This window comes from Hakea prostrata, chromosome 2 (assembly GCF_041222555.1).
Source record: "Hakea prostrata isolate BN-2017 chromosome 2, UWA_Hpros_2, whole genome shotgun sequence".
Classification (NCBI taxonomy): domain Eukaryota; kingdom Viridiplantae; phylum Streptophyta; class Magnoliopsida; order Proteales; family Proteaceae; genus Hakea; species Hakea prostrata.
The window spans coordinates 8,720,202-8,858,948 of NC_142601.1; the positions used below are offsets into that span (position 1 = coordinate 8,720,202).

Genomic DNA, 138,747 nt, shown 5'->3' on the forward strand with positions numbered 1-138,747 from the left:
AATATGGATTATATCACTTCTCCGTACAAGGGCATTTATAGGTCTTTGTTGAATGTGTCCGTGCCACCTCAAACGACTTTCTCGAAGCTTATCACTTATGGGAGCAACTCCCAGACCAACTCTAATATGATCATTTCTTATCTTATCCATCCTAGTTTTGCCACTCATCCATCTTAGCATCCTCATTTATGCTACACTGAGTTTATCTATATGATTCTTTTTAACAGCCCAACACTCTGCACCATACATCATAGCTGGTCGAACAACGGTGTCCTATAAAATTTTCCTTTAAGCTTTAATGGAATACGCCAATCACATAAGACCCCGGACACACCTATCCACTGCATCCACCCTATTTTAATTCTTTGGGAAAGCTCATCCTCTAAATCACCTCTTTTACTTATGATTGAACCTAGGTACCTAAAACAATCACTCTAAGAAATCTCTTTATCATATCACCACCTCATCATCTACCCGATCATGACTGAAGTTACAAACTAGATATTCTGTCTTTGATCTACTAAGTTTAAAGCCTTTTGATTCCAAAGCACTCTCCATGATTCTAATTTGGTATTAATCCCCACTTGGGTCTCATCAATCAACACAATATTATCCGCAAAATACACCAGGGGACCTCATCTTGAATGTCTTTGGTTAATTCATCCATTACCAGTGCAAATAGATATGGGCTTAAAGTTGACCCTTGATGAGCCCAACTGTTATCGGGAATTCATCACTTTGTCCCCTCACTGCTCTAACACTAGTCACCGAACCATCATACATATCATTAACTATATCTACATATTTACTTGCAACACTTCTTTTCTCTAATACTTGCTAAATTAAAGCTCTAGGGACTCTATCATAAACTTTTTCTAGGTCAATAAAAACCATATGAAGGTCTTTCCTACATTCTCTATACCTTTCCATAAGTTTCCTAATTAGGTAAATAGCCTCCGTTGTAGATCTTTTCGGCATAAACCCAAATTGGTTCTCTGTAATTGTAGTTAAGTGTCTCAAACGGGTTTCAATTATTCTCTCCCATAATTTCATTGTATGGCTCATCAATTTAATGCCCCTATAGTTATTACAACTTTAAATATCTCCTTTATTTTTGTAAATTGGAACCACGACGCTTCTCCTCCATTCATTTGGCATTTTCCCCGTGCTTATAATCTTATTAGACAACTTAGTCAACCAAACTAATCCATGGATTCCTAAGCTCTTCCATATATACTTCAATTGGGATTTCATTAGGACCTTGTGTTTTGCCAAGTTTCATCCTCCTTAAAGCTTCTTTTACTTCGAACATCGAAATTCTACGTATATAAGTTCGGACATTGGTGCCTTGGTAAGAGGTTTAATCGTCCGAATCATAAGTGCTTGAAGAATGCTCATTTAGTAAACTAAAGAAATAGGTTTCCCATCTTTTCTTAATGTCCTCCTTACAAACTAATACTTTACCATCTCCATTTTTAATACATCTAACATGGTCAAGATCTCTACTCTTCCTATCCCTCATCTTAGCTACCTATAAATAGATTTTCCCCCTTCCTTCGTGCCCAACTTATTGTATAACTCTTCATACTTCTTTTCCCTTGCTTTTCTCGCAATTTTCTTAGCTTCATTTCTACCCAACCTATACCTTTGAAGATCCTCAACATCCTTAGTTATTTGCCATGTCTTAAAACTAACTTTTTTATTCCTAATGGCAGCTTAAACCTCACTATCCCACCACCACGTCTCTCTATAAGAATAGATATTTCCTTTGGATTCACCTAGGACATCTTTAGCCACCTTCTTAATACACATAGCTATCTCAGTCCACATTGCATTGGTATCCCCTTTAAAATCCCATTTTCCTTGTTTGACTACTTCATTAACAAAGGATTTTGAGCACTCTCCTTTCAAAATCCACCATCTTATTATGGGATAGTTTACCTTGGACCATTTATGTGTTATTGGGACTAAGCACATATCCAAGACCACAAGTCTATGTTGTGCAGTTAAGTTTTCCCCTGGTATCACCTTGCAATCCTTGCACAACAATCTATCAGTCCTTCTAGTAAGGAAGAAATCTATTTGGCTTCTATGCTATCCACTTTTTTAAGGTAATTAAATGCTCATCTCTCTTTTTGAAGTAAGTATTTACAATAGATAGATCAAAAGCAATAGCAAAATCTAAAATTAAAATCCCCTCCTCATTCCTTTCTCCAAAACCATATCCTTCATGTATGCTCTCATATCCTCTTTGATATTTTCCAATATGTCAATTTAAATCACCTCCTATGATAATCTTTTCTCCTTGACAAATTCCTTGCATTAATCCATCCATATTTTCCCAAAATTCTAGCTTTAGACTTTCATCTAATCCTACTTGAGGTGCATATGCACAAATTATATTTACGAACTTTTTATCCATTACAAGCTTGATAGCAATAATCCTATCACCCACTCTTTTAACATCCACTACATCATTTTTTATAACTTTATCCACTATTATACCCACTCCATTTTTATTTGTTTTATCCCCAGTATACCAAAATTTAAAGTCATCCAACTCTTTGGCTTTTTCACCCTTCAATCTAGTCTCTTGAATGCAAGCTACATTAATCATTCTTCTCCTCATAACATTTATCAATTCTAAGCTCTTACCAGTTAAAGATCCTATGTTCAAAGATGCTAATCTAATCCTATGTTAATGGACTAGCTTCTTCACCTGCACTCGTCCACGGCTCAGGAACCCTTGCCTACTTATCACCGCATCCGGGCGTCTATGCGACGCGTCGCTTGCAGGGGACGCCCTAGTTAACCCTTGCCCACTTATCACTACACTCGGGCCATAGTGTAGCTCGTCGCTTATTCGTCGGGGAACGCCCTAGCATAGCTTTTATCATATAAGGTTGAATCCATGAAAAAATGTTTGGCTAGATTTTTTCCGGTGCCAGCCTACTAACTTGACGCACCAACCCTCCTCCTTTACCTAGGCTTCGGACCGGCAGCAAAACTCTGGTGGAGTTTAATTTTGTCATTAATCTTGACCCTAATTATGTCCTTGATTTTTATCCTGATCTTCATATTAACCTTGATAAGCCTTGATTTTGACCTTAAGTCATTTTGATCATATTAGACTATGAGTTCACTTTGTACATTATTTTTTAGGATAATTTTTATTTGGACCCCTTGAGGTTTAACCTAAGTCATTTTTAGTTCCCAAAAATATTGACATCTTTTTCTTTTTCCTCCAATCTGGTATTTCAAAAAAACTTATCAAGGACATATAATTATGTTTGTAACTAAAATACAATTTTTTTTCTTTTACTATTACCGTTGATTTACTTGTTAACAAGGTTTTGAATAGGAATTTTTTACTTCTTTGGTTGAATAGGGATATTAATTTATCAAACAATTGTGAATGAAAGCATACTTTGTCAAGGATAGGGCCAATCAATGCTATAGACAGAGCCAATCAGGGTCCAGGGACATGGATAGGCCAATTAGGGCTAAATAAGGCAAGGGCCAATCCGTCTTGACTTAGCCCAATTAGGGACAATCAGGGCGGTTGGCTTGGCCTTATAAGGCTTAGGGCCAGGGACAATAATCCTTGGCCCTGAATTAAGGTCGGGCCAGGAATGGGCTTGGTTATAACATATAGGGCGGAGTTTGGGATTGCAAAAGCTTGGCCTAGCCTAGCCCTGTTGCAGCTCTAATTTTTGTACTCTTCGCTCGTGGGTTCAAATTCAAATAAATTATCTTCTCATTAGAGAAAAAAATAGCTTATTTACAAGTTGGCAAGACAACCTATCTCACCTTCTAAACCTTATAGTCCAGTCTGTGAGGAGTAACATTCTTAGGTGGGAATGATACTGGACCAACAGGGATAGCCAGTATGTGAGTAAAGGTATCTAGACCAAATGTAGTATGAAATGTAGTTGACCTTGCATTAGGCTAGACTTTCCTTGACATGCACTAGTATAGTACTCATACCAATGGTGTGGTGAGAGAGTCGTAACCTACTCCCCTAGCCATGGTGTGATGTGACCGTACCCCTATACCACAGGATCCCAACAAAGGTAGTCAGTCAGTGAAGGATTAGAGTGACGAGACTTCCCATAAGAGGTTGGTCTACTAGGCCCATCTTTGATTGATAAATTTAAGAAAAAAATAATGATAAATTCTTTGAATTAGGGTTGTAGCTACCAAATCTAAGAATAAAATCAATTGCACTTGAATTGGTATGAGATGAAGCGTAAACCAGAGGAAAATGGGGTTAAAGCGGACTGATCACCATGAATTGGGAAACCACCTCTGATGCCCAAGTCAGATTCAATAGTAGTCACAGAGACCTTGTTGCATGGTTTAAACTTAGAGAAATTGTGCAAGAGCTTGAGCTTGAAGAAGATAGAACCTAGTTTATGCATTAATGAGGTACTTATACTTTGTAAAGCTCCTCTAAAGGTAGTTTCCTTACGTGCATCCTAGTTAGCAATAGATATTTATAAGAAACCAAGTCCATGCTGGATGAGATCACAAGATCTGTAAATTTAGGATGTAGATAGTTAAACATGCATCTAGCTGGTGCACGATCTTGTTCCCTTGACTCAAAACTTGTTAGTTCATTCCATGCGCGTCCGTACACAATGAAGTCTTGTAAGCCTTGTTCAATCTGATCAAGGGGTGATCCGGAAGAATCTGACATTGAAAAATATATATTGCTAAGTATTTCAATTTATTCAATCTAAAAATATATATATTTTTTTAGTGTGGGAGAGAAAAGATATGAATTCCTACATTTTTTAGAATTTTTTTTTTAAAAGAAGATTTTGTTTGTAAAGTCGACACATGTCATGAATAACCAACCATTGAAAAATTTATTCTCAATACTAGTGGAGGATCTGACTCCATCATATCTACTGGTCCAAGGGAAAACTTAATCCAAAAGTAATTAACATCAAAACCAGAGATAAATCAATGCAAACAAGGGCATGGCGCATGCCTAGGTGCTGCCCTAGCGCACCCATTTACAGGAAAAAAAAACTATGTGGACGACACGTCGGATTTCGATTATTCTTTAACATGACGCTTCGTTCTTCACGGTTGGACCCACTGGACTTTCATTTCATGGTCTTCTTTACATGTCTTTCCCCCCAGCAAAAAGCTAAGCTTGACCATTCTTAAGTAGCACTACTTCTCTCATTTCGCATATTTTTATTTGTTCCACGCAAAAATTTCCTTACAATTTTGATTTTAGTTTTGAAAACGACGCGAAAATTCCGATTCTAACGGTTGTTGCAACCTGCGAAGCAAAAACTGAAATCCTGGGAACCCAGAATAACCGAGACCCGGAGGAGAGAGAGAGTGAAGAAGGGAAGTCTTTCAGATCTGAAGATCTAAACTCGCGGTTGGGGTGGAGAGGTTCTCTGTTCATGGAAGATGGAGTTCTTCGACAAATTACCGGCCATGGATCTTATGCGTTCGGAGAAGATGACCTTTGTTCAGCTTATAACACCTTTTGAATCTGCTCACAGAGCCATTTCTTATCTTGGCGAGCTCGGTCTTCTCCAATTTAAAGATGTAAGAATTCATCTTTTTAACTGCATCTATAAGATAGATGCATATGAAATTTCGTTTTCCGTTTCATTCCATTAACGTCAGATTCAGTTTATTTATTTATCCAGTAGCGTTGGAATTTCGGTTTTGTTGATTAAATTAGTTTGGTTTTATAATTTGGTCAACTCTGAGAGTCTCTGGAGTATTGCAAAAGGAAAATGTTCATCGGGATGTAATTATGTAATTTACCTTGGGATCTCATTGTCTTTACACCTAACATTTGGCTTGGTGTTGTTGGACGCTTTGGCGTTGTGGGAAATTAGCTTGTATATGTGCACTTTGTGCTGATGTATATTTACCTGCTCTAGATCTAGGCCTTATATAAGAATTCAGATGAATGCAAACTTGCAAAAAGTTCCAGGAGAACCAGAAAATAGTGCAGTATGTAAGGATTTATGTATTCTATCAGAAAATGTTAGTGAAGATAATGTAAAGGTTGGTACGACCTGAAGGAAGTAGATCAAAATCTTGAAATAACCTCCTTAATGATCTTTGCATACATATGATGGTTTAGTGGTAGAATGATACAGATGTTAGTTGGATCACAGGATCTATTTATCCTTACAAAGTAACTTAAGGCATAAAAAAGAGGATCCCTATCTCATCTGTAGCAGAAGGATCAAAAGTACTTCAGGCAACTTAGAAATGCACCCAAAACTCAAATTGGTGAATTCAATTGCTACTCAGATAATTGTTTGGCATCACAGGATTGACAAGTCAGTAAGAACTTTTTGATATTCTTGGTGAATTTTGAAGTAAATTTAATTAAGGCAAGACTCTAATTCTTTACCATGAGCATGAATCACCTCCTTCAGATCTGTTCTTTTCATACTGGTGTGTGAAGTTAAGATTCAACAGTCACCAGTCCATTGTTGCATGCACGTCGCCTATTGGAGCCAAGAAAATACTCATTCGGCTGATGATGAACAACTAATACTGAAAGTGAAGAAACATTGGAAAGTTGGAGCTGCTGTTATCATTGGTTCGGCAACGTTTAGAACACTGGCTTTTCTTTTTTTTTTTTTTGCCTGAGAAGGGAGATGAATGGTTACCAATTACACCAGTATTAGTCCTGTCTTGGACACCCAGCTTGGTCAACCTAAGTGCAAATCACAGTATGCAACTTCTGCTCCTATCACAACTTCATAGATATATAGGCTGCCCTGGTTTGGCATGCAATCCATATATGATATCGGCTAAAAGGATAAGTCCATTTAAGTTTTCATAACTCATTTAAGAAAACTTTCACAGTGATACTTCTCTTTGAATTAAGATTCCACCTCTATATGTGTGACACTCAGAGGTAGTCAGTTCCAATTGCCAGGATGTAGTACTTTTGATGCAAGAGTATTTTAAGTCCAGAATTTAGAAAATGGTTTTTCTTCTCTAGAAAATCCATTTGAACTCCGGGGAATTGTGTATATTTAGTTTTTTTTAATGGCCTAATTTTGTTTTCAAATCTTGAATTGTCATATGAGCTATGTACACCTTCAGAATCCTTAATCATTACACTTACAGTTAGTTTATTAAAACCCCCCTCAAGCCCTTCTACTTGTTTTCAGGTCTTTCATCATTTAACCTGATGAATTCTTGTCCCATTCTTAGTTTCACATTTTAAACAGGCTGGATGACATACTTCATCCACTACAGCCAATCAATGGACCATTAGCTTTTATTTCTTCCCAGCATCCTTATTTTATTCTTCACAACTTAATTTCTTCTGACTTGCATGTACAGCAAAAATCATTCCAATTCCATACACTTTGTTTGCTAGACTAGTTGAGTTTATGAGTTCAATTTTTGGGTGTTTTCTTTATGAAAGTTTGTTGCCTAAGGTCTCCAAGTAATACGCCGAGTTTAGCTTGATTTTGAAACTTTTGTGAACCTGGGCAGAATGACCTGGTGTACGGTAGGCGTCAAACAGTCCCAGAATGATGCAGGAGCATGGTATATGCTCACAGGCTCTTAGATTCCTAACTGCAACTTTATCTTGCTCTTCTGCTTGGGCCTAAAGATGAACTGGATTTTGGCCCGTTGGCTAGGACGAGGGTTACATTTTGGGTCCATACTCAGGCCTCTGCCGTTAGGTTTCCTTTGATCCATTACTGGATGACCTAGAGGTTTTATAGCTCACTTGTCCTCTATACTAAATTCATAGTTCAAGAAGTTGGTTTGGGTACAACTCAGTCAGCTGAAAAACTGAGTTGGACTGAGATCTCACTGATATCTCATCGAGCTGGTGCACATTTTTTTGGTTAAATTCGATGGCAGGGTTTGGTAGGAAGTATATAACTATAATAAAATCTGAGATCTCGCCAAGAAGCCAAGGTATTATTGCCATCTTCTCTTGGGACCCCCCCCCTCCAAAAAAAAAAAAAAAAAAAAAAAAAAAAGAAAAAAGAAAAAAAGAAGAAGAAGAGATATTACCAGATCTTGGCAAGTTCTCAATCTATGGCTTAACATGGTTCCTTGAAATTGAGAGAGAATTCTAATGTGCTGTAATTTAAGAGTTTTTATTTGCTAAGTAAATTTAGGAAATTCTTTCATTGTTCACTCCTTTTAGTCAAGTCTTATTTAGGGTAGTAACTTATTTTATACAATTTAAGCTGGCATGAAGTTGTGGTGATGTTGTATGCCTCACCGTGTTTAGTTCTTTAGTTCTTTGTCTTTGTTGTTCTAGGACCATGTAGCCGGCTCCATTATGTTGGGATAAGGCTATTGATGTTGTTGTGACTGGCAAGCTAACAAAATGCGCCATAATCAGGCTCCTCGAAAATTTGTTTTGACTTTATTAATGGAATTCATTTTCTGGTTATCGAGTAGGCATCCTTCTCTCTAGAGGATATTGTTTTTCTAATCTTTTATTTCCTTCCACCTTCCCTCTTTTCGGTGTCATTCACGTTGCAAATTTTACTCATAGGTCTTACACTAGTTGTTTCTTTAGTCCTACCACGAGTCTTCATGGGAGTGGTTCTTAGTATAGGCGCTTATCTTTTATGATGCTATTGGAGTTCAGTTGGTTACTGCAAGTATCTAGTAAATGCTGTACATCATATCTATTAATTAATCAGAAACTCCTCAAACAGAGGTTGTTCATTCTTCTGTATTCTGATGGAACTTGGAAGGCATGAATAATTTGTAATTTGTGAAGCTAAATTCTTCCTATGTTTGATATCAATGATGAAGATGTTGAACCTACTCTCCATTTGCTATTCTCTGTGTTTGGTTCATATTTTTGGAATTGTATGCATATGTTTGAGTTGATTGTATGAGATGTCAAGATGTCATGACCTTCTTAACTTTTTTTTTCTTGCAGTTGAATGATGATAAAAGCCCTTTTCAGCGAACATTTGTTAATCAGGTGCGTACTTCTCGGAACATGTCTGCTAAATTAGATGTGGCTGCAACTTGCATATCATGGCAAAAAAGGCTTCTACTATTAATTGTTTGATGTGTTGTGCTGGATTTTTATCATGTCCATTTCTGACAAAGAAACGGACAATCCATTTCCCTCTAGATGAAGGACACAAGTCCTTCAGTCACATCCAAAGGTTTGCTTGAAAGATAGAAAGAATTTGGTAAGATTTAAAAGATAGAAAGAATTTTATTTTAATTTAATTTGAACCTTTGGATGTAACTGATGGACATGTGTCTTTCATCTAGACAGAAATGGACGGTACCTGATAAAATTCTGTATTGTGCTACCTTTATTTGCTTGAAAATTGAGTGTTTTTGCTTTTCGTTCGTAGTAATTTAATACAAGGTTGAAAACATGGACTAGTCTCATTTCGGCTTGACTGAAATATACCGAAAACCACAAGAAAATTTCACCAAAAGACTGCACTGTTGCCAGCAGGGTGCGAAATTTCGCTGTATATTGCTGGTTCGCTACCCGGCGAACTGGGCGATATGGTGAAATCTCGCCGAAATATCGGTGAGATTTTGCCTGCAATTTCGGGGGGTATTTTTTGTCAATTTGAGTTGAAACTTGGTGTCTACCCTAATTTGATGCCAATAAACACAGTGGAATGACTGGTTTTGCCTAAAATCTCACCCAAATTGGTGTTCTCTAGTGACATATACCCGACTGTATAAGGGTAAAACTGTAATTCTATAACATTATTTTAAACAATTAAACCAACATAAATATGCACAATGACAACAGAGTGATAAACATCATTAAAAAAAAAAAAATACTACTATACTAGTATACAAATACAAGTTTACAACTACGTGCTTGTCAATACTCAATACTAAGTACTATACCTCAGTGGATCTGTTAGCTCTGGGTTCTGTGATAGTGTGGTACAAGGCCCAAAGGCTACAACTTCAAGCTTATGCTCCATTATTTTTTTGAAGTCATTCCAAGACATCTCATGCTGATGGTTGTTGACATACAAAGAAACCAGAGCTCTGTAATTGGCATCATGTATGGCTGGAAAACTACTCCCATCAGAGGGGTAACGTGAACGGAGCTCTTCAATTGGCATTGTATGATCGAAAGGATATCGGTATGTTGTCTTTAACATAGCAGTTGTCTCCGAGCCAAATGGAGGCATAAGCGGGACACTCTGATGATGATGACCCCAACCATCATAACCCCATAAGTAAATGTGCTGCCATCCTGCGAACGCAAGCTCATGGAAGATCCATTATTATACCCATGGTAGTGCGAACTCCTAGAAGACAGGTATGTATCATTGTGTCCTTAAGTGGAAGGGACACCATATCCATAAGTCCCATAGCTATAAGCAGATGTGGAGCCTACAGACTCCTCCAAGCTCATAGACCCCATCACTCCCGACAACCTGTCCATCGGATCGAAATGGCCATATGAGCCATACGATCGAGTATCGTCACTATAACCATGCATGTGTTGCTGCTCCCCCCTCCCTAGTCGAGTGTAGCTCGTAGGACAACCATGATAAAGCTCACCACCATGATCGTCATCCTGGGTGGCATGCGTATCCGAGTCTCTCCCAGTGTATCTCTGGGGGGATGGCTGTGTCTTTGATAATGGAACATGTAATCGCTCATGTACTCCTCCACCAACGGCTCCCCCCTCTCCAACAACCAATCAGTGAGGGGATGCTACTCATCTGCAGTTACCTCGAAGATATCATCGAGCTAGATGTCTCTATCCATCTCACGGTTACCATTTAACCTGGCATGCTCTAACTTTAGCCTCATGTTGTAGTGACAATACACGAAGTCATTCAAGCGTTGACTTCCTAACCTGTTCCTCCTCTTGGAGTGAATTATGCCAAATGTACTCCAGTTCCTCTTGCACTTAGAGGCAGAGCAAATTTGGGAGAGGATCTTCACTGCCACTCTCCGGAGGTTCTCTGGCATCGCCCCATACAGAACCCACCACTCAGCTGCATTATCACAAATAAATTAAATTAATACTTTAATGCTTAACAAAAAATTCTACTTATATAATTATATACTTATATGTAAAATGTAATAATAGTAGTAGTAATCATGCATCTAACCTGGATCATAATTTTGTTGGTTATATAGAGCAGCAACTAAACCAAAGGCCCCCAGTGCATCCCTAAACATTTTGATCTGCAATAATTTGTATTGATGGTTAGTTAAATTCTTTCACAAATAAAAAGCAAGTACTAAGTTCTAACTTCTAACCTTCATATGGCAATTTGACTGGACCACTGGGTTTGGCTCTAACTTCGAGATAACCTCCATAACGGCATTGAGCAGGTTTGACCGCAACCCCAAAATTTCACCGTACTGATATTTGGGATTAAGATAATAGGCTGCACAATTCACAAACTCACAGTTAGTTACTTAATATTTACTACAAGTTACAAATTAATAATAATAACCCACACTAATTACTTACCCGACCTATGCATCGGATGCATTAGATGAGCGGTCCATCTAGCATGCAAAATGTTCAGGTAAGCAGTGCAACATCTGGGGTTAGCTCTTTGGATCGCTACATTCATTCGTTTAAGGGCTGCATAAATGTGGGGCATAGTGGGCGACTGGGCCCCCTCATAGAGGAATCAACCATACGTAAGACCTTTATTATGAGATCTAAGGTCTTCAGCACAATTGTCACATTCTTCCAAAACTCATTAGAGGAGATTGTCGTCTATGCGGAGCGCCCACTACTTGTATTGAATTATCACAAACACATTAAGTTAGTAATAAATACTACATACTAGATATTTATAGTATAAATGTATAAGAAATAAAAAACTTGTTAAATCAAATAGTAGAGGAGAAATACTTACTTTGATCCAACCCATGAGAACCACTCCTCTGATGCAAACAAGGATCTCAAGCCCGCTTTCCTTTCCTGAATATTGCTGAGGGCGACGAAATTCGTGGCGAATCTTGTAGGACTGGCTCGCACTAGCTCACCCTTGCATGCTCGCCTCATCATATCCAGAGCAACAATATGATTATAGATGAAATTTGTTACCTGCTTGACCCTCTCCACTGTGCTCTGGATAATACTGATCTTACCAATGTCCTTTAACATGAGGTCGATACAGTGAGCAGCTCAAGATGTCCAATATAGATTATATCCAGGTGTATTCATCACTACCTCACCTGCCTTCTTGAAGTTGGAGACATTGTCAATGACAATCTGCACCACATTATTCTTCCCAACCTCATCAATAACATTTCGTAGGAGTCCAAGTATATACTTGTGGTCTTTTGTTTGCCCAGTAGCATCCACAGATTTAAAAAAAATGGTCCTCCTATCACAATACACCATAAAGTTGATGATAGACTTTCTTGTTGGACCGGTCCATCCATCACACATAACGGTGCATCTATATGACTCCCACATCTGTCTCAAACCATTGATGTACTGCTGTAGCTCCTCCTTCTCCTCAATCAATAAGGTGGTCATCACCTCTTTAGTGGTGGGACTAGGATATCCAGGACCTGCCTCTGCAATAGTGTCAATCATATTGCTGTAATAAGGACGTTGTGTTTGCTGAACTGAACTGAAGTACATCCACTTCAACATTGCCTTTTTTACTTTCTTAGCAATCCCTTTCCACGCACTTGTAATCTTGGGCTACTTGGCCCCCTTTTGAAAATATCAGGATTCTGCTCTAAGATAGGATCCCTCCTCTATGGATAGTCACGTGGTCCCCGTAGATCTGCCTTAAAGGTGACCCTCTGTCTCTGTGATCGGCTGAACATACTACGTATACCACCCCTGTCCATAGATCTAGATGCTTTAGCCCCTGATCCAGATGATCCAACCCCTGCAGGCCTAGAAGGACCAGCTCTTGTAAATCTAGCTCTGGCCCTCTCCTCCTCCTGGTACTGCATCTCCCTACTCTCAACCATCGTCCGTCTAATGTCCCTCTTCTCTTGCTCTCTGATATCAACAGGATCAACATCTCGATCAGAATCTGAATCAACTTTGTAAGATGATGGTGCCCGTACCGCCTCATCTAATGCATGATTCACCCTCCTTTTCTCCTGTTTCTTCTTCCCCTTTTCTTTCTCCATCTCTCTAACTGCTTTCACGATATCAGCATTCACCTCAGTGCACGTGGCCACATCCTTTGAACTACCAGTGATGTGAGCCTTAAACCTGCTTATGCCACTTGAGTTCAACTCCTTACCACATAAGTTGCATTTTATTTTACTCTTGTTGCCATCAATAGCAACACAATACTGCCATGCAGGATCAACCCTCCCCCTCGCTGCAGGCCCAGCTCCCTATGGTTGTCCCTGTCCCCAACCCTGTTGTACTCCTTGTGAACCTGCTCCTCTCCCACTGCTGGACATGATAACTGTTGCAACGAAAATGATTGTATAAACAATTAAACAACACTAATATAATATTTAAATTATTTTCGACAAAAGAAAAAGGCTACCATATCAAAACCGACAATGAAACCACACGAGCAACACTTGAAAATAATTATATAGGTATTCCATAATTCTCTCTAATTTTCAAAATCATTTCCCTTATTTGTTCCTAATTTTTCTCTTTTTTTCTTTCTTTCTTTCTTCATAATTATTTAATTTTTATATTAATATTTTAATAAATTTTAAAAAATAAAATAATTATTTATTGGGTCGAAAAATATTCTGACTCGGTGAGTCTGTAGATCGACCCATGGAGATCCACATATATTTTTTCAATCATGATACAACACAAATATCATGCAAAAAGCAAGCATTTGCAATGTAGAAAAATACAATTTTTGACGCCCGAAAATAAATAAATAAATTGCTTAGCGAAAAAAAATTCCAACTCCTTGAGTTTATAGATCAGCCTACTGTATTCAACATATATTAATTTCATACCCATCCAACAATATTATGGCATGCATTTAAACAAAAAAACAGTTTAGAGAACAATGGTTACCTCTGAGATGAAAAACTACACAAAACACCCAGATATGTGTGAAATCTCGCTTAATCGTTGCGAATAATGCTATACTCGTCAATAATGAAGTGAGAACTAAGGTTTTATGTCAAAGATCGAACGAAAATATGGCAAAAATGCCAAGAACTAGGAGAGACAAGCTTTGGGGGAGGTTTGTAGAGGAGAGAGAAAATCCCAAAAAATAATGAGATAATTCGCCCAAAATTCGGCGACTTCTCACTTATATCGCCGAAAATAGCAATATTTTGTGATAAAATGGAGAGATATCTCCTATATCTCGCCGATAAAATGGTTCGAATATCGGCGAAATCTCGCCGGTTCTAATCGCCTTCGGTACTGCCAAAATTCGGCAATATATTGCTGAATATTGCATACCACTTGCCAGTGATTCAGTTAGCCTTTTTTTTCCCGGGGGGGAGGGTTTGGGGGTTGTGAAACGGCAATATTAAGCTCTACTATTTCAGGAATCCTAATTTTAGCCTATATAAACAAATGGAAACCCTTATGTTGCAAGAAAAGTGTTCACGGTGGTTCTGTGGATATTCTCCCTTGGTTTAGTATAAGCCAAACCCTTTTGTATATCATTTGTAATATTTGGCTATTCCATACATTGTTCCACAAGATGGATACCTTCAGGCAATTTGAATGGCTAATACCATGGACCATCATGTGGAGGATCATGCCGACTAATGAGCTGATGTTGGCGCATCAATTCTCCTCCAACTCTATGAAAAATGCTGGCCATATCAATATTGTATTGGAAGAAATGTTAAAAGTATTGCATGGCTCACCAGTGAATGGCTGAAAAAATGACTGAAGAATGGTAAATCCTTCAATGCATGTGGCATTTCATATCAGCCCTTTCTAAATCACAAAGTATCCAGTAGGTTGGCTAGTTTCTGAAGCATGTTTTTACAGTATTTTCCTCTGTTCTGTTAGCTAAATGATCCTCAATATTTTTATTGAACTTAAGAAGATATTTTAAGTACATCTGGATTGAGTTGATAAGATTCATTTTTCAGATTAGGAGTCGTGAAAAATTTTGTACCCTTTATTTGATACTTAAGTCTGTGTTTCATTCATTTGAAGTTGTTCAGTGATTGTCATCTTCTCCCGACCCCCTTTATGTTAAAATTTGACTATTAGTAATCGCTTCCTTTTTTCAGTAGTTGGACCTTTCTTTAGGTCTTTGGAATGTTTATTTTAGTCTAAAGTTCTAAACATTTATGTGTCACTCCAAAATTCCAATCCTGATGATAATCCTAATCATGAATAGCTAAGAAATGCATAGAAATAGAATTAGGAAGCATATTGCTTCTACTTAGTTATTCGTCTTTCCCTTGGAGCTTGTCTACTAAACTTGTTACATATGGAGAAATGTCTCTATAGCTCAAGAGAACACGTGACTACTGTCCAATTTAAAGCAACTAATTACTTTCAGTCGTATGCATTTCGAAATCTCGAGCTGTTAATTCCTGGATTCCAGTTTTGTCCTTTGAGATTTATGTTGTGAGAATTGAGATATGTTGCAGGTAAAAAGATGTGGAGAGATGTCACGGAAGCTACGGTTCTTCAAAGATCAAATCAATAAAGCCAGTCTGCTACCTTCTGCACATCCTACATTGGAACTAGATATTGACTTAGAAGAATTAGAGGTTTTTTTCATTATTAACTAGCCTTCTTGGGCTGATGAGTGTATTTCCCTTTATTATCAGATGACCTTTCTTTTTTTCCTCCATAGTTTTTTTTTTTTGGTTTCCTGTTTTATTCTTATAAGATGAACAGTGTGTTTCAGCCACCTGATGGCGAATTTATGTCTTCTTGATTGCAGAGACGACTTACTGAACACGAAACTGAACTTGTTGAGACAAATACAAATGAAGAGAAATTGCGTCAGACTTACAATGAACTCCTGGAATTTAAGATTGTGTTGGAGAAGGTATGAGATTCTTATGAGGTCAGCAATCTTGTGATAAACTTTGATTAGGAGACATCCTTCATTTTTCATCCTCTGAAAATTTCACTGTGTTTGCAACTCTGCATATTGGATTTTTTTGTTATTTGGATGGATTATAAATCTTTGAGACTGAATAAATAAATAAAAATTTGTTGGTTTTTTGAAAGTGAGTGGCTAGGTTTTCTGTTTTCCTTCTTTTTTTAGAAATTATTGACTGATGCGAAACTGGAAAAAAAACAATGGTTTGGTAAAACTACAAGGAGGGGTTAGGTGGGGGGAAGGCTGTAACTGGAGGATAACTTGGAGGATCTTAATGGCTATAGGCTAATGCATTAGTACTTTCACATAGAATTCGAACAGCAGATGATGACTCATCTCAATGTTGTAAAGGGTTAATATATCCATCCAAGGGCGGTGAGGAGTGAGGAAATCATTGACCTGTAGAATTAGTGAAGTGGCTTGACACATAATGGAAGTACACGTTTATGGGATTGGATGGAAATCTTAGATCAAGACACAATGCATCTACCCACATCAACGCACATCCATTTTCATATTAAATAAGTGTTGAACACGTTAGACTAGGTTCTGGCCCATATATGCACTAACAACACAAAAAACCAAATAAACACCTGGGGAATTAATCTATGAACATGGAAGGGTGTGGGTGATGCAGAATTGGCAGCAGATACAAAAGAGAGAAAAGCCCAAAGCTCAAGCCCATTAAAGCCTAAGGACATGACCCAAAACAGCCCATGGCTTGCATGGGCTAGGACTATTGGAGTGGGTTAAAATGAGCCCATGGTTTCATGGGCTTGGATCACTTTAGTGGAAGAAGAATATTAGCCCACTATTTTGAACTAAGCCCAAGTCTAGCTTTGAAAAGTCAATAAAAGGAGCTAGTAGGTGGTGTTGGTCAGTGGTGGGGTATAGTTGGTGGATATTTTCATTATTGTTTTGACTAGTGGTGTTGGGTAATAGTTGGATGTTTCCAATGTTGTTTTGACTAGTGGTGTTGGGTAGTAGTTGGAGCGGGGGATCGCCCCGCCCCGGGGCGGGGACGCCGGACCGCCACCGCCGCCGGCAACCGGAAGGCGTGCCCCGCCCACGGAAAAAAACGCAAAAGATAAGACAAGAAAAGGGAAATACAAAGAGAGGCCGGAGGACAAGAAGTACGCCAGCAAGGATACAGTGCAGCCAACCCGGCACGGGGCCGGGGCGCACCAGGCCCCAACGGCGGCCAAAGCATACGTCGGGCCCCCACCGGGGGCACCGAGTGGCAAGCCGCCGGTCTCACCGAGTGGGGTTTTCAGGTGGCGTCTCTCGGTGAGTCTCTGGTTGGATGTTTCCATTAATGTTTGTAGTAGGTTGTGTTAGCTAGTGGTTGGATGTTACCATTAATGTTTTTGTCTCTTTAGAATGCTATATAAAGAGACTTATGTAAATGGTGAAAAACAACTTATGAATTGAAATCAAATTGCTTGCTAGCATTCCTCCTCTTGGAGAACCCTTGTGTTTGATCAAGGTAGATTGGTGTTCGATCCAATCAATCCACCTTGCGGTGAGAAGCCCGGGTGTTAAGACTCCTTGTGTTTGATCAAGGAAGGTTGGTGTTTGATCCAATCGATCCACCTTGTGGTGAGAAGCCCATGTGTTACATGTTACTTTGTTGTCCTTATTGTTCTCTTAATTCTCTTATATTGTTCCATCCATTCTTCTTTATAGCATACTGCTGTTTTGAAGACCTAGTTAGTCCTTGTTCTTAAACCAATATCCTTGTTCTACCACTTCGGTTTTCAGCCTTCCATTATATCTGAATTTTATATATTTTAATTCTATCAAATCTGAACTTGATTCCCTGTGAAAGGTCCTATTTGGCTACTGTTTTGATCATTCAAATACAGTACTACATTAGTGGGTACCGCTGGCTATGGTAAGATTCTTAGCCCTGTTGATGACTCCATGTAAAACTTAATAGTGACAACCATTTCTGGCTGCTTGTTTCATGTGTGGAAAAAACTGTGACAACTGTGATGACTTGGCAAGCTTCATTTTGATATAAAACTCAGCTGGGGGCATTACTGCATAAATTATTTTCTGGGAGGATTGGAGCTGCTAAAATTATTTTGAAATGCGAACTCAGTTTTATGGGCTGAAAGATTTATGAATTCCATGGAAAATATTGGAGCAACAGATGAAGGCACATGGTCCTTTCTCTCTCTCTCTCTCTCTCTCTCGTTGTTGCTATATAAATGTGGAATTACTTGCATTTGAAGGGTGCCATACGTCAGCTCTCACAGTTTCTTGCTTAAGGAACAGGTTTGTTATAGATGGTTACCTGTACTACCCATGTAAGTTCCAATATGGGAATTTAAAAAATGGCGAACCCGGTGCTGAAGGTGGAACCTGCCAAGCAGAATCTAGGGGGCATTTTTCCTATGCATACCCCAACAATTTTTTGATGGGAGGCTATTCTGATACCTTGACCTCAGGCTACAACTGTGCCCTACCAACCATCATAACAAGGCCCGCTCCTGGAAGTTCCAATATTGGGAAACCTACTCCTTATGATTTCACAAGTTGTATGTGGCCTTTGAGTGCTATTTGTTCTCCCCATGATGGGGAAAATAGACAAGTCAACTTACACGATAATTGCTTGGCGAGCCTATGCTATTTCCCTTGTTAAGAGATCTGACCTTGAGTTCAAGTCCCAATTGCTAGATCTTGGGGTTTAAAGTCCAAGTCCTGGGCTTATTGGTGTTTCAAGACTTCAAGTCCAAGGTGCTTGCGGAAGTTGGTGTTTGAATTCTGAGACTTCAGCTGTGACTGAGGATTCTTTCTCTTTCTTTCCATCATACATGCTGTCTAATCGAAGGTCAAGTTCGACAAGAAGGGAGGCTGCTGATTCAAGTCATTCCTTCCACTTTGTTTCTTGATTCCAAGAACACCATCATTCAACCAAACTGTAATCGCCTCAAAACTCTGAAAACCGTCAGTTTTGGTTCACCCTTTAATCCATAGTCTCTCCCCACTAACCCCCTCACTTGATCCCACTCACAGCCCCTTCCCTCCACTAAAACCCCCGAAACTATCAAGTTGTCTTGAGATTGAGTTTCAAGAAACCTGATTCAAGAACTCACATTTCTCTTCATCCAGCCGTTAGATCCCTCCCTAACTTCAAGGATCAACCCCATTCATCTCCACTTAGGTTCGTCCTAGTTTCATCTACATCCATCCTGTAGATCTCCAGATCCATCAAGCTTGAAATTCAATTGATCAACAACACCACCACCAACAAGCCTCGTCCCAACTAAATGGGGTTCACTACATGGATCCTTGTGTTCCAATCAGCTCTATTTGAGGCCATACTAAATACAAAGCCTAAGTTGTGCATATCTCTCTCACTACTTCTTCGAAGGTTATCTTAGGTTTGCCCTAGTTCTTCTAATTCCTTGAAATTGGATTAAATCATTTCTCCATGCAGGGGCATTTAAGGGCCTTCGTTGAACGTCAGTGTGCAATCTCAATCGACTTTCTCGTAGCTTATCATTTATCGGAGCTACTCTTAAACCAACTCTAATATGTTTATTCCTTACCTTATCCTAGATTTGCTACTCACCCATCTTAGCATCCTCATTTTTGCTACACTGAGTTTATCTATAGGATGCTTCTTAGTAGTCCAACACTCTGCACCATACATAGCTGGTCGTTCAATGGTCCTATAGAAATTTCCTTTTGATTTTTGAAGGCTCACATCGATTCCACAAGGCCTTGGGCACACCTCTCTACTTCATCCACCCTACTTTAATTCTTTTGGAAACATCATTTTTTTATTTATGATTGAACCAAGGTACCTAAAATAATCATTTTATGGATTTCCCTTCTCATCAAGTTTCACCACCTCATCATCTGTCCGATCACAACCAAAGTTACACATTAGATATTCAGTCTAGACATTGAATTTTTAGAGTCCAAGAAACCTACCCTTTTAATATTGAATAAATTTCAAACTTCAGTCACCATCCTGTTAACCCAACTTCAACACATCTCTAAATTCCCAAACGCAACGAGCCATGCAGGACCTTGTTAGAAACTTCCCTTTTTTTCAGTCCTGCACATGCCCTAATTAGAATTTCAAGAATCCCAATTTCCACCCATTCTAATTGGTTTTGTTTGTAGATCTTGGTATGGCCTACAACCCTGTACTGCAGCCACATCAAAGAATCTAGGGATGGAGGGGACAGGAGATGGATTTGATGAATGAGATGGTGATATGAGATGTAGCTAGTAAAGCCAGCTGGTTTTTGAGATTGAAAGGGAAGAAAAGGGTTCCGCCAACCAATTATATTAGTGACTCATTTGTCTGAATAAACGGAACATAAGCAGTCCTAGCACAGCAGTTTGAAAATGGAGTGTTCTCAGATGAAAGCCTTCGTCCAATTGACTGCAGCGATACAAGAGCAGTTCCAGCAGGGTTCAAACAAGAGGAATACAGCTGGGAACAAATATAAAAAAAAAAGGGGATAAAGTTGGTTCAGATCTCTCAGCAAGGTTCCTCAAGCCGAAGTGTTTAGCTCTTATGGCAAGGTGCTATGCTTCTTATTACTCAAACATGGGACAGGGGAATAGAAGAACTCAAAGCAAATCTTCATTAATCAATTTTCAAAATCGTTGGGAGACTGAGCTGTGTGGAGTCTATTGCACATGTCTAGAGCAAAGGCTTGCTCAAACAAAGTAATAAGTTACAAATTCTGAAATTAGAAGCTTTGAAAAAAAAATTAGGGAAAATAGAAACCAAGCTATATTAAAAATAGAAACTAAGTAAATGCCTAATTCCCCTAAAACATAGTCAAATCCGTGCTTCTAAAAAATTATTCACATGATCTGGTCTTGGGCTTACAGAATCTTGTTGTAGCATTTACACCAAGGCAAAATAAGGGGCTGTGACATTGTTCACGTGAACAGTGTTTTGGTCTCCTTTTAATCTTGCTTTTTGAGCTCATCTCTCATACTTGTTGCCAAACAGCCTGGTATCTGCACCAGCTAGTCATGCAGAATGCCTTATCATGCTTAAGCCTTGCAACTGAATGCCATACATCATAAAGCATTTCCAAGGGTTTCTTTTGTATCTACCTGCTCCTAGACATGGTGGGAGATCTCGCGAGATATCTCGCTATTTTGACATAGCGAGACGAGATGAGAGGCGAGATCTGCGAGATGGGAGATCTCGCCACATCTCGCCGAGATCTCGCCATATCTCGCCTATATCTCGCTGCAACCATAAAAAATTGCCAGAAACTTGATTTTTTTGTTGGAATTTGTTGGGGATTCAACTTCTAAACATCTTTAAAACATCAAATTATCATCATTCAAGCCTATTTTAACTAGATCTACAACAAAGGTAAGATTTTTCCCCAAATTTGAATTTTTCAAATAGAATATTCTACAATGGGTGTGTGAGTTTAGTGTAAATATATGTTGATCCACAAGCTTTGATCTAACTTTCATGGAAACCAATTTAATGTGACATTTAAACCTATATGTGACATACTATAGTGATGAGTTGACTTGGGAGTCATATGTGGCCACTGTTCAGAATCAGTTGATGCAAAATGCTGAGTGATACTCTTCCTGTCTTGTAGTCTTGTAATCTTATTACTCACATACTCTTGTGATTGTGATTGTGAACTTATGGATTATGATTTATGACTTACTAAAAGTCTAAAACTTCTTATGGTTGTAAAATTTTGAAGCCATTTAAGTTCTTTGATAGTTTGATGTGTAATGTATTTAATACTTTATAGTTGATAACATGAATAACTTGATATCTCTACATTTCGGTTTTATACATAGGGTTGACTTAGAAGACATAGTTAGGGTTATTTTCTCACAATTCTAAGGCCACAAGTGTGTTCAAAAGGCCTTAAATAGACTAAATACCAAATTTCAGCCCAACCGGGGCCCTAATACCCACCCAGATGGGTCACCGAGATTACGCCAATTTTTTGGTAGATCTCGACCGAGATCTCGCCATCTCGGTCGAGATCTCTCTATTTTGGAGTGGCGAGATCTCGCTTGAGAGCGAGATCTCCCACCATACTCCTAGATGCCTTTTTCGCATTCACATTTCAATTCAAAACATGTTTACCTGTCTTTCCTTAGGTCATAATGGTTTTGCTGTCATGAATTAAATTGTTGTGTTCCTTACCTGTGGTGTTTGGTCCTAGGTTAGGAAGTACTTGATGGTGGGAACTTCCTCCAGTGAAGAAACCCTTGTTGCTTCTTGCTCAAAGTCTTTGAGTGCCTGTATGAGAGTTTATGGCTATATTGGCTATTTCTCTTCTTATAAATTATCCCTTTTTTAACACACACACACAGCCCCTAAATGCTGTTTTAAAGGCCAAAGTCAACGGAAAAGTTAAGGCCTGGATGAGGAACACAGAGGTATTGTTTCCCTGCTTCCGAAAGTATGACGCCCAATGCCACACCCAAAAAAAAAAAAACAATAAATTCCTCAGTGAGAGCACTTTCTTTTTCTTTTGGGGAAGAAAAATGTACAGATAACGTTGCTCTTGGTCTCTGGAATTAAAACCTGCAGGTACCGCCATAGCTCAAATTGTACTTGTATAATTTTCCATCCTCTAGTATCTGTAACTTTGTCAAACTAAAATTTTTATGCTGCTTTCCTACCGTAATCTGATCACTTTTTAAATGTCAAGATATTTCTTTTTATGATCTGCATTGCACAGGATGGGCATCTGTAAATTGCTGTAATTGGTGACTCTGCACAATTTTCTATCACCTTGAAATGAGTTTCTGTTCATGCACCTCATATATATATATATATTTTACTCCAGGCAGGTCGCTTCCTTCATTTGGCTCAGAGCCATAAAATTGTAGAGGACAGGGAACTGGAAGAAAATTTATATGTAAACAATGACTATATTGAGAGGGCATCATTACTTGAACAGGTAATTATTGTGTTGTTTTATTTGCATAATAATTTGCCTTGTCCTAAACTTTTCTGCTTGCACCTGTTAAAGCATGCATTGTTTTACAGGAAATGCAGCCTGGGCCATCAAACCAAGCTGGTTTGAGATTTATCAGTGGTATTATTTGTAAATCTAAAATATTAAGATTCGAAAGGATGCTATTCCGTGCTACAAGGGGCAATATGTTTTTTAATCAAGCACCAGCCGAAGAGTATGTCATGGACCCTGTATTGGCTGAAAAGGTACAAGTCTTTGGTATAGTAAAACTGTCAAAATTGTTGGTGCTTGTTTGCTTTGTTTTCCAATTATTTTTAAGTAGGTTAAGCATGTTTCTCTTGTGGTAAATAGGTTAGGGACGTTTCTTTTTCTCAAATTAGAGTTGAGTCTACACGTCTGTATTGATGTAATCAATTTAGGGGAAGAATGAACTGGAATTTCCCCCCCCCCTTCCTTATGGTATGCATGCTGATTCAACCTCCTTATTTTCCCTCATCTTTTTATGGTTGAAAAAGGGTCCTGATATCTTTTTTGATTTTGTTGCCCTTTCAGAAAAAAAAAAACAGACGTTAGTTGAGGCTTCTATGTGTCTATTTTCCAAAGGCTGATCTACATAGTACATACCAATCAAATTTCACATTCCAACAACCCATCATAATTTACTTTTGAGAAATTAAGAACTGTTAGGGGGTGAGGAAAACCCAAAAGGAGAGGAAGGTACAAGGGTTTTTACCTTGTATGGTATGTACACCGAAGAGCTGCATGCTGTGCAAAAGAGACTCCAGTCTTTGTGAATATCAGCGAAATACATATTCCCGAATTCTTGAGAAATAGCACCTCAAATATGAGAAGATGTATTGCTTTGTCCACAATTGTATATTCTGAGATACAGTAGTACTCCAATAAAGTGCTCCCCAGCTGTAGCCTGTGACCAAGTGCCAATATACATACGTAGTTCTTCCTTTTTCCTAACACTCTCGGCTCCCCATAATGTAGTACTATATTTGAATGATCAAAATGGTAGCCAATCAAGATCTTTTCAGAAGGAATAAAATTCAGATTTGATAGACTAGTTGATGCTGGCTTGAAGACATATGCTAGAAAAAAGAAGCCAATGGGTCACGAAGGTATGACCCAAATCAGCCCATGGCTTTCATGGGCTAGGAATATTTTGGTGGGTTGAAGTCGGTCCATATGTTGTGAATTTGTGATCTTCGTGGGCTAGAACTAAGCCCAAGTCTAGTCCTTTAGAAATTCATCAAAGTCAATAAAAGGGTTTGCAGTTTGAAAATAAATAACTCATTGTCAAAAGGAGCTTTCCTTTGTCAAGAGTTAGATAGTGGTTGATATGTGGATGTTAGCTAGTAGCATGGTAGGAGATCTCGCTCTCGAGCGAGATCTGGCTACCATGAAAAACCAAGATCTCGACCATCTCGGCGAGATCTCGGTCGAGATATGCCATTTTTTGGGCGTCAACTCGGTAGCCCATCTCGGTGGGTTTTAGGGTCCCAGTTGGGCTAAAACTTGGTATTTAGCCTATTTAAGGCTTTTTGAACACATTAGTGGCCTTGGATTTGTGAGAAAACAACCCTAAGTATGATTTCTAAGTTTACCCATAGTGTGAAACTGAAATGCTGTAGGATTAGAGAATGCAAGGTTATATAACATGTAATATAAAACCATTAATGCTGTAGTATTAGAGAATGCAAGGTTATATAACATGTAATATAAAACCATTAAGGCATATAAATGAAAATCAAGAGTAATAAACACATTCATCAAGATAACATTCATATGAGTATTACAATCTTGACTTTCTAGAATAGAATGATAAAAGTATACAACCGTTAGAAGTTCTATATAAGTCATTAACGCATAAGTTCATAAGACAAGTAGAGGATGATTGAGCTTCCTTTGATGTTGTTGATGTGCTAAGAGTAGTTGCAAGTGAAACTTTGGCTGAAATCCGCAAAAAATTGGGCAAAAATTGAGAGTTCCAGCGAGATATGGCGAGATATAATGAGATATGGTGAGACATGGCGAGATCTCAAGCGAGATATCCCATTTCGCAGATCTTGCCCTTGATCTTGTCTCGGTTTGTGAAAAAATCGAGATATCTCGTGAGATCTCCCACCATGACTAGTAGTTGGATGGTGCATTTAATATTTATGCCTTTAAAATGGTTATATAAAAGGACTTATGCGAGAGGATGGATCACTTATGAAGTGAAATTAAAGTTGTTTTGCAGGTCCCTCTTCTCTCTAGAGAAACCTTGTATTTGATCAAGGTAAATTTGTATTTAATCCAATTGATCCACCTTACGGTGTGAAGCCCGGGTGTTATTTTCTTGTCCTTATTTCTCTCTCCTTTTGTCATGTTCTTCCCTCCCTTTTCTCGTCTATTAACAAGGATACTTGAGTAACCATTTTTTGTTTTGGCTACTATTTAGGTTTGCCATCTACTTGATATTAGATCTCAAGTTATCTTAATCATTTCGTAATGGTGATCTAAGTTTTAGTCTAACTTAAATTTGGGTCCTAGTTTTGCTCTTTACTTTGAAGAGCTATTCTGCCTTGTGTTGTTATGCTATGTTTATTGTGATATCACTTTAGGTTTTAGTCTTGCTTTATATTTGAATTTTGTTTCATACTTAGTCTGTTAAATCTGAAATTTATTCCTGCTGAAAAGATCTTGATTAGCTACAAATTCAAGTACAATACTACATTATTTGGTATCAAAGCCATGACAAGGAGTGAAAATTTTGGACCATCTGGTCCAACTGATCCTATGGTAATAGTAATAGAGATGTTTCAGCAACTAAGCAACCAGATCATTGCGAGCCAGAAGCAAGTGGAAGAGAGGCTCTTAGCAATGGAGGTTAGAGTTGCTTCCTCTACTCATGCCCCACATCCTCCACTTAGGAAGGCAGCTCACTCTATAGCTAATTTTCCTACCTAGAGAAATATAGGGCGCCCCAAAGGTTTCCAGTTGTGACCAACCTTCGCTGAGCACCTACGGAGTTATTTCATTGGAGAACAACTCACATTCAATAGGTATGTTGGTGACTCTCAAATGGTTACGCTTGAACTCAAGGAATAATCAGGTAAGCATGATATTCAAGTGTTTTATGATTGGTTGGCAGCATTGGATGATTGTTTTGATTGGTATGAACTATATGAGGCACAAAATATGAAGCTAGCAATTACCAAGCTAGTTAGAGCTGCACGTGAATGGTGGAGAACTTGTAAAAATGAGTTAGAGGATCGTGGTAGAGCTCCTACTATGTGGGAAGAGATGGAGAAATTACTAAGAGAAAAGTACTTGTCATCCACTGTTCGGTTGTGACTATGGTACACGTTAAATTTTCTTCATTGAGGGAACTTGTCAATTACAGAGTATATGGAGCAATTTGACTCCCTTTCTTTTCGTACATGAATTAAAGAGAAAGAGATCCAAGTCTTTTCACGTTTCATATTGGGTTTGTGGCTTGAAATTGATTAGGCTATTGGTGTTGTGGATGTGGAGAATAGTAGGGACTACTTTGAGAAGGCCTTATATGCTGAAGCATTATTGGCATCTAGTAACAAACAATTTGCATATCGAGCTGGCAAGGGTAGGCAAAATTTTCCAGCATAAAAAAAAATCTACTATAGCAACCCCTCCTCGACCCACATTCCTACTTGACAAGATAAGGGCAAGGCTCCTTTGACTAGTGGAAACCAAGCATAGTGTTTCCATTGTCAATATGTTGGACACTAAGTATTGTCCACTCCGTCAAAAGATTAATGCTATTGCTGAAGTTGAAAATATAGTGGAAGAAGAAGATCCTAAGCTATTTCCATACCCTCTTGGTCATAAAGATTATGGTGGAGCTGCATATGATGAGGATGATACCAACGGTGGTAATGCTTATGGTATTCATATAGTAAACCACATCTTGGTGGCTGAAACCAAAGGAGAGGATTGGCAGCGCAATTGTATTTTCTATAACCACATGAAATCCAGAGATAACATTGCTTTGGGGATAGTTGATAGTGGAGCTGCGTCAATGTTACTTTAGACACCTTTGTGAAGAAGGCCAACTTGTAGGTGGAGAATCACCCTATATTATATTGGGTGTCCTTACTGAATAGGAATACTTTGGAAGTAAATCAACGTTGTTCTATACCGTTGATGCTCCACATATATGAGGAAGAGGTGTGATGTGATGTGATGTGATGTAATCCTTATGCATCTTACTGATGTTCTATTGGTCGACCATGGATGTAAGATAATGATGTTATTGTCAGGGGAAAGAAAAACCAGTGCATCTTCAAGCTTAAAGGAATTCACACTATCCTCCATCCATCCAGTCAATGTCCTAACTAAAATGCGTCAATAGAGGTCTTTGACCAACTGAAAGGGCACTGATGAAGTGTAGAAGGTGTTGTCCATGCCACAAAAGAAGTTGTTGGCTGTTCCTCACAAGGAATTTATCCACACCCGCCATGATTTGAGGCTGGTATTAGCTCTTGTTACAAGGAAGTTTCCCCTTAACTTGAGGGAACGTTACCTCCACCTATTGAGGAGATACTTTCTAATATTTCTAATGTGGTTCATGATGAGTTTCTTGATGAGCTATCTCCTATGTGTGATATTCAGCATGCCATGGATTTGGTACCTAGCTCAGTGTTACCAAACCTACCAGCTTATTGTCTCAACCTTATAGAGCACAGTGATCTCATATAACATGTGTGCGAGTTGCTACATAAAGGATTTGTTCAAGAGAGCTTAAGTCCATGTGTTGTACTAATATTACCCACTCCAAAAAAAGATGGCTTTAGCGTATGTGTGGATAGTGGAGCAATCAACAAGATTACCGTCAAGTATAGGTTTCCTATACCACGACTTATGATATGCTAGATATGCTATCAGGGGCTAAGATCTTTTCTAATTGGACCTCAAAAGTGGTTACCATCAGATTCGTATTCGACTTGGACACAAAAGGAAGGCTGCCTTCAAAACCAAGGATGGACTATTTGAATGGAAAGTCATGCCTTTTGATCTGACGAATGCACCTAGCATATTCGTGAGGGTTATTACATAGGTATTTCATCCTTTTATTGGTTGCTTTTTTGTTCGGGCTTACGATATGAATGCCATAAGCATCACCATTGTTGGTATCATCCTCATCATATGCTTCTTGACCATAGTCACCATCATTGAGTGGGTTTGGAAATAAATTAGGATCTTCTTCCTCCATTGTATTCTCAACTTTAGCAACAAAATTGATCTTTTGACAGTGTGGACAATACTCAGTTTAATTTCGTTGTGGATCGAGGAGGGGTTGCTTTAGTAGGTTTTAGTGTTGAAATATTTTGCCTAGCCTCTTCGGCTTGGTATCCAAACCTCTTACCATGGGTCCCAATAACTCTTGCACGTAGGCCTTCTCAAAGCAATGACTAACATTCTCTACATTCACAACATCAGTGGCCCGATTAATTCCAGGCCGTAAACCCCATCTGAAATGTGAGAATGCTTGTCTCTCTAATTCCCATATGAGAAGAGAGGGAATCAAATTGCTTCATATACTCTGCAACTGACAAGTTCCCTTAAAGAGAATTTAACTTATTTTGCAGTCGCAATTGAAAAGTGGACAAGTTGATGTGACCAAGGTTGACCCCCCTATAAGTGGGCCCAAAAGTCCGAATACAAAGCTGGCCGGATAATCCCCAGGGGTATTTTGGTCATTTTCAGCCCTTTTAGAGCTCAAGATGGGTCTAGTTGGAATCCCACTCGATCCAAGGGTTATGGATCTACTTTTTTTTTTTTTTTTTTTTTTCATTTGGGTTTGTATTTTGTGAGTTATAGTACATTTTAAATTCTTATTTGAGTTGTGGGTAAGATCAGGTTCTTTGTTATCTTTTAGGAGGGTTCTTATCTTTTATGAGTTTTCTTTTGATTAGAATTTGCCCTTGGGGTTTTTGTCCTTTATTGAGATTCTAATCTAATTTAAGAGTCCCAATTAATGTGTCTAGTGGTTTCTTATTTGAATAGAATTAGTTGGATAAGATTCCTAGTTAGATAAGGGATCTAAATTAAAGTCAGTTAGGAGTAGAGTTTGATTTGATTTCAAACAATGTAAAGGCTATGCATACCAAGTAGTTGATGTAATTTTCAGTTTTGATGATTGACTAAAGTTATTGAGTTTGGGATCAGGGTTTCCTAGTTGAGGTAGCCCTGGTTGAGTGAAGTTTGTTCAAGTTCATCTTCTTCTCCATTCCAGCAATCTTCAAGCAATCACGCAACTTCCTTCAAGAGATACAGCAGTGCAGAAGCAATCACAGCAGCTCTAAGTTCAAGACCTCTCCCACCCTGCCTCTCTCATTCACACCCCCTCGTCCCTTTCCCCTCTTGTGCATGCCAAGAAACCCACCCCATTCCCATTGCACCTTCTCCCTTTCCCTTCCCCTTCAGTTCCTGCAAGTCCCCAGCCCTTCCTTGACCCTGTCCAACCCTGCAAGATACCCCTGACCCTGTCCCCTCCCTTGTTTTGTGCATAGCAGAACCATTACTCCCTTATCTTCACAGGCGCTAGAACCCTTCCCCCTTGGTGTTTCAGATCCCTAGACATCCCCTCCCCCTTCCTGAAACCCTATTACTCCCTTTCCCTAAGCAGTCCAGCCCCTACATGTCCCCCTAGAAGCTCTCATCCCCATTCGGTTCTTTGTTTTGATAGAAATTAGGAAACCAGAAAAATTCAGAGTTTCCTGCAACTTATTAGAAGACTTCTAGAATCTGAAACCTAACTCTGTTACAATTCAGACCATCCCCTATTCCAAAACTATTAAATTAAGTTCTGAAACACCGGGCACCAAAACCCAGCTCTTCTCCTGCCCAGCCGTAGCCCTAGTTTTCTGTCTCTGTTCAAATTTCAAATCTAAAATTATATCACAGCAGGGTTTACAATATCCTATAAGCCCTAAGATCACTACTCTCTTTAGCTGGAAATTCCTGGGCAGCCCACAGATTTAGGGAAATTTCCAAAATACCCTTAGCCCTAAATCTAGGTTTACATCACAAGTACTTTTCGCTTAGTAATTTCTTCATCTCCTCCCACGCAATAGGAGCTCTAGCACAATCTTCTAGCTCATATTCATTAGTTCACCATTTTCAGACAACTTCAACTAGCTTGGTACGTGTTAGCTTCATCTTTCGTGTCTCCTATAGTTCATACCAGTCAAAATAATCATCCTCCAGTACCAACCAATTGTAAAACATGTGAGTATCATGCTTACCCCAATATTCCATGAGTCCAAGCTTAACCTTTTGAGAGTCACCAACATGTCTGTTAAATGTTGGTTGTTCTCAAGTGTAATAACTTCGTAGGTGCTCTTCAAAGGTTGGTTGCACAATTGGAATCCTTTGGAGCCCTCTCCCTATATTTCTCCTAGTAGGAAAATTGGTTGTAGAGTGCGCTGGTTAGTATTCTTCACCAAGTGGAGGATGTGGGGCATGGGTAAAGGTAGCAACTCTAGCCACCATTGCTGAGAGCCTCTCTTCCACTTGCTTTTGGTTTGCAATGATCTGGTTGCTCAGTTGCTGAAGCATCTCCATTATTGCTGCTTTAGGATCAGTTGGACTGGATGGTCCAGAATTTTCACTCCTTGTCATGGCTCTGATACCAAATAATGTAGTACTATAGTTGAATGATTAAAGGGTAGCCAATCAAGATCTTTTTGTAAGGAATGAAATTTATACTTGATAGACTACGTATGAAACATAATTTGGATGTGAAACAATACTGATATCTAGAGTGATATCACAATGAAAATGACATAACAATAGGGACATGATTGCTCTTCAAAGTAGGGACACAACTATAAATCAGATCTAAGTTAGGCTAAAGTGTAGGTTACCATTATGAAACGAGAAAGATACCTTGAGATCTAATATCATGTAGATGGCATATCCAGATAGTAACCGAAATCGAAGGTGGTAATTGAACCAAACTTGTTAATAGATGATGAGAGTGAGGGAGCAATATCAGGGAATTGACAAAACAAGGATAATAAGAAAGTAACACCTTCACACTACAAGGTGGATCAGTTGGATCAAACACCAACCTACCTTGAACAAAAGCATGGTTTCTCAATAGAGAAGAAGGGCTTGCAAAACAACTTCGATTGCAATTCATGAATGAGTGATCCACCCACTTTGTGTAGCCATTCTGAAGATATAAACATTATACACCATCCAACCACTAGCAAACAGCCACCTATTAACCACTACCTAATTCTTGACAAGGAAAGTCTCCTTTTGATAATGAGTTCCTTATTTTCAAACTATAGCCCCTTTTGTTGACTTTGATGAATTTCTCAAGGACTAGACTTGGGCTTAGGTCTAGCCCATGAAGATCATAAAATGTGGGTTGACTTCAACCACCAAAGTAGTCCTACCCATTGAAGCCATGGGCTGATTTGGGTGACCTATTGGGCTTCTTTTTTCTATCATATGTCTTCATCCCTGCACTGCATCATCCCAAGTCTGAATTGCATAACTGAACCTGAAAGCCTCTGCACTCATTGCCCTCCTCCTGTGCCACTTATTCTTCTTATTTGCATACAACCAATTGCCTGTTTATTTCATTTAATCTCCTTTATTTAGTGTATGTAACTGCTGGTCTAACTAACCAGCAGCAGGCCTGGCACCACGACTCGTGAAACCAGTGGCCTATCAATGTCCTTTACTTTTGTTCCTTTTATTGTTCTCCATTTACCTTCTTGCAAATGCTAGTCAAGGTGGTAATTGTAATTTATTGTTTGTCTGAATTTTTAGATCGATATTTACCCTGAGCATGTACATGCACCCTGAGTAAAACCCAATTATCTCTTGCTTGATATTGAAATATGTAAATACCTGAAAATCCCTAGTGAGCTCACCCTTTAGTCATATGTTGAAAAATTGTCTGTTTCTACTGGTTTATTTGGTAGGATCAATGACCTAATCTACGAAGGGAACTAGAAAATATTTCATTGCCAATATGACCATTTTATAGTCAGACTGTATAAGTTGGCTTCCTTCCTCCCTCCGGGTTAGAGCTCTACCAATTTTTCTGGCTTCTCTTTTGCAGGTAGAGAAAACAGTTTTTGTAGTTTTCTTCTCTGGGGAGCAAGCAAGAACAAAAATACTGAAAATTTGTGATGCATTTGGTGCAAATTGCTACCCTGTTTCTGAAGATATTACCAAACAGAGGCAAATAACTCAAGAGGTATGCATGCTTTCAAGGAGGCAAAATTTTCTCCAGCATTCATAAATCTCTGCCCAAAAGATAGTTTGTATGCTTTCTTCTCCTAAATTTTCTATTACAACTTAAAGAACGGTAAAACATGTTGCTGATGCTTACTTGCACCCTTCCTTTCAACTTGAATATAAATCTTAACTAAAAGTGCTATTAATGAATGTGGTATTTATAAAACTGAGAAATTTATTGCACATACGGCAGCTCTGCTGTTTGTGTCACAATAGTCTCTACCGAATTTGGATAAAGGTGGGGTTCAACTGTCACTGGTGTCACAGGTACTGATCGGGCAATTGCTAAAATTAATGCAAACATGCTTACATATTATCCAATTGAGTCTCAAACTTAAGCATCAAATAATGGACCTAAATCTCAAATACATCCTGTTGGTGGCAGTCTGATGTCTATCCATAGTAAAATCTCAAACTCCATTTATTCAGAGTTTATCTCTCAATTCTCAAATTCCTTCCTATGAGTTCCATCTAGTAAAGCAATGATACTGTTGTCTCAATCCTCTGGGATATAAGAGGGATGGGCTAAACAGCCCTCAGTAATACAGAATCTAATAAGAGCACACCACGGAAACAACAACCAGTAATCACAAGTGAACTTAATGCACAAATGAGCATCTAGCTAGTATTGGAGACTGGAGATACTAATTCTATTACAGAGGTCCTAGGTTCAAGTCTCATAAGCAATAAAAGGAGAGAGATAAGACAGATTTTGAATCCATAAATTCATTATTGTTTTCCTTAATACAATTAGGAGTGGAATCTTATCTTAGTCATTACCTAATATTGAAGGGTTTATGGTAAAAATGATGGTTAAAATATACAGAGTAAGTCTTAACTCCATGCCTCAACAATTGGGATTAGGGTTGAACTGGTAACCTCTAATCCTATGGTTGTGATGAATATGTTATAATGGGTATGCATGAATGAGGTGGTCTGGATTGGTTCTAAGGGTTTAGGATGGGTTTCAAGAAGTTAGGGTGCATTCTTTGTGGGGTGGATGGGGTGTAAAGTGTGTTGCTCTTTATTACCTAGTCAAAAGGGGTCAGAAACTTGGAATGGGTTTAGGATTTACTGTCTAGGTTATCCTCTCCAAGTTTGGAAGTTTTTGGATCGGTGGTTTGAAAGTTATGAAGTTTCTTGATTTGGAACTTCAAGAACGTGTTTCAAATCAAGAACTGAGATAACTTGGGTTTGGCTGGGTAGTTTAGGCTACAACTTGGTTTGAAGGTGGGGGATATGATGGGGATTCTAGGGCTGAAGTTTGGCTGTATTCTAATGAGTGGTTAAGGAGATCTGATGGTTACTAATTTTGGAGGGAAGAAGGGATAAAAAATCTGGGGTAGGTGTAAAAATAGAAATTTAAGGGGATTAGGAGAAGATGGATGGGTAGGCTGCCACTATGGGGAAAGAAGGTGGGGGGAAGTGTGGTGGGGAGTGGGGACTTTGGATCGGATGGGGATGGAGTTGTAGAAGGCTGTCCTTTCAGCCACGGCAAGATTCTAAGCTTGAGTTCACCTTCTTCAATCTTGGACCATCTCTGACCAAATTGAACAAAACAAATTGTTGCAGCAGCAACCACTCACAAAGGGAGACTCAAATCTGAGAAGATATTATTGATAATCTGAGCAGTATCCTCCCATCGAATGGGGTGGCTATTTTCAAAAACCAGGAGTCCATGTGGGAATGGAACTCCTAACCAACAAGTAAAAGGAATTTCATTTGAACTGTTACTCTTTGCAACTTAGATTAGGAATACAAATAACTAGAATAGCCCTTTGAAATTCATACCTTTACATGGACCAGGACCCAAATCATGGATTGGAAAAAAATGCTGACGTAAACTAACTCCCTAATAGGACAAAATTGCCCTAATGGTTGGGCAGAATTACAGAACCGCCATTGGCCAATCTAATTGTACTTGAAATAAGAGAGGAAAGTATGGAAGCAAATGAAGCAGAAAAAAAACATGGAAACTCCTATGGATAGGTTGTGGGTGAAGTATCCTTCAACTACCTTTGCAGAACAAAGGATATAGTGTCACGACCCCAGTTGGCACAGGCTTCGTGGGGCCCTCATTATGGACATTTAACTAGGCGTGACAGTTCATTCCTTAAAATAAACCTGTTTAACTACTAAAACCAGACTAAACATTCTTTAGAACAAACAAACAACACGCCGAAATGACTCATACACATAAGTCAAAGTCCCGTATACTACATTTGACCCTACAACAAGACTTTACTAGTAAAGTACATACATCTCAAAGAAATATATACATTCACAGTCATTCAAACTAACATTAGTTGCAACAAAAAAAATATTCCCATCTTCAACTTTAAAGGTACCGTCAAGTAGCAGCACCCTGCCCTTATCGCGTGTCGAGGACTGCAACATTTTCAATAATGAGCTTGCCCTAAGCAATATAGACAACCATGTAAGAAGCAGTCATCATGCATCAATAATCATATAACATCATACATTCCAATCTCCTTCGTTTCCTTTCCATTATCCTTCCCGCCATTTTCCTTTTCTTCTTTCCTTTTCCTTTTCTTTTACTTGCATTTCGTTATCCGACATTATAGTCTTGTGCCTAGGCAAACCAGAGGATGCACATATCTCTCACCACCGAAGTGGCCGCCTTCACCACCGAAGTGGCTCGCTCTCACCACCGAAGGGCCAGCTCTTCACCACCGAAGTGGCCGCTCTTCACCACCGAGTGGCCGCCTCACCACCGAAGTGAGCCTTCACCACCGAAGTGGCCGCCTTCACCACCGAAGTGCTCAGGCACAAGGCCTGCACACCTCGTGGATTGCCATCCACGACTCAATCTTTTCACTGCCTTACTCATGCCTTCCCATTTGGGTACATAAGTACCAGGACTTAAGCCATACATTTATCCTTTCTTTACTCTTTCATCTTCAATTCCAGATTGTATTACCATGCTCGCCCATTTCAATATACATTTCATTTCAAGCATCATTTACTATCATATGAGTAAAGCGACATAGCTCCATACAAGTCAATCATTTAAACATGACAAGACGATATCATTCAACTCATCCAACACAGTCATGATATTCCATCATTTACATAGAGCACATGATACTACATTTACCAGCATAAACATTCTTGCAAATTCATGCAACAGCTCAAGAACACTATTAACATTTCATTCAAGCTCAATCACCTCATTAAGTTGTCATCCAATCCCATGCATTTTGTTCAATACACAAACACACAATATCATCACCTTCCATATATTGCATCAATGAATAAATAAAATAGCTTTTATGTTATCATGTGCATGCTACATATCTATTAAAGGAAACACCCACATCAACAAGGTTGTCAAAACACCGCCCGGTTCCAGGTGTGGATTTGACCCCGATTCGATAAACGCCCGATTCGAACAAACGCTATTTCGAAGCGAGGAACCAACGGAGACTCCCCTATATTATTCTCTCCTACCTCTCTCCTCCCCACGCCTCTCTCCTGTCTTCCTCTCTCTCCCCACTCCCTCTCTCCTCAGGCTCTCCTCCCCTCTCCCCCTCTCTCTCCACGTCTCCCCCAACTCACCCACACACAACTCACCTCTCCCAACTCTACCCCTCTCTCCAAGACCTCACCCACTCTCTCTCTTCTTATGCTAGCTCTCTCTCTCACCTTAACTCCTACACGCCAAATCTAAAATCTTCAATCTTCCCCGAATCTTCTTTAATGGCTCCGTCCTTCCTCTCCACCCCTCTCCCTTACTCCTCCTCCCTCCCCACGCAACAATCCACTTCCCCTAAGTTCCAGTGGTCCTCTTAAGTCGGTTGGTAAATAATATAATATATATATAATATATATAATAAATATAATATATATATATATATATAATACATATATAAATATTAAATGGCTAATGGGCTTATAGGGCGGGCCCGAATATCACGCCCACTTGGCAATATTCAACCCGGTCCGATTTACCGATCATTCCCCTCGGTCGTCTAATCCACGGTGGGACCCACAAACGATCCACCTCGACCCAATATCAATTGGATCTAGCCTCATTTAAACTATCATTTAACTATACTCAAATCATTTAATTAAACCGTCAAATCAATTATCGAATCCGTTAATAATCTTAAAGACTGACACATTCACACACGATAATAACATAATAATATAAAAAGACACGGGGCATAACATATAGTCTCCCCCCCCCCCCCGCGAATATATCTAAATCTATAAATCTAAATAATAAAATAAAAGAAAGAAATGAGAGCCTAACTAAGCCCCAGGAATGTGTGAACCAGTTGAAACTTATCCAATTAGAGAACACCAAGCCAAGAAAAGTCCTGGTTTTCCTCCTGCATTGGAACTTAGGAGTACTATTATCTGCACCACTTGTGGGTTCCCTTTTCAACCCTACAATCTTGTATCAGGCTACCAGCCTTTAATTCTCTCATTATAGTTTACATATATAATAAAAAATCTCTGTAGAAAGCTTCTTTTTCTTGGAAACCTGTGGACAATATTTCAGAAGTGTTTTCCTTCTGTGTGTGTGTGTTTTTGTTTTTGCTTTTTTATTTTTATTTTTAATATATATATATATATATATATATATATATATATTTATTTATTTATTTATTTATTTTTATTTTTTTAAAATTTTATTTGTATCTGGTATACATTGTTTGATAAGTCAAATTTATTGCCTACTAATTTGCAGTTTTATCCATTCCAGGTTTTATCACGTCTCTCAGAACTGGAAGCCACCTTGGATGCTGGCATTCGCCATCGCAATGCTGCCCTTGATTCTATTGGATCTCAAATAAAGAAGTGGACTGTTATGGTGAGTACTCCACTTCTAACATATGCATTTTTTTGGGGGTGGGGGCTTAAACTATTTTTTATTTTTGTCTTGTCAAATTGTCCCAACAATAAGTTACTCTGTTGCAACCTGCTGGTCAGTGGTTCAAATCAAGGAATCAGCCTTTTTGTGGTGGGGAAGGCTGCATACATCTGCCTCTCCTGAGACCCCGTAGTAGCCTTGTGCATTGGACACTATTTTTAATCTGTGATGACATCGAAAAGACAAGCTTGACTAGTTGCATAGGGAAGACTGGAAGAGCAATTACGAGTGTTTGCAATAAAAGATAGTGGAATAATAATTTGTTACTACCTTGGTCCTGGTGATGTTGCCTCAACTAAGTGAGGTCCAGTTCTTCCAAGATCTTTACATGACCAGCAGTGAACAAATTAGGGATGACTGAACCAAGCTTCTGCTTAAGGCTAAAACAGAGACCTGACTTGGAAATTGAACTCTAAAACTAAGCCTTCTTTTCTGATTTGAAACCTGAACTGATGTTTCAAATATATTCTCTGTTTTTTATGTTTGTTTAACAGATTGCTGACCTGAACTCATCAATTCTGGAAATCAGGGTTAGGTTACAGAAGACTCAGATTGGCCTCTGTTTAGGGTTTTCAGAACACTCGGGTGGGTAATAACAGGGGCTGGTTTAAGTTTACAGATTTAGGGTTAGGATTCTAGGGTTCTAGAAGAGAAATTAAGTAATAATGGAGCTTGGGTTTTGAAGGCCTAGGTTTTAGGATTACTGTGTCAGGACTTGGGTTCTAAGGATCTAGGGTTAGGGCTTCACAATTTTACGGTTACTGGTTGGGAATATAGGGCAGCAAGGAATTAGGGTTTTGGAAGGGTGATTAGGGATGTGATTAGGATCCAGTGACAGTGGAGGTAGAGGGATAATAAATCTGCGATTGGGTAGAATTCTGGAGGGATTAGGAGATATGTATTTTAGGGTTTATGACGATGAAATAGTGATTGAATGGGGTAGGGCGCTCAAAATTATAAAATTAGAATAGTGGAATGGGGAGGGGATGACTGCTGACTTGTTACTTGTAACTCATTATTTCATGTCTATTAAAAATGGCTGAGATGATGATGAAGTGAAGGCAGGCTGTGAGCATGCCAAAAGAAAATCCTTAAATTGCTTACTTGATCACATGGAGTGATGAAGGTCCCTTACCACTAATGAGAAGCTCTACTGACACCTTGCTTTTATGCAACAACTCTGTATTAATGGTATTATGAATTCTGTGTTCTGTGACATGCGCATGGCTTTTATTATAGCCTTACATAAAAAGTCCTAGTGAAAATTTGGACCTAAAAATTGGCTTAAACTAGGAAAGTAGAAACTAACTGATTTAGACTCTTAAAACTAAAATAAAGCATCAGAAAGAGACTATTCTGCCCTTATAACTTAAGTTGGGGGGCAGAATTTGCATAATTAGACCAATTAGACTTAATAAACTAACCTTTTGAATCCAACTTTGGAAAAGTAAATTCCTCTCCTATGCTGGGAGCCTTGAGTTGATCAAATCCATTCTTCAAGCCTCCCATATCTATTGTAGTGGAATTTTTGGCTTCCCCAAAGCCATCATTCGATCTATTGAGTCTCTCTTTGTTGCTTTCTTTGGAAAGGTCAGGAAATCACTAGGTTCCTCCAGCCCGCCAGCTGGTCCAATATTTGCAAACCTAAATTTGAAGGGGGTCTTGGCATCCGCAGAATTAAAGATTTCAATATTGCTAGACTCCCGAAGCTTATTTGGAAAATTGCCTCCTAGGGAAGTTCTATTTGGGTTGACTGAGTTTATTCCTACCTCCTAAAGAACAACTCCTTTTGGATTGCTTCCCCCCCCCCCCCCCCTTTCCAACTCCTGCTGCACCTGGAAGAAACTTCTCTCTCTTTGCCCCCTTGCCCTCTCTACTATGTCTTTCTCCATAGTAGACGGATCCAATATCTCCTTTTGGCTTGACCCTTGGCATTCTCTAGGAATTCTCTATCATTTCCTCGATCCTAGAGCTCTTTATTCCTTGAGTATCCCCAAACTTTGCCCTCTCTCTCTCACTTCCTCAGTGCCAGAGTCTAGATCCCCCCCTTTCCCCCATGAGCTTGAATTTGTGTGGTCCCTTCTCTCCCCCTCCCCCCTCCCCCTTTCTACTCCTCCCCATGACAAACTTGTCTAGCTCCCTTCGAAAAATTTCCTTTTTTCCACTGTTTTTGCTTGGAAGTATACCCGTAACCCTTTCCCCCCGTCCCTTAGGCTAATCTGCGCAATTCAAGCGTAATATCCCCTGAAAAGCTTTCACTATTCGGAGAGCCCTCTCCCTGTGCCTTCCCACCCAAACCCACCTTATACACTGCTCTATCCCTATCAACCCGTCCTGCATCTTCTGCCTTGAGCTTGAGTCCACACCTTTTCTTTGCTTGTCCCTTCTCCCGCCCCAGTTGGATCCGTGCCCACTCCACTATTTGGCCTAGATCTAGGTGCCTTGAGCCCTAGACACTAAGTGTTGTGGTTTGGTTCTACATGTGGAGGCTCATTGATTGTTGACACTATTGGGAAGCCACATTTGGATGGAGCGTAACTTCCGCAGATGAACCAACAAATCCCACTCCACGAATCAAATTTGGAAAGCCATCTACAATGATGTTAGTTCTAGGCTTTCCTTTTTGCTTCATAAGTCTCTTGTAGATGCCTCAAGGAACAAACTCATTGTTGTTACTTTGGGACTTGATAGCTCTTTATTAGTTTTTGCCAGGCCTTTTTAATTTAGTGCTCTTCCTTTCTTTCCCACCCTTTTACTCTCTCTTTCCCTTCGGGATGTTTAAGTTATATTCGTATGTTCATCCAAAAAAACTAACCTTTTGTACTTGGCCTAAATGTTAGACTTTTAGGCCCATTGAGTAGGTCCATGACCACAATTACGTATTAAACATAGGCCCAACCATCATATCTATCAACCCTAGGTTGATTTGAAAGGAAAGTAGGCCGATTCGTTACTGGACCTGCATCATCCGGATTGTGATCCCTTTTTTCTAACTTGGAGAGCAGCAACCGTCTTCTCATAGTGGGAGAGAGAAAGTCATTTGATCATGGAATAAAACTCAGAAAAGGAAGCAGAAAGTTGGACAAAACTTTTGCAATTTGCATTTTCTCTTTGTAACTACTGAGACTTCACTATAGCCAACAGCAGACTTAGCTCATTGTTAGTTCCCTTAACCTAAGTTACCCTGAGCTAGAAGCAGTCCACGAGCTTACTTAGTCTTTCCTTTTCTGCAGTCGACTCTTTAGCCAGAAAACCTTCGCTTGGCTCATTAGGTCTCAGAAAGAAAGATTTAATAAATATTTTCTACGCAATACTTATCAGAAAACTAAACTCCTTATTTATTCTTATGAGAAAGAAGCATCAAATGATCAAAAAGCTTACAACCAAGTTGATTTCACAGGTGTCTTCAGCAGTTAGGTTCATTTGACCAGCATGAACTTGAGCTGTGGGGCATTATGGCCACCAAGAGCAGGGCCATGAATCCCATCGTCTGAATTGATGAGTTGGTTGTGTCACACCCCACTTGCACAGTTGGGTTTGAGGCATGATTGTATGAACACTGGCACACCACACAATCCATGATTTTATAATTTAAGGGCCAAATCTTTCATATACAAATACAATATTAGATCTCAAGACAAATAAAGAGAAACAAACAATGATAGCTGTGGAAGAAAGGGTTAATTAGTTTCAAATATGAATGGTTAATGGTTTCTCAAATAAAGTCAAGTCAATAATCAAAGTAAACATCGAATCCATTGAAGTCTATTACGACACTCCCGTTACATGACGTCAACTACTCCTGGGCACAACAAACATAGACCTCCAAAGCTGGAATTCCACTGTTTGTAGAGTTATAAAGCAGTATTCCACAAGAGGTAAGCGTAACCACAAGCTTAATGATGGGATATGCAAGTGCATTGTGATACTAACTCTATTTTGATGCAATGATATGATTAAAGAGAATAAACGTTTGCCACATGATCAAACAACAGATAGTCCATGATAGTGCATGCATCCATTCATTACAAACTTAAATCATGACAAGTGTTATGAAGTCTCAACTGGTTAGTATTACTCAAAACAGATTAGATTTGAGAGTGCCTAGAGATGCTTACCATCTTAGCCTCATCATGCACACCTAGAAAGATGCATACCTTAGTTGCCCCAGAAGCCAACGGTCAGAAACACTCGGTAGCTTTCATAATAATCCTCTTCTATTCACCCTTCGCAGGTACACACTCACAATGAGCTCCTTACCTCTGGTAGAACTAAACATCATACTACAGGCTGCTAAGTGGTGTTATCTGCTCATCTTACGTCTATAGGATTATCCAACACCAAAATCCCTGCTGGCAAGGATTTTAATATTGTGTGTCTTCTTTCACCATATTCACACACATCCTCACATGGTTCCATGCTTTGCCATACTTGGGTAGCTTTTATGATAATCCTGTTCTGCCACCCTTAGCCGGTGTGCACTCACAATGGCTTCCCTACCTCTGGTAGAACTCAACATCATACTACTGGCTGGTTAGCTAGTGTTATCTCCTCGTCTTTACCCCTATAGGATTATCCAACACCAAAAATCCTGCTGCCTAGGGTTGTAAGATTGTCTGTCTTCTTTCACCATGTGCACACACATCCTCACATGGTCCCATGCCTTGGTCATACCTATGTAACGTGTTTCGTACCACGTACGCTCATGCAACAATTGAAGAAGACGAGATCAAACTGCTACAACCCATTGCTATTTAGCAGTGACATCACATATCTTACCACATGAACCAAAGTCTACAAGTTGCAAATCCTGTAATTCAATGCATGAAAAATCAAATGTAATCGGAATTATGATGCATGAGCACATACCAATGTATAAAACTCTGAAAATCAAGACTATCCCTACTCATCTATATCAATAAGTAACATAATCAAATGCATAGCTACGTCCTCACTGCGAGAGGTTTTTTTGGGGACTAACAGACATCTTGCAACAAATATATCAACATAACCAGTCGATCATGCAAAGCCCTAAAAGGAATGGCCAAACTAGAACCGATCACGGACAAGGTTAGGTCAACTATGTGAGGGTAAGACAGTTTACGCAACTTGTTCCAACCTGATTTTCCTTGATCTATAAACATAGGAAGCATTGTGGGGGATGTTCCCAGATCTGTTATGGTTAGTTTCCCTCTATTTGAGGATAAAAATAACTAGGATTTCATGTATTGGCGTATTGCACAAACAAGGTTAACAAGTGACAAGTGGGAAAGAAATAGGGATCATTTCATTATCTTTTTGGTCTTTCAAGTTTAAGAAAATCAAAGGGATCAATCCCTAGCAGACCTTTGGCTTGCCTTGTGATCTCCGAATTGGGTTCACAGGTACTAGAAAATTGCAGGGTTCATTACCTAATCCATGGGCATGCCCCATGATCTCCTAATAATTCTCCATTAGTTGAATGGGTTGAAACAGAGATCATAGGTCACACCATAGGTTCAAACTATCATCTCATTAAGGTTTGGGACAATAATCAATTAGGCTTTACCTGAAGCAACAAGAACAATCCTGTAAATAAGATCTAAATCATCATGATCTCAAATTAAAAATTCAAAGATAGAAAGAGATCCCAACTGTTACTAGATCAAGGGTTGGGCAGCTTCCTCTCCTTTCTTCTCATAACTTGCGAATTTGGCAGTGATGGGCAAAGGGAATTCCCTCAAGTTTCGTCCTTTTTGTCTTTGTTTCTCTTTTTGAATTTTTTTTCTTTCTTTCATAAACAACTCTGTCAAACCTTTTAGATTTCGTATGATTTTTTTTTCTTTCATTCCCTGAGGTTTCTTCGGTTTCTCTCTTACTTCTATTTTATCTGTAATTCCATGTGGTTACTTCTTCAAGGTTTTGCCTAAATTATTCTAATACTATAATCATAATTTAACTATTTGTTTCTATTGCACTCCAAGAAAATATATTAAAAATAATCACTTCAAATGGTCTCTCAAGAATGGATCCCTGGACCTTTATAGTTCAATATGGAATCCTAAACACTAGGCTAACTGCTTAGTTGGTAACGTAATCCACAGAATGAGTTCTTATCGTATTGGCCTCACTTGACATAACAGTATAACACTAGGTAGTGCATTTGGTGATACTGTTTCTTGGTTTTGATGCTTTTCTGTGATAGTGGAATAGAAAAACAGAATTTTCCATTTATACTAGCCCATTTTATGTGCCAATGAAACAGACTGGCCTTGCCTTAACCAGAAGCAGATTTTGGAAACTCCAATAACCTAACTGATTTTTCAAAACGTTCTTTTTCTTTTTTTGGGGAAAAAACTGACTCCAAATAAAACACCTGTTCCCAGAAATTCTAAGTGGCTGAAATGAAGATGAGAGAAGATTCTCCATCATCTTTTGCCTATGTATCTACCTCTTATAATGGTCTTGGACTTGATTTAATGAACTCCATTTTGCAGCTCAAAAACCTTTTTTTTTAAGGGCTAGAAACATAGACAAACATATTTTAAACATTTAAAAAAAAGAAAACATTTTGGGTGAAAAACATGTATTTTGGAACAAAAGCATACCAAACATGCCCTCAATCAATTCTAATAAACTGGCAAACATTGAACATCAATAGCTACCTTGAGAGATTATCTCGCCTCAAATTTTAGTGTTCAGGCATCAAAATTTAAAATTCTGTCAACTGCTGGCACAGAATCTATGCAAATTATGAAGTTCAAAAAAAAAACCTTGTATTCTTGGGCTACAATTATGGCCAGTTGGGCCGGTTTAGGACCTATGGTTCCAAGGCTGCCATAGAATACTACGACATCGTCAAAGCCCTTGTTGTCATTTCTCTTTCTTTTGAAAAAAACTCAAAACTGGCTTTTTGTAAAAACCCATTGACAGGTAAAAGATCTTTTTTTTTTTGAAATTTCCGACAACTACAGTATTGTTTAGCTTCTTTTTGTGGGAATTTCTTGTATTCTTCCTCTTTAGAGTATCATGGGTTTCTGATATTGTATACCATCTGCTTCCAGGTAAGAAAGGAGAAAGCAGTATATGACACACTGAATATGCTCAATTTTGATGTGACAAAGAAATGTCTAGTAGGGGAGGGCTGGTGCCCAATATTTGCAAAACCTCAGGTATCATTGTTGTGAATGTTATTTTATAATTTGTTATAGCAAGTATAATTATTCAAATGTTCATGGCTGCTTTCTCTGAGACAGATATATTGCCTATTGAAAATAAGTTTTTTTTTTTTTTTTTGGGGGGGGGGGTGATAATGACCCAGAATTTCTATTCCCATGTGAATATGGTCTTGGAAGATGTAAGTTGACTTAAAAATAAATTGAACTCATTTTGCAACAGATTCAGGAGGTCCTGCAACGTGCAACCTTTGATAGCAATTCACAAGTCGGTATAATATTTCACACGATGGATGCTGTGGAATCACCCCCTACATATTTTAGAACCAACAAGTTCACAAATGCATTTCAGGAAATCGTTGATGCATATGGGTATGTTTTTTCAGTTCTGCTTCACAACTAACTTTCTTGTGCCAACTAAAGAAAATCCATTTCCCAAAAACTAAAAATTGTATAAGGTTCTTTTTTAAGCATATGCATGGGAAAACTCATCTGCAAGTTGATTAAAACCATCCGTTTTCCTAGAAGTCAGAACTGATCACTTTTGCAATGAATTGCTTTCTCTGAATGGTTGGATTGTCCAAATCTCGTTGGATCACCTTATTGGGCTGTTGGTCATAGTTGGTAATGAAGGCTTGAAAATTTTTAATTGAGACTTCTTGTAATTGAATAAAATTGAACAACATACCTATTAAACAACCTGATGGATCACTACTACTGACTTGAAGATGCATTGAAGTACATGATATTGTTGATTTTTCTCTTACTATTGTACTTTAGATGTTGAGACCATCTACAATGGGTGTTTGGACTGCTGACCAAGTATTAGAGTACCGGCATGGGAGATTATTTTACAAAACATATCCTATAATATCAGAGAGTGCAAAATACATCAAGATATACATAAAGAAATGATCAAGAAACACAAGGAACTGCTTAGGGGTAATTGCTTTCTTCCAGCATAATACATCAGAAACAGGTAGTGATTAGGTTCAAACCAATCAGAGGCAGACTGTGGGAGGTGCATTGTAAGTTGCTCACTAGACAAAGGTTTGGTTCAATATGGTTTGGGAATTTTTTTATTTTTTTTTACTGTCATATACTGCGTTGTATCAGTCTTGTCAATTCCGATAAGGCATGATACTTTAATCCTTACTGCATCAGGGCCAATATGAGCCAAACTTTGGTGCCTCCCTTTCAAACGTTGATTGAAGGATTGATGCTCCAACATCAAGATTCTATTTCAAGGGCTAATGATGCCTAGGACAAAACAAATCTGATGACTTAGGTTACTCAGATCTGACTCGCGTCAAACAGTAAGAATTATTTAAGGGTGGTAACAGATTGAATATCTCAAATTCTGGATTCAAATTTAGAATATTCAACCAGAATTTTTGAAGTGGTTTTGAGAGAGTGATGACCCATGGATGTGGTGCAAGGAGATAGATAAAATAGGAATGTTGGATTCTGATGTTTACCAGTGATGGGAGGAAGAATGAGGAAATAAAGGGAATTAATTTTGTCAAAGCTGTGCCAATAGAGTATAGAAGATAGGAGGTAGAAGGGAAACATTGACAGCCGTAGGAGGGAAATATAAAGTTAATTAGTGATGTAGAGAGTAAGGAAGAAAAAAGGAGGAAAGAGAGATTCTCGTGCTAAATTAAGAGGAGGAAGAAGGGAGGAGGCAGCTAGGCCATTTCAAGTAAAATAAAATTAATCTACTAACAAGAGTTTTAGGTACTTGGACAGCTAATCGACTTTTCGAACAGGGACTTTAGTTGCGTAGCGTTAGGAACAAGAAGATTTGAAAACAACTAATATATAGCTAGTATATGGCGACTATAACCATGGATGCATTAATAGTTTGTTAATTCTTATGTGCCCCCAATGTAGCCTCCATTGAATGAGAGCCAATTCTTTGGAGATCTTTGAGAGAACCAAATCATATGGGGTGATAAATTGGTTTTACGGGAAAAAGGTTGAAGATATTTAGGGTATCAACGGATACTTAACCCATCCAATGGGATGTGAAGTGAGGTCCATAGGTGTCAGAATGGTTTGAAACTTGGGAGGGTATGTAGGTAATAATATTAGGATATGATCCCCCAAGTTTGGTTGGGTTTGGATGGATAAATTAGAAGATATGGTGGTCGATGGGTTTTTTTTTTTTTTTTTTTTGGTGGGGGTGGGGTTAGGGAGTACAAAAATTCAAGAAAATATTAATATCTTGAAATTGAATGGCCAAAATGGGGTTAAATTAGGTTTTAAGGTCACTAGGGTTGGGTGGATGATGTACCTAAAGTCATGGTGGGAGATCTCGTTTTTTCACATTGGCGAGACGAGATGGAGGTCGAGATCTGCGAGTTGGGATATCTCGCTCGAGATCTCACCATATCTCGCCATATCTCGCTCTGGATCTCGCTGAAACTCTTAATTTTTGCCTTTTTTTGTGGATTTTGGCTGAATTTTCACTTGCAACTACTCTTAGCACATCTACAACAAGGAATATCAATCATTCTCTACTTGTCTTATGAATTTATGATTTAATGACTTATATAGAACTTCTAATGGTTGTATAATTATTTTATTCTTGAAAATTGAGATTGTGATACTCATATGGATGGAATTTTGATAACATTTAAGTTAGTTGATGCATTTGATATACTTGCTTTTCATTTATATGCTTTAAAGGTTCTATATTACTTGTTGTATAACATTGCATTCCCTAATCCTATTACATTTCGGTTTCACACTATGGGTAGACTTAGAAATCATACATAGGGTTGTTTCTGATAAATCCAAGGCCACCAACGTGTTCAAAAGGCCTTAAATAAGCTAAATACCAAGTTTCAACCCAATTGGGACCCTAAAACCCACCGAGATGGGCCACCGAGTTGATGCCAAAAAATTGTATATCTCGACCGAGATCTCACCGAGATGGTTGAGATCTCTCTCGAGAGTGAGATCTTCTACCATGCCTAAAGTGTGGGACTAGTCAAACAGTAAGATTGATGTAGATTTGACCTTGAATTTTGGGTCTCCTGAAAAGTCTGAATATTCAACAAAAATTAAAATAAAAGGTGATATGAGAAGGGGAATGGAGTGTAGGCTATCAGATTCCTAGTTGAGGGAGCCTTGTGAAGCTTTGGATTAAGAGGAGATGAATTTTGTAAGATGTTTGAGCCATAGCAAGAACCTAGGCTTGGCTTCACCATCGAGCTTAAGTGTTCCTCAATTTTGGACCTTCTAGATTGAACAAACACAGTTGCAGCAGCAACATACAGAAAATTGCTGAACTGAGATACTTTATTAATTGGCTAAAGTGTAGCTGAACGGACATGTGAATAGGTTAGCTGAACGGCTTTGAATATTCACCGTCAGATTTGTTAAATTAAATTTGAATCCTCGAATAATATTTCTATTTTTTCTCCCATTATTTATAGGTTAGTTAAGTTTTACCTAATATCACCGGTTGTCGATTCTCGTTGGTAGGTAACATCTCTTTCTTCTCTAATATAGTTCTTCTACAGGTTCAACACTTTCTTCTTCCTCGGTTTCTTCTCTAATATAGTTCTTCTACAGGTTTAACACAATTGATTCTCTAGAGAGACTTAGAGGAAAAAGGCTGGTTTTTGTGGGAGATTCACTGAACATAAATATGTGGGAATCTCTTATTTGTATCCTTTGAGATGGAATTAGAAACAAGAAAGAGTCATGAGATCTCAGGGAAGACGAAAATTTATTTTTCACTTCTTCAAGATGACAACAAAAGAATTACTGTAATCAAAAGGTCCAAACTTGATGAAAGCAAATGAAAGAATTTTCAGAGCCGATGGAGATGGAGAGGAAACAGAGGAAGAGATAGAGAAGGAACAGAGGATCGAAGAAGAAATTTAACCGTTACTCTAACCACCAGCGAGAATGAGCGTTGTTTTCTTCTTTTTTTTCTGAAAATTTAACCGGTGATAGAAGGTTATCTTAATTAACACATAAATAATAGGAGAAAAATAGGAATTTTATCGGACGATTCAGATTTAGTCAACAGATCTGATGGTAGAAATTTAGAGTCGTTCAGTTAACATATTCACACGTCCGTTCAGCTACCCCCTTCCCTTATTATTTTTGTCAAAGTTGGGCCCCTTTCCATCGAGTGAAGGGGCTTATTTATGCATAATAAGTTGGAGTTTTAATCTAATTTGTACTCCTCAATGAACTCTTAACTCAAAAGAGAAACTAAAATTGACTTAGACTTTTAAAACTGAAATAAAACAAGAGGAAAATACTACTCTGCCCTTATAACTTGTACGGAATTTACATAACTAGACTGATTAAACTAATTAGCTAACCTATCTTTTCGTACTTAGTCTATATGCTGAAGTTTTGGCCCATAGGTTAGGCCCATGACCACATAAACCTATTTAATAAAGGCCTAACATCCATATCTATCAATACTAAGGCTGATTTCAAAGGGAAACAGGCCCATTCGGCGCTGGATCTGCATCAACCCCTTAAGACACTCAATTTTAGGGTTTATTACAATGAGGAAGACACAAAAGTAAGGCCAGCCTCAAACCAACACTATCATTTGGTCAAAGTCTTGAACTGGATCTGCATTAAGGCCTTACTGATTGATGCTCAACTCAATGCTTGTTGAGTTCGTAATGTTGTACCGTATTGACTGATCAAAACAGTAGCCAGTCAATTCACAAGGAATGAATTTCAAATTTGAAAGACTAAGAATGAAATAGAATTCATTTGTGAAAAAAGACTTGAGAACTTAGAGTAGTATCAGAACAAAAATAACATAAGAACAGGGACAGACTAGCTCTACAAAGTATGGGCAAAACTATAAAACAGTTTTGAGTTAGGCTGAAGTGTAGATTACCATTATAAAACGAGAAAGATACCTGAAATCTAATAACAATTAGGTGGCAGATTTGAATAATAACTTTTTGAAGTAACTTGGGCGGCAAATTACTTACTGTGCAAGTCAGAGCTGGAGTGTCAAGATCTTAATTTATTTGTTATGTTTATTTTTTGTTGTAGTCCGCATCAATATTTACTTTCCTAAATAATATAGGGCTGTAACTTACGTTATAAATAAAGTATTATAGGGGAAGGAGAGAACACACGATTTCTCTCTTCTTCATCCTCTCTTTTCTCTCTCGTCACTGGTAGAATTTCTTCTCTGATATCGCATCAGTAACTAAGACAGAAAATGGTCACTAAAATAGATTTGTTAATAGACGAAGAATGTGAGGGAAGGATATGACAAAATGAGAGAGCAATAATGACAACAAATAATACCCAGGCTTCACATTGCAAAGTGGATCGATTGGACTGAACACCAACCTACCTTGATCAATCACAAAATTTCTCTAGAGAGAAGAGGGGCTTACAAGGCAATTTTAAATACAATTGACGAGTGAATCATCCACCTTCTTACATAAGTCCCTTTATATTGCCATGCTAAAGACATAAACATTAAATGCACCATCCAACCACTAGCTAACACCCACCTACCAGCCACCACCACCTCCTAACTCTTAACAAAGGAAAGCTCATTTTGACAATGAGTTCTTTATTTTCAAATGACAACCCCTTTTATTGACTTTGTTGAATTTCTCAAGGATTAGACTTGAGCTTAGGTCTAGCCCATGAAGATCATAATATGTGGCTTAACTTTAACCCACAAAAATATATATATATATATATATATATATCGTAGCCCATGAAAGCCATGAGCTGATTTGGGTCATACCCTCTTGATCTGTTGTGCTTCTTTATTCTAGCATATATCTTCAGCCCTGCATTAGTTGGGGAGCTTTATCTTACTTTATAGTGATGCTACTTGTTCCTTGCTTCAGATCTTTATTATTCAGCCCTTAGGCCACTTCCAAATATTGATACCCAATGTTCTTGCAGAGTTGCTAGATATCAAGAAGCAAATCCTGTAGTTTATACTGTAATTACATATCCATTTCTTTTTGCGGTGATGTTTGGGGACTGGGGTCATGGAATATGCTTGTTGTTGGGAGCATTAATTCTATTAGCTCGTGAGAGAAGACTTGGTTCTCAGGTATGCTTTATGTTCATAATACGCTAGTGCATTACTTTAAACTTTATTATTGTTTATCATTTTTAAGTGAAAATGCCCAGTGTATTGTTTATGAACTGCTTTTTCTTGGCACTGTGAACTATGTACGTTAGGGTTATAAGAAATAAATTTCCTTTTTGCAATTTTACAATCCATAGGTTTTACTAATTCAAGGTTTATACCATTTTGAACTTTTTTTTCATTCTGCAGTTTCAAATAAGAATTGCAAGGTGAAGCTCACTTAAAGCAAAAACTGTTTTCATTTGTACTTCATTAGATACTGTATTAACTGGAAATGATCAAATGGTGTTTTTTCTGTTAAAATACCGTTCATATTAGGCTACATGACTACCTTTCCCACCTTTTTCCCTATTTAACTTCCATTGAGTCATTTTTTGTCACCTAGTAGTAACGACATATAACCTTTTGACAGCCCATGCTAGGATCTTCTGTTTACCTAACACAGGACCAGCTTCAGACTTCTTGTTTCACAGTTACATGTTAAAAAAAAAAAACCCTTGGTTTTCTTTAGTACTAACCAAGACCTACTGACATCCTCCCTTGTAGAAGTAATGAATTTTTATTCGTTCTCTTCACCATCTTATGTGTGATAGCATAAGATGTACACCTAAGTCATAATGGACAGAAAGGTAATTTGTGTACGAAAAATAACACACAGCTCAAAAGAGTTCATCTTTTTTTGTTATTACAGAAATGATTTTTCTTTTCAAGTGTTGCCATACAGAATCTAGGACCCAGAAATGTGCAAAAAACACAAGAGACATAAAATATGTGCCTGACCGAGAAATGTTTAGAAGAAAAACAGAATTGTTACCATACAAAGCCTAAGTATAACCAAAAGGAATCAAAAGACTGAAATAGAAACTTCTAGATAAAAGTTAAGCGTATGTTCTAAATCTGAAATTAGAAACTACCTTGGACTATTAAAATAAAACAAAATGTGCTTTCTAAAACTGAAAGCACAAACTAATCTATGGCAGCACCATGGTGGAACTGTCTCCACTTGATTGTCCGACAGTTCATAGGATCTTCTAAAAAGCATCCCCAGAGGAGGCAAAAATGTGCTTTAACACGGTTCACGCCAATGAACGAATTTTTGCTTCATATTTCAGTTTACATCAGTATAACTTTTAGGAAAAACTCCCCCAATAAACAACAATTCATACGAGGAGAAATATAGGAACTCAAATGCATCAGGTTAAACATGGGTAAGAAATTGGAAGTAGTACCCAAGTTTTTCATGTTTGGAAAAAGCATTCAACTTCCATTTTTTTTGCAGGTTGGGGGATTTAAATTTACTTCTTGATGAATAAATGTTGAGATCAAATTGATTGACTCTAGAACAATAATGACGAGCTTCAAAGAACCACCTGGGCTTTCCACTGCAAGGTGATGATTGGATCACATACTTATTCCACCAATGAGCTGCCTGGGTTTTGCCACCACGAGGTGTCAATTCAATCAAACACTGATTCACCAGCTTTGATTAGACAGAAAACTCTTCAGTAGAGAAGAAGAGGAATAGCAAAATCTTTCTTGCATAAAAAAGTTCATGTTCAATATTTAACCCCGTTGAACCTTGTATAACAGACTCAAAAGCAGACTCTACATTAAAAAGGAAAGCCCTAACCATCCCTAATCTAGTAGGTAACTTAAAGTGTTACACTGAGAAACAGGAAGAATGTGATGCAAAGGAGGGGCTCGGTAAAATTGTAAATTATAGACTTGAGACAAAACTAAAGAAACAAGAATGAAGGGGTGGAATCACGTTAGCTTAAAAAGAGAGGTAGTTTAGGAAAGGAAAAACTTGAAGAAAAGAATGGATGATCGGTAAGGGGTGGGGGTTTTGCTGTTGGGTTTCTTTGTACTAGTGGATGAGGCAGAAGGTTGAGAGGGGAATGCCACTTCAACACTTCGGCAGATGGGAATTGAGTCACAGTGGGAGGGCAGAACAACTAGGTATTATTGGTTTTATTTTGCTTTTGATGCTTTTCTTCTTTAGTTGGCTGCTTCACGTCTTCTCTCTTTCTGTTTCTTTCTGAATCTGGTTCTCTCAAACTCTTTTTCTATAGATCATCTCTTGATCTCCACTTCTCTTCTGCTTTTTCCCCCTCATTTTTCTTTTTTGGGATCTGGTTTGAGAGGCTCTCCCCTTCTTCTGGATTGGTTGTTAAGGAACCCAAAGGTGGATAGTTTTTGGGGATTGATAACGACACAGAAGAGAAATGGGTTGGGTGTTGGGAAATTCAGATTTGGGTTTTAAATCTCTCCCCCCCCCCCCCCCCCCCTTTTCTGTGCTTGTCTTGTTGGTTCTCAAAACAGGAACGAAGGAGGAGAAAGACAGGCAAGTAGAGAATCAATGGGGAAGGAGAGGATCCTTCGGTTCTGGAACATGATAATGCAGAGGCTTGAAAAAGGACTGCTATAGTGGGATTTCAGACAGGGAGAACTAGAAGAATAGGAAGATAGGGGAGGGGAAAGGGAAGGAGGAAGAGAAAGCACAATCCTATCCTCAAATAAGTCTTGAACTTCTATCTTAATTCCTCTGACAATTACTGGATTACAGGCGAACATATTAAGGAAATTATACGACTCCTACTATGACTATGACAAGTTAAAATAACTCAACATTTATTCTAACTCTCTCACATAGAAAACTAAAACCAATAAAAGACTAAAAGTAAAATGCTGAAATAATTTAATTATTTATGTCCAACCCTTGGTGGACCAAAACCCAGTGGACCACTTCATTTGGATTGGGCCCTCTAAAGCCCCAGTCCAACCAATCAAGTGATGCTGCATGCCATGGTTTTGATGAGGGATGGACACAAAACAATGTTATAAATTCAACTTCCTCACCCAACCGCAACTATACGATCCAGTTTTTGTATTTCCAACGAAATCAACTTTCTCTTGCTGTTCGTTCCCACACATCAAGATCCTGACAAACAAATGTGGCAAGAGAGATTAGGACTAGGATTCTTGTGTCCTTGAACATTGAATTCTAAAAATTTTGAAATCACAGGCTACTGGCCTTTCTTTCTTCTTCGGTCAGTACTGCTGTAGTGTGAAGGTGCTGCATCACAAAGCCTAGCCCAGCATCATTAAGTCCAGGTACCAAAGGCAAAAGCTTATGGAGAAATTCTATGGTTAGACACTTAAACAGGCACGTTGCTCCTTCGTTATGATAAAAATTATGACTTTCAAGTTAGGAGGAAAATCTTGGATAGCTGAAGTAAATTCCAGATTTCTGTACATTATAGTTTTCCAGAGATCTAAAGAATGAGGGGAAATGGAGATAATTTTTTGCCTGATGTGTATTCATATTTTCTTAATGTGAAATTTATGAATGCGCATTGCATTTTCATATTAAATCTACAGTATGAACTTTAACCAAATCAGATTGTGTGTATTGAGAATATAACTTGCAATTATTATTATTTTTTTTGGTCCTTTCAGAAACTTGGCAGCATTATGGAGTTGGCTTTTGGTGGCCGCTATGTGATCCTTCTAATGGCTTTGTTTTCTATCTACTGTGGGTTGATATACAATGAGTTTTTCTCTGTTCCTTTTCATATATTTGGTGAGACTGCTTACAAATGTCGTGATTCTACATGCAGGTATCAGCTGTTACCTAATTTTCTACATACTGAATCAATTACTATTGTCTTCCTTCAAATATTGAAGAGTAGCTTAATAAATATATATCTAAAAGCTTTACTTCCACCTTTTTCTTGGTTAGAAATGAAGTAATATATATATTTTTTATTTATTTATTTTGAAGGGTGAATAATTGAAGTTGTGTAATATTAAGTGAAAAGGACACAAATTCTGTAGGCAAGTAGATAGAGGTGGACTGTAGAAGAGAAATTAAACTTTTCAATAAATCTTTTGTGTGTGTGTGTGTGTGTGTGTGTGTGTGTGTGTATATATATATATATATATTTTTTTTTTTTTTAATTTATGTTATGATGGGTAGTTACATTTTCTACTAACAGACAAGAATCAAATTCTGGCGATTAATCTTTTCCTTTTTTTGGCAAAAGCATTAATTCCTTGAATAATTGCATCTTTTTTATTATGTTTGGATCCTTTTGCTGTTTGTTGACATCCTCTTCTCTGGATTATTTGAAGTGTGTATGCCAGTGCCCTCCCGGGTGTGGTTGTCTGTTTTTTTTTCCCTCATTTCTATTTACAGGTTCTCTCCAACAGTGCTACAAAACTAAATCTTGCTTTCTAACCATTAACTTCATCCACCTATGCTTTAATTCAACATAAAGCATTCTCCAATTGAATTGTAAGATTTTATTAAAGTCACCACACGAGCCCTTGACCAACAATAAAAGATTTGGTTTAGTGCTGCAGGCGGATATATCATCATTGATCTATTCTCAGCAAGAATCCAAGCTGGCTACTCTACTGTACCAAACTTTTAAATTCTTAAAAGACTAAAACCCAGTAATGCTGGTACTGAAAATTTTCAGAATTTGTCATACCCACCGCTGGAGATATTGTGTGTCAAAGCAATTCCACGGTCACAAACTACTTGGTATGACAAATAAAACACCTTGTTACTCCATCCTACAAGCTAGACCCTATTATTGTTAGTGTTAAGTACTCCAATTCTTTGTTCTGTTTTATTTTCTTTTGGGGCTCCTAGTGATACCCTTTATTCTTGGTTAAAATAACCCACATTGTTGTGCTCACTTTGTTCATGGAATTGGCTAATCTAATCTTGTATGAAAAACTTAAGATTCCTTTACTGTAGTGACATTGAACTTTCTTATCAACATCGTCCATTTGTATCTAGGAAAAAGAATCCCAAGTACCATCAATGTGAGAGAGGGGCTGTTTCACATCAAACATACTCTTCTTGTAAGTTGGAATAATCACTGCTTCCAAAATTCTAGGAACAGACTTTGCTGATTAAGAAGGTTGTGAGGAACTGAAAATCCATATCCTATTTCACCTCTGAACTTGTATAGAGAGGAGATGGAATAATTTTTTCCCGCCATCTTGTATTTCTGATGTGGCGCTAGATTAAAAGGGATCAACTAGGGGCCAATTTCCCCCTATCCCTTGGGCCCCTTTGGTTTGGTTCAAAGGCCATATCCCCTGTCATGCCCTCACCCTTTGGAAAACCCTAACCTCACCCTTCCCACCCAATCCTTCCTTATTAGTTGCCATATCTTTGTTAACCCAAACTGTAGCCTTTTTGGAATGGTCCAGAGGACATTGACCACCTTTTTTTTTTCTCTTGCCCTTTATTTCGTTTCCTCTGGGAAAGAGCCCTTGCCTCCATTTGGCTCCGATCGAGGCTCTCCTATGGGTTTGTTTGAGATTGGACTTGGATCCTGATGAATTTCGCTGGTCATTCAATTTTCGATCAATTAGGCAAGCTAGTCTTCGGTGCCACCATTCACCACCTCTGGTGGCGCAATCTTAGGAGATGGACATCCAAATCTCATTCCTTAGACCTGATTTGGAAAACCATCTATTTTGAGTTGCTCTCTTTTCCCATCCCCCAGTTACTGACAACCCCAAAAATATGTTAATTGTTAGCTTTTGGGGTCTCAGCTCCTCTTTACGTTCCCCCTCTTAAAGCCATGTGCTGCCCCCCCACCCCTTTCTCTTCTTTGTATTTTTCTTCGTTGCTTTAATTTAATCATTCATTCATAAAAAAAAACTAGGGGCCAAATAAAGATCTTGTTTAGCCAATTTGGGTAGGGTAAATTGGGTGTAGAGTCCACTGAAGGTTAGGGTTTGAAGATCTGGGTATGACCAGTGAGTAATGGATAATGAATGTTATCGATCTCATGGAGCAAGATTGAATGATGAATTTGGAATTCCATAGATTAGGGTTTATTTTTGGATTTTGAATAAGGGAGTTAGGGCTTTAGGCTATAGAGTTGGAATTCTGGGCTGGGATTTGGTTGACTATAGATGGCTAGTGAGGCTTGTTTGTCCATATATTGGAAAGAAACTAGAAACTGACTGTTGGACTATGAAATCTGAAACTTGGGTCTTCCCATTGAAAATGGATAAGATTCGGTTTGAGAGTTTCAGCTATTGGATGGGATTGAAACTTTGATGGGGGGGGGGGGGCATATTTAATGAATGTTGTGGTTCAAACAACATTCAGAGCACTTTCTAAATTCTCGCGTACCAGATTAAATTATCGTGGCAATCAAAGATGGGCTTGGGTGGTCTTTAATGGTTAAATGTGAAGAGGTCGAAAAATTACAGAAGTAGAATTTTAGGATTGATTGGGAAAAGTAAGTTTTATGATGGTTGGATAGGGCAGCAAGGCGGAGCCAGTGTTGTTTATTGATGTGGAGGTATTGTGGGTTGAATTTGAGTAAATTCTAATGGCCTATAGGGGCTGTGAAGGGATTTTGGCAAAACCGAGAATAACGATGGCGGGTTTTAGGTTTTGGGAAATTAGAAGATTAGGAACAGAAATTGATGATGCTAACTTATGTGTGGATGGTGACAATTTGATGGTTGATGAAGATGGAAATCGAATTTGATCTGTGAGCAGTTTTTTGTTCAAATTGTTGGAGAGAAACCTTAGTTAAGGACTTCCTAGGCTTTACGCCAACAAGGAGTCAACTGATTATACACACCAAGCCCACTAGAGTCCAGATCACATCAAACGCTAAACTGAGTTCTCACAAGGAGGAAGAAGGTGGCGGAAGCTGCAAAATTCATTAATCAAATTTGTGCTCAATAGCAATACCCCCTTACGGTTCTATATAAAAGACTCAGGAGTAGATTCCGCGTATTGGGTAACTTTAGCTGAGTAGGAAATTGGAATAGACTCACAACAATGTCTTAATCCCGGCCCACTAAACAATTAGAAGAAAATTATTTAAATGGAATATTCCCTAAGCCCGGGTAAAGGAGGAGGGTTGGTGTGTCAGGTCGGCAGCCGACACCGGAAAAAATCTAGCCAAACCCTTTTTCATGGATTCGATCTTATATGATAAAAGTTATGCTAGGGTGTTCCCTGACAAAAGAAGTGATGCGCTACACTATGGCCCGGTGTAGTGATAAATGGGCAAGGGTTAGCTAGGGCGTCCCTTGTAAGCGACGCGTCGCATCGGCGCCTGGATGCGATGATAAGTAGGCAAGGGTTCCTGCGTCGTGGACAAGTGCAGGTAAAGAAGCTAGTCCATAAACGTAAGATTAGATTCGCATCTTAGAACATAGGATCTTTAACAGGTAAGAGCTTAGAATTGATAGAGGTTATGAGGAAAAGAAGGATTAATATAGCTTGCATTCAAGAGACTAGATGGAAGGGTAAAAAAGCTAAAGAGTTGGATGACTTTAAACTTTTGTATAGGGATAAAACAAATAAAAATGGAGTAGGTATAATAGTGGATAAAGATTTAAAAATGATGTGGTGGATGTTAAAAGAGTGGGTAATAGGATTATTGTTATCAAGCTTATAATGGAGAAAGAGTTCGTAAATATAATTTGTGTATATGCACCCCAAATAGGATTGGATGAAAGTCTAAAATTAGAATTTTGGGAAAATATGGATGGATTAATGCAAGGAATTCGTCAAGGAGAAAAGATTATCATAGGAGGTGATCTAAATGGTCATATTGGAAAAGATTAAAGAGGCTATGAGAGTGTACATGGAGGATATGGTTTTGGAGAGAGGAATGAGGAAGGGATTTCAATTTTAGATTTTGCTATTGCTTTTGATCTATCTATTATAAATACTTACTTCAAAAAAAGAGATGAGCATTTAATTACCTTCAAAAGTGGACATCATAGAAGCCAAATAGATTTCTTCCTAACTAGAAGGACTGATAGATTGTTGTGCAAGGATTGCAAGGTGATACCAAGGGAAAGCTTAACTGCAAAACATAGACTTGTGGTATTTTTATTTTTTTTGGATGAATAAATAATGATATTAAACAAACAACGAACTACAAGGACGAACCAAGTGAGAAGGATTAGGGAAAAGGGGTGATTTGGGAGGTCTTGGATATGTGCTTAACCCCAAAAACTCATAAAAGGTCCAAGGTTAACTATCCCAGGATAAGATGGTGGAACTTGAAAGGAGAGTGTTTGAAATACTTCGTTAATGAAGTAGTCAAACAAGGAAAGTGGGATTTTAAGGGGGATACTAATGTGATGTGGAATGAGATGGCTATGTGTATCAAGAAGGTGGCTAAAGATGTCCTAGGTGAATCAAAAGGAAAGCTCTATAGTCTATTCTTATAGAGAGATTTGGTGGTGTGATAGTGAGGTTCAAGCTGCCATTAGGAATAAGAAGCTAGTTTTAAGACATGGCAAAGAACTAAGGATATTGAGGATCTTTAAAGGTATAGGTTGGATAGAAATGAAGCTAAGAAAATTGTGGGAAAAGCAAGGGAAAAGAAGTATGAAGAGTTATACATTAAGTTGGGCGCGAAGGAAGGGGGAAAATCTATATATAAGATAGCTAAGATGAGGGATAGGAAGAGTAGAGATCTTAACCGGAGATGTATTAAAAATGGAGATGGTAAAGTATAGTAGTGATGAGGACATAAGAAAAGATGGGATATCTATTCCTAGGACTAAATGAGCAACCAACACATGATTCGAAAGATCACACCTTTCACCAAGGCACCAATTTTCAAACTTATATACATAGAATTTCGATGTCCAAAAGAAGCACTAAGGAGGATGAAACTCAGCAAGACGCAAGGTCCTGATGAAATCCCAATAGAAGTATGGAAGAACTTAGGAACACATGGACTAGTTTGGTTGACTAAGTTGTTTAATAAGATTATGAGCACAAGGAAAATGCCAGATGAATGGAAGAGAGCGTTGTGGTTCCAGTTTACAAAAATAAAGGAGATATTCAAAGCTGTAATAACTATAGGGGCATTAAATTGATGAGCCATACTATGAACATGGGAGAGAATAATTGAAACCCGTTTGAGACACTTAACTACAATTACGGAGAAGCAGTTTGAGTTTATGCTGGGAAGATCTACAACGGAGGCTATTTACCTAATTAAGAGACTTATGGAAAGGTATAGAGAATGTAGGAAAGACCTTCATATGGTATTTATTGACCTAAAAAAAACTTATGATAGAGTCCCTAGAGCGTTAATTTGGCAAGTACTACAGAAAAGAAGTGTTGCAAGTAAATATATAGATATAGTTAAGGATATGTATGATGGTTCGGTGACAAGTGTAAGAACAGTGGGGGGACAAAGTAATGAATTCCCAATTACAGTTGGACTACATCAAGGATCAACTTTAAGCCCATATCTATTTGCACTTGTAATGGATGAATTAACCAAAAACATTCAAGATGAGATCCCTTGGTGTATACTTTTTGTTGATGATATTGTGTTGATTGATGAGACTCAAGTGGGGAATAATACCAAATTAGTATCATGGAGAGCAGCTTTGGAATCAAAAGGCTTTAAACTAAGTAGAACGAAGACAGAATATCTAGTTTGTAACTTTAGTCATGATCGGGTAGATGATGAGGTGCTGATACTTGATGATAAGGAGATTCCTCAAAGTGAATGTTTTAGGTACCTAGGTTCAATCATAAGTAAAAGAGGTGATTTAGAGGATGATGTTTCCCAAAGAATTAAAATAAGGTGGATGAAGTGGAGAGGTGCGTCCAGGGTCTTGTGTGATCGGCGTATTCCATTAAAGCTTAAAGGAAAATTTTATAGGACCGTTGTTCGACCAGCTATGATGTACGGTGCAGAGTGTTGGGCTGTTAAAAAGAATCACATAGATAAACTTAGTGTGATAGAAATGAGGATGTTAAGATGGATGAGTGGCAAGGCTAGGATGGATAAGACAAGGAATGATCATATTAGAGTTGGTTTGGGAGTAGCTCCCATAAGTGATAAGCTTCAAGAAAGTCGTTTGAGGTGGCACGGCCACATTCAACGAAGACCTATAAATGCCCCTGTACGGAGAAGTGATATAATCCAGATTGAAGGAACTAGAAGAGCTAGGGGTAGACCTAAGATAACCTTAAGAGAAGTGGTGAGAAAGGATATGCATAGCTTAGGCTTAGTATTTAGCATGGCCTCGAACAGAACTAATTGGAAGGCAAGAATCCATGTAGCTGACCCCATTTAGTTGGGACAAGGCTTATTGTTGTTGTTGTTGACTTGTTGTTGTTGTTGTCCTACAATAGCTCAAATTGAACCATTGGTCCAAACCAGCAAAATGGTTTTAACCTTTAAAACATGAAAATAAACCAAGTATAGAAGCTAAATTCGTCCTCAACTTACTCCTACTTTAGGCTCTTAAAAGTGGTCTGTTACTTGAGAACTTCATGGGATCATGGCCTCGTGAAAAGGGCAATATTGTTGTTTGGTCAAGCTCCTCTGGCCAGTCTTCAGCTCTAAATTAACTTGGGATTTCATCAAAGCTCATAGCATTTTGTCTTCCTGGTACAGATATTTTGGCTTAAGAGTAACATCATCATAGGTTACCTATTTGGCTGGCCCTATCTGGTTGCCTCCCAATGTAAATCCTTCTAATTCATCATGGATTTCTGTCTCCTTTGACTGCTGGCTCTTGTTGGAATCCTGTGGAAGATGTGGATCACCTCCTTTTTACTTGTCCCCTCTACTTTGCAGCTCGGAAAGGGCTCCTGGGTTAATGCTGGCCAAGAAGAATAATTCTCTCATTAATGAGAGAACAGATCTGGGTGGATATGGATTATGTTGGCAAGCTTGCCTTTGTTTCTGCACCAACCATATTGGATAGAGTACAATCTCAGAAGATGGTCCACTATCTCTAGTTCCTTTGAGCAGTTTAGGAACCCCATCATTTTGGATGTCAGTGCCAAACTATCCTCGACTCTCCTCATAGTGTTGATGTTTCCCCAAATAACAGGCTTATTATTGTTTTTTGGAGCTATCTCATCTACTTTCTGGAACGCTGTTCCCCCTCTCCTTGATGGTTGGGTTTTCCTTTGCTTTATTTGTTCTTCTGTAATGTTTCCTCCCTTTCCCTATAATAGGAGCCTATTGTTATCTCTTTCTTGTTATGGATGAATTCTTTGTTCACCAAGTTTTTCTAATTTCTTTCCTGCTTGCCTTTAGTATAATTCTCTAAAGCAGGTTCCTAGGATAACACAATGTCATTGTCTTGTATGTAAAGTGAGAAAACCTGGGATAAGAATCTAACCTGTCTTTTAATTCTGGCCACAGAAACTGGAGTGTCAAAACTTTCATGGGCCCACACAGTTTCTATTTTTATTCTTTCTCCTGATGACACCAAAGAGAACAAGAATTACAAAGCAAGAACCAGAAGGCCTTATATCAGGAAATGCCTGTTGACATAGTCCAGTACATATACTCTATAAGACTAGAGTTTGTAGACAAACCCCACAACCTGGGGAAGCAGATTACAAATTTCAAAAAGTTCATTCAAAAAGTAGAGGCCAAGGATCTTTTGGGATTGGCAATAAGTGAGCCTATCCTTAGAAATCCGAAACGATCTGCTGAACAACCTCATCATTAGCTCTTGCTGCCTTCAGTTCAAAAAAACAGCTGAAACTAGCAGTTCCAGGTGAGACCAAAATGGACTTTCCCTGTTGTAATAAAGCTGCTTACACCCCTATTTAGAAGATAAAAAGCCCAGGTACCTATTCGAGCTCCATCACGAGTTAATCCTGCAATCACCAGAGTGGGAGATGTTGTAGTAGACCAATCCGGGCAGGGTACCTATTGAGCAGGAATAGTAGGCCATGGTAAACCCTTGCCCACCCCTGAGTGAATAGATAAATGGGTAGTCATCTGGGCAACCCAGAAATTAATAAGATGAATCAAGGAGGTAGGATTAGGTTCAGACTCTTTGTTTCCTCATTTTCCGTAAAAAAATAGCATAAGGCAACAAACAGATTAAAAAAAACCAAGTGATAGAATTCTTGTCCCAACTGAGTACAATACAAATGTTAATACAGAGATCTTTGGGGGAAGAACGAGAAAAATAGTCCACCATAAAACCTAATGGCCCATTTAACCAGATATGTCCTGTCCAAATAGAATTAAAAAAGAGGTGAAAAAGAGTTTCCTCCTCACCAGAACAGAACACAACCATTATCAGGATAACTAAGCAAAAAAAATTGACTCTTAACAGGTATCCCTCTGTGAAGTAATCTCCAGAAGAATACTATAAATCCTGGGGTGACGTTGAAACTTCCAAAACCAATTCCACCATCTGCTTACTAAAGGAGACTTTGGTATAGTCGGTAACAAAGACTGAACTGTTTTCTAATTAGAAAAACTTCCTGAACAAGGATTAAATTTCCAAACATCCTCGGAAGAAGAAATAGGAATTTGGGAGATAACTGAGACAAAAGGAGTAGGCAAAACCTGACTAATTTTATCGAGAGACCCAGAAAGATTAGAAATAAAATCTGCAACTGTAGCAATTGAGAAGTCACGGGGGAATAGGGGAATGGAAGCCCCAGGGACACCTCAGACCCATGGATCAAACCAAAAAAAAAATGGAGTTACCATTCCCAATTTGTCTAAACATTCATTTCTTAAGGTCTGAAGAAAATGAAATAATAGCATTCCAAACATGGGAACCCCTCTTTTCCTGGATTTTAGGATAAAATAGTTAGGGAAATATTTACCCATAATTATTAATTACCTGTACCCAAATTGAGCTTGACACACTGATCAGTCTCCATGGCCCATCACTTATTTGTTGGGGAAATGGTTTATTTGGTGCTTCCAGGATCTTATAGCCAGAGTATTATTTTCTAAAATGTGATTCTTATGATTATAATTAACTTTACTATATTGGATGAGGTTAGCCTCATGGTGAGCTGAAGAGCAACCTCTGATTTTTGCATTTGCAATTTATTCTGTATCTTGTTAACTTAAAATATCTGTCTGTAGCTTTTTTTATACCATTGAATCATAAAAGTTTTAGGCAACTATTTTACCAGCTTATCTTGTTCTTGTTTAGATGACATAGCAATTGCGCGAATGACTTCTCTTTATTTCTTCCTATACCTAATCACATTTTTATCTTTCATACACAAGTTTTCAGCATTCTCATGCTGAACATTACACATTCAAATTATTGTGTACATTTCATGTTCACATTGTTGTATATGTTAACTTGCATGTATCATGTATGCATAACCTGCCTCAGTTATTTGTATGCTTTTCTAGCATCTTCAGGTTTTTTTTTTTTAAAAAAAACGCCTTCTGCCTCATGGTTTATGATTACTTTCATGTCCTTTTGAACAGTGATGCACATACAACTGGTCTGATCAAGTACCGTGATACATACCCATTTGGCGTGGACCCCAGCTGGCGTGGAAGTCGTTCAGAGCTGCCTTTCCTTAACTCCCTTAAAATGAAGATGTCTATATTGTTTGGTGTGGTTCAGATGAACCTAGGAATCATATTAAGTTATTTCAACGCAAGATTCTTTGCCAGTTCTCTGGATATAAGGTCTTCTCCATTCCCCACACACCCTCCTTTATATATAAAAAAATAAAATATTCCTCCTTTTCCTTTATTACTATAGAAGTACTTCTGTCTTCTTCCAAAGGGCATAGTGAGAAGAGGTTTCTGATTCTAAATTTATTTTTAGGCATCAATTTGTCCCACAGATGATCTTTTTCAACAGCCTTTTTGGGTATCTTGCACTCCTCATTCTCGTTAAGTGGTGCACAGGATCTCAAGCAGACTTGTATCATGTCATGATTTACATGTTCTTGAGCCCCACTGACAATATTGGTGATAATCAATTATTGTGGGCTCAGAGACCATTGCAGGTATCAGTACCACTTGATTAACTAGGTGCTAAGTACTTAAGCAGTATCTCAATATTGTTTTCAAGGTTGCCTGAACCTTTGCATATTATTCTCGCAGATTTTATTGTTGCTTTTGGCTGTTGTGGCTGTTCCTTGGATGCTTCTTGTGAAGCCTTTGACTTTGAGGAAGCTTCATCAAGAGGTAATGGCGATGACCGATTCACTTTTGTGATCATCTTGGATCTAATGCTTGAAATTGGTCAACCTCAAGGCTTGTTTGGCTGGGTGGTCATCTCTAAGATTGGAATATCTTGTTCTTTCTTTTCACATTACTCTTCATTTCTTCTACTTGGTAGTTTGTTTATTATATTATCTATGTACTGGTTTTGTTGACCCACATCATGAATATAGCAAGTTTTTCTTGCTGCTTATTGAAGGGTGAATACCAAGTACCTCCCACCTCCCCTCTTAGTTTGCGCATGACAAGTACCTCCTTCTTGGTTTGAGAACCTGACAAGTACATCCCTACTATAGTTTTGAATGTCAAGTGGTATGAAGTAACAATTTTGCCCAGTTAACTTTAAAGAATATATTGCCTCTTGACTTAATATCACTTAAAACATTTTTTACCCCCTTTTTTTGGTGGGTAAAAGATGTGGAAATAATTGAATCCTTACAAAATCAATGTGACCCCTAAGCTTCCTATTTATAATAATGTGAAATATACAAAGTTACACAATTACCCTCACTAACCAACTAAATAATAATAACTTGAACCACAACTTATAATTAAACCAACCCACAAATAAACCAAGCCGACCAACACTCCTCATCAAGTTGAGGCATAGATGTTAATCATGCCCAACTTGCTCAAAATAGGGTAGAAATCTCCTTCCTTCAGTCCTTTGGTAAAGATGTCAGCTACTTGATTTCCAAGTCTCACAAAAGGCATGCATATCAGCCCTTGTTCCAACTTTTCCTTTGACAAAAAATCTATCTATCTCAATATTTTTTGTGAGATCATGTTGCACTGGATTATTGGCTATACTGATGGCAGCCTTGTTGTCACAATATAACATCATGGGACTTGAACAGGAAACCCAATATCTTCTAATAGACCTTTCAACCATAAAAGTTCACATACTCCTCGAACCATGGATCTATACTCGGCCTCTGTACTAGACAATGACACCACATTTTGCTTTTTGCTTCTCCAGGTTACTAAATTGCCCCCAACAAATGTACAGTATCCTGATATTGATTTTTTTCAGGTGAACTAGCCCAATCAGCATCTATATAAGCTTCCACTTTCAAATTATCTGAGGTGACAAAAGTATTCCCTTTCCTGGTGTGGATTTCAAATACTGAAGTATTCTAATAACAACATGCATATGAAGTCAAGTATGGGTCATGTATAAATTGGCTCACTAGACTTATTGAGAAAGCAATGTCAGTCTGGTGAGAGACAAATAAATCAGTTTTCCAATCAACCTCTGATATCTGCCTTTATCTACTGGTACTCCCTCTTTCCCTTTAAGCTTAATGCCTGCTTCAATTAGGGTATCCATGGCTTTACATCCCAACATTCCCACTTCTGAAAGTAAGTCTAGGATATACTTGCGTTAGGGCAAATAGATGCCTTTTTCTGATCTAGCGACCTCAATTCCAAGAAAATACTTGAGTTTCCTTAGATCTTTAACCTCAAATTCCTTGCTGAGGAAGCTCTTCAGCTTTTGTATTTCTGCCCCATCATTCCCAGTAATGACAATGTCATCTACATAGACTATAAGAAGTGTGATGTGAGTTCATAACCTTTTCACAAAGAGAGTATGATCAGCATTACTTTGGTTGTAACCTATTGATGTCACAGCTTTTTGGAGGCGTCCAAACCAACACCGGGGAGATTGCTTCAACCCATATATTGATCGCTTCAACCGACAAACCTTGCCTTTTGTTTTGTTGTCAGAGAATCCATGTGGGATTTCCATGTAGACCTCTTCTTTCAATTCTCCATGCAAAAATGCATTCTTTACATCTAATTGATGTAAATCCCAATCTTGATTCATAGCTACTGATAATAAGACCCTGACTGTATTCAATTTTGCAACAGGAGCAAAGGTCTCTTGATAATCAATTCCATAAGTTTGAGTGAACCCTTTTGCAACCAATCTAGCCTTCAATCGGTTTACTGAACCATCCATGTTCTGTTTTACCACGAACACCCACTTACAACCTACCGGGTGTTTCCCTGGAGGAAGAGTAACCAACTCCCAAGTATCATTCTTCTTCATAGCCTGCATTTCCTCTACCATTGTTGCCTTCCAATTTTTATTAGCATAGGCTTCTTGCCAAGTCTTTGGAACAGATGCAGTAGATAAAGAAGATATGAAAGCTTGGTAGGAGTCGAACAAAGAATCATAGGAAACGTATTTAGTTATAGGATGCTGAATACACGACCTGATTCCTTTTCTAACAGCAATAGGAGGTTAGAAGAAGATACCTCAGGGATACTTGCAGGACCTAAATCTGGATTAGGAGATTGAACTGGTAACATGTCAACCTTCTCTACTGCCTGTTGCTGATTGGTTTTCTTCCTCTGATAGGTTTGCACATCCTTGCTTTGGTCAATTTGCCTTTGAAATACCTCAATAGTGTGCCTTACAGGAGTGGTCTCCCCCTAGATAGGATCCTCATAAGGTTCAGATGAGGAAAGGGAAGACTAGGTGTCTACATATATGCTGGCTGAATGCCCCCCTTGTTCAGGAATCTCTTCTTGAACCTCTAACTGAGGCTGAATTAGGGTTGGTAGGTCTCTATATGTGACAGGAACATCCAAAGTGGGAAAAAAACACCTCTGCTCTTGGAGTCCCCCCTTGGAGAGGTGTATAATAAGGAGTAAACTCACTAAAGATGACATCTATGGACACTATTGTCTTCCTGAAGGAGGATGGTAACATTTGTAAGCCTTTTGAGTAGTAGAATTCCCCAGAAAAATGCAGCGGAGGCCACGAGGTTCCAACTTACTCTTGTGGGTCGAAGTTCTGGTATAACACACACAACCAAATATCCTTGGAGGAACTATAAAGGAAGATGTTCCTTGAAGGACCTCACTGGGGCATTTGAAGTCAAGGATTCTACTAGGCATCCTATTCATGAGGTATGATGCAGTGAGAACTGCGTCACTCCAATATTGGTCGAGGACATTCGTGGCAATTAGAAGAGAACGAGCAATCTCTAAAATATTGCCTATTCTTTCGTTCGGCAACTCCATTTTGGGCCGCAGTAGCAACACAACTAGTCTGATGTATTATGCCAGAATCAGAGAGTTATTTCTAAAATTCTTTTTCATCATACTTGGTTCCATTGTCACTATGAAGGACCTTCACAGTGGCATTGAATTGAGTTTTAACCATATTATGAAAATCTTGAAAAAATCAGAAAACTTCATTTTTTTTTTTTAAAAGATAAATCCATGTAGAGCGAGAATAACAATCAATAAAAGTAACAAAAAAACGATGGCCAGTAATAGATATACGGCGACAAGGCCCCCACACATCACTATGAATTAACATAAAAGGAATATAACTTATATTATTATGAGAAGGCAAATAACTTAAACAAATCTATTTAGCAAAAACACAAGCTTCACAAAAAAAATCCCTATGACAAGATGAGACTAAATTAGGGAAAATTTTTCTCAAAGTTCCTATAGGAGGATGGCCTAGCCTACGATGCCACTGGTGGAGAGCTAACAAATTGACCGGATGAGGAATAGCAAGCATAGCAGAAGAAGAGGTTCCATTCGATTCCAACAAGTAGAGGCCGTTGTCTAGTTTACCACGTCCAATCTCCTTCCTTGTTACCAGATGCTGAAAGACACAGTAGGAGGGAAAAAGTGTTACCGTACAATTCAAGTCATTGGTAAGACTACTAATGGAAAGAAGGTTAGTACAAAAAGATGGAACATGTAAAATTGAAGACAAAGAAAGGGACGGTGAATGTGGTTCCCTTTTCAGCAATGGAAGAGTAAGAACCATCAACTATACGGACCTTATATTTCCCTGAGGTAGGTAAAGAATTCAAGAAAAGAGAAGCAGAACCTGTCATATGGGCTGTCACTCCAGTATCAATAATCCATGGAATAGAAACTGAAGAAGCATGTAAGCCATTAAATACTGTACCTGAAGTAGCAAGGTAGGAATTCGAAGATGCAGTTGACGAGGAATTGGAAGAGGCAGTGGCAGCGGTCGACGACTGTAGAATGCGCCTTAGAGCAAACAACTCTTCTTGGGAAAAACCGGTATCTGAAGTAGGTGCGGTAGAAACAGTTTCTAAATAATGAGCCTTGGGTTTACCCTTCTTTTGAGCATTCAAAATCTATAGGTTTCCCATGTAATTTTCAATATGTGGCTTTGGTATGATAAGGCTTGTGGCAATGCTCACACTTAACCATATCTTTGACTGATTCTGTTCGGGACACCATACTTACACTTTGAAGAGCAGTTTTTTCACTATCAGGTTATGTAACATAGTCAGACGATGACTCTCCTCACATTGAACAAGTGCATAGGATTGTTCCAATGTAGGAAAGGGAGAGTGACTCAAAACCTGTATCGAATCGGATCATACTCCACATTTAAGCTAGCCAAAAATCATACACTCGAAAATTGTCAACGTATTTCTTGTAGGCAACCACATCATCAGGATTAGTCAATTGGCAGTCACCATAATGGTCTAACTCTTGCCAGAGAGCATAATTCAGCATAGTATTGGGCAACTGTTAGCTCTTTCTGTGTGGTCTCATGAAGTTTCTTTCGTAGCTCATAGATCTGCGCATCAATCCCTAGTTGTCAATAAGTCTCTTTAGTAGCCTTCCAAATCTGGGCTGTTGTATCCAACAATAAATATCCCTTGGCTAGATTTGGATGCATGGAATTCAAGAGGAATGACATGATAAGAGAGTCATGTAAAATCTACTTATCCTGAAGAATGCCAACAGTCAAAGGTTTGGTTGTAGTGCCCATAATATGACCGACTAGACCTCTTCCAATAATTGTCAAATAGATCAAGTAATTGGTTCCATCGAACCTAACAAAGAGTGATGGAAGGTTGGGATAATTTTCATGATTTGTCGGAACTGCAGAAACATCCGGTGTAGTCATATCTTCAGTCCACTCACCAAGAACACCATCAAAAATAATTTTGATCAAACCCGCAAAAAATTCTGATCAAACCTTCTGAAAATTCTGAGCAAACCTGATGGAAGGGCTGATCAAGCTGCTGGAGAAAAATCTGATAAAACCTGCTGTCCTGCAGGCTGCAAACTGGTTCTGAAATATCCCAGGAAGGTGTAAGAGGTCGAAAAATATTTCTCTGAGCAGTGGTATTTTTCGGATTCATTGTTGTTGTAATTTTCTGATCAATACTGCATAAAACCTGCTGTTAGAAGAATTAGAAACATCACAGGAGATGTAAAACTCCAAAAAGAAATTTCTGCATTGCAGTAGAGAAGAGAATAGCAGAAACAAAGGAGAAAGGAGAGGAGGAAGAAGCTGTTAATGGCAGAAACACAGCCAGAAAGAGAGCAGAGGCGGAAGAAGAAAGAAGGGGAAAAAAATCGATAAAGAGACAGGCAGAAGAAAAAAGAAGAAAGAGAGAAGCAGAAAAAAATAGAGTTGTTTCTTGGTGTTGTAGAACACAAGAGGAAGAAGAAACAAAGGAGAGGAGAGGGAGACAATGCTGGCTATGGCGGAAACAGAAAGAAATAGAAAGCCGAGGCAGAAGAAAGAAGAGAAAAGGAAAAAAATCGTGGAAGAAAGAGACAAAAGAAAGAAAGAAGGAAAAATAAAGAAAAAAAAATACCTTGGTTTTTCGATTCTAAATTAACTTGGCTCTGATGCCATGTGGAAATAATTGAATCCTTAGGTAATCAATGTGACCCCTAAGCTTCCTATTTATAATAATGTGAAATATACAAAGTTACATAATTACCCTCTCTAACCAACTAAATAATACTAACTTGAACCACAACTGATAATTAAACCAACCCACAAATAAACCGAACCAACCAACATTCTTGAATTGATTCGAAGGCATATCATGCTTCTTCTCGCCCTCCTGATCTCTGCCACTCTTAGATCCAATCCAATCTGATTGCTCAAAGATTGCAATGACAATTAATTTATTTCTTCTTCGAAACGTGTCTTAGTCAATCTGCAAAAACAGCCATTTTCTTCACCTTCTCATCCATCTCACTTTTCTTAGTCTGTGCTACAAAACTAGCTCATTGCGCTCTAGTAACCGCCAGCCATGCTTGTAACTTGCCACAAGGAGGCTTTACTTGAAGCAGACATCCCAGGCTCCATTCTCTGGTATGAAAGATTTACTCCTGCCCAAAAACGCACTGTTGATTCAAACTTCAAAGCCAAATGATGGAAGTTTTCTATGTTGTTTAGAAAGTCAACCAGAAAGTCAAATAATAATTATTACAGCACAGAATGGTGAATTTAATTATTCAATAATTCAATTTATAGTCCTGATCAAGTTGGTTATCCAGCCCTCCTACGTCTAGTAGTGCGATAATCCTTATATTGTTGCTTTCTTTGGAATCAGCTGGAAAGCCATCTGCAAGCCCAAACCAGAAGGTGGCCTTGGCATCCAAAGGATCAGAGACTATAATGTCATGGGCCTTCTCAAGCTCATCTAGAAAATATTCACAAGGGACAATTCCATTTGGGTTAAATGTGTCTACTCCTACCTTCTCAGGCGTGAGTCTTTTTGGTCAACCCCTGTCCCCCCCCCCCCCAACCCTTCCTAGATGTAGAGAAACCTCCTCGACCTCTGGCCCTTTACTATCTCGGCCATTTTCCTCAGCATCACAAACGGGTCTTCCATCTCCTTCTGGCTTGATTCTGGCACCTTGCGGGAATTCTCTCTCAAGTGGTTGGGGCCCAAGGCCTCTACTCCTCTGGCATCCCCAAAGATGCCCTCCTCTCCCTCTTCATATCCAGTGGATCTTCCCCCCCCCCCCTTTTTCTTACCTCCTCGTATCACTAGCCTCAAACCCATTTGGTCCTTCCTCTCCTTACCTTGCTCCGCCATAACTATGAGAAGTTCTTCAGGCTTTCCATCTAGAAATGGTCTCTTTTCCACCTCATCGGCTGAGAACCACATTTGCATGCGCTTCCACCTTGTCCCTTGGTCCTACATTGTTTGGTTTAAAGGCCACATCCCTAGGCAAGCCTTCACCACTTCGAGATCCCTCTCTAACTATCCCCCCACCCACTCCCTTCTTCTTCATCATGATATTCCTATCTCTTTCTGAGTTCATTCTTTGTGGTTTTGGTTCCGAGGACCCCTCCAATCTCTTTTTTGCCTGCCCTATTTGACACCTTGGTCTAGCCTCCATCTAGCACTGTTGTAGACGCCCGGACCTTTGGATTTCAAAATTTCCTGGATCATCTCTACGTTTCAGGGTTCCTCGGTCAGAGACAGTAGGAAAGCTGGTTTTTAGTGCTTGTATTTCTCACATTTGGCTTGAGCTGCACAGATATCTACCAATTCTAGACCCCTGGACCTAATTTGGAAGGCCATCTGTAAAGATGTCTGCTCTAAGCTCTTTTTGATCGCCTCACAGACCCCTTCTTGACACCCCAAGGAACAGGGATACTGTTGTTACCAGAGATTTAGTTACGTCCTTGCTCTCTCAAAGCTGAGATCTCCCCCCCCCCCCCCCCAACCCCCTTTTTTTGTTCCCCCTTTATACATTCTCCCCTTCCCCTTTCTCCTCTTTGGGTAAATATATTAGTTATTCATCCAGAAAGAAAGAATGATAAAATGACAACCAAATAGAGACAGCATAGAACCCTAGAATCAGAACCACTACCGAGGAAAGGAAGAATGTATTCAATAGCAGAGGAAAAAAGAAAAAGAGGAAACAAGGGTTCTTAGGAAGGGCAAGAAAGCTACAAAAAGGAAAATGAACCTTGCCAGATTTAGATATACACAAGAAAATCAGGTCTTCATCTCATCACTGAAGCTGGAGGACAAGATTGTGAAAATTTCAGAATGAGGGTTTCTTAAAACTTTTTCTGAAATCATGAAGAAATTGAGCAGCTCGACCTTGATTTAACAGGTCCAAAGAAGACACCAATGCAGGAAGGAACTTCAGAAAGAACATGCAATCAGATTAATTAACTACTGGCAAACAAAAGTTACAGATTAAGCAATGAAGGCTACTTCATAGGCTTCATGGGCAAATCCTTGAAGAGATCCCAGAATGAACAATTGTGTCGTTGATTTCTTCTTCTTGCAGCTATGTCAGGGTGGTGGGTAGGCATAGGACAGGGTTAGGGGGTGGTGGTGTTGGTGGGGGCAAGGGAAGTTGGAAGCAAGTGGTGGTGGGAGGTTGTGTTTTGGAAAAAGAAAGGAGTGGGTGAAGAGGGTATTCGTTCACCCACTTCAATGAGTTTGGGAGGGCATTTTGGGTTTCAAATCCTTAATGGAGGTTATTTTGGGTTTGAGAAAATGTGGACGGACTTCCAAGCACTTGATGTCCAAAACTTGTAGTAGGGGTGTCCTCGTCTGGCTTTCGAACTAAGAGGGGAGGTACTTGTCATTTACCTTTATTAAAAGCATTTCCTTGTACCTTTGACAGTGATTCATTTAAGGTTTTTATTTTTCATTTATCAACACTGAAAGCTTTAACTACTTATTTAGTTTCTATTGCCAATATCATACATGAATTGGACAAATATTCGATGCATATTTCATTTGTTGAAGTTTTTAATGTTGGTTTAACCATAGTGAGATGTATTTATTTTGTGTACCAAATTGTGATAAACTGCATGTTGCCTGATGTATTTATTTTCTATACCAGATTGAGGCAGGTTTTGAACCAGGGCCTTGTGGATGAAAAAAACTGTAGGCTTTATCAAAATATGCATCTGCATGATCACTCTAAATTGTTTGTTGCGTGAAATGTCAGGAAACCATATTCTCTTAGAAATTTGAAATGCAATACCTATATATCATTCTGGATTGGTTAAAAATTGTTCCTTCTATGCTCATGTCTATTCTTTGTCAGTTAAACTATGAGAAGATCAATAAGATTTCTCAATCCATCTTCTTATGACTACTACTTTATGAGTTGCTTTCATCTGGGATCAAACACTTTTTTAGGGATTCATGAGAGCAGTAATATGTCTGATTAGATACCTTGTTGTGACCAATCTAATGTTCTTTTTATTCTAAACCTATATCATTCTCAGATTCTAAAGTAACCCCTGGAATAGATGTCTTCATGCTATAAAGAAGTATATTCTGTAAATTTACAATACTAGCAAACTAGTCTAGTTTGCCTGAATGACCTTAACAATTACAAATTTTGTTTCTGATTTTATATGTGTGGATGTTTCTAGAGATTTCAAGGACGTACATACGGGCTTCTCGGCACATCTGAGATGGATCTGGATTCAGAACCTGGATCTGCACGGCAACGTCATGAAGAATTCAATTTTAGTGAGGTTCTCGTCCATCAAATGATTCATTCTATTGAGTTTGTTCTAGGTGCAGTTTCAAATACTGCTTCTTACCTTCGGCTTTGGGCTCTTAGGTAAATCAAAATCTTGCTCCTTGTTTCTCTTTCTTATTTCTGATTGGGAAGTTGTTTGTTTGATGTACCCTTCTCTGCCTCTAACAGCTTAGCCCACTCGGAGTTATCTACTGTTTTCTATGAGAAAGTCCTCCTCCTGGCATGGGGGTGAGTTCTAGCTCTATTCTTTTGTACTCTTTAATCATATTACTTTTTGCAATTTTTAATTTTGGTGCATGGAAAATGTACTGCGTATATGGCCAATTTGCATGGCCATCTTTAATCATAAACTGAAATACCAGAAACGATATTTTTCAGTAGGTTCTGGGAAGATTTTTGAAGTGTTTTGCTGTGAATGGTGTTTAAATGAATGCCATTCCACTCGGTGTGGGAAGCATATTATGCCAATCCCATTTAAAACTTGATCTACATATGAATTATCCCAGCAAATATTTGACTGCATCCTTAAGGTTTCCGATGTGCAATCAGTATATTATAATGAATAAATCGTAAGCACATCAATCTTGAAATTTCCTGGCTTCCATTCATATGTACGTGCATGCGATTAGTGCCTGCAAACGTTGGTCGAGCGTTGATTTGCATATTTGTAAAGTGCTGTAATTTGATACTGATAGAAATGCTGATTATGGTGGCAGGTTTGACAACATACTCATCAGATTGGCAGGGCTTGCAGTTTTTGTGTTTGCCACTGCCTTCATATTACTCATGATGGAAACTCTCAGTGCTTTCCTCCATGCTTTGCGTCTTCATTGGGTGGAATTCATGAATAAGTTTTACTTTGCCGATGGCTACAAGTTCAGACCCTTTTCATTTGCATCCTTGCCAGAGGAGGACGATTGATCTTCCGTAATTTCCTCAAGTAATGTTGTTTCTCACTAACTTGAGAAGGAAGTGCAGTGATGAAACTGAGATCAAACAATATCGGTGAACAGGTTTTGCGGAGTCAATATAGGAAAGAATCTGATGCAGACTGCAAAGGATGACACTGTTTTGCTGTGTGATTCGCAGCGCCACCTAGTGTATATCTACCTATACACAATTGTTTGGGAAGTTTTGGGTATAGCAAAAAAAATATCAGTCTACAATAGGAAATCAGTAATTCGTAATTGAGCTTCTGTAAATTGACTTTTATCTTTATTTTATACTCCCCAATACCCCATCTTTGATTCCCAAATTGAAAGAGGCATTAGATTTCATTTTTGTAAAGAGGAGCTTGGAATGCTTTATACACCAACATTTCCAGTGTGTCGCTTTCCTGAGGCCTGAGGGGCTGATTTTTGAAAATTTTCAGAGTAGGTGGTGTGCATGTTGCAGAAACTTGGCCCTCGGAGTTCCTGAGTCTTTTCTTCTTTCCTGCTTAGAAGTAAGCTTTTGTACCATCAAAATTTTTACCTGTTTAAACTGTCTTTTGTAAAATAAAGCCCGTGATGAGCTGATTACTTAAGTTCCTCTCTCATAGTTTCTATGATTGTTTACTAATGTTATCTTTTATTCAATATTTTGATGAACGCCGCTATAAAGGAAGGCTTGCATTCTTGTAGCCTCTGCTCTCATTTCTTTAAGAAGGACGTGTTCTTGTTGGGTTTTATTAATTATAATATGCCCAAGGGTAAATTTGAAAATTCACTTTTGGGCGGTTACAAAATTTAGGGTTATATATTTTGGTAACAACCGCGTAAATAAGTGAGTGTGATTGCATTACGTGAGATTTCCAGAAATGCGGCTCCCTCTCTCTCTCCCTCTCTCTAAGAAAACGCAAGAAGAGGCAGTTTCTTCGTGAATCTTCTCCTTAGTCTTGGTCTCCCCTTTCTTCCATCCACACGGCATTTGGGTTGTAGAATGCATTCCCTTTTATTGTGTGTGGAATTTTACTGGTGACGATTTCGTGGAAGAAAGAGGACGTGGATCATATTTACTTCTGTTGCGATAATTCTATATTTGGGAAAGCGAATCCACGTAAGGATCTTTTTCCATTCTATTTGAGTATAAAGATATAGAATATAACTATTTCCATTCTATTTGAGTATAAAGATATAGAATATAACTAACATTGTCATTAGAGCCTAGGTTCCCCCGATTCTTCGTTCTTTCCAATCGTTTATTTTTTTTTTTGAATGGATCTAATGGGAGGATCAAGGGTTTTATAGAAACCCTAATTTATTTATTTTTTTGTTCAGAAGTGGGAGGATCTTTTTGATTTCTCTTATGTTAAAACTGCATGAATTGATGATCCATGATGAATGTTTTTTATTTAATTTTTATTGGATTTTTTCATGTGTTTTTTTATTTTTATGAATTTTTGGAGAAAAAAACATTTTTTTCCGTTATGAGGAATTGAAATTCGTTCAAAGGGAAAATACGTTGTTTGGTCACTAAAGACCAGGCAGTCGTCCGTCCGGTCATAGAGGACCAGACAACTTTTCCATCTGATGAGACGGCAGTCTGTCCGGCCAGACTGCAATTCATCTGGGAGATGAATTTTGAAATGGTGGTCTGTCCAGTTCATAATGTGTTTCTAACTTACTGGATACCAGAAGCCCGACACTCTACGTAATGGTTGGGCATTGAGAGCCTAATGGGGCTAAGTGGGAGCTACTGAGGTAAAAGCATTTTGTATGAACCACGTCATAGCATAAACATGATTGGATGTTTTATTTTAGTAAAATAGTATTGATTATGGGTCATTTAATCACGTTTTTAAGATGCGCTACCACTAAAGGCCACCAGCTCATACTCACTTTTGATGGTTATAAGATGCATCAAGGTCACACCATGAGGCAGCACATAACCATCATGTCCAACATGATAAGTGAGTTGAACGCATGTGGACGCCAAAAGACTGATGAGAAGCAAGTCTCTGCAGTAATTAAGTCACTGCCAAAGACTTGGGAGCATATGAAAATCTTTTTGACTCATGCTGATGATGTTAGACTTTTAATCAAGCTGCCAAGCACCTTGAGCTGGAGGAGGATCGGATGTTGGCTGATGCTCCTCCCACTGAAGTACTTGCTGCTGAAGCGAGCACTAGTAAGGGTGCAGGCTTTAAGTGTAAGAGGGAAAAAGCTCAACCTCAGTAGTCCAGGCAAATTAATAGAGGTGGGAACAGAAACAAGAGTGGCCCCAAGCTTTCAAGGGGGACCAGTGCTAGCAAGAAAATATCATCTTTGATTTGCTTCAATTGCCGAAAGCATGCTCATTTTGCTGGTGATTGCACTGAGTTGGAGGTATGTAATGTGTATTATACATCATCTTGTTATGTAAGAAGTTATACTATGCTTGTTGAATTAAGTCCTTTGTGGATTGTTGATTCGGGTACGACAGAATACATAACAAGGGAACGCTCGAGCTTTGTGAAATACCGTCGTGTTCCAAAAAGAAGTAGAAGAATAACGATGGGGAACAGCTCGAGTGTGGAGGTTCATGGCGTTGACACGTGTAAATTAGTTTTGCAAGGTGGCCAGACATTATTACTTCATGATGTGCTGTATGCTCCAGACATTCGGCGGAATCTTGTTTCTGTTATTTTTCTTTTGAGACATGGTTTTAGAATTGTATTTGAGAACAATTCTTTGGTTTTGTATCTAGGTGATACAGTTTATGGTTATGGTTTCATTATAGTAGATACAATTGATTGTTCATTTAATTCTAGTAGTGCTTTTGTTTGCCAAGATACTGTGAGTATTGATTCCAATGTGTGGCATGCTAGACTATGACATATTGGCTTAGATAGGATGAACAGGTTGGCAAGAGAAAATCTCTTAGGCCAAGGTTCACTATCTGATTTGCGAACCTGTGAATCATGTCTAGTAGAGAAAGCAACTAGAAAACCATTTAAAAGGCTTTGAGAGCCTCACTTCCTCTAGAACTTATTCATTCAAATGTGTGTGGACCCATGAATGTGCATACTAGCATGGTACCTCGTGTCGGCGATTTATCGCCGACATGGGGCGAAATTTCAAGGTGTCGCTAGGGGGCGACATGAAACCCCCCTGGCGACACCGAATTTACATTAAGTCGGTGATATATCGCCGATGGTCGAAAAAGTTGACATGTCGCCTTTACTTTGATGCTCTGCGGCTCTGCCTGACGAGGTATGTCGGTTATCGTCACTGTCCCACGCAAGTAATTGAAGATCCACGATAGAGAAGACACTGCCGTGAGCCCAAATACACCCGAAACAAGAAACCCCATCAGCACTATTCCAATGACGAACGCCACAGGGACCAAAACATGACTGAAGATCACAAACAGTGGTGTTGTCAAAGCTAAACCGATGATGGTGATGGTCAAGGTTATACCGGCCAAGGTAAGCAGAAAACCGCCGATGGGGAAGACCGTGATGAACACTATGACTTGAGAGGTCGAAGGACTCTTCTCAGGAATGCGAGTCTTGATGCCTTGGTTGATATATCTTGGCACCCAAGTCGACGACGACACCCATATCTCTCGCACCCACACTTCCAACATCAACACAGAATTCACTCCACTCCACTCCACTCCAGGGCAGCTCTCTTTGATTTTCTCGCTCTAGGTCTCTCTCTTTCTGTCTTTCTCTCTTTTAGGCTTTTGAATCTAAGTTTTTGAAAGAAGATGATGGCATTAAAAAATAGATTTTTTTTGTTAAAAGTTGAAAAGTGATTTGATTGTTGCTTGTTTTGTTGCCACGATATATTTTTTTTTTTTAATAAAATATGAATTAAAAAGTCGAGCGACATGTCACCCGAGTTGCCATGTCACCACGGTCCGACACGGCGACATGGACCGACATGTCGGACCGTGCATACTAGAAAAAGATAGGCTTATTTCATCACATTCATAGATATACACATTATGGTCACATTTATCTAATTTCTCACAAGTTAGAAGCTCTAGAATGTTTTAAGAAGTAAATGAGCTTAGTTAAGAATCAGTTAGATAAAATGATTAAAACTCTTAGAAAGGATAGAGGTAGAGAGTATCTCTCCGATATGTTCAAAGGGTTGTATGATGAAAATGGGATGTCTAGGCAACTTCCTATTTCAGGGACTCCACAACAAAATGGGATTGTTGAGAGGAGGAATAGAACCTTGCTAGACATGGTGAGATCCATGATGGCACAGGAAAATCTACCCATCTCTTATTGGGGAGATACTTTGCTGATTGCGGCCTATTCCTCAACAGGGTTCCAAACAAATCAGTTCCTTCCACACCATATGAGTTGTGGCTGAAAGGAAGCCAGATTTGAGTTATTGGCGCGCATATGGATGTGCAGCATATGTTCACTCTACCTCTCACCAATATGGGAAACTTGGACACAAAGGAAGAAAGTGTACCTTTGTATGATATTCTAAACTCTCAAAGGGCCATGTTTTTATTGGGCTAGATGAGAATGAGAGGAGAATGGAACTTGAGTCTAGGGATGCAACATTCTTAGAAAATGATTTTTCATCTCTTGCAAGAGTTAGCAAAGAATCATCAAAATTCTTTGAGATACAAGATAGTGATCTTGTCACTCCAGGGATTTAGACTCTAGATAATGAATCTGGGGTTCATCCAAAAGATCTAAGTGGGAGTGGGAGTGCAGATGTGATAGCTACCTCAGAGGGTGAGCAATTTAACATGCACTTGCGCCGTAGTGAGCGCGGGCTAGTTCTACATCGACATTTCGACATAGAAAATGAAGCCTATATGGTAGCTCCTGAAGAGACAGACTGTGAGATGACTCTAGTCAATGAGCATGAACAGAAGAGCGTGCAGGAAGCTCTTGCGGGGACAAACTCAAAGGAATGGTTGAAAGCGATAGAGGAAGAGTTGGAATCGATTAAAGTTAATCATGTCTGGGACTTGGTTGACTTATCATCGGGCCGAAAGGCAATTGGGAACAAGTGGGTTCTCAAGATCAAGAGAAAGGTGGATGGATCTATTGAGAGATTCAAGGCTCGTTTAGTGGCTAAGGGCTACACCCAACTAGAAGGCGTTGATTATGAGGAAACTTTTTCCCCTGTGGTTAAGTTTGCCTCCATTCGCCTCATAATAGCCATTGTTGCTCAATTGGACTTGGAGCTTTATCAGATGGATGTAAAGACTACTTTTCTCAATGGAGAACTTGAGGAAAAGATTTATATGAATCAACCTCAAGGCTTTGAAGCTAATGGACTAGAGCGCAAAGTGTGCAAGCTCAAGAAGTCCATATATGGCTTAAAGCAAGCATCTAGATAGTGGAATGTATGCTTACACCAAGCTATGATGGAAAATGCTTTTTCCATGCTTAAGGAAGACCACTATGTTTACACCAAGAAATATGATGGTAATTATGTCATATTGACATTGTACGTAGATGACATACTCATGGTTAGCAATAGCAAGGAGCTATTGGAAACCATTAAGAAATGGTTGTCCTCCATATTTGATATGAAGGACATGGGTGAAGCAAGCTATTTGCTTGGTGTCAAGATTATTAGAAATAGACAAAAGAGATTACTGGGTTTATCTCAAGAGACCTATATTGACAGTGTCTTGACGAGATACCAGATACACAACTGCAAACCAATAAATACTCCAGTGGAGAAGGGTTTGCATTTGAGCATTGACATGGGTCCTAAGACTCCAAAGGAGAAAACCAAGATGGAAATAGTTCCATATTCCAGTGCAATGGGTAACCTTATGCACACTATGATGTGTACTAGGCCAGATATTTGTTATGCAGTGGGTTTGGTTAGTCAGTACCAATCAAACCAGGTATAGAGCACTGGAAAACAATCAAAAGGATATTAAGATATCTCAGAGGAACGAGTAACTACATGTTGTGTTACAAGGATTGGATTTGCGGTTAGTTAGCTATAGCGATGCTGATTGGGATGGAGACATTGATGAGCACAAATCAACCTCTGGATATGCTTTCTTGCAGAATGGTTGGGCCATTTTGTGGTGTAACAAGAAGTAGACTTGTATATCACTCTCGACCATGGAAGTTGAGTATGTGGCATGCTCAGCTACGGTTCAAGAAGTTGTTTGGTTGAGAAGATTCCTATGACATACTGGATTTGTGTTGACATCCAAAGAGTCTGCTCTTGTCTTTTGTGATAGTCAGCATCTCTTAGCTATGTCAAGGAAGAAAGTTATACTTAAACATTATAGCAAGGAAGAAAGTTGTACTTAAACACATATTTACTAGTCAGATGATAGCTGACCCTCTTACCAAACCAATAACTAATGATGTTTTTATTTCTAATGTAAAATCCTTGGGCTTTCGTAGATTGTGACTTATTTTTTTGTACTGAAACTTTCTTATTATTGAGTAATATTAGTTCACTCTAGCATTTAGTTTTTCCACTTTCTGTGTGATTATGTTCTTCTAGCATAAAACGTGATATGTCAATAAGCTGAATGGCACACTCACACAAGCATTCGCCTCTGGCTCCTTGGAGGTGAGCAGAGATGAGACGGATTGTGAATGACCTTATGTAGGTCAATTCATAATCATGCTATCGCCTTGATTTGGAATCAAGATGAATTTCTCTATTATAAAGAGAATCGATATGAATATTCCCACTATTCATGTTGCTTGTAGAAGCTAGGTGCGAATACTTTATGTGGCACTAGGGTGGCTACAATAAAGAAACTCAGATTAGGCACAAGAGGTTTGCGACTAGACTAAGATCTATATGATGTTGAGAGAGACATAAGTTCTATTGTATATAGAATGCTCCATCATAGCACGTTATCATACTATGTATGTTAAGCGATCACTGGAAATGAGAGGATGGATCCCTACTCCTTTCATTGTCTGAGTCGTGAACCTTATGGTCCATTAGTGTTCTTAGTGACTTTCGACAACATCATGAAACGAAGGGTTGATGTGGCTACTTTGGGGTGTTACCTATGGTCATGATTGATTTGACCTAAAGGGGCATTACCGAGAAAGGAGTTAATCCCAAGTGTAGTGATGGCCTAGGGCGAAAGCAAAGGTTTGATTCAACTACACCCTAAAAGTGTTTGCTAACGCCAACTGTTGTATGTGTTGTAGTAGTGAACATTTTAAGGACAAGAAGGTGATCTCTCAGAGGAATCAAGATACCTTTAGTCTGGTGAGTTTGAATAAACCTAGGACATTGTGGTATACTAATGCTTATTTGATGTGTTTCTTTGAATGATGTGCCATTTTGGCCTTTTAGGAAGGTTTCTAGTTTGGGGCTCACGAGTTCATGTATCTCACCAATCGCACAACCCATTTGCTAGTATGACTTGTGGATGTTGGTGTCTGGGACACAAGTGGTCTATGTATCTGGGACACGTAGTAAGGAGATCAAAATATGTATATCTGGGATATACATGTATATCGGATATACATGTGTGTCTGGGACACACTGTGATAGAGAGATTGAATGTATATATCTAGGATATACATGTGTGTCTGAGACACATTGTGACAGAGAGATTAACACTTGCCCTTGTGCAAGTGGGAGATGTTGGGTTTTATTAATTGTAATATGCTTAAGGGCAAAATATAGGGTTATATATTTTGGTAACCACCGCATAACTAAGTGAGTGTGATTCCATTACGTGAGATTTCCAAAAAGACGGCTCCCTCTCTCTCTCTCTCCCTCTCTCCAAGAAAACGCAAGAAGAGGAAGTTTCTTCGTGGATCTTCTCCTTAGTGTTGGTCTTCGTTTTCTTCCATTTACACGGCATTTGGGCTGTAGAATACATTCCCTTTCCTCGTGATTGTGAAATTTTACCATTGACAATTTCGTAGAAAAACGAGGATGTGGATCATATTTATTTCCACTACGATAATTTTATATTTGGAAAAGCGAATCCAGGTAAGGATCTTTCTCCCTTCTATTTCGAGTATAGAGATATAGAATATAACCAACAGTTCTTGCCAATAAAAGAAAATAATAGCAGATTAACATTAAACCAAAAAATAAAACACCCACCATTGTGAAGAGAGTTTAGATCCAGGCAATTATGGGAACTAAGACCAAGTATCATTAGTAACTATCTCACCAATCAACACTTTTCTCTTTAGGGGTTGGGTGAATGTAAACAAAAGGAATATCCAAGTAAATGAGATAATGTTGAAATTACAATAATGCCCTTATCATCATTTCTTTCTTTGTTTATCCCACCAAGTCAGAAGCCTCCTCTGGTAGGGGTGTCAATCAGTACGGTTTTGGTACATACCAAATTTGAAAATTGAAAATCAAAACCATATAGGAATCAAATTTATACGGTACGGTTTTAGTATTTATAAAAAACGGTTTTGGTACGAAATCAATGTGCAAAAATGATTTAAACATGGTATAATTTTGGTACAAAATAACCCATTCCATTACATTATGAAAGATAATGTATGATGGTGATGAACAATCATACCGTGGAAAATCATTTGGTGACCAAGATAAACTCAAAGCAAATCACTCCCCTTAGGAAATTCATTCTATGTTTTTTTTATATTATCAACAAAGAAAATGAACCCAACTTGATCAAAGTAACAATAATTTATACATTCCATACATAATTTAGGATTAATAAAAGGGTTTTCTATCATCTAATAAAATGTAATCTAATCAAAGGCACTACCAACTCTTATTTGAACATGAAACGATTGATTAAAGAAAGAAGGAAAAGTGGGATCACCTTATGTTTGTTTAATTATTAAAATTATACTATAATTTAGTCAAATTCACTACCAACTCTTATTTGAACATGAAACTATTGATTAAGGAAGAAGGAAAGTGGGACCACCTTATGTTTGTTTAATTATTAAAATTATACTTGCAATTTATATTTATTATAAGCGTAATTTAATTGCTACAAGCCCAAGGTTGGTCGAATGGTAAAACTAACGCCTTTAAACAAACTGGTATATCACACAATGCTTTTTTTCATATCATTTTTCATTCTATGTTTTTGGGGACAAAAACATATTTAGATTAATAAAACATCTGTTTTACCCCCCCCCCCCCCCCCCCCCCCAAAGATTTTTCAAAATAAAGCAAAGGGTTATTAAAAGAAGATGATATTCCAAAAGCATTGATGAGAAACTACAAAAGTCATTCACATTTTTTGCATTTTTGCATTAACATTATTGTTGTTTTTCATATCATCTTTTTATCATGTGTGAATAAAAATGATATTGCAGTGACAACATACCGGAACTAAATAAATTCTCCATTCAATTGAAGGATTGAGAGTAAACACAAAACTTGAGTTGTAAAATGATAAAAACAACTTTCTAAAATAAATAAATTCCCCAAGCAATGGAAGGATTAAAATGAAACACAAAACTTCAATGGTGTACTGAAAAAAAAAAACAGTTTTCTAAAAATACTTGCAACATAATAAAACGAGAATTCTCAGAAGAAAAAACTATAGTAAGCCCAAATCTTTCTGCTAAATTCCATTTTCTAATTTAGATATCTAATGCAAATTTTCTTGTTACTAACATTATTTTAGATGAAAAAGAAAATTCAAATCTACAAATGAGATGATGGAGGAAATTGATGTCAAAGTAAGTTTTTTTTTTCTGTATAATAAAAAGTAGTTGCTTTATTACTCTCATCCACTTGTTAAAAGAGTTTTTATACTCTCAATCGTTCCATTTGATAATTATCCAAACCACAATCAATTAAACTAACAAATTCTATATTAACCTAGTCAAAAAATATATTTAATTTTTTTATTTCAATTCTATTGCATATAGAAGTCTTGCTAAATTTTTTCCTTTTTTTTTTTTTTTGGTACATAGACGACGGGTCAAAAGATCCAAAAAAAAAACAGAAATAAGATTAGCTAGCTTGAAAATCAACACGGAGAATCTCCATCAAACTCGGAGGAGGCACCTGAATAAAAGACCATGAATTTCCTGGATCCATAGAGAACCTAGACAACCAATCTGCAGCTTGATTATCATCTCTTCCCACATGACTGGAACGAACATACCCTTGAGAAACGAATAGATGGTGAATTCCTTCAATTATCTTGCCATATTTTCCTCTCTCTTTATGACTTGGATCGATCAAAGAGACTGCTTGTTGGGAATCAGACTCGACTTGGATTGGCCAAGCTCCCATATTTAATGCTAGTGACAAACCTTCTTGGATTGCCAATAATTCTTTCTTTTATCATGCAGGAATAGGTGAGAAGAAAAACTAAATGAGAATTAAGAATTTATTATCTTGAACCCTTATTCAATAAGATTTCTCCATTATAGTTGTTTTCTTCAATATCGAATAAAAGCATAGGATTGATTCAATGGGATGCAGAACTCAGCACTAATGTGCTCATCCTTTATTTTTTTATGATCTTGCCACAAAATCTATCTCCATCACACTTAGTTTATATAAATAATTGTTTTCTACTATTAACCACTAGAGACTCCCATCCTAAATTCTTTCACCCAGTAGCATTTCTTTCACACAATTTATAATTTTTAAATTCTCTTTTATGCTTTGGATTGACATTTAATTGGGAACTTTTCTCTTTTTAGGTGATGAGACTCTTAGTGTTGTTGAGGGAATTCAACCCGGGAGCCCCTCGAAAACAACCACACACACCCACTCGGGGAGTTAGAAAAATCTTTGGGAATAATCCCTTGCACCCCTCAAGTTGGAGAGCCCTTCATGAAGAACCACACACATCTCTCGAGGAATTGGGGAGCCCTTCGAGATAAATCCCTTATACCCCTTGGGGAGTTGGAGAACATCTCCCTAAAGTCCCAAAGAGGAACGTTGAAAACGACCAAGTCAAAAGGGTCAGTTAGAGATAATCACCCATCATGCCCACTTCGAAATGTGGGGAAGTAGATGATGGAGTAATGGCTCCATTAGTCCCACTAAGAAAAGGAATGTGTTTCTTAAGGCAACTCGCCCCACTCTTCAACTCAATGGACGAAATCGACGGAGTCCCTATGTAACCACTATATAACCTCCATCCTACGATGGGCAAGGTAGGAGGATTTACTCAATGTCATTCTCTACGCTTTGAGAACTCTCTTAGAGCCTTCTATTGTTGCCTAGACTAACTTGGGCGTTGGCAGCGCACCGAGCAACTCCAAGTTGGGCAGCTCTAATTTCCTTTGTGAGTGCAGGCATCACACATACTCATATCCAGTTGGAGAAACCTTCAAGAGGTAGTTGACTCAATATCATTCTCTATGCTTTGAGAAGCCTTCAAAAGATTGTCCAACTGTTGACGTGAAGAATGTCTATACGCAACACTTAACATTCTTTGTTGTTTCTAGATGATACTTTGCACCCCAACATCACAAATGTCTAAGGAGACAATGAGATGACCAACTAAGAACAACATTATAGAAGTAAAACTATAATAATGTTTTAAAAAAAATAGTGTTTTCAATTGTTTTTTTATCTGTTTATCGGGTGACAATGCTGTAATGTTTATACAATCTCTTATGTTAGAACGTCTAGGGTTTTCCTCAAAACCCTAATGAAACCATATAAATACTTGTTATTCCCAGATTGACACTGAGAGGGGGGGTGAATCAGTGTCTTCAAAAATTCACCACAATGTGGTTGGGTCTACCAGACAGTGTACCACCACTCTGCAATCAAGGCACTCCAATATGTGCAACAAAGAAAAATAAACAAAAACGCAATGCACCAGAGTTTACGTGGTTCGGCCAAATTGCCTACATCCACGGAATAATACCCACCTAGGGTTTTGTATATTACTCAATACACTCTTAGATATTTTGACTGCTACAACAGTCCAGGAACACCAATCCCTGCTTTAGTCTAAAATGCAATTCAGACAAGGGCACCAACCCCAACCCCCTAGACAAGCTCCAACTTGCTAGGTCACAATGTAAACCAATAATTCAAGTTCCCCAAATTACATTCATGAGCTAGATTCTTCATCACTAAACATAACCTAGAAAATAATAGACAATCACTTGTGAATACGGGTTACCTCAACTTGTGTAAGATGCATGGTATCAATACTTGTTTATCTTTTTCTCCAACTCTTTTTTTTTTTTTCTTTTCAATCTTTTTCAGTTTTCTCTCTTTAAAAAAGCCATACAATCATGTTCCCTTCTTTTCTTCTGCTGCTTTTTTTTTCTTCTCTTTCACTTTCTTTCTTGTTCAGCAAAACAAAAGACTTCTTATTCCCAAGCTTCAGATCTCCATAGCCAACCATCTTCTGGTTCGACCTCCACGCTATTCCCAAGCTCCTCTAAACGTCCTCATCTTCTGCTGGAGTTTGCTCTCCTTTTATAGATTAATTTAACTCAGAGTTTGAATCAAACTCAGAGTTCCTATCTGACTTAAACAAGGAGTGTTTTAACGTACAAATCGGACTAACTTTGAGATCTCCAATGAACAATCCCACCGTTGGATTTGAAGATCAAGAAGTCGTGAAGCTTTCCTCCAAAAATCGGCTCAATCGGACACTGGATGACCATCCGATGAAAAGGTTGATCAAAACTGGACTCAGAGTTTGAATCAAACTCAGAGTTCCTATCTGACTTAAACAAGGAGTGTTTTGACGTATCAATCGGACTAATTTAGAGACCTCCAATGAACAATCCCACCGTTGGATTTGAAGATCAAGAAGTCGTGAAGCTCTCCTCCAAAAATCGGCTCAATCGGACACTGGATGACCATCCGATGAAGAGGTTGATCAAAACTGGACAGAGACCCTCAAAAACGGGATTCTTGAGTTTTCTTTATTTGAATTGGATTCTTTCTCTCGGAACCTTTTTGTGTGTTGCTGTACCATATCAAAACCCACTTAAGTTGCCAACAATGACAACACCTTCATTTTAGGCCAATGGAACAACAGAACTAGAATACGATATAATATTTAAAGAGTATTGGACATATCTTACACCGAACGTATGTTGAAGAAAATTAATCCAAACCTTGAAAATATTGAAGCCTTCTTCAATTGATGAAACCTGATGAAGCCTTCTCCAATCTCATCATCTTTCCTTATCGTACCTCCTCCTTGTGGAGGGAGAACAAAACAAAAAACTCGAGGCATTGGAGGGACCCTATCATAGCCATTTATAATAGCAATCATAAACTCTAGTCAACTTCTACAATGGACCGGTTTGCCCCATCTCAAAAAAAAAAAACCTAATGGCAGTGCATCAACCCGATGTGTTGAGTCCCCCATCAATTATTAACTCCAGTAATTAATCTAAGTCCATATATTGTTAAGGATAAACCTAACATCTTATACTTCAAAAGATCTACAAAAAAGAATGATATGAAATTCTAAAGTTACGAATATTTTAGTAGAAAAACCCAGGAAACAAACTTAATGGGATAAAGTGATATAATTCAAAGATGTTTGCCTCTTATTTTTTTCGCTTCATTGGTATGAAATTTGTCCCCCTATAACAAAACTATTTTTGGGAAACACAAACTTAAATGATTCATCTACCTATTGTACATTTTTATAAAAACACTATCTTTAGGAAACACAAACTTAAATGATTCATCTATCTATTGTACATTTTTAATCCAAGAATCCTTGCAAGTTTTTATCATACATCATTTCTATTTGTTGTAGTAAGAGTTATGTTGATTGTTCACTTATGACAAATTTAAATATCTTCTACATGAGATCTAATGCTTATTTTTTGGAACTAAGAGTAGAATTTTGACCAAATCTCTTTTGGTTGGGATTTACTATATTAAATTGAGATTAATAACAAAGTTTTGGACTTCTTTATCGGTAAGGGACGAGAATTAATAATGAGATTCAAATTTTAAGAATTCAATTGTAATGTGAAATCAATATAAATGAAGAGACTCACATTAAGCAAAGGAAAGCTTTTGACTTATATATGCTCCCAAAATTTGTATTTTCTCTCCTTTTCCTTAACTTCTACATGTATTTTGAAATGTAAAATAAATTTGTTATTAATTGAAGGAAAAAAAATCAAAGATAAAATTTGTTTTTCATGCTCTCTTAGTCCAATACTTGCATAAAGTGCATACAATTGGGTTTTTTAACATCTGATTTCTGTTGCATGCCTAGTCTTTCAGAAGCATTATTTATAATTCATGAGAAAAAACTACACACAACACCTGAGTGGAGGTCTCATCATGTTTCCTCTCACATGATGAAATGTGGAATCCTAACCATTAATACACTATTCAATTCTAACCTTTATGAGTCTCCATATGGATGATGGATAGCAATATTTCTTGTGCTAATTGGTGTTTCACAGAGTGAAATATTTTTTGGAAATCCATTACCTGTTGTTAGTTTGACATCTTCTTGGGAATGCTATATGTCTTTCAACTGTATATATTAAGTGTGGTGCTTTAGTTTCACACAATATATGGGACATATTTCATTAGAGTACTAAATTATCAATCATTGTAGCTTCAAATGGGGGGGTTACAACTGCCACCCTCTTTTCTCTCTTTCTCTCTCTCCATTAAAAGAAGAAGAAAAAAAATTCTCTCTCATGTGATATGTATGACTTAGTTGTTTGGATTCTTTAGATCCAAACAAAGGATCATGGACTCATATTATATATATATATGGCCAACCCACTAAAAGCATTGAACCAGCTTTGTTTCTATCAGCTCAAATTTTTTATTGGCTACACATACCACTCTAACAATCTCATCATCATTAAAGAAGTTATCTCCATCAATTTAGTATTATTTTTATAAGAAAATAATAATTTATTCTTCTTATAGTTAGGAAAATAAAAGACTCCTTCAGTGTATATGATGCATTGGCTCCATACTTTACCATCTAGAGGTGTGGACAGAATAACCATCATAATCTTAGGAATTTCCACTTTAATATTCTGGCAAAGTATTCAAATCGCTTACTTTGTCATTGGATCTAAGGTTCATATATCTGGGTCAGTTGCATGTACCTCTAACTTCATATTTAGTTCTTTTCACTAAAAGGCATTGGTCATTGCAATAAATCAACTCTTTGAAAAGAAAAAATATACAATTTTGTGTGTGTACGAAGGATACACCGCATATATATGTACGCATATGCATGATAAACAAAAATACATATTGATTGGATGCTCTGATTGAACTCTAAAAACCAAAGAATGAATCATAAACTATAAATGGTGAAGGTTGGAGTTATCTATCTGCCATGTTCAAGTAATGGTGTTGCTCTTAAAATATGAGACTCTTTGCTTGCAATGAAGTAAGAGCTAGGAACTCGGACTTTAATAATTTGGAGTGAAACATCCAATGCATATTCAGACAAGTCATTGTTTATGCAAATATGGGCTATGGGACCATATGACCTTTTCTTTTTTTTGGTCCAAAATATGACATTTTCTTAAAGACTAAGTGAAATGATAAGGTAAAATCCCCTCATGAATTTGTCTCTAAGGGTCTAGTGTAGGTTTCCTAGAAAGATCAATGGATACTAGACTTCCATATTGCATGAGAACTTTACATATTTTACCCAAAGAAAAGTCACTGCTTAGTTATCTCCTCATATTAATGTCTATTTATCAGTCACACCCCGTATTAGTAACACTGTTAGTCTCAATTAGTTTTAATTATTTATTTTCATTATTATCTCACATCCTAAATTTTAAATTACTATTTATAAACTATACTTCCCAAACTTTGTAAAGATTTGTGATTGTAAGAGGAAGAAGTTGTAAATAGTAAGAGAAAATGAAGAAACGAGTCTAAGTAAAAGGTTTTACTCAAAATTATTCTTATCTTTTTGAAAAATTTAATTTGCTTACATTAGTATTTAACTGTCACTTTCAACTGATAGAGGATGGCTCAATATTTTTTTTTTTTGCATTTTATAGAGACTGGTTGATAAATTGGACAACTTTGAGCTCAAGAATAATCCTCAAATATCCCAAGAAAAAGGAGAAAAGAAAAAAGATCACGTATGATTTCGTGGTAGCAAAATTTCCAAATTACGAAGTTCTTTAAATTACTCAGAAGTTTCCTCTCAATTTCAGTTCCTTCCAACCATGTTTAGAAATTGAAGGCCGAGACTTCCAGAAGCCAAAGGAGTCGGTCAGTCTGGTATGTAATTTATCTCTCCCTGGAATAAAATCACTAAAAAGATGTACACATCCTTCGCCCATAGATTATATATTTCCTTTCAATATACACTATTGGCTGCCACTGTCAGCAATCCACAGGTAGATGTCGGTTGCATGTCATCTCTCCCACCATCGACTACCTGAAGGCTGAAAAATTCGATCTCGACTACCTTTTTTTCTACATAAATAGCCTTCAAGATTTGTTGCAGAGGTTCTACCCAAAAAAAAAAATTGTTGCAGAGGTTCTGAAACTGTGACAAGAGAAGGGCTTTTGATACCGATAAAATGGAGGCTAGTTCCAGAGCATCTCGAAGTGGGTTTGCGGAAATACGGCGGAGGGAGATTGGTTTGTCCCAACCGAAAACCTTTGCTTATCGAATTGGTGGTTCAGAGGTTTGAATCCTTCACTCTTTGTCTTCCTGCTTTCCTTTTTTTCATTTCTGGAAATCGAATTAGATTATAGGGATCGTTGCTCGTTGTTGAATTTCTGTTTGAATTAGTGTGAAGCTCTAAGTTTTTGACTGAATTCGGGGTTTATTTCAAAATGGGTTGGTTTCTTTTGTAACATTTAAAAAGGGTGTTCAGCTTTTGAGCGTTTGGCTGGTTGAAGAGAGTCTTTGTGAAGTCTTCAGTCCCATTTCAAATACCCACTTCTGAAAATTCGATCTATCTATAAAAAGGGCTTTGATTAGAACGATTTTGTCCTGGGCTTTAGTTATATCGTTACTTTTTTCTTAATTGTGTCTATGAAGGCAAATTCTTATCCTTGAATACCTATATAATTTGGTCTTGGGAAAATTGCTTAGTTTTCTTATTTAGTCCTTATCTCTGTAACAGGCTCTGGTGAAACGGGTTGATCTTTATGGAAAGCTAGAGGGTCATGGAGGTTGTGTAAATTCTGTGCAATTCAACTCTGCTGGTGATGTTCTAGTGTCAGGTTCTGATGACAAACAAGTAATATTTTGGAACTGGGCGGCCAAAACTAAAAAGTTCTCCTACTCTTCTGGCCATTCAGACAATATATTCCAGGCCAGAATTATGCCTTTCACAGAGGACAGAACAATAATAACCTCTTCAGCTGATGGCCAGGTATATTTCTATACTCATTCTTGAGCTTTGGTCTTGAGTGTGGTGAATACACTTTCTTATTTGATAATTTTAGTTGGCAATGAAGTGCCTCACAAGTTGTTTACCGAATGAATTGAGGATTTGATGATGATCATTTAGACAAAATTTTTAGACCAGAGATATTCTGTTCACAGATGACAGGACAATAGTAGTAAACCTTGCGGGTGATGGCAAGGTATATTTCTACATTCTTTGTTGAGCTTTGCTGTTTGGGTATGGTGAATGCACTTCCCTATTTGATCATTTTAGTTGGCTATGAATTGCCTCACAAATTGTTTACGCAATGAATTGAGATTTGACGGTCTTTGCAACTGTCTTTGCTGTCTTGGTGGCATATTTTTTACCTCTTCCTATTTTTATAAAACTGAGACAATTGTGCATCACCTAGTTCATCAGTCTAGGTTCACTAACTTAAAAGGCCACCGAGGTTCTTATGCATAGAGTTATCTTTTGGCATTCTTAATATCCCAGAAAGCAAGGACATAACTTGAAGACAAAGTGGGAAGTTTGAGCTTGCACAGGGTGCTCTGCTGAATGACTCTCCCAGTCTGTCCATATATAAAAATTTATGTCTGCCAGATTCTTTTGTAAGATCCACAGTAGGGAAGATTCTGTGTTTCTTTATGATGAACTTAAAGAGTTTGTTATATAGCAAAAGCTGGCTTTGAACTTTGTTCCCTAGATGCTAGCTAACCTGCTTCCATATTATCAAAAGTGTGAATATATCCATTGCATTGCAGGTCAGGCTGGGCCAGGTCCTAGAGAATGGAAAGGTCGATACAAAATGTCTGGGGAAGCACCAAGGTCGTATATACAAGCTCGCTGTGGAGCCAGGGAGTCCCCACATTTTTTACAGCTGCGGTGAGGATGGTTTCGTACAGCATGTATGTCTCCCCCTGTGAAATAAGTTCTCATTGCATCCATCTTTGTTGAAACATGGTCATGGTTGTTAAGAGTTTTTGAACCTTTATTTTTTTTCTTTTGCAGTTTGACCTTCGAAGTCATTGTGCTACCAACCTTTTCTGTTGCAATCCATTCCCACAATCCAATAAGTCTAGAAGGATAAGGCTAAACTCCATTGTGATTGACCCTCGAAATCCTAACTACTTTTCTGTGGGAGGATCCTGCAAATATGCTCGTGTTTATGACATAAGGAACTGCCAATGGGATTCCTCAAGTAATGCAGATCCAGTAAATACATTCTGTCCCCGTCGCTTGATCGATCATGATAACGTTCACATCACTGCATTGGCTTATTCTTCCAAGAGTGAACTGCTTGTGTCATACAATGATGAACTTGTCTACCTGTTTGAAAAGAATTTGGGCATGGGTTCTGATCCATTGTCTATCCCACATGAAGATTTGGGAAAACTGGATGAACCACAGGTCTATGAAGGACATAGGAATTCCCAAACAGTTAAAGGAGTCAGTTTCTTTGGACCCAATGATGAGTATGTTTTGAGTGGGTCTGATTGTAGTCATATTTTCATCTGGAGGAAGAAGGGAGGTGAATTATTGCGTATAATGAAAGGTGATAGGCACATAGTGAACCATCTTGAGCCCCATCCACATGTTCCTATTCTAGCTACCAGTGGAATAGATAAGAGTGTAAAGCTCTGGGCTCCAATCGCCAAGAATTTTAACTCATTGCCTGAAAATGCAACTGAGGTACGTCTTTGGCTTCAAATTACACTTCCAGTTCCATATGCTTCAGCTTCTAAGTTTCTAATTTTCTCCTCTCTTTTTTTTTTGGTGGCCCCCTCCTGTCTTCAACAGATAATGGAGTCTAACAGACAGGGCAGAGAGGACCGCTCACGGATTACACTTACTCCTGACGTTATCATGCATGTGTTAAGGCTTCAGAGAAGGCAAACTTTGGCATACTTTGAAAGAAGGTTCCCTGGAGCTGATATTGAGAGTGATGAAGAAGATGAGGGAGGAGTGGCTTATGTTTTAGGATTGTCGGATGGTGATGCTTCTTCTGAGGAAGGCATTACTGGAAATTCCAGAGAGTGCAACATTAGCTAAAACATGTGTAGGTGTAGGTTGTAAGTATACATCTTTTTTCTTTTTCCTTCTCACCTTTTAAGTTGTAATAGTTTTGAGTTGATTCCATAAAGTTCTCGATTTTGCCAAGTTGTAACACAATACTTTGGGTGATCTGCATCAGTGGAGTACATGCCATACTGGAATTCTGCCAGGCGCTAAACACAAGAATACCATGCATGGTCAGTCTAGTTTTATCTCATTCAAATACACTTAGGTAGTCTGTCAGGAATGATCATGTACTATATGGCATCCAAGCAATAATTTGAAATACAACTATAATGGTGTCTAACATGTCTTATAAATAAGTGGAACCATCATTGGATGATGGAAAGAAGATCATATTCCTATGATGGTTTGTTTTGTTTGGTTAGTATTTCTTGTTTTTCCTTCAATATGATTGCACTTGGACATTGTTTAATATGTGCTTTTAACTCGTTATGAACGATTATTTAACTTCTTACTCTAGATTCTGGGAAGTTTCTTGTTTGCAACTGAACTTATGTTTGAGTTGATTAGACATTTCACTTTTCTTCTCTGAATTTTTTGTAAGCATGAATCATAAAGTGATTGGATGATGCAATGACATGTCAGTCTTTCACATTACTATCTTGAAGATCGATGTCAACCATTATTATTTCTGGTATCTTTTCATACCAGTGCAGATTTAATTGAGGAAGCTTTTGAGACTTTGTCAATTTAACAATACATGGTATGTTCTCTGCTCCCACTCTCAAACTTACCAATCACCAATGAAGCCAATAAAAATGGGTCAATAGAAACAATATCAATGCTAACAGTAAGATTTAAAGGTATCAGATATTGTCTGCTGAAAGAATATCAGTTCAGAGTTCAGAGGGAGAGAGAATGTATGCCTTTAAAGATTGGAGGTTGAGTTGTAGGATGTTACAGCACCAAGGTCCATTGGTGGCCTAGGCTGTTCATGAGGAAGTCAAATAGTGTGGGGAAGAGAGTGTATTTTGTGGGAGGCGATCCTGATTAGGAAGATACATGTGAGAGGCAAGAGAATCACCATTCCATTTTCTTGGTATGACAGGAGATGGTCTTTTTTTTTGTAGTTCAAGGGAGGGGATACCCAAATTCCAGTTTTCATCGAACAAAGTTCATGAATTTGCACACAAGTGATTCCATATGCAAGGGACCTGTCCAGAACTCAGGTGATGGCAATGAGATGACCATTTGGTTACATGCATCTCCCTTCTTTGCAAACTTAGGACATTGGCTCAAAGAGAATGCCTGCAACAGTTTGGGAATCATCATGTGACCATAATGGGAGCAGGAGTGTAAGACAAGGGAGGAGGGCAAACGGACCACCAGGACCAGCGGACCGCGAACCGGGAGGAGAGGACCATTGGCGCACCTCGGACCGGACGCCGGTGCGACAGTTGGGCTCGTGGCCGCGGAGTGTAAGACAAGGTGAGGAGGTGTCAAACTACTTGAAAAAGTTTCACAGAATCTGCCCGGCAGCACACATCATGGAGAAAGGATTTGGCTTGTGTCCGAATCTGATGGTTCAGAGCTCCCTGGAATGTGCTATTGCTAGCAATCTGTCTTGTATGTCGGAGAAATTGAAAGAGATGAAGAAACTCTTTTTTTTTTTTATTTGGAGTCAGAGATGAAGAAACTCTATGCGAATAAAAACTGTGTTTGAGTGATGGAAAGGAATTGTATTTATTTGATTTATGTGTCCATCAAATTCAGTTTGAAGTTTATTTTTAAAATTTAATTTGCACTGTTATTTTGTGGGCAGTAGGTTATTCTAGACTAGTCCTTTTACTTGCGTGCAGCTGTGGTCAAAATTGAACTTCTTGTTTGGAAGGTTGTAGGAATGTCTGTCAAAGATATGAATCATACTGTGTGCATCAAACTGGATCATTTTGAGAGTTTTGGATGGACCACTGTTAGTTGTTAAGAAATCAACACTCTCTGTGATGTGCTTCTTTTCAGTCTCTTCTGGAGTGGGTCTCATCTTGCATTTATAGATTGTGCATTTTTCTTTGTTAAAAGATTGATTCCTGCATCATTAAATGTCGTCGTAAGAGTATTACAGTGCTTTAACTTTGAATGGTAAAGATGCTCAATACTGAAACCACTTGTTTTATGGGTGAATATATCTTGAGATATATTCTGGGTTCTGAATTTGTGAATGGATGAACTTTGAGCATGGTGGTATTTTGTAAGTAATTTACATTTGAGTATTTAAAAAGTTTGTCTGAACTTGTCTGAAAGCAGCTTATCCTTTTTGGTGTCTCAGACTCTTTAGGGTGATGTGTTTCCCTGTTTAACAGTTCTTGTGGTCCCTAAGGAAAAATGAATCATTTCTTCTTCTTTTTTCAGCTGCAAGTTCAAGGGTTCTGGGTAACACCATTTCTTCCCCAGTTTTTTGGGGTGTGAACTCTAGGTAGTAATATCACTTCAGGGTTGTAGAAACAAGTACAAAATTTTGTGAGAAACAGGGGAATAAATAAATTAAACCACCATACAAGTAACAAAGCTAAAGGACCTAGAGTAAGGGATTGAGGACGCAATGTTTCTAATCAGGAAACTTCTGAGTGTGGATGTTGTGGTTTGGTGGCAATATGGGAGGTGGTGGTTCTGAAGGTGGCTGAGGCAGGGGAAGGAAGGTTGTAGATTTGGGGAGCACATCACAGTCGGGCGGAGCTAGGATTCAACATTAACATTTGGGTTTTCTTCTTCTTTTTCATTTTCTTTTTAAAAAGGGTGGGGATGCTGTTCATGATAACAAACCTCTCTATCGAGTGTTTTTTACGCTTAAAATTTTCTCCATTGAGGGTCAAGTGAGCAGATTTTACATACATGGAAATGGTCAGTAGTTGGAGTCAGCGGCTCTCTTAGGGTTCCCTTGTCTAGGATTCCTGGGGAAGAGGATCAAATTGGCCCTTGCGAACAAGTTGATATGCTTGTTACTCTTTAGCCCTTCGAACAGAATGTGGCAAAAGGAAGGAAAATTCATAAACCGATTCCATCGTCTCACCTTGTAGAAGCTACGGGATCACCCCAAGGATGCCTTCGGCGTCTAGGGGTTACGGACCAACACCAAAGAACAAATGGAAAAGCTATGATTCTAACAAAGGGGGGATTGTGGGGAAGGTGTGGATATGAATTTGGGTGAAAGGATACACTTGGGTTTAGTGGAACATTAATCCACATTTTCTACCTATAGGGGCAGAGAATTGTATTTCTCTCACGTTTTTTCACCACATATGACAAAATGGACCCCCTCTTAAACGTAAGATTGAGAAGTGCGAGGGAATCACAATCCTCTACTTGTGATCCAACTCTCCTTCCAATATGTTAAAAATTGACTTGCACAACCTCAATGACTACTCTTAATAAAAGTTACTTGTTTGATATTATGAATTGGATGAGTTTCTAGAGCAAATAATCTGAGTGATTTTTTTTTTTTTTTTGCGGGGGTTGTAAAAGAGTTATATTCTATTATTAAAAAAATCACTTTAGCATTTAACAAGTAAATCCTTTAAATTTGAAAATTAAAATAAAATTAATATATAAAAGATACATCATTATTAAATATGCTGAGAGGTTTAAAATACTTCTGACTGCCCCACAAAAATAATGATTTATACAATGATGATTACAAAAATAATCTTTTAAAACAATCACTTCACTTTCTTGAATTTCCCTTCTAAGCAACCCTAACTTTTTTTTCTCATCACTTAAGCACCATTTATTTGCTGGAATAAATGTGAGGGGAAAATGGGATGGGAAAAAATTTTAAAAATGGGGTGGGAAAAAAATTTTAAAAATAATTTTTTTTCATGACATTTTGACTTGTTTGGTCCAGTAGAAAAATTGGGACAAGTTTCCTAATTTTTTTAAATTAAAGAAATTTGTTTGGAGTAATATATTAACATTTATACCTCATGCCTTTTTAAAATTCTACAAAATATATAAAATTATGTCAAAAAATATAGAAAATAAATAAAATATAATTTGCATTTAACACTTTTTTATAAAATTCCTTCATTTCTTTTTCTCTCCTTCACCTTAATATATATAAGACAAATGTTTATTTTTTTTCCGGTACCATTTATCCCGTCCCACACTCCAACCTTTGCAAACAAATGGTGGCTTAATGATCATCTCCTTTTTTTTTTAAATGGCTGACATTGTTGTTACGAGTTGGGACTGATTGTTCATAAAGTAACAAGAAATGCAACCACATCATGTTCAAACTTGTAACCACGTTACTCGATTGAGTCTGCTGAACAAAATTGGCCCACATGATCTAGATTCTAGAACTACTTTTTCCTTTTTTTATTTTTCAATCCTAAACGTGAAGATATGATGTTATACGTGCCTAGGACCACTGAGTAACATTTCTCATGAAGCATTCATGGAGGCCCACTATGTAACATTTCTCCACGCCATGTTCTTATCAAGTATTGGACCCAACAATTCCCTTTTTTAATCAACCAATGAAACCCAGAAAAAAATAAATGTAAGGAGTTAAGATGTCTTCATGTATTTGAGAACAAAGAAGAAAAAAAATATTAATGGATTTTGAGAGAGAGAGAGAGAGAGAGAAAGAGAGAATAAATTCCTTATTTGGAGTGGCTGGTTCGATGCAAGTTTAGTTGAAGCCAGTACATGCTTACCATAAAAATATAGAGGCAAACAGGCATGACCGATTACATATCATGGGGAGGTTGCATCTCTAGATGAGATACAGCAGGTTAGACTTTTAAAGAGAGAATGAAAGAATCATATTCATCATCAAAACCCTAAGCAAAGGTGGTCTCTTATGGGATTGAAAAATAATTTAAAAAAGAAAAATAATAGAGAGAGGAATCCCATATCAGGGAATAACATTATATTTGTCTCGACTCTTCAACGATAGATAGCATCACCAGCCTAGCTCCTTTCTTCATTTTGGTTATTTGGAACTTCTTTTTTCTTATGAATTTCTGGATCTTCTTTTCTCATACTTTCTCTTCTTGCTTCTCTGTTCCTTCCTACTCCACAGCCAAACAAACTGTTTGTATATATCAGTTACAACCCAAAATCCACAACCAAGAAAATAAAAGGTCAATAATAGTAGTAAGAATAAAAGAACTATCATCTGGTTGTGTTTGGTTGGTAATATATAGAAAAATGATTAAGGAAAGTCGGGCCAACCAAACATAACCCTAAAACCCCGGATGTGGGATTTTCGTGATCTTGCGTAGTTAACCATGTTGACATGTGCGAGATCTGAATCTCCAGTTGGAATGTCAGAAGGAGAAGTTTTTTGGAAACTGAAAAGATTTGATTTGGTACGATGGCTGTGAAGAACGTAACTGTACAATCGCAAAGATAGGAATAAGATGAGATTAGTACCTGCATTGGGAGCCATCGCCGGAGGCTTTGAAATGATAGTAGGAATGGTAGTGATGGGGCCCGCTGTTGTAGGAGGGAACATGTGAGCATGCACTCCCATTGGCTGCGATTGATGGAAATGATAAAAAGGGTACACCGGCATCATTGTGTTTGCAGCGTTCACCATTCCCTGTCCTGCTGGGTAAACCTGAGGCGTGTAGTGAGCTCCATTCACGTACGATCCTCCGGTATAGCCAAGTTTCTGCCCATTATGATTTTGCCACGTCAGCCAGATTAATTTTAGAACTCAGATAAAATGTACAAAAATATATGCAAGAGCGATCTGGACCGTTGACACTTACCGGATTGTAACCAAAATCAGCCGCGATGTAAGCGGGAGAGTACCTGAGGAGATATTCCAATCGTTCGGATCAAATCAAATCCAGCAAAATGAAAGAGAGCAAAGGGCATTTTTGTAAATTTACCCGTAGAAAGGAACGGCTTGATGGTTGAGTTGATGATGATGGTAAGGAGAAGCCGGGGTCCTCGCCGGGTAATACCATTGCACTGGAGTCGCAGGTGCTGATGACGTGGATCTCGCACCACCGTTGGATCCTACATCATCATTATCATCATCAGCATCAGCATCATCATCATAACAGTAACATGAAAATAGAACTAGGAATTAAAAGACCTTGTTGTGGCGGCGGCGGCTGCTGTTGTTCGAGACGAGCTCCTTGGACTTGAGAAATGGTGGAGGAAGAGTTGGATCTAGGGCGACGAGCCCCAAGCGAAGCGAGGTTGCAGTTGGCTCTGCGTCCATTGATGACCGGCGTTGCATCCTCGCAAGCTTTCTTTGCTGCTTCAGCCTCCTTGAACGTCACCTGATTCAGAAACAAAATCGAAAGAAAAAAACAACGAAAAGGAAACGAATCATATATATCCGCAGTTAGAATGAACACTGAAAAACGATCACATTGCGCATAACAGATCCGATCGATTTGGTAGACTTACGAATCCATAGCCTTTGGAACGGCCAGTAACCTTGTCGGAGATGATGACGGCTTCCAAAATCTCGCCGTACTTCTCGAAATGCTCTCTCATGGTCTCCTTCTGAGTCTCCCATGCTAATCCACCAACGAACACCTTCGTCAGTGTCGTATCACCGAACTGTCCCATGCTGCTGTTGTTGTTGTTGTTATTGTTGTTGCTGATCATCGTCATTGTCGTTCTTCTCTAAACCAGTTTCTTGGACCACTAGAGCCTTCTCTGCAACTCTACCTCGAAATCGTCTTCTTCTTCTTCGTCTATTCCAAGTCCATAATACCTTCTTCAGTAAAAGAAGAGATTGAGAAGAAGGCGGATTTGTGAGCGATTGTTGAGGAATATATCCTATGGAGATCGGAGAGAGAGAAGGGGTGTTTACAGTTTACAGCTTGAGATGGAAATAAAATAATAGAAAACACAGGGGACAGACAGGAGGACAGATAGACTTTCCTTTCCCTCGCCCATCGCCCAGCCCAGTAACGTGGTCTGGCTCACTTGGGGGTGTTTTTCTCTCTCTCCTACATGCACCAGTGGGTTACACTGCTGTGCTGTACACTTACAACTGTACTACCAGTTTAAGGTAATGTTTCCATGTTTCGCACTTGCAAGCGCTCACCAATCCGACGGTTTGGATTGGAAAGCGACAGCTGTACGGGGAATCTAACCCCTTTAGAAATGTCCATGCTTCGTGGCTTCCACCAGCAAACAAGAATTAAGTGTTGGTAACTGCAACCTGCAGAGATGCTTTTATTGGCCTTTTGGCTTTTGCTCCCGCAAATACCCTTTTAATTGGTGCGTAAATATAATTGGTCGGAGTTACCGATTTAATAACGCGGCGTACATTCTTGGGTGAACCGGTTGGATGTATCATGGAGAACCCAAGGGAAACCGGAAATTGGTTCAGTTCCATTTTGCCATCCCTTATTAGGGCCTCATTGGTTATTTGAATCTTGACTTTGAAATCTCTGGATTCTATTAATGCTAATGCAGAGTTGGTAGATTGGTAAGATCCATACTTTTCAGTGAATAGGTCATGGGTTTAACCCTTGCGAACGACAAAACTCTCCTCTGAGAATGTAATCAAGATGCGTGCAAACGATGAACCTCAGACAAAAAAAAAAAAAAAAATCTTTGGATTCTTCGATTTATATCTATTTGGTTGTAAAACATCCCTGAATTCATAAAATCTACAAAAAATGTGAATTATGTCATTCTTAGCTATTGAGTGAAATCTTTAAATTTCACCTTAAAATCTAAAATGGATAAATTTTGTAGATTTCGCAAAGTAATCCTGACGGAATTTTACGAACTTAAATAGATTTGTGGTTAACCAAAGTTAATTTTTTGAATCACAAATCCACATATTTGAATTCTCATTTCATTTCAAATCCCTTAATTCATGTAACCAAACAAGCCCTAATGTATTGCATTTAAAATTGATTCTCCAAGCAAATCAAAGATTGGCCCTGAAAATCGAACCTACTGAACAAGGAGGGCGAACTGAGTACGGCACTAGTGTTCCAAAGCCCTAGCTCTTTGTGTCCGTACATTCCCAATCTTGCTGCACCATCTCTTCCCAAGAACACAGAATCGAGCTTCCCAACCAAGTCGGTCGGTTTAATGGATTGAACCGTTGATTTGAGACCCAAAAAATATAAACCAGTGGCAAATTAAAGAATTCCAGACCATCTCATCAGTGTTGAAGCCAAAGGAAGTTGGGGTATGAGATATGATGGTGGCAGGTTGCTTAGTTATATTTGCTAGCTCCATTGGGTCTGGTCTGGTCTGCTGTGGCCGTAATCTATGTTTTTTTCCTGAACGTAGTCAAGGTGACAGCTATGCTCTATTGGCTCTTTCACCTGCTTTGTCAAGTACACTTTGATTACTCCTTTTATTTCTATGGAAAATCAGACACAAAAAGGCAAAAAAATTGATTGATGCTGCAGTTTTCCTGTCTACGGCGTACGTAGTGTAGTAAATACGGTCTTTCCGGGTGACACACAGAGATCGAAAGTATAAAACGGGGACAGAGAGCGAGAGCTAACAGTGTACGGATAACGGATTTCATCGTACGCGGCGACGTTTTTGGAATTTATTATTCCCAGGTGGCTGGGAAACCAGAAAAAACTCACTCGATTCTATTCTGTGGGTACCAGTGGTGAGGTGAGGTGGTTTTGGGGACTGGGCGAGCTTCAGGCGAGCTCGTGTTTTTACAACTTACAACTTACACGGTGATGTTAATCGTTGGATGAATATGATGATGATGATGATGATGTTTTGTCCTCGATTAACTTCAAGAATCCTCGCTGCTGCGTTGGTATTGTAGAGAGAAGACGACAACGGGTACGTTCTCAGTAGAAGAGGATCAGTTTCAGGTTACTTTTTGAGATCTTCACCTCTCTCTCTCTCTCTCTCGTGATTATCGTAAATGAAAATGACTACTCTTCTCGTTTTGAAAAGAGAATAGATTCAGTTCACGTCTTATTTGATGGCTTGTCTGCCTTCCTTTTTACCATTAAAAATCGGTCCGATGTGATTTAATTTATCTTAATTTTGAGAAAAAAAAAAAAAATTTCTTTAGTGCTTGAGAAACTTCTCATTGTTTGGGTTCAGATTTGTTCCCCATCTCTGGGTACAAGTTCTTCTGCGTCGAGTTAGATAGGTACGTTTTTACGGCAGAGCCGGATGGCAGGTTCGAACTTTCTCCGCAATTTCGTTGCTACCATCGTTACAACTGTAGGAGTTCTATGTCCGCCCTTGAGGCATGTTGTATGTCACATTATGTGGATGTTGTATGTCTGTCTCCTTATGTGGATGTTGGTGCTTTTTTCGTGTTTTTGTTCTAAGGGTTTTGTGGACGTGATCCATTTTGGACTTGACCCAACCCTTATCCTGGCTGACTCTGTCTATTGCATGTACGACAATTTGGTCATTATCCGCTCTTTGGTTCGGTTCAAACCTTGTGTACAGTTCTCTGAATCAAGTGTTGTTTACAAAAAAAAAAAAAAAAAAAAAAAAAAATTCCCCAGCTTACCAAGGGATCTTGGTACTCAAAAAATGACACTCATAACTATGCTTTATCTCTTAAGTTGGAGTGCTGGCTCTTTTCTCAACCCACCTATTTCAGCAAATGTTCCAAAGACAAGTATTTCCATAAGGACCATAACCCCTTCTTCTTTTTTTCCTATTTTCTTGACTAAGTATAAAATTACATTAGAATTTTTTTTTAAAATAAACTATACATTTCTCTCTAGATGAAGGACATATATTCATCAGTCACATTTAAATATTTAAATTAAATTAAAACAAAATTTTATTTTTTCTAAATATTACCTCAATATTTAAATTTGATTGATGAACATGTGACTTTCATTCATAGAAAAATGGATGGTCCACCTGATAAAGTTCTGAATTACACAGGCTTTATTAGTTATTACCCTTTATTTCAAATCCATTGTCATTTGTGCCGTGGGTAATGATAAAGATATTTACTATAATTGTATTATTTTTCTCAAGGATTTTTCTTTCCTGTCCTCATTATATTTTTTTTCACTGGTAAGGTATGCTTTGTAAGCTCATGATAAATGATCAAATGAATTTAAATGCGTTTTGGGAAGAAATTACAACCACGAAGGGAGAAGAAAAGACAAAACACACTTACAATAATAAGGAATTTATCATAATTCGACAAAAGTGTATATGTCTATCTAAGAGAAATATGTTAAGATGAACACCACACTAACAATAGAGACAAGGGAGGGGGCCAACACAACATAGAGATCTAATAAGATTCCCATTTTAATGCAATATACTATAGGAGTCAATATCCATAGTAGAAGCTAACCGTGGAGATTTTCGAAGAAAACATTACACAATGACTTGCGAACTCTGAAATCCAATCTAGTCCTTGTGAGTTGTGAGTATGTGACCATTAGGTTACACAAAAATGGTTAGAAGCATTTTCTTCTCTTAAAACATTTCCTTTTCGTTAAACAAATTGCAATGATCGGAGGTCACAGGCAGAGCTACCCACAAATTTTTGAAAATTTTCCACCTCTGTTCGTCAAATGTTAGAAAAATTTTTCCTCGACCTTCTTTTCATTTGTGAAATATCAACACTTTCTATCCCTCCCTCTCTTAATGTTTTTTGAAATTTTTACTTGGCCCTCTTTCCATGTGTGAAATATCAATAATTGGTTCTTTGAATGGATAAAATTTTTAACAATAAAGACTTTGGATAGAAAATCCATTGTGTTTTATATGAACTATCAGTAGTTGTTCTCCCTTAATATTAAATCTTGGTTGTACCCTTGTTAGTGGCCATATACCCAAGGGATGAGAAGGAATGAAAAGTATGAAAAGACAAAAGTTCGAATTTAAAACCTCCATCATCTTACTATCTCTAAAGGGGATCATAGTTTCTCGAAGTAGAATTCCTATCTCTATAGGTGTAGAAAAGTGATCCTTATTGGCCGGTTCATTCAGATCGACACCGTATCAATGCCGAAATGATCCGATACGGTTCTCTAAGCCTATGGGTCAACTTAAATGGTTGACTACTGAAACGCCGTTTCTTTCTGTTTGTCCCTTCCTGTGGAATGTGGATGATAACGGTGGAAGACACGAAATCTCCGTCTGCACTTTCTTCGAGTGTGGTAGGGTTCATCGAACCTAGGCCACGTGAGAATCATCTAGCAGATTTTCATTTCATTGGAGAGTAACATGGCCAGCTGTATAGAATAAAAGGATAATTTAGTCATTATTTTAACTTTAGTTTGACCACTTGACCAAAAAGGCTGAAGAGGACCCCTTAAGTAGGGATTAGTAGTGGGGGTGACGGTAGTATGAGCTGGAAGGAGCACCTCAGAAGGGTACGAGTAGTAATTTTCTTCCCTGGGACAGTTTGGCAGTTTGCTGGCAATAATTCTCAATTCTCAATCTACTTCTTCAGTTCTTTTTTAGCTTTAGCATCTTGAAAAGCCACCATTATAGGACCTTACTTCTTGTAAATCATAGTCAAAATGCATGTCAAATTTGCACTCGTATTTGTTTAAAGGTATTCAAATTAAACGATAAAAAAAATAAGGGGGACAGAACGAGATTTGAAACCGGATTCATGCCCGTGGGTAATCAGACAGCACCGGAGGAGGGTGAAATCCGAGATTTCAAAAAGATACAGCCATTCCATCACGCGACAATAGTTTTAGGATGAACCGATTTCTTCCACCCAAACATCTAATTTTATAAATTATAACCCATAGATTTGAAATTGCAAGATATTTGAAATTTATATTAATATTTATTTAAGGGTATTCGAATTTGAAAATTTTGTTATCAGAAAATATTCATCCGTTAAGCAATCAAATTTTAATTTTAATTTGAATAATAATTTATCGGATTAAATATTATGTTTAAATTTTAATTTTAAATGATATATTACCGGGTGATATCCGCTTAACCCTAATTAATAAGTTGAGCTAACCCAAAATCTCATAAATTATGGAAAACCCATTAGATTAAATATTAATATTTTTCAAAAAGGCTGATAATCAGATTTGAAACTGAAAATCGAAAATGAAATGCAAAATATAACGATCGGCGATTGGAGATAGTGGATTGGATCGGATATCCAATAATTTTTATATTCAAATTCAAATAGATTCGGATGTTGGTTTTGCTTATGAGGTTTGGATACGGATAGTAGTGTATCTGAACCAAATTTGTTCTCCTTATGAGTCTATTTCTTCCTCAGTAGTCCTCACCGTCAAAACCCAGTAGTCCACGTAGATTTGAGACTTTCAAAGTTCAGCTCGAGTCGGTCTAACGGGGCAAAAGGATAGATAGAATCAAACCAAACGTTATACAAGTTTTGTATTGTTGCAAAAAACAGCTTTCAACTTCATTAATGCGCATTACTCTGCTGTTAAATCGACTGTCCATCTAATTTTGAATCACCTACAAGACAGACAATCGAAATCGATTGCGACTGTTAGTAGCAGACGCCGCACATTTAATGCTCAACATTCAAGTTTGCTAAAAAAACATAGGCCGACACATGATCAAACGAGCCACCATAAAACCACTTAGTCGGAGCACTTGGACGTTTGTGGTGGACTGAGTTGGCGAGCTCGTGCCAGACACGAAATGATTGTCACGTCGTGGGTTTGGGTGTTCGACTTCGACGTACCGTGCGCCTTTTCTGGTTAAGGATCCTTTCGGATCTGCTTGGGTTGGGCGTAGCTTTTGAGAGAGAGAGCGTGAGTGAGTGAGTGAGTGACGGGTGTGATTGGTTCTTTGGACATCGCTGTCTTCATTTGTGTTGGCAGTTGGCACGTGCAACTAGGGATGATGTGGTCCCTTCCGGAGAACGTGCATCTCATGCAGCATCCGCCACGTGGATGCAGATAGTTGAGGATCGGTTGATAGTTTGAGAATTGATCCGGCGGAGACTGCGGCTGGGCCAGTGGGCCCAGTGATACGATATATTTTTCCTAAATTATTATTATTATTATTATTTTTTTGGATATGAGGTTCATCCTGGTTAATTTACGCGTACTACGATTACATCCTCAAGAAAACTTTTATATAATTAATGCCGACCAATGAGTGCGAACCTAAGACCTCCCCTAGCCTGCATTTGTTTGCTGGAATAAAGGTGGAGTGGAAAATTCTTGAAAGAAGTGTGGATTTCTTACTTTTTTTTTAAATCCCAAAATGGCTTGATTCAAGGAAATTTGTTTGCTAATGTGGCAGCCCAACTTTCCCACACCATGCCATTTTAAAACCTAATATATTTGGTGGGACTTTGTAAGAAAGTTGAGAAAAGTAGAAAGTGAGACCCAACCCTATCACTTTTCCACAAAACCCTTTTATTTTCTTTTCCTTCTCCCTCACCCCACTACACATGGGACCCACATGTTTTTTTCCCCCACCCCACCTCTGCAAACAAATGCAGCCCTAAGAAAATTGGGCCTTTAACCGCTTTACTAACCCATCATTGGCTTTTTCCTAAATTTGTTAGTCCTACAATCGGGCTTGACATACCTTGTTTGCTTTAATTTGCTTGGTTGGCATGGAATTTACAAGCATGTTTGTTGAAGGGGCAATTTCCTCTCACCTCATTCAAGTTAATTCAAAATTAAATGTAACTTTTAATTCAAGAATAACTATAACGAGTAGTGATGAACTCTTTGTTTATTAATTATTTTATATTTTATATTTTTATTTTATAAGCTTTCTTTATGAATCTATTATATATATTTTGTTAGTGGAAAATAATCAATTTATGTCAATGCAGAGTTGTTTTAGTGGTAAAACTCATGCCTCTTAGCGAAGAGCTTGTAGGTTTGATTCTCGTCAAAGCCTCTCTCTTAAAGATTTAGTCAACATGCGTGCAAGTATTGACTCAAATGAACCTCCGTTTAAAAAAAAAATTACAAATTTAGGATCCTAAGGATTTTGAAAGTATCATTTTCTAGCTTGTACCCAATTCTAAGTTATGTGAACCAAATTACAACCATGTTTAGGTTCAATTTAGAATGAATATATAAGCACCACAATTCGAACTGAAACTTAGTTTCGTTTTTGGTTTCAATTTTAAAATTAACTTAGTGTTTGAATAATAATAGTTGAAGAGAAAAAGAAAAAGAGAAAACAAGAGAGAGACATTGAGGAGAGAGAAACACAGATAGTGAGCACTATAATTTAATTCACATTAATTTACAAGAATTTAGTACAAAGTTTTATATAAAAACGGGTCATTCTTCTTAGTGTTCTAGGACTCCTTCTTCTCATTGTTTTAGGACTCTAGTAGTTGTGGTTCTAAGATTCTAGAGTTACAGTGAGAGTTTACATAAAATATTGACCAGTGTTTTGTACCAATCAGTATCAAACTCTTATTTGGGTTGACTAGAGTCTTTGTGAGTACCAATTGTAGAGTTATTCTTGTATGTAATAACTGATGTTTGATCAGCTGTGGGATTTCTAACAGCAGTGGAACTCTTGAAAATTTGATTAGCTATAAGACTTCTAATAATAGTGAAATTCTTAAAAGCAATTCTAGCCACATATGCTTGAAATAAAGTGGCAGCTACGATGTTGATTGATTTTCCAGCAATATCCCCAATAACTTGATTTTTTAATCAAATTTAGATTGCACTATCATTGCTTCGAATCACACCAAATAACCTCTAAAACAAACCGATTGACAACCCTACAAGGGGTTGGCTCGGTTGCAACAATCGGCTTTGACACCTTGGATGGCTGGCATGGAAATTAAAAGCATGTTTGCTGAAGGAGCAATTTCCTCTCACTTCATTTAAGTTAATTCAAATTTAATTCAAGAATAATTATAACGAGTGGTGATAATTTTAATTTTTTTTTTTTTAATCTTTATCATTTAATTTTATGAGTTTTCTTTTACGATTCCATTACATCTTTTGTTAGTGGAAAAGAATCAATTGATCAAACGTAGAGTTAGTCTAGTGGTAAGACCCATGCCTCTTAGTAGGGGTGTAAATGGATAACTGAAATCCGCTTCAGAATTCCGCATCTGTTTAGGGGTATCCGAATCCGTTCGATTATTAATAGGATACATATATGGTATACCCTTTTCTTACCAAATATTATCCGTTCGATAAAATTATCCGATTAAGTTACTTATTTAGATTTATTATTCTTATTTTTATAAATTTTACCTATGATATGTTACTATTTTTCTAAATTTTCTACAAAAATAGTTACTAAAGTTATTAAATTCTTAAATTTCAAACCTAGTTCTCACAAATTAAAAAAAATAAAGATGTAAACAGGTGGTCGAAAATTTGTACTCAATCTATATTTATGACCATTTAGAAGAATCTACTTAAGAAAATAACTATCTGATTATCATCCGAATCCGACAGAATCCATCCGAAAATTGATAGGATATTATTCGAATCCGTCCGAATATAATAGGATGCAGTTATGGATATACCACTATCCGATCCGAATCCGGTCCGTTTACATCCTTACCTCTTAGTGGAGAGGTTGTGGATTCAACTCTCATCGAGGTGTCTCCTTGAAGATGTAATCAACATGTGCACAAACTGACTCAAATGAACTTAGATTAAGAAGATAGAGGGTCCCCTTTTCTTATGCCCCTGGTTGGCCTAAAACATTTCGAAGGGGGCACTGTACCATTTAGAAGAATTGAAAAGTTGGTTGAAGTGATGTAGAACATAACCCATTGTATCTAGATCGTCTGGAATTCCATAGCTCTTGAGAGTTGATTCAATGAAAGTCCACTCTAATTTGTTATACGCCTTTGCTTAGATGTGGGCCGAAAAGCCCATTTCAGGGCTTAGAATGGGCTTGATATAATTTAGGTGTGATCAGGCTTGATGGGCTCAAGATGCAATCCTAGTAAGTGGATCAAATGCGTCTAGAGTATCAAACATGCCATATTGCACCTAAGATCCGTAAACATCAGGGTGGACGTTTCTACCTGGTTGTATGGCGTCTGCACTAGCACGGGCCTAGACGACATTTTCTACCCTTCCAGGGATTAGAACGGCAATTTATCAAAATCGTTTTTGTACGGAACCCACGCGACCGGATGGCGTCCTCGAAATGAAAATTTTTAAAAACACCCGAACTTTTTCCGAATTCCATATAAGTGTTTCTACCGTACGGAACCCACGCGAAATGAAATTTTTTGAAAAACACCCGAATTGTTTCCGAATTCCCTATAAGTGTGTCTCTCTCACCTAGTCTTCCCGCTAAAAGTATACTTGCAAATTGGAGGAACTGCTCTGGAGTCGCCATGTACTGCGGAAAGGAAGGTTCAAGCAAGCATTCCCAAGCTACGGAAGTGAGCGTCATTGCCAATCTATGGCCAAATTACTTTCAAGAATCTTCCATGGATGATGACAAGCTCGAACTTGCCTTACAGCTCGCTTATTTCTTCTCCAACCCACCTGGAACGAGTCTACTTTCACAGGTACGCACACAAATCATAAGAAGTTCATTCTCTCATCACCAATTCAGTCTTTCTTTCATAATCTCTTTTATTCTTCTGAGAATTTTAGGGTTATAGTGCAATCTTGAGTCTGAATTACAGTTGAGTTATTACCCTACCGTCACTGCATCTCACTTCACTTGCTTTGTATAATTTTTTTCTCCCCCCTTGCTGGCAACATTTATCCCCGTTCTCGGGAATAAGCTATAGGTTAATGTTGTTTCGAATCAAAAAAAAGGGGGGAAATTTAGTTAATCGGCAGTTCTCGGGAAGAAGATTTAGGATTAATGTTATGCTCGAATAAAATGACCAGGTTAAGGACGATGATGGTTACTTCCTCTTGCCAGTTGATCTCCAACAACTTAGGAAAATATGTGAAGTTGAGAAGTTCTTCGTGGAGCTTGAGACAGATCCTAAGAATGCCATATTATGTATGGGTATGGCAGCTCACAAGGTGTGTAGTTAAAGTCATGTTAGTAGCCATTTTCTTCACATTGCATTAAATTATGCATCCGCTAGTTATTAATAGTAGGTACATTCTATACCAGGCTTTGTTGCCCAAGTTGGACAATTGCGTCAAGATGAATATTCGGCTGCATAATTACCCTGAGTCAACGATTGCTTTGAAGAACCTAAAAGGCTGCCTATATTGGTGACCTCTAAATTATTTAGATTTTCATTATTTTCGTGGTTTAAGCGTTGCTAAGGAGAAAGATGAATAACCTCTGTTAGTCATTTAACAGGCAAGCTTGTATCAGTGCGTGGTACAATCGTTAAAGTCAGCACTGTCAGGCCTTTAGTGGTTGAGATGGATTTTACATGCGCCAAGTGTGGTGCTGAAATCATGCGAACCTTTCCTGATGGAAAATTTTCACCGCCATCAGTTTGTACTTTCCATGGATGTAAGAGCAAAAATTTTAACCCAATAAGGTCCACGGCCAGGACTATAGATTTCCAGAAAATAAGGCAAGCACTGCATATTCAACTTCTTCAATGTTATTTCTAGCACCAATATTTGGAATATTACTGATATTTTCATTTGTCTATTTAGACTTCAGGAGCTACTAAAATCTGAGAATCATGAGGAAGGCCGAGTGCCACGAACTGTAGAGTGTGAGCTGACTGAGGATCTAGTTGATGCATGCATACCTGGAGATGTGGTGACTGTTATGGGAATTATAAAAGTAATCAACAATTATATGGATATTGGAGGGGGTATGACTTCTATTTTTCTTTTACATGATGATTTTGCCCTACACATGATGCTTGATTTTATTTCTGTCGGTGAGATTTACTAGGCCATGGTGGCTTTAGCTGATACAAAAGTAAAATTTTGTCATATTTCCTTCCAAGTCTCATATATTCATATTAGGTCTGTATATTAATATCTAATGATTAGGGTTTTTCCCCTTTCTTTTCCTCCACAATTATGGTTTTACAAATCCTTTGTGCATTCATGCCTGGAGAAGTTCTTTTTGTTTGCTGTAACACAAAAGTATAAATAGCTTACTTGTAATTAGATGTGTTCCATAGATGAATGCTGCTCTCTGATTATGCTATTGTTTCATCAAATCTGTTGCATGATTTTGTGTTGTCATGCTAGTTCTTTTGCCCTTTAAAAATTGAGAGTAGATGCTTGGTCATGCCCTTGTTTCATAAATCTGTGGCTGGAAAATATTGGTGCAGGCCTCCAGGCAAGCTGATTGATATTCTTTTTTAGTGACATAGAAGGCTTATCTCTTAGGATACTTCTTGGGGTGTCCATTTTCTATTCCTTGTATATCTGGACATTACTACATTTTGTCCAAGTCATTACCAGCCCTGTTTCCTGCCCCTCATCTATGAAATTTTAGGGACCATGCCATTAGGTTGATTCAAAACGAAACGAACTGCACAAATTCAGATAAAAGTGATTATGGAATTCCAAAATAGGGTCCTTTTTTCAACAGAAGTTGTCCCCAGGTTTTATGAAGGAACATTAATGGATTAATGAATATGCTTTTAATGCCTCGATTACCATATTAACTCGAATAATATATGAGCATGTAACCTGATTCTGCTTTCCCAATGTGGCAACAATATTGGACCTCATCATTTGTACTTAGAACTCCGTGCACTTTCAGGTTCTTTACACTATTTCTTTATGACTGTCATTTTAATGCACATGTCTGTGGCTCATCATGTGTTTATTGAAGTTGATATTTTTGCCTGAAGGAAGAATACATTTTCTTTTGAGAGTAAGAATATAGATTTTGTCGGCTTCTGAATCACTGATGACTATAAGTTTCTGAGGTTCTTGAATAATACTTGTATCACATTTTATGGTGCTTCATTGTTATCTTTCTGTTGGGAGTTGAGCCTATTAGTGTTCACAATTATTAATACTGGCTGTTTCATTTATCTACCAGCTACTTAATTTTCTTTTACATTATTTTACCACAACATGTTGGTGTTACTAATGGAATTCTCCTGTATTGGATGTATCTATGCAATTTTCTTTTTGGATAGGTAAGCTTTTTATTTGGTCAAGAAAAATCACAGAATAAGCAGCCACCTAAAATTTTATTTTTTGCGGGGGGTGGGGGGGGGGGGGGTGGGGACAGTCCAACCGAGGAAGGCATTCTGTCCTATCCTGTATCCCACAAAGGAACAAAAACCTAGCTATACCCTGTATAGCATTGTAAGTTCTTCAAGTTCTGTGAGGAACTCCTCCGGTTCTGAAAGCAGCTACCTATTGTTCACCTTAACTCCTGCCATGTTATAATCATTTGTTATTTTGGATGTATCCATGCAAATTATTTGGCTTTATGAATCCATGTTTTGGTATATGGGGTTTGTAAGTTGTTTTGTCAGTAATCCTCTCAGCTTTCTTTATATGTCTGATACCAACTCAAAAGAATTTTGACAATGTCAGGGAAATCAAAAAACAAGAACCAAGGTTTATACTATTTGTATCTAGAGGCAGTTTCTGTTAGGAACTCGAAGTCCCAGCCTATACCTGAGGATATGCAAGACGGTAGTACTGATGTCAGAGCTACAGAGCTGTTGGACTTGTATTCATTTTCTCAAAGGGATCTGGAATTTATTGTTAAATTCTCAGAGGAGCATGATTCAGATATCTTCCGTCAAATACTTCAATCAATTTGTCCTTCTATCTATGGCCATGAGCTTGTCAAAGGTAGACAAAAGCTCTTACCTCAGTTACGAATATTTGTTGGTTAATCTGATTGTATCGTTTTTAGAGAATTTGTGTAAGTTTTAGTTATCTGTTGCTAATTATCTTGTTGGCCAGAGACAACATCAGAGTTGGTGAATATTTTCTTGTTGGACAATTACTTAAAAATCATCAAAATTGACATCTCAGTTGTTTAACCATGCTCATGCTTACTCATGATTTAGAAGTATGTGTGGTTCTTTTTAAATTCTAGGCTTTGCCCTCTTGTTTCATTATATGAGAATTAAATAAGATTGTCTTGGCATGTTCTAAAAATTTGTTTCTCCATCTTCTTTCGTTTCTCTCTCTCTTTGTCAGAGTGATTATTGGCTTACCTTCTCTTGAAATTTTGAAACTGATTTTTCCCCTCATGTTTGGCAACAGCTGGCATAACACTATCATTGTTTGGAGGTGTGAGAAAGCATTCAGCAGATAAGAACAAGGTCCCTGTTAGAGGAGACATTCATGTCCTTGTTGTTGGTAGATTTAACCATCTCTTACTTTCTTTGTCAAACTTTTGTGAGTTGTTTTGAGTTCTGTTTCTGTTGTTCTGTAAATTGACAGCTTACACTCCTGAGACAAATGAAAGCACAAGAAAACGTAAAAACTTGTAATGAAACCTATCATATTTTTTGGTATCATTGGTACCAATATTAAATTTACACTGTTCATTTTAAGTCAAACTATTATGCATTTGTTCAGCAACTAAATATTAAAGAGGTGATGGATATTCTCAACGTTTGAGTTTTATGTTGCCAGGTGATCCTGGGTTGGGTAAGAGTCAATTACTGCAAGCAGCAGCAGCTGTTTCTCCACGGGGCATATATGTATGTGGTAATGCAACAACAAATGCTGGTCTCACAGTTGCTGTAGTAAAGGATCCTATGACAAGTGACTATGCTTTTGAGGCAGGTATAAATGAAGCCCAGCAATCTTCCTTCAAGCTTTTCATTCATCCGAGTTTTTGGATGAACTTTTTATTGGATCACGGAAACAAGAGAGGGGCAAGGGTGAAATGGGTTAAAAGATGATTAATTATTGATTCCTCCAAGACACAGAACTCCTTAAAGAGGGCTAATGAAGAAGTGGGGGTATATATATAAGGTTGAAAGATGTGAAATTGGGACACAAAATTAGGTAGGGGACTTGCCTAAACATCATTTCCTAGGTCAGACTTGGGTCTAATAGTGTTTCTGTATCTAACTCATACACGAAACTTTTAAGAGATCTACACAAACCCAAGTGACTTGTTCAAACTTACGCCTAGTTGTTTGTACCAAGTTCACCACTAACAATGGAAGAGTTCTTAACTATGAAGATGAAAAGAGCATTTTAAAGCTCAACAGGCAAGATACTAAATTTTAAGGATATTTAAAGGCATCTAACAAGGTTGACACACAAATGAAGGCTCAATGAATGAATCTGACAAATGACAATATAGGCACAAAGTGACAGATTAAATGTCCCTAGTAACCATTTTAAATAGTGCTCAAAGGGGGTCCAAAGAACCTCATCTAAGTAGGGTCCAATGTGCAAAAACCTTCCTTACAGGCGGACCACCATTTTCAGCCAGTATTTTATAGCTGTTTTACAGCTGGTGGCACAGTTTCTGGATTGACACTAGTGGCCTGCCTAAGTGACCAGAAGACTTCTGACTTCTGCTGGTATGAGAGGTGGCAAAGGCCAACTTTTGTTTGGGTTTGCTGCAGATTGTTGTCAGTGGACCAGTTTAATGTCCAGTTCATTGAATCTCTCAGGTATATGATTTGGATGCTAATCCTACAAGTCAGTGATGTGACAGGCTTAGATACCAAAGTTATTGTAACATTCCTAGAATCCTAGTCAAAACAACTCAATTTTGGTCAACTCTCAAGGTTGGTCAACCCTAAAGTGTCTATGGTGTGAGAATTTTCTACAGAGGATTTTACAAGAGATGTCCCAATTTTTACGAGTTACATAGTAAATATCCCAAGTGGAGATGTCTTCAATCTAGTCCTTGATGCATGAAACTCTTGAAGCTCTTGACCCATTGTTGCAATGGAACATCAGTATTGCACAAGATGATAGGACATGATCACTGTTGTATAGTCACTTCTACCAATTATGGATGTTAAGAAACTGTGACTAACTATTAAATGATTGTTACTTGCCACCATCCTGCATACTTGCACCTAATATAAAAAGGGGTGGTTAATACAAATATATACAAATATATTCTCATGATTCAGTTCTCACCAAAAGCCAAAGGGACAATTCCTCAGTACTTATAATGATCTACATGGAGTCAGCGATCTTCTCTTTTGTTTTTCGACATTGTTGATTATCTATAATTACTGAAAGTGTTCTACTAACAAAAAAAGATTCAACTACATTGGTAATTGAGAGGAGGCCACAAAAGCAGGAACTTTTTGTAGGGTTCCTGGGTTCCTTTTTTATTTTTTATTTTATTAAATAAATTGCAAAAATGAATTCTTTATATGTGACCAAGCTATTATATATGTATGGAGAGAAAGTTTCCAGCCTTTCAGCCTTGGGACAAATTTAACCTCTTTGTTTTGTTAGCATGAGCTTCCTTCTTTCTCATGCCACATGTTATATCCTGTGATATCTCATTGGAGGTAGTCTTCGGACATCTACCTACAAATAACCGAATTGTGGAATTACATTCCTCATCCTTTTTCATTCATCTCAATTTTGATTTGTTTCCCCCCTTTATCCATCTTGCCGTGCCTAGTAAGGTTTTAGGAAGGCAGTTGGTAGGGCACATCTTTATTAGGATGGAAGAGAAAGAAGTCGAGAAACCCATGTGATCCTCTCTCCTCTGTATTCGACCTAACCTTATCTCTACTCCATAGACTGGCAAGTCAGATAATTTTACATGCTTGATAAGAAATGGATGAATATACAATCTCTCTGTTGGCATGTTTTAAGTCTGAGCACATTGTGCTACACCGAAAAGAAAATTTTGTTGATTAACAGTTGGCAGTAAATGGAGGTCTGTGAACTACTTCACTGTTGGCTAGAAGAGAATTGTTTCATAAACAGAGTATCATTGTTTTAAGTTTAGAGGACTATTATGCACATGGATTATTATTCACCAAATGATCTTTAAAGTTGAGCTGCCAATTCTAATGATATAAATTCCAAGCAGGTGCCATGGTTCTTGCAGACCGTGGGTTATGCTGTGTTGATGAGTTTGATAAGATGTCTGCACAACATCAGGTTAGTGACTTTTGTTTCTATTGCCGAGCTGAATTAGTTGTGCATAGTGATTTAAGACTTGGGGTTTATCAATTTTCTTTTTTGGGTTCATCTTAGGCTTTATTAGAAGCCATGGAGCAACAATGTGTCTCTGTTGCAAAGGCTGGACTAGTAGCAAGTTTATCAGCTCGTACTTCTGTGCTAGCAGCAGCAAATCCTGTTGGTGGCCATTATAAGTAATATCCTTTTACCATTCACTTCAGGCTCCACTAATATTTGTTATGCTCTGAAAAATGATCTTTCCTGGTGCACCATTGTAGAGTTTTTGGGAAGATGTCGTCAATTTTTAGTATGATAGTTTCAATGACTAAAGTGTGCTTTGTTGGAAATTATGGTCAATAATATGCAATATGAAAAATATGGAAGCCATTTTTGCATGGTCCGATCAATATTTCCTGTTGTTTGATACTTATGTCCAAAGGTCATTCTTCTCCTTCCTCTGCTTTGTTTGTTTTAGGGGGTGGGGAAATTTTGACTGCATGAAATTGGGCTACTTGAAGCTTCTTATCTTTCATTTAATCTTTTTATAAGGCTCCATTTGTTTTGTTTGATTTTTTTTCTTCATAACTTGCTCTATTTATCTAAAAAAATATTTTGTATTTCTATGCCACTTTTTGTTACTTTTCTGCTAGTTAGTGAGAGAGCACATTTAAACATTTTTGAATTAGGATACAAATTCAGATTTCCTGATTGTTTATGAGAGTGCATTTAAGTATGTTGAATTAGATAAGAATTTAACTATTTGAAAAGTATCCTAAATGGGGTGCTAGCCGTATAATAGGTCAAGATGCCAACACTTTTTTTTTTTTTTTTTTCCTGTAAAACATCCATGAAGTTAAAATGGTAGTCATTTTCAAAATTTTGTATTAGGTTTCAAGAGAATATTCACTTTCTTCGAACAAATAGAATTTATTTGCATTAAGAAACATCTACAAGATATTCCTGTTGAAACAAACAGAACCTTAGAGAATCTTTACTGCAATGAAGAACTTTTTACAGTTTTGCTACTCTATCTTTGTGAACTAATAAGTATAGCAGTGAGAAAGACCCTTATATGCTTTAATGTAACAATTTCTTCAGAAGCAAGGCATTGATTTTTCTTTTCTGTTGAGAGTCCAACTTTGGACCATTGCTTGGACCTGTTGTAAAAGGGTTGCCAGGGAAAATGCCTTGTTTCAAGGCTTCCTACTCCTGAGAATTACCATTTGCATAAAGGCACCCAAGTTTAATACTTTCTCCAAAATCAGCCCTCTGTTGCATAGGTGGGTCCAGTACTGGGCAATGGATTTTTTTCCTTGAGAGTTTGACTTTAAGATCCATAATCTATAGAATCTTTATTTATAAGCCATGCTATTGACTTGTTTCTTTTGATTAGCACACCAAGTTCTCTAAGAACTTTGTTTGACCTTCAAAATGCAGCCGTGCAAAAACTGTCAATGAGAATTTGAAAATGAGTGCTGCTCTTCTCTCGCGATTTGATTTGATCTTCATTTTACTCGATAAGCCTAATGAACTGCTTGACAAGCAAGTTTCTGAGCACATCATGTCAGTAAGTTATTGCCTCAAACCTGCATATTATAATGAGTGGTGATATGTAAGTGTCATGGCATGCATTCTTGCTTTAAATGTACCTGAACTTGGCATGGAAACTAGCATTAATTTTTTGAGCATTAACACAGTACTTATTTGGTCAGGACAGCTGCATTTAGGACCTCTGTCCTGATGGTGCACATTCACATGTGATCGCATGTATAGGAGGCTTGGAACTGGGACAAATAAAAAAGATGTTTTCGTGCCCAAGCCTTTTGCATATTACCCAGCCTTACCCCTGCTTTGGGAGGGGTTGTTTTCTGCAAGTTGAAGAATGTTACATGGCTGTTTTCTGAAAGTATTGTCTCTGTTAATGATATTGTAAAATGCATGAATGTGTTATGCAGCTTCATGCAGGATATGGGGAGCATTCTGGATCCAAAAGGCAACAAAGAGGTACTGCTGTTAATTATCTCTTCATTGGATCATCAGATCCAAATCTCTCTTCAACAAAAAAATGGAAGATGTGAAGTACTGCTGTTAATTTTTTGTGCATCGATTCATCTAATCGAAATCTCTCTTTAACAAAACTTGCATCTTAATTTGGGAAGATGTGGCACTGCCTGATGATAAAGACACAGATTTGAGTGTAAAAGGTGGTTCTTTAGCTTCAAGGTTGAGACTTGACCCAAGGAAAGACAGAGATTTTGTCCCTCTGCCTGGTCCACTACTTCGCAAATATATTGCTTATGCACAAACTTTTGTCTTCCCCAGGTGATCTGACATATGCATGTCTATCGAAATTGTTCATGTTGGTTTTATTATGAACTTACCTGGCTGAACTTATTTTTGAACTCTTGTGGCATTAGGATGTCAAGATGTGCAGCAGAAATTCTACAGAAGTTTTACTTACGATTGAGAGACCGAAATACTTCAGCTGATGGTACTCCAATAACAGCTAGGCAACTGGAAAGTCTAGTGAGACTTGCAGAAGCTCGAGCGAGGTTGGATCTAAGGGAAGAAATAACAGTTCAAGATGCTTTGGTGGGTCAATTTAATTGAGTCAGTTTGCTAATGGTGTTCGACTGTTCCCATGATTTAAATTTTTTGTTTTGCTTTTAAAACTGGAATCTGTTATGACCACATTTTGGCATGACGGTTATCTACTGGCCAAAGCATCTGGGTTGAATGGTCCACAGTTCACACCTTGAAAAAAAAAAAGGAAAAGAAAAGGAAAAGAAGAAGAAGAAGAAGAAGAAGAAGAAGGGAACGTGCACACACACTCACACAAAAGAGGATCACCGGCCGTTTCCATTTATGTATGAGTCTATGACCGCAGGTTACAGTCTGAAAACACCATTCTCTATCTGTTAACCATTGAGTGTTGCTGACCTCAGGTATGTGACAACCCAAAATTTGGTTCTTGAAAACCAGACAACACAAGGGAAAGGATATCTAAGCTGTAGATTCTGAAAGTATAAACCATACCCTTTCAAGGAACACCATCTCCAAACTTTCAACTACTCTTAGAAGAATGTTTCTGAAGAATGAGTTGCTCAAGTAATTCATTTGTAGTTCATTCATATTTACAGGTTGGTTGGATGTGATACTGCTAAAATTTGCAGAAAATGAAGTACTACCTTATCCTCGATTGGATTTTGAAGATTTACAACTTCCCTTCAAAACTTAACATTGTGTCTAATAGCTCAATTCCGATTGGGTTCTGTACTCATCATTATTTTTTTCTTGTTTTCTACATGTTCTCTGAATACCTGTAGTCAAAGCAAGACTGTTCTTAATCGCTTCAGATATCCCAATGCATCATCATTTGGTTTTGCAGGATGTGGTTGAAATAATGAGAGAATCTTTGTATGATAAATATGTAGACGAGCATGGTTTTGTGGACTTCTGTCGGAGTGGTGGGATGAGTCAATCGAAAGAGGCCAAAAGATTTCTTAGTGCCCTCCATAAACAATCAGAATTGCAGCAGAAAGATTTGTTTACTGTATCTGTAAGCTGTCTTCCTTCTCTACATGTCTTAGCAGTTGCTGCTACCTATCTCATACTGTAGAATAATAATCTCTCACTGCTTTTTCAGGAAATGTACAGTTTGGCAGATAGGATTGGTCTCAAGGTCCCAGATATTGATATCTTTTTGGATAACTTGAACAGTGTTGGTTATCTACTTAAGAAGGGACCGAAAAAATATCAGGTACTCCTATAATGTGGACAACTCTGAATATCTATACGCAACTCTTAAGTGTTGGAAGGGGTTTCCCACACCCCCTGGGGAGGGGGGGGGGGGGTGTTTGGAGTGGGCTTTCCACATCTGAACCCAGTATACTGGCAGGCTTGGTTCATTCTGTAGGAAATTGTTCCTGATGCTTCATCACAGAATCAACTCAAGTACTTCATATTTATCATAAAATTGCATTTTTATTTCAGCGATTGCAAATGTTGTTTGCTTCCACAGCAGCAGAAAACTAACTGGTGATGTCAAATCTCTTCCCTGCAGGTGTTGTCATCATCTTATTCTCGGAGTCAACAATCATGGTCTCGGGGATAAAAGTCCAGTATGAAGGCGAGGTTGAATTATAATCTTTATTCTTTTTGTTAATATTTTATGTTGTTATAGAGTGCTTTGGCTGCTTCCCATCACTTCTCTGATGCTGAAATTGAATCTATCATGCTGTTGACAATTTGACGAGCTTGAGCATATGGACATGCATGCGTTTTTTGTAAATAATTTATTTGTTAACCTGATAAACTAACGCTTACAAATTCAAGAGTCACATGGGAATCAGTCTCCATCATTCTGATCCAGATCAGATTGGAATCAACTGTGAGTTAAGACAAAACCTTAGAAAATGCAACCAGGGAAGAAAAAACAAATGCATTTCCAACTTTTTTTGATTAAAAAAATTCTTATCTGCAGCACTAAGTTGTTAATTCACATTTCTTCACTAGCGTTTTGAAAGAGTCTAATTTTGTTCTGTAGAACATAAAAAACCGGAGGTGGTGAAAGAAGCAAATGGATATGAAAATGGCAAAACGAAAACCCAACCTGTGGTCGTCAATTACTTTCTGATTACTAGAAATTGATGCAGTTATTTGCTACCAAATGCAGTCATATTAATAATAGATGTATTCACCAAAAAGAATGTATTTACTTATCCTAATAAGTAAAAGCATTCACTGATTAAAAAGAAAACCTGCGGTGTTCCTATTATTTTATTCCACATTAGTGATTCTTACCATGAAAAAATATAGGGAGGGTTCTCTAAAAGGCAGTGTGACCCTTGCAATATCGGTTCAACTTCAGCTGACCTGCGTATAGCCATGATCTCTCCGAATGGTCGAGGTTGAAATATCGACCATTAAATTCGCATTTTTTTCAGTTACAGGAATGCATTTTTTTCAGTTACAGGAATGCATGGTTGAAAAAGTAAAAAAGAAAAAAAATGCAAATTAGGTGGTCGAGATTTCACCCTTGACCATCCATTCCATCATCACTGCAGCTCAATGTGCAACACTGAAGCTCCATCCAGAAGTGTGTGGGGGAAGCATCAACTGGTGCGGTGGCTAATATATTGGGTTTTTTTTTTGTTGGGTCGTAGACATTTGATCTAGTTTGACACAAAGTTAAGCATGCAATTTCAGATATCAACTGAGTGTAGGAATAAAATTTATTTTCCAATAATCAACCATACTGCTTTTTCCTTCTACTTCTATTAGAGAATTAGGAAAAATGAAAGCTCCTAAAGAGTTCTCTAATTGCCCAGAATTAAGAGAAGAAAGTAAACTGAAATCTACATAATTCATATGAAAGCAAATGTCATTGGCTGTGTTCAGCATTTCACAATAGGCCATTTGCCTGATGCGGTGGTGCCCGACGGTAAAAAAGCTTGGGCTGTCACAGCAGCCATGCGAAAATCACCAAAAGATCAGGGCATGCATCTCCACTCCACGTCCGGCCCCTGGGATCCACAGTTGCAGTGCTTTATATCATATTAAAAGATAATAAGTACATCAAATGTTTGTGTAGAACAAGAAATAACATGCCAATGATAAGTTTGTTTACACATTGGATACTAGTATAATGATCTATCAAGTAAATTTCCATTCTGCACAGATTTGTTCAGAGTAGAATAAGAAAAGGCTGAAAAGCTATACAAGAATGCAATAAGATGTACATTTGAAATAGTAAACAGTTTCTCAGAGGTACTCTATCCACCTCCAAAAATCCATGTGGTCTCTTTCCTGCTAAAGAATCATAGTTCCACTCTACAATAACGTGCATGATGTTATCAGAAAAGTATCCACTTGAACAGTAGACTTGACCACAGATGAAGATGAACTTGGACATACACATTTGGATTCTCCATCCATTATGAAGGCACCCATCTTCCCATCTTCTTGTAATTGTGTAAGTTGCAGTCTCTGGTAGTTGACCAGAGTTGCTATTAATCGTTAGTGTCATCGCCGTCAACTGGTTCAAGTCGCCATTCACTCCCATAGTATGAATTTGGAAGTCCCAACCAAAATTTGAAAGCTTCTGCTGCCCTCTTCCTCTCACGCCTCCTATCCTGTCTGGCCTGTGAGGCATGCTTACTTGTAAACATCCTTGAATGCATTTCTACATAAATTTTTTTGTATTTGGTCTTGTTGGGTGATATCCCATTCTCCTCCATGCAAGCCACAATCTCTAAGGCCTTCGTGAAGAAAGCAGCCCTAACACAGATGTCAGCTAGAGTATCAAGAAGCCCTTCATCAGGCTTCAACGGCGGAGGATTTGAAGAAATCTCTCCTTCCTTCTTCCTGAGCCTGTCCTTAATTTCATTCCATAGCAGGAGAGCCTCTCCTGGTTTTCGAGCTAATGCAATCCCATTCGCAAGACTGCCATAAGTAGCCACGTCAGGGTAATGCCCGTCGGTCTCCCTCATTCTCTGAACAATCTTCTTGGCTTCTTCAATAAAACCCAGTCTGCAATATCCTTCAACTAACATATTCCATGCAATCAAATCAACCTTCACTCTTGTGTCTTTGAGCATTTCGTCGAACACCTTGTTGGCTAGCTTTGGTTGACCCGATAAGGCAAAGGCTTTCATCAGTGTCGTGTAACTGATCTTAGAAGGAGCAATTCCACGAGCACGCATCTCGTTGAAGTAAGCAAGTGCCCCGGCACTATCATCTACGAGTATGCATCCATCAATTAAGATGTTGTAGGAGACAACATCAGGCTCGATGCCAGCATCCTCAGCCATATCTCGAAGCAGCTCCCTGGCCTTATCTATTTGGAGCTGCTGGCAGTAACCCTTGAGGAGGATGTTATAAGTAACCAGATTTGCAGATACGCCAATTCGTGCCATCTCTGCAAGTACTTGCCTCGCCCTTTCCATTGAACCCACTTTGACAAGCGTAGACACAACGGTGGTGTACGTGACATGGTCTGGATGGCTTGCAGAATCGCTCTGACGCCGCATTGCCTCGAGCATTCTAACCACATCACCAACGCGGCCATCTTTCATGTAGCCCTTCATCAGAGTGGTATAAATTCTAGAGTCCGGCGAGTAAGTTTTGGGTAACAGTGGTGGTTCATGAGTAGTAGAAACCCGTCTCGCTGATTGAGGAAGCAATTTCACGAACACCTCGTCGTCATCAGTCTTGGTCGAGTAATCCTCGCATGAAGCTCCCCTGAGTATTCTGCAGATATCTCTCCTACCTTCTCTCATAGCTTGAACCAGCTCTTCTGTAGTACCCAAATCATTGAACCCAACATACGCCGCGACAAGAGAGTGGAAAGTAGAAATGCAGGGTTGAATTCCTTCATCCAGAATCCGTTCCAAGACACAGACGAGCAAGTCTTTGCGATTCGCTCTAGCGCAGAGCTTGATCATTACATTGTAGGTAATGACATCCGGCTTCACGCCAAACTCAGGCATTTCGTCGAACATCTGCACAAACTTCGCAATGTCGCCGATATTAGCGCAGGCATTGAGGACAGCATTGAAAGCAGCTGTATCAGGCTTTGCATTGGCTACCAGAGAAGGGTCTGCAAGGCGACGGACACGGCGGGTCACGGAATTGAATAGTCGTAGTGCCTCAGTAGGACCATTATCAGCAGAGGCAGCAAGGCGACTGACGACGGCGCTCCAAGCCTTGACATGGGGAAGGTAACCAGAGCGCAGCATGGACTTGACGATGGAGGTGGCGTAGAGGGTATGACCGGCTTTAGCAGCAGCGACGGCGAGGAGACCCAGGGAGTTGGAATCAAGGCGGTGAAGCTGCTGCTCGTCGCGGAGGCGCTGGATGATGGATTGAGCTCTGGTGAGACCTTGTTTCGTGTTCTGATAAGATAACTGGCAGACCATTCGACTCAGACATGTTGGGCTGGGAAGACGATTGGATTGGGCGTAGCTGTGCCACGCCTCGTCGGTCTTTCTTTCGCGGAGAAGCGTTAGAAGGGCTTTGTCGTCGTCGGCATATTCTTCATCAGATGGGTCGGTGGTGGTGATGGTGGTGGTGGTGGCGGCGGCGACGGAGAGATTGGATTCAGTATATTGGGTAGCATGAGGTGGGAATGAGTGAGAGGGTTTATAGGTGGTGGAGTGAATTGGAGTTGGAGGAAGTCTTGAAATCCAATGAAATGGGAGTGAGAGAGAGAAGGCAGTTGCAGTAATCATCGTCGGTCCATTTACATGGCGAGAAGTGAGTGACAAGCTCTCTGTTCAGGTTCTTCTCTAGGTGGGTGAGAGGAGATAATTACATTGAATTTGAATGGGTGGACAGCGATTGAACCACGTTGAACGATATTCTCCTGCTCTCTTTTCTCCTGGTCCTGCTTTTCCTTTTATTACATGATTTTGCTCGGGTTGAACCATCCAGCAAGATATCGTGGGCCGATGAATTGGGATCATTGAAAAACAAGTGGTCAAGATTTCAATTTCAACCGAAATGCACTGAACCGAAGCAAAATCCTCTATTACATCTATACCAGCTGAAATGATTGGCATACATGGTCGGATTCACATCCTGATATTTTTACATTGAAAAGAGGCCAAATGACAAAGAATTTCAAAAAAATATCTAAAATTAGATTCTATTTAAAACGGGTTTTGAATTGGGTTACCATTGGACTCCATAGATTTGTGAAATCTCTAGGGATTTATGAATCAGAGAATGTGGAGGTCGTGACTTGTTTGGTTGTAAAAATCGTCTCAAGAGATAAATTTTGTTTGGTGGGGGAATTGGTGGTGTAGATTTCAAACTAATTTAGATCTTTCATTCTACCAAAAAAAAAAAACCCATTACCTTTCTCAAAAGAGAGCAATGATCTCTCGAGTCATAGGTTACATTAAAATTTTTTTGGGTTGGGGAATGCTGTATTTAGGTTAGTTTGAATTTTTGGAATGAAATTTCTAGATTTATCTTAAAAAAATATTTGATTGAATTATGGTTCCAAATTTTTAACGTGACTTTGATAGTATGGGTGAAATCTCTGGATTTCACCTCATACCCATAAATCTCTGATTCACGTTTTTAGTGTAAAAATGTGAATCTCTAGATTTCATGAATCTAGAGATTCACACAACCAAACGGGTAAAAATCTCCCATTTGTGAATCCAAAGATTTCAAATCTGTAGGATTCACGTAACAAAAAAGCCCTAGATTCATGAAATCTAGAGATTCACTTTTTACACGTAAAGGTGAATTTGATTAATTAGGAGTTTTTACATGTCACCCACTACAATTGGGGTGAATTTGGGTTTTCTACTATAGTGGCTTAAATTACATATCATCGACTTGCAAATTATAAGTTATCCATTGTTAGTTTTGAATTAACATTTGTTAAATGAGTTGAGAAATGATCATAATGCCTTTGGTGTAGGATAATTATCCCCATTTAATACCTTCCCATACCACACCCGGAAACATCTACATTTTATCAATACACCTCCCTAGATCTTGAAATCCCCATCTGTGTTTGAAATCTCGCTGAAAATCACTTATCACCCAGTTCAAAACCCTAAAACAAAAGAAATCTTAAAAGAATTGTGAAGTGTTGTCATTACCAAGTGTGCAATTTTTTTTTTTTTGATATAAAACTCGATTAAGCAAGAGACCGAGGGAACTGGATGAGGAACGGCGAAACTTCATCGCGATAGTCAGAATTTAGGCCAATCTATTATTTGTGACTCTATGTTATTTCTTGCACTTTTTAGGGTCCAAGCGAATCGAGCTACAAAGTTAGCATTCCTATCGGAACGATTCAAGACTGAAAATTTTGGGACATGTAGATTGGAGGACAAGCAAGCATAGACGGATTTTTAAATTGTGCAACCTTTGACAATATTCAAACTTAGACGGCTTAACTGATTACTAACCAATTATATTCTAGTAATCTAGCCCTCAATGTCAACAGGCCTAATTTGGTTAGTTAGGAGTCTTTACATGAAATCACCCACTATGGAATCAATTTAAATTTTGAAGGGATTTTTTAATATAGTGGCTTAATCATTCCAACTATCCGAAGATTCAGCCTTAGGCAAAATTATAAGTTATCCAGCTAAGTTTTGAATTAAGATTTTGTTAAGTGAGTTGAGAAATGATCATAATGCCTTTGATATTAGAATAGGCACAAATTTGGGTTCAGTAATTATCCCCATTTAATACCTCCTAATACTCGGACCAACGTGGTTGAGTCTAAGTGGCAAATGTGACTTGGGGAAGACTGTATAGCAAGAGTTCATTTATGGAAACACTTGTGGATTAAAAATGAATCTTGTGGAGAATCTCAGCGAATGGATAATCATTCCAATTATGTCGAATGATGGGTCAGAAGGTAACTATGAAAATGTGGCTTAGTAAGAAGCCTTGAAATAGAATAAGGGTTAGGCAACCATAATTCAAACTTTCCACATACCCAACCCTCGCTAACAACTACCAACCATTTCCGGCAATCACCACAACACCTCCCCTGCCAGCAATCATTGCCCCCACCTTCTTTGCTCCCTCTGCTGAAAATCACTTACCACCACCAGTTCAAAACCCTAAAACAAAACAATTCTTAGTATTCAGCACTGACAGGTGACGGTTGTTGAAACCCTAAGGCCTTCTTTCTGCAAAGCATTTCTCTTGATGAAAATAGGACAAAAAGCAGTTACATGAGAGTGATTTTTGAAGAATGCGTAAAGAGCATGGATTTTGAAATTGGAAAATATAACTGTGTTCTCAAAGAAGATGGATCTTGATACTAAAAAGGTACCTATTGTTGTTCTTACGCATCGTCATAGATGATTAATGTATAGCCAGTGGTTTTAAAGTTAAACTTTGCTGCATTTTAGTTGCAGGCTCCAAGATGCCATTGTTGTGATATCTTGTCTTCATCCAATTGAAGTGTACTGGAATCGCTATCAGAGAATGCAGAGAGAAAGAAAAAATATTTATGCGCCCATAGAAATTTTAGACCGAGTTGAACATTTGCAAATCCTAGAAATTTTGAAATGAAATGGGGTTTCTCAGTGATGTCAATACTTGATAACGGATGTGATTGAGGCATTTATCTAAGAGAGATCCTGTTGCAGTGGTGATATGACTAGGGTTTTGGTGGGAGTTACAGTCGTCGTTGGAGAAGAGAACTAAGGTGCTCCTCAGTTCAAAATGGACCACCTCTGCCTGGAAGTGGTCACAAAGGTTAAAAGGAGGAAATGAAAATCCACTATATATAGTCAAAGGACAATGGTCATAGAACTACTTAATAGTGTAAATGGATTGACCAACGAAGGGTTGGTCAACGATAAGATCAATGAGATCCTCTACCACCTAGGCGGGCTGTTCTTTGATCTTCCCACCCTTTACAATTAGGCCGACACAAGCTTGCCTACGTATCATGGGCAGGCCATATGTGAGGGTGGGGGAACGAGAAGACGACTGCCTGGGTGAAGAGGATCTGGACTCTCAATGAGTCTTTTAGAGACCTAGTTTTGCAATAGAAAAATATGACCTTATACTGACAGACTACATTTTGATAGATTTAATCACCAAAAATCACATGTTAACCAAAAAAAGAAAAAAAAATCACCAAAACTCATGGATGGTCATTTTGAATAAAATCAGACCCATAGTGTCATGTGTTCCAAACAATCTGAAATTTCTATTAATTAGCTGGTATAGGAAACACATTTGTTTGTGTTCCAAACAATCTGAAATTTTAATCTAATTAATTAGTTAGCATTACCAAAAAAAAAAAAAAATAAAAATTAATTAGTTAGCTAGTATAGGAAGCACATTTTGTTGAATGCTGTTGGCAATAATCTGGTAAGCCGCTTGAGTTGGATGGATTGAATCAAAGAAAATATACTGGGAAGAGTTTGAACAGACTGGCGTTTTCTTGTTGCACAGAAAAATCATCTCAATGTAGCCGGATCCACAACATGCTCGTAAGGTATGCTCAAAACCTAAAAGAACCAATTTCAATCTGTTAACAAACCATCAAAACTGATTCAATCAATCAAGAACATACTTCACAATCATTCGCAGACGTACTTACCATATTTCTTGGGGTTAAGAATCATATCCATCAGAGGAGTGTAGATATCTGCATAAACCAGTTTGGTACCAGGAAGGGTAGCTTCCCACCTCGAGACATGATCCTTAAGCTTGGCATTGTAGGCCTGTGAGTCGATGTTCTGTTTATCTACACACTTGCGATTTCTAATGTTGCCTGCAACAGTAACTTGAATTGGCAAACAACCAACTGGTGGAAGTCCAGTTATTGCAAATTTTCTTGCTCCGTTTTTATAGAGACCCTGCACCATGCATGCAATACTAGTTTAGATATACGTTACAAATCTGAAATCTGAGGAGGAAGAAGAAGAAGATTTTCAAATTTTTGAAAATTTTTCTTACGCAGACAAAATTCTCGAGGTTTTTGAGAAGGAAATCATGGTAAGCTGATATGGAATACTTAAATCTCCTCGTGGGTATGTCGTAGAAGTTAAAAATCACGTCGTTGGTTGAAGCACCAACTACGAACACGGCTTTCTGGATGATCTGGGAAGCAGTGGAGTTTCCTACCATAGTCTTGATCCGAGCTAAGTATTCCTGGAAATGCAGCAACTGAGTTGACATGTTTATAACTTTGTTTATGATCGCAGTCCTGTTATCCAATCCAGAACCCGCAGATGCAAAGCTTACGCCGGTGAGCAAATCATGGTTGGTGATGTTGGGATCAAAGTAGGCTGGCACAGAATCTTTAATCCCTAGAATGGAAGCAATCATGTCGGTTACGAGTTTGCCATTTGTGAAACGACCAGTGGCGATTCCACCCTTGAATTCACGGCCGTATGGTGGGTGATCACCTCGCATTGCGGTGTGCAATCTGTCATTATTGCCTGGATCTAATGTTGAATCACCTAAAGAAAAGAGAGCAGTAATATTGTTTGGAATTGCACTGTGAGAAGTCACCAAAAGAGACGAGTTTGAGACAAGAAGAGCCAAGAACACAAGCAAGAAACCCTTCTCCATGGTCGAGCAACCACTTGACTCTTTAACGTACGATATGCTGTTGTTTGGACTTGGGAGAGGTAATTAAGAAGCTTTCTTAGCTATTGTATATAAGCTTCAATGTCCCATTAACATACTGGGTCAATCTTATCTGGCTCGCCTGTTGAATCGTCAAGACAACAGTATAATGTAACAGCTTCGGTTTAAATAATTTGGTTTCCAGGGTTTACAGCTTTAAATGGTTTATTTAAGCGATCTAAGCAGTTCCAACTTCCAAACTGTAAACCCTTTTGAGTTTGAATTTTGAATTGTGCTCAAGGGTTTACACAGCTCATGCATGCATGTTCTGTAGATCGATTATGGTTGGAAGTCCTTGTTCAATTTGCTTTACATAACTCAAACTGATCAGGTGCATGGTTTTGTAAAACTCCAAATCATTAAAGATGACAGTATGTCAAACTACTCTTAGACCAAACAACTTTGCAAAATCACTCCCAAGAAGAAGTGTGAAATCGATTCCAGAGAACCAGAAATGGTCACACAATATTTTGTTTAACCTAATTCTCTAGTATCAAATCCAATGTACATGATCTTCATAGAAATCGCCTGACTTTTTCATCTTCAAGAACCACATTCTTAAACGAACTTTTGATGATGTAGAAGCACATGTACATTCTAAGATCAATTTAGGCAAAAAAAATTCTAAGATCAAATGATTACCATTAATGGTAAGCGTTTTGACAGTATAGACTCCATGTTTGGAAGGGGTTATCATACAAGTTTATCAGGTCTTTGAAAAAGATATCCACTTGATCTTCCTCTATCATTAGTCAGATATCTTAATTCCTACTTAATTAAGTTAGAATTTATTTTGTTAAATATAAATTAACATATTAACGGCAACTGAAGGGAGAGCCTTGTTTTGTTTGATGCAAATATATAGTAATATGCTGAAACTAATCCAAGTGTTGCAAATATAAAGATCTGAGCAATCTTCAAACCAGGAAAGTATCCTAGCTATCAAAACCCCCCCCCCCACCCCAAAAAAAACCCTAAGAATTCAAGTTCTTCTTTGAAACAAGAAAAAAAAACCAAATCAGAGGAGCCTAAAAATCTAATCTAATTTGCTAGACGAGGTAGCAAACTTAGAATGTCATTGGCGATAATCTGATAACCAGCTTCTGTTGGGTGGATGGCATCAAAGAAAATATACTTGGAAGAATCTGAGCAGATTGGCGTCACACTCTTGCAAAGAGGACCCATCTCTATGTATCCAGTCCCACAACATCCTTTTATGGTTTGCTCAAAACCTACAAGTTAATTCCAATACAAACTCAATCAGTAACACAATCTCAATTAAACCTGTAAATTAAGATAAAATCAAATAAGCCAAGGTAACAATTGTGTGCCTACCATATTTGTTTGGGTTTTGAATCATGTCCATCAAGGAATTATAGATGTCTGCATAAACAATTTTGGCACCAGTGAATTCAGTTTCCCACCTCGTGATATAATCTTGAAGCTTAACATTGTATGCCTTCGAACCCTCGTTCTGTTCATCCACACACTTATGTTGGATGGCTATTGCCACTGTTTGAATCGGCAAACAGCCAATCGGTGGAAGACCTGTTATCAAAATCTTTCTCGCTCCCTTCCTGTAGAGTTCCTGCATGTAATGTCCAAAATGAAACAAGATTTTCAAATGAAGATGAGAAGAAAATTAAGGAGAACATAATTAGGGTTACCGTGACAAAAGTCTCAAGGTTCTTGAGAAGGAAATCATGGTACCCAGACAAGGAATACTGCACCCTTCTTGTTGGTAAATCATAGTAGTTAAACAACATATCATTGGTTGCAGCACCAACTGTGAACACTGCGTTCTTCATGATGTCACCTGCAGTAGAGTTTCCTACTGTGGATAGAATCCGAGTTAAGCATTCATTGAAGTAAGTCAACTGAGTAGACATATGGATAACAGAAGTTATATCTGCAGTCATGTCATCTAATCCAGAACCCGCAGAAGCGAAGCTTACACCAGTGAGCAAGTCGTTGTTGGTGAGTTTGGGGTCAAGATAGGCCGGCACAGAATCCTTAATACCTAGGTGTGAAGCAACGATGTCTGGAGCGAGTTTGCCATTAGTGAAACGGCCAGTAGGAATACCACCATTGAATTCACGACCGTAAGGTAGGTGGTTAGCTCGGGCTACGGTTTTCAATCCATCGTTGTTGCCTGGATCTAATGTTGAATCACCAAAAGTAAAGATAGCAGAAAAGTTATAAGGATTCTGAGGTTTGACATCTGTATCTGCTGCAGGAAGAGAGAAGCATGAGATGAGAAGAATGGAGGCGAGGAAGAAGAACACAGCAGACCCTTTCTCCATGGTATTCATTAGCAATAAAGAATTTGGTTCATATTATTATATAAGTGCATGTAATCTTGCTTCATTTCAGACAAATCTTTCATTTGATTATTATATCTTTCTTCACATATTTGGTTTCATTGTGGATTTTTTTTGTAATAGTTCCCTTGTGGGTTTCACACAACCAAATGCAAATTGAAAAATATGGTATTTTTCATATTTTACTCTACTGATATAAGTTAATTCCTAACCCTGGAAAAGAAAACTCAGAAGACATAATTAGGGTATCTTAGGAAGTCAAAGTTGTCTGATTACAAATTTACACATTGTTTCTAGTAAAGCACCATCTTTTCCTCATTATCGTTTCTTCATTTTTCATAATTGATGCTATTCTTTAGTTATTGAATAATAATATTAGTATTATTGATCGCTTAACAAATATAATTTTTTTCCTCTTCAAAATTCAATTTTGCTTACTTATTTAAAAACTTTCCCCGGAATTTTCTCTCCAAAAAGCAAACTTTCTTAAATTCTTCTCTTTCTTCTCTTATTAGTTAGATTCTTTAAAAATTTCAAAAAACATCTTTCGATCCCTTGTTAGCAATAGGAACCTCTGTCATTTTTTTTGTAGAACAACAATTTATTTATTCTAGGGAGAACCCCGAGGAAACCTCTCTCATTACCAAAAAGGATAAAAGGAAATTTTCAGTCCAACCCTCTGAGCTATCCATAATATTGATGTCACTCCCTAAGTTATTCAATTTATCCTATTACTAACATCTTTGGTTTCAATTACTTTTTATTTATTCATTTACAGTACTACCTCACATCCTAAGGTTCTCTCTCTCTCTCTAATTGGTTGGGATCTAGGGTTCATTTGGGCCTACTATGCAGGGGCCGAACTACAGTGGGGCCGGAGGGGGCCATGGCCCCCGGATTTTTATATTTTTTTATAATTTCCTTAGCTTTTTTATTTTTTGTATTAAATTCCTTCATTTTTCCAGTTTTTTTCTTCTCACATGTGAAATATCATTATTTGATCCCCTTCAATATTGTGAACAAATTTTAAATGTAAAATAATAGGCATAAATGTCATCACTCATTAAAAACTAACCTCTCAATCCCTATTTATTCTCCCCCTCTTCTCTCTCACATCTTTTCTTCCTATTTATTCTCTTCTCTTTCTATAAAAGTGGGTTAAAAGAAATTTTTGAAAAAAAAATCTTATTAGATATTCAAAATGTCATTTCTAATTAGAAACTAACTCTCAATCCCTATTTATTCTCTCATATCTCCTCTCTTCTCTCGCCTCTTGTCTTCCTATTTATTCTTCTGTTTCTTTTTTCCTATTTATTCTTCCCTTTCTATAAGCTTGGGTTAAAGAAAACTTGGAAAAAAACAAATCTTCTCCACAATTAGGTACTCTTTCTCTTTCTCAATTTATTTATTTGTTTCTCTTTTCCCCTTTTTATTATTCTATTGATTATATTTTGTTATTTCTCCAAATTTTGTTATTTGGTTTTATATTGTGAATAAAATATCTACAATTAGTAAGGTAACTAACTACCATTTGTTTGTATCTCTTACTTAAAAAAAACAATAATAATAAAAAATCTCTTTCTCAATTTATTTATTTGTTTCTCTTTTTCTCATTTTTTTATTATTCTTTATTTGATTTTATATTTTTTGTTATTTCTTCTCAAAATTTTGTTATTTGGTTTTATATTGTGAATAAAATATCTACAATTAGTAAGGTAACTAACACCAGCACCCAAAAAACAATAATAATAAAAAAAAAAAAGGCTCTCCCCAAAGAAAAAATTGTAATCTTTTATGATTTTTTTTGACATTGTATAGCAAACCACCGGCCGAGAAAAAATATCATTACAAAAGCTACCAAGGCCCCCAAAAATAGGACCTACTAATATAGAAAAATTCAAGGGGGACCCCAAGGGTCTATAGGCCCACACAAAGTGGGCTTCCCAATCTAGACTTCCATTCTTCCTTCCTCCCTCTCCCAATATTGAATCTTGCCTCTACGCACTTGACTCCATCTTCGGGATATTTTACATTAATTTAAATATACTACTAGGGAAAATTGAACCCTAATCTCTTCACTAAGAGATGTTGATCATTGTCAAAATGCCAACTCTTTGGTGGTCCCAGGTCCTAAGTTTAAAAACACTATCCATTAACTAAATCTAGTAGAAGAAGAAGTAACAGATGATAGATTGAGATGAAGAAATGAGTCGAGCCCAGGGTTTTTGGTTCAAATTTATTCTTGTCCTTTTGAAATATTTAATTTGGTCACGTCAGCAATTAATGGTGATTTCCTAATGGCTGCAGGTTTTTTTGATGTATTTTCATCCTATAGGAGCTTGATTGATAAATTTGATAACTCAATTACGTGACATTAATTTTAGGGGGTAACTCAAGGGATGGTGCTGGGAATAAAAAACGATAGACCTCTATCTCAATCTAATGTGTTGCTACTATTGGCAGTGATGATATTGCAGTGGTCTGCACAATGGCCACTCTCTCTATGTGGCCATCTCAACATCCCTACTCCCACAACCAAAGTGCAAATACCCTTTTTTCTCTTTCTTCGTTCACACAACTCAAATCTACACCACTGCAAAATTATGTATCTTAGAAAATTTGTTTATTTCTTATAAGCCTCTTCTGTTGGTATTTAATGCTTCAGATAGATTGAGATGTTTAGAAATCATGGCCCAGTTGAAGTTAATAGATATTGTAGTTTGACTACTACATGCCTTGTCTTGTGCCAAGTACAAAATCCTTAATAAAGAGCCAAGCACTAAACCTGCCTCAATAACTATTAGTGAAGATTGAATTAGACCACCATATCATTCCTTCCACAAATGTGGGATAAATATACATGGAAAGAAAATTACTTTCCTAATTTTAGATATTGTCTTTCATAATCCTGCTGCTCCTATCAATTTGTGATCAAAGCAATATTATATCTCCTAAAACTACTCCTATCAATTTGTAATTACAACAAATATGGAAAACAAAATATACAACAAATGAGGAAGAGAAGATATTCAAAATACCATATGTGGGAGGATAAATCATAAATATATGATAAGACTCCCCCTTATGATGGAGTGTGGAGATTATGAATGCCCATTTGGGATAGTAAGAACTTGAAGGGTTCATAGCGGAGTGATTTAGTGAAGATGTTGGCAAGCTAATGGTATGAGGGAATCTTGGTTGGAAGAATGATGAGGCCTTGCTATTGTCGATCATGAATGAGGTGGTAATCTATTTTAATATGCTTGGTTCATTCATGGAAAATAAGATTGAAAGCGATATGAATAGCAGCCTAATTATAGTAATATAAGGGAATGGGAGTACGATATGAGAGACCAACATCATACAAGAAATAAGTTATTCATAGTAATTCACAAGTAGCAACAACCGTCACACGATGATTCATCAACCTCAATAGATGATTGAGAGACGGTGTGTTGCTTTTTGTTTTCCATGAATGTGATTGGAACCTAGCATGAGATAATAACCTATTGTAGAACGGCGAGTCATATGATAGCCAGGCCAATCTGAATCACACTATGACTTTTAAATCAAGATTGGGTCAGATGAAAAATGAAGCCCTTGCCCTAGAGTGGACTTTAAGATACCATAATAATCGATGAACGACATCAAAATGGGGCTGTCTAAGGATATTGATAGTACGAACTATATAAGGTCTAGTGACTGTGAGATAAATCAAGCGCCCAACTAACCGTTGATAAGTAGAAACATCATCTAAAGGATCACCAATATCAGCAGAGAGATTCAAGTTTAGCTCCATGGGTGTGTCAACAGGGCGTGCACTAATGTAACTGCAATCATCCAAAATATCTAGGACATATATACGGCAAAGAAACAATCCCCATCGAGAACAAGCAACTTCAATTCCCAAAAAAATCTTGATTTGACCAAGATCTCTAAGATGAAATTGATTGTGAAGCATCCTTGGACATCATGTATCAAGGTTGCATTAGAACCAGTTTAACTATGTCATCAACATATAATACAATGAATGCCACACCCCGCCCATTTGATATCAGGCTTACCCGATATATCCGTGGAGGTGATCCATAACTGGAGGATCTAGGTTTGTGGCCAAACCATAACCATATAATACACGATAGCATAATCAAAGGAGCAAGCATAAAAAAGTACAAGAGTTAAACAACCACGATAATCTCAAAGTAAAATTAAAATTTAAGTTAATAAAACGGAAGTCTTAAATTGTTATCAAAATGTTTGAAAGGGTAAACCCTCAATTTCCCGAATCATAGAAATGTAGTCTCAGTCAAATTCCAGGATATCCCTAAAAAGAATGCCTCATGATGAACAAAACAAGAATACGGAAGAGCGGCAAGATGAATAGCGGCCAGGGCTCACCCGCCGCCGGGGATTGCAAGACCGGGGCACCAGGACCCGAAGAGACAAGTCCCAAACCATGTAAGAGATAAAAAGAATACTACACGGGATGAACCAAGAACAGGAAACAACAACAAACACACAAACCAGGAGATAGAAAGAAAGAAATGAAATAGAATAACCGGCAGCCACAAAGAGCCGGAAAGCTCCACGACCCCAAGGCAACAACCAAAGGGCGCACGGCAAAGATGGGGATAATAGTCCAACAAGCCACCGGGAAATAGGGTCACACTCCCACCAGACCAGGCATGAGACGGAGCAGTGGAACCCAGCCAAGCAAGAGGACATACAAAACACTAGGCAAAACCCAGGCACCAACAACCAGGGAATCCTCACCCAAACAAGGAAAGCAAACACGGAAACAGCGAGAAAGCACCAGAACCCAGGCACACAAAAAAGCAAGCACCCAGACCCCGCCCACAAAGCACGGGCGCCCAGGGCCCAAAGCAACCCACCAGAAGAACCAGGAAACAGGCCCCCCACGCACAAAGGCGGGAACACACGCACCCGCCGGCACAGGCCCAGCCCAAGAAGGGAACGACAGAGGAGACCAGCCAGCACAAACACAGAACAACACAGAAACAAGAAAACAGGACAGGAGAAGGGCGGACCCAAACCCGGGAGAAGACAGACAGCAACCCCACCCACAATCAACAAAGAAGAAAATAAATAACAAGATAATAAACAAAGAAACCAGACAACCGCGCAGCCCAAGCGCAACACACAACAAAAAGAAAACAAGGAAGAACAGAAAAAACACAGATAAAATAAGGGCCCAACAGAGGAGACCCCAAGAGATCAAAAACGAAAAAGAAAAGCCAAAAGACACCAAGACAGCAAAAATAAGAAAAAGCCCAAAAAGGAACAAAAAGACAAAAACGGACACGAAAGAGACCGCGGACCGGGAGGGCCACGGCAAGCGACGGACCAACCGCCGGGCGCAAAGAACGGCCCAACCAAACAAACAGGAACGAGGCAAAGAAAGAACAAGCCCAAAACACCCAAACACCCAAACAAGCCACAAAAAAGGGCAAAACCCAAAACCCAAAAAGCCCCGGGGGGGAGCAAGACAAGCGCCGGAAGACAGCCAGAACGGAGGCGGGGGCGGAGGGAGAAACCCAAACAGGACCACGAAGACCGGCAGGAGCACCGGGGCGGCAAAAAGACCCACAGGGACCCACCCAAACCAAAAGGGGGACAGCACACCACACAGGGCAACGGAACACGACCAGGGCCCAGCACAGCACGGGGGGAGAAATGAAGGACGGAGACAGGAAACACAAGAAAGGAGACCAGGAGGCGAAAAAGAGAAGACACACGAAGGGGAAAGCCAAAGCACAAAGGGAGAGAAGGAGACAGATGAGAGAAAGGCCAAAAGGAGAGGGGAAACAGGGACCGCAAGACCGAGGGAGGGAGAACCCCCAAAGGCAAGCAAAAGGCAAAACACCAGGCGAAGGGGCACGCGAAAAGGCCAAAGCAAAAGGACCAAAAGGAAACAGCCCGGAGCAAGGGAGGAACCACCCCAAGGGGACCCGCAACAAGGAAGGAAGAACACGAAAGAACGGAAAGACCCAGGAACAAGGACCAAGACGCAAGGAACAGCGAAAGGCCAGGCCAGGAAAGGGCAGATTGCAAGAAAGAGAGCAAGAAAGCAAAGGGAGAGAAAAGACAAAAAGAACGCGGAAGGAAGGGAACCAACGGAGAAGCGCGCGGCACACAAGCGAACCCAGGTAGGGGGGACGACGTGAGGGCGGGTGCAGGTGGTGGGGGACAGCTAGTTGCATAAAAGCATGGGTTGAGGACAGGATGGGTGGTGGTGTAGAGGGTTCCTCAAGAGTGGGATCTTCTAGAGGAGAAGGCGGCAAGGGAAGGGCATGTGAGTCTAGGAGTAGGGTTGTAGGTAAGATGGCATAAGGACATAATTCTTGTAAAATATATGCTCTTGAACTCAAGATGGCATTTTTGAGTTCAACACCAAGTTTACGGAAAAAAAATTAGGAGGATTAAGGTTGGGCT

The 138,747-nt window shown here is 38.3% G+C and overlaps 5 protein-coding genes and 2 pseudogenes across 7 annotated transcripts; 3 read left to right on the plus strand and 4 right to left on the minus strand.

The window, feature by feature from the left end:
- Window positions 1-5,097: 5,097 nt before the first annotated feature.
- VHA-A1 (vacuolar proton ATPase A1) lies at window positions 5,098-75,383 on the plus strand. Its single transcript, XM_089144172.1, has 18 exons — window positions 5,098-5,574; window positions 8,927-8,971; window positions 15,535-15,657; window positions 15,834-15,941; window positions 22,817-22,930; window positions 23,020-23,193; window positions 32,061-32,198; window positions 36,972-37,079; window positions 44,183-44,290; window positions 44,517-44,665; window positions 50,219-50,372; window positions 53,871-54,031; window positions 63,665-63,871; window positions 64,014-64,197; window positions 64,295-64,378; window positions 73,596-73,789; window positions 73,877-73,936; window positions 74,425-75,383. The coding sequence occupies exons 1-18, from the start codon at window positions 5,434-5,436 to the stop codon at window positions 74,627-74,629; spliced, it is 2,457 nt and encodes an 818-aa protein (XP_089000298.1). The 5' UTR covers window positions 5,098-5,433; the 3' UTR covers window positions 74,630-75,383.
- A 15,239-nt stretch (window positions 75,384-90,622) lies between these two features.
- Window positions 90,623-95,289, plus strand: LOC149023627 (Transducin/WD40 repeat-like superfamily protein). Of its 2 annotated transcripts, none has more exons than XM_089144174.1 (6): window positions 90,623-91,199; window positions 91,644-91,895; window positions 92,675-92,818; window positions 92,922-93,602; window positions 93,711-93,969; window positions 94,105-95,289. In XM_089144174.1, the coding sequence occupies exons 1-5, from the start codon at window positions 91,092-91,094 to the stop codon at window positions 93,960-93,962; spliced, it is 1,437 nt and encodes a 478-aa protein (XP_089000300.1). In that variant the 5' UTR covers window positions 90,623-91,091; the 3' UTR covers window positions 93,963-93,969; window positions 94,105-95,289. The 2 variants fall into 2 exon arrangements, with proteins under 2 accessions (XP_089000300.1, XP_089000299.1); XM_089144173.1 differs by having other exon boundaries at window positions 90,623-90,786; window positions 91,047-91,199; window positions 93,711-95,289.
- Window positions 95,290-98,049: 2,760 nt separating this feature from the next.
- On the minus strand, window positions 98,050-100,791 carry LOC149023628 (putative RNA-binding protein ARP1). The gene is made up of 6 exons (XM_089144175.1): window positions 100,356-100,791; window positions 100,036-100,225; window positions 99,827-99,956; window positions 99,704-99,746; window positions 99,363-99,603; window positions 98,050-99,018 (listed from the first exon to the last, which is right to left on the minus strand). The coding sequence occupies exons 1-6, from the start codon at window positions 100,563-100,565 to the stop codon at window positions 98,999-99,001; spliced, it is 834 nt and encodes a 277-aa protein (XP_089000301.1). The 5' UTR covers window positions 100,566-100,791; the 3' UTR covers window positions 98,050-98,998.
- Window positions 100,792-110,165: 9,374 nt separating this feature from the next.
- MCM8 (minichromosome maintenance 8) lies at window positions 110,166-121,432 on the plus strand. Its single transcript, XM_089142822.1, is given in 18 exon segments — window positions 110,166-110,367; window positions 110,699-110,839; window positions 110,934-111,020; window positions 111,022-111,037; window positions 111,129-111,351; window positions 111,437-111,600; window positions 113,300-113,563; window positions 113,984-114,079; window positions 114,359-114,511; window positions 116,751-116,821; window positions 116,918-117,036; window positions 118,280-118,409; window positions 118,798-118,846; window positions 119,002-119,164; window positions 119,260-119,434; window positions 120,231-120,401; window positions 120,489-120,602; window positions 120,906-121,432. Coding segments are annotated over 18 exon segments (2,364 nt in total). The 5' UTR covers window positions 110,166-110,190; the 3' UTR covers window positions 120,957-121,432.
- Window positions 121,433-122,698: 1,266 nt separating this feature from the next.
- HCF152 (Tetratricopeptide repeat (TPR)-like superfamily protein) lies at window positions 122,699-125,191 on the minus strand. Of its 2 annotated transcripts, XM_089144177.1 has the most exons (2): window positions 124,432-125,191; window positions 122,699-124,344 (listed from the first exon to the last, which is right to left on the minus strand). In XM_089144177.1, exons 1-2 carry the CDS (start codon window positions 125,071-125,073, stop codon window positions 122,854-122,856), a joined length of 2,133 nt encoding a protein of 710 aa, XP_089000303.1. In that variant the 5' UTR covers window positions 125,074-125,191; the 3' UTR covers window positions 122,699-122,853. The 2 variants fall into 2 exon arrangements, with proteins under 2 accessions (XP_089000303.1, XP_089000302.1); XM_089144176.1 differs by having other exon boundaries at window positions 122,699-125,191.
- Window positions 125,192-128,653: 3,462 nt separating this feature from the next.
- On the minus strand, window positions 128,654-129,916 carry LOC149023631 (GDSL esterase/lipase At1g06990 pseudogene; annotated as a pseudogene).
- Window positions 129,917-131,014: 1,098 nt separating this feature from the next.
- LOC149023632 (GDSL esterase/lipase At2g40250 pseudogene) lies at window positions 131,015-132,276 on the minus strand (annotated as a pseudogene).
- Window positions 132,277-138,747: the final 6,471 nt, after the last annotated feature.

What these genes read in the sequence shown, in the direction of transcription:
- VHA-A1 (XM_089144172.1), top strand. Translation starts at nt 5,434, where the DNA reads ATGGAGTTCTTCGACAAATTACCGGCCATGGATCTTATGCGTTCGGAG. An exon ending in GCCAGTTCTCTGGATATAAG is followed by an intron (nt 63,872 to 64,013) that starts GTCTTCTCCATT and finishes ATTTATTTTTAG; the next exon opens with GCATCAATTTGTCCCACAGA. An exon ending in GGGCTCAGAGACCATTGCAG is followed by an intron (nt 64,198 to 64,294) that starts GTATCAGTACCA and finishes TTATTCTCGCAG; the next exon opens with ATTTTATTGTTGCTTTTGGC.
- LOC149023627 (XM_089144174.1), top strand. Translation starts at nt 91,092, where the DNA reads ATGGAGGCTAGTTCCAGAGCATCTCGAAGTGGGTTTGCGGAAATACGG. An exon ending in ATCGAATTGGTGGTTCAGAG is followed by an intron (nt 91,200 to 91,643) that starts GTTTGAATCCTT and finishes TCTCTGTAACAG; the next exon opens with GCTCTGGTGAAACGGGTTGA. An exon ending in AGGATGGTTTCGTACAGCAT is followed by an intron (nt 92,819 to 92,921) that starts GTATGTCTCCCC and finishes TTTCTTTTGCAG; the next exon opens with TTTGACCTTCGAAGTCATTG.
- LOC149023628 (XM_089144175.1), bottom strand. Translation starts at nt 100,565, where the DNA reads ATGACGATGATCAGCAACAACAATAACAACAACAACAACAGCAGCATG. An exon ending in CTGATTTTGGTTACAATCCG is followed by an intron (nt 99,604 to 99,703) that starts GTAAGTGTCAAC and finishes CATAATGGGCAG; the next exon opens with AAACTTGGCTATACCGGAGG. An exon ending in GGCGATGGCTCCCAATGCAG is followed by an intron (nt 99,019 to 99,362) that starts GTACTAATCTCA and finishes ATATACAAACAG; the next exon opens with TTTGTTTGGCTGTGGAGTAG.
- HCF152 (XM_089144176.1), bottom strand. Translation starts at nt 125,073, where the DNA reads ATGATTACTGCAACTGCCTTCTCTCTCTCACTCCCATTTCATTGGATT.